This window comes from Arabidopsis lyrata (assembly GCF_000004255.2).
Source record: "Arabidopsis lyrata subsp. lyrata unplaced genomic scaffold ARALYscaffold_4, whole genome shotgun sequence".
NCBI lineage: Eukaryota > Viridiplantae > Streptophyta > Magnoliopsida > Brassicales > Brassicaceae > Arabidopsis > Arabidopsis lyrata.
Genome location: NW_003302552.1, coordinates 2,834,659 through 2,973,682, shown reverse-complemented (window position 1 = coordinate 2,973,682; position 139,024 = coordinate 2,834,659). Strand labels below are relative to the sequence as shown.

Below are 139,024 nucleotides of genomic sequence, written 5' to 3'. Positions count from 1 at the left end.
ATTTGATGGTAAGCGTGTTTCCCTTTTGTCTGATTGTCGGAGAGTAAAATAATTGATATCACTCACGGGTCTGTCTAGTTCTCGTATTTTTGGCATCACTCTCTGAACCCCATATGAGTCTTCTTCTTCAACTTCTCCATTAATAAATTATCGTTGCCGACACCAAATGTCGGCCTGAGTATAAGTGGGAGAAGGTTGGGCTTGGGCCTCCAGATGTATTTCTAAATACATGCAAAATGTTGTCCATTAGATTAATTGGTTGGGTTTAACTATTTTTAGGGGTGTTAAATGAACGGGTTGGGTTCGAGATTTCTTATGGGAGAATATAACCTATCTATTTATTTGATGGGTTGAAACTTTTATAGACCTAGACTCAAAAATTTTAAACTTATTGGCTAAATAGGTTATATGAGTGTTGGAAGTAATTTTGTGTCTACCAATCTGATTATATAAATGCAGACAAACGATTTTGGTGGAATCTCCAATTTTTTTTGAGAAAATAACTCTCTAGTCGTACTTTGTAAACTTGTTATTCTGCCTAACAGCAAACTCCACAACACTCAATTGTTTTGTAGATAAAGGTATCTCAAAATACAATCGATAGCACACCACTACTTACTTCGCTGTCACCGACCAGAAACTTAATGAATAGTTTCATTTTATCCTGAGATAACATTGATGGAAGACTCAAGACGGATTGTTCAGACGGATTAATTCAACCAAGAAAACAAAAAAGAATCCAAACACAATCTATTTCCTTCTAAATTTTCATTTACATTCCTCGAAAAGTATTAAAAAAGAGAAGAAGTTAAGAACACAATTATGCACAATCCACATTATTACATTTTTGTGCAATTCCAATGTTTTAAGAACGAAACTTTTGATTTTTTTTTTGATTTTTTTAAATGTTAAAGGACTTTTGAATTTTTTTGGTTATATACAGAAGGAAAAATGGGTAGAAAAACCTTCGCTTCTTCTTAAACATATAAAAAACCCGCAATTTTTTTTGTGGGTTTTTAAACTCTTACCTTTTCATAAATGGTAAAATAAACTATATTACTAATAAACTCAGCTTTAATTTAAACAAATTGTTATATTAAAACGGCAACAAACAAAAATTATTTATTTTATGATTTATTTTTTTAAAATTCGACTTTGCGATTCTTTTTCTTCTAAAATTACGGTTTTTGCAATATAAAAATTTATTCACCATTTAGTTGAGATTAAGCAAATTACCTTTTGTTACTATTAGAAGTTATGTCATATATATAGACTTTGAATGGTAACCCATTATCAAAGCGGTACATGGTCTACAGTTTTGACAGTTACCAATCACAAAAGCTTCATCAAAAGCGTTACTAACAGTTTTATTCTCAGCTTTTTTGTACAACTATTTCTTACAGTTTTGCACTATTCAGGTAAAGCTTACAGCTCCAGCTAACATCTAAAAAACTTGTACAGCTTTTGGTTACCAATCAGACCCATAAACTATAAAATCTTACTTTTGAAGCTAACATTTAATTTTGAAAGTTTGAAAACCCACAAAAAAAAGTTGAAGATTTTTTATATGTTTTTAGAAAATGTAAAAAATTTTAACCTACTTTTCCTATACAGAACTAACATATTCAATTAAAAAAAAGTCCGGTAATCATTCATCAAGTCACTAGCAAACAACAAAACAGCTAGTTCACATATTCGATATATACAAGTCAAACTACCAATTCTTTTTCAATATCGTCTAGATCTAAAGTCTAACAACGTAATTATAAACAAGAGGAAATACATTATTAACATTAAGAGCTAAACAGATTTTGGTAATTAATTTAATGAATGGAAGACAAAAATAATATATTAAAAAATGTTTCATAGTCCACCATTGAATTTTTTAAATAAATTGCCAGAGGTAAAGCAAGACAGAAAGATACCCTTTAGGCACAATTAACAGACTTAACTTAGCCACATTTCATTTGCCCAAAAAAAAAAAAAAAAAAAAAAAAAAAAAAAAAAAACTTAGCCACATTTCATAAACAAGATTATCACTTAAAGAGATAAGGTTAGATTTATCTAATTGGTCTAATGATATCCTTCATATATCATATGATCTATATTAACTCATGAATGAAACAAAACCTAATTGCTTTGAATTGTATAAAAATCAACATTTAAAATCTTACGATTGGATCATACAATAATTTGATCTCATCTGCTCATAAGATGTTGTAAAAATAGATTTTTTTGGGTTGCTAATTAATTTTTTATGACTCAGCAAAGTAATGCTACTCCCTCCGTATTTGAATAAATGTCGTTCTAGCATTTTTTCTGTGTTTTTAATTAGTTGTCATTTTAACAACTTTTGCATAAAATTTCCTAAATTACCCCCAATTAATTGATCATAATTAATCAGTCTAAATTACCAAAACTACATATACCAAAAATATAATTGTAAATAATCGTTTCTCATAAGGTTAGTTTTGTAATTCTGTGCCCTTTCTTAATTCACCCAAAAACAGTTGAAACGACATTTTTTCAAATACAGAGGGAGTAATTAATAATATAAAATAAACCAATATCCGCATTTTGAACCAGTCAAAGTTCTTGCTTCCGCACTAATCCAGCATTAGCGAATTTTCAATAATATAGATTTTTGTATCATTAACGATATTGGTTTTAATTGTACTAAAAGTAAACGAGATAAGGTTTAATTTGTCCACTTGTACTAAACTAATCATTCAGATAGTACTAAATATACTTTTTAAATATAGTAGTTTTCCATATAATACATAAAGTAATCAATACACGAATATTTTTGTATATCTTTTGACTTATTAACATAAAATCAGCATCTTAATTTTCCAAACCGAATAATATCCATCCAATTACATTGATATAACTATTCAAGATATTTTTTCCTTTTATCACAAATCTGAAAACATTTAAAGAAACAAAATCAAGAAACATATAAATGTTTTACCAAAAAAAAAAAAAAGAAACATATAAATGGATAAGGTCGAGATATGGAATGATAGTGACCACCGAACTTTCGGTACAACGACATGCATCGGATTAAACGGAGACAGTAACCCGAAACGTCCAAAATCAAACCAATTAAAATTCGCCACGTCAGCAAGACCGTGTCAATGCCGTCAAAGTCGCCGTTAGCGTGCCTAGGACTATTCTATATTTAGAAACATGTGTGTTGGCGATTCATAAATACGTATAAATATTCGTATTAAATACGTAATCGTATAATTATACGATATTGTCGTTATAAATATAAATGAGAATTTATTCCATTTTTCTCGTTCAGTGTTGATTTGCATTTTTCCTTTATTTCTCTCTTCGTATACTCCTTAACGTGCGCCGGTTAAAGCTCTTAACCTACGCACATCGCCGGCGAATTTATGATTATCTAAGTCCGTCGGTGATATTCAAAGACTGAGAAGGGATCGTAGTCGGAAAGACTTTATGGAGGTTATGGTTGGATCGTCTTATGGAATCGGTATGGCGGCGTACGTTAGAGATCGCGGCGGCGTTTCGGCGCAGGATAAGGCTGTTCAAACGGCTTTGTTCTTGGCGGATGAATCGGGACGCGGTGGATCGCAGATCGGGATCGGATTACGGATGAGTAATAATAGTAAGTCGCCGGAGGAATCGTCGGATAGTTCGTCGTCGATCGGAGAGAGCAGTGAAAACGAGGAGGAGGAAGAAGACGACGCCGTTTCGTGCCAAAGAGGAACACTTGATTCGTTTAGTTCTTCTCTTGAAGACTCTCTCCCGATTAAGTAAGTTTGGTTTCATATGACTCACCAAAGTTTCTATAATTGTCTTTTCACTATGTTCTTCATCTGTAGAAGAAATTGATCTTTAATCTTTTCTTGGCAAGATTCATCTGTTGTTATAGTTGATTTAAGACTTTGAATCTTAGTGATTTGGTTAAATCTTGAAACCCTCAAGTTAGTTCTTGGTTATGTTTGGTCTGAATGCTGATGATGCTGATATGTTTGTTTGTTTTGTTTGGTTATTTTTCAGGAGAGGATTATCGAACCATTATGTCGGGAAATCGAAATCGTTTGGGAATTTAATGGAAGCTGCGAGTACCGCAAAGGATTTGGAGAAAGTTGAGAATCCATTTAACAAGAGAAGGAGATTGGTTATTGCTAATAAGCTAAGGAGAAGAGGAAGATCTATGTCAGCTTCGAGTTTCTACTCGTGGCAAAACCCTAATTCAATGCCTTTACTTGCACTCCAAGAACCTAATGAAGAGGATCATCATAATGATGACTATGAGGATGATGATGGTGGTGATGACCATAGGAAGATTATGATGATGATGAAGAATAAAAGAGATTTGATGGCTCAGACTCGAAGCTGTTTCTGTCTAAGTAGTTTGCAAGAGGAAGATGATGGTGATGGTGATGATGAAGATGAATGATCAATCAAGTAACATTGTTTCTTTTAATACTTGTTTTAAATTTGTTCTTCTCTTGTGAATTTGTTTTTTTTAAGGGAGAGTTAGAGGAAGTTTCAGTGATAACAACAAGTGGTGGAAGATTTGATTTGTTAGGAATAATTATTATTAATCTATTCATTAGTAGTAGCAGTCTTAAGACTTTTCCTAATCCCAAAAGACAATTCTTCTTCTTTTTTGGTGTGGATAATATTTAGTCTTAACTTTTAAATATTAATATACAATTATGAACTGTCTAAGAGGATATGTTAGGTTGTCAAGAAAAAGATTAGGTCCTCTCAAATTAAATTTTGTTATACGCAAGGAGTGATGTTGTGCCAACTATTTAAACCTATATTTTACCCTTTTTTATTATTATTATTATCGAAACTACAGTCCAATTACATCTGGTTGGTTGCCGACAAAAAGGAAAGGTAATTGGTTGGTTAGATTTAGGCATTTAGCCAGTGAAAAGATTTTACAAATTCAAAACAAAAAAGATTGCTGTTTTGGAAGAAAATAAAGCGAAACCAAAGATATATTTGTAGGATAAGGTTCATGAATAACGATCACTCTAATAGATTAATTTTACAAACGTAGAAATGAAAAACGTATTAGAAAAGTCCCAATAGCAATTTCAAATACCCTTTCAGAGGGTTTATTACACAAATGCAGATGTGTATAGTACGCAAATGATATATGAGATGTAATCTAGGCTAACCGAATGTTGTTAAAAATAAAAATAAAGAATTTCAAAAAATATAGTATGCATGCTATATTGGTCTTTTAAGATTACAAAATTATCTCATATTATTACATTTACTAGTTTTAATTATGTATGAAATATTTATAGTATTTAAATTCTGGTAAAAAAATATATTTTAAAATATATATATATATATATATATATATATTTAATTGTTGAATTTTGAAGAGAACATTACTATTAATAATCAATTTAATATATAAAATAAGTATATTAATAATTTAATATAGAAATATTTTTCATAATGAAAAATATTCAATTATATATAATAAAATTAATGGATTATGTTAAAGTTGCAATTATATTAACATGTATTGACTAATTTTTAATAAATTGTTGATCATGTAATTATTTATATAAACACTATTTGACCTTTTTATTGTATCACTTTCAAAGCAAACACCCATAAGGTAAAGTAAAAACCCATATATTTTCCTCAAAGTCAGGTTAATATGTAGGGGCAGTTTTCAATTGCCTTATGTTCTTGTCATCTTGATGTCGATCACAGTTGTAGCTTGGCTCTCTTTACCACAGATTCACAGAGTGTCAAAAACATTCTATAGCCATGATCAAAGAGTACTATATAATAAAAATAATAATAACAACAACAAAAAACGACGTTATTAACAAGGTTGAACAACAATAAGAGTGAGTAAGAGAAATTAAGATATTGTTGGACAAAGAGCAGCGAGTAAAAGAAGTTGTGATATTGGTTGACAAGTATTTTCAAAACTTGTTTAAAAGCACTATATGGCTCTAAGATAAGATTTGGAAAAATAATTGTGTAAAGCTGAAGAATTGGTTAGTCAGCTAAATTGTTTGCACACAACAATTTTTGATAGGGATCAGAAATAATGTTCTGAACCATTAAAGATGAAATAAAAGAAATGTCGAAGAGAATGCTCGATTAACCACACAAAATCATACTCCAAGTAGATAAATTAATAAAGTAAACATTAAATACACTTGTACAAAAAATTCCCCATCAATTTTATAAAGTATTTATCACATTTTCCCTACCAAAAAAAAAGTATTTATCACATTTTTAGTCCAATTGTCATTATAAGCGTCCACCGATATTGGTTTTAAATTTCTAATAATTTTACTTCCATCAAAACCATTTTTTTTGTTTCTTTCCACCTGTTAAGTAATCATTTTTTACCAACCAACGTTTGTTAATATGTTTTCACTAATTTTGAAGTCATAGTTGATAATGCTAGTTTGTGATCCAATCCACCATTTGAAAGTAATCCCATATAAAGACATCTTATAATTAATAAATTGATGAGATTAATGAACACAAAAGTGTTTAGAAAGAATTATAATAGACTCTCATAAGATTAATGTTCTAAAAAACATCGATATATACAAAAATCAATATTAAATTTAATTTCCTAAATTAAAATAAAGATAAATGTAAATTATATTTTAGAAATAAATGTAAATATTCATAAACTAAGATACGATAATCTTCTACATTTTTCTTGTTCTTCATGATTTCCCTTATTCTTGAGCTTCTCAGACCGTCAATCTCGGTCGATCTCCGGTTCTACCAATAATAATTTCTTGATTTTGATGCCCCAATTACTGATTTTCTTCTTCTTATAATTTCCTTTTTTTTTGCGTCACAATTACTGATCATAAAATTAAATAGAGTAAAAGCTGAATTCAAGCATAATATTTCCTCTTTTTCATTATTTTTGATAAATTCATTAGTATCATCCATCACAAAGTAGATCTGATAAAAAAAACTTTATGCATAATTTTTTCTATACGTTTTCGCGCAATCGTACTACCAGATATACAAATATTAGAAAACCCTATTAACTTTGGTCAATTTTTCGACCAATGATTTTGTTACCAATAAAATAGATTAAATTTCATATAGTATTACTAAATTAATGTTCTGTAAATAAAAGGTTTCAACAATAAGATTAAGAACTAACAACAATCTATTTTTGAAACAAAAAATATTAACACACTATTTTGTGGAAAAAAAGAAAGAAAAATACATATTAGACGTATAAGACGTGGCAACTAGCAGGTGAAAATTGAGTAGAACTTTTAGGAGACGAAACCATCCTCCACTGAACACTAAATTCCCCATTTTGTCCCTCACTCACTCTCCCTGCCGCTACATTAAGCCCACCGGCCACCACAAACACACGATCATCCTCCCCGGTCACGGCGAAAGGACGCCGCATCTTATCCGCAGGAAGCTTCTCACCACTCACATACCTCCACGTGTCATCATCTGAACAATACACCTTCATCGGAAAATCACCATGCTCCGATATCACAAACAACCTGTCGCGGATCACGACGCTCACACCCGTCCACCCTTCTTTCATCCCACTGCTCATCTCTCGCCACGTGTCTTCATCTGAGTCATACACTTGTCCCATAGGTGGAAACATGAACGGCCACGCCCATCCTTCCGTTACACACATCTTTTTCCCGATCACGGCTGAGTCATACTTCGCCAACACCATCGGCACTTTCTTCACAGCCGTCCACGTGTCATTATCTGGATCGTACGATTCAACTTCCGTCGTCGCTTCTCCGTTTCCGCCCACACTCCCACCAACGGCCATGATTTTGCCGTTAACATTCCCGGCGTTGAAGTACGTTCTCGGACTCATCATCGGAGAAATACACGACCAACGATTCGTTAAAGCGGTGTAAACAACGGCGGAGCGGTTTAAGTCTCCGCCGCCGAGGACAAAAAGCTTTCCCTGACGTGGACTCGACGCGCATGAGAGTGCGTGAGGAGACGAGATTTGGTTGAAAGACTTTGGCATGGGAGGTAAGACAAACCAACGGCCAGATGTGAGGTCGAGGGATTGCCATTGCATCTTAGCCGTTGATTTGTTGAAAGCGAAGACAAATAGGTAAGGAGAAGAGATAGAAAGAGATTGCTTGGAGAAGAGGAATCTAGGGTTTGTGATGGTTTTGTTCCATGAAGATGAAACAGAGCGAAAGAGAGCATGGTAAGGGTAAGGAAGACGAAGAAGACAAAGCTCAGCGATATCATTTGGTAAACCTGGGATCAATGGCTGAGTTTTTGTTCTTGTTTCGTCAACTTCTTGTTCTGCCATTGTTGTTGATAGACAGATTCAAGAAAGATGAAATGGTTTAGATTATGGTGATTGCGGAATTATAGGTTGAAGAAACATATATCAAGATTTTTTTCTTTTGGTATGAATGTTTAAGTATATATCAAGAATTGGAAAAAAGAAAGTAAATCCATGAATGTAGTTGGAATGATTGATAAAAGGTCACATTCGCATAATTACGACATGGGACGGTGGATGGTTGAGAGTCTCGAGAAACTAATGGTTACACATGAGTCCACGTTTGTGGTTATATGGATGCAAGAGACAATTTTCAAGATAGTTATAAATAATTGCAGTTACTGTTTACAGAGACAATTTTGTTAGGAACACGACATTGTTTAAACATGTCATGTTCTGGTCTCCTCCTTGTGAACCTCTTTGGTTTCGTTCTTTTTTTTTTTTTCAATTTGGTTGGGAATTTGAGTGTCATGGAGGGTTTTTCGTCTTACCGGAGTTTGCTTGTATATGCAATTTAATATTAGTAGTTGAAGATGTTTGTGGTTACGATGTTGTGACTTAATACTAGTCTAAAAAGACAAGCAAGCTACTAGATTGAAACATCAACCAATCTCTCAATATTCTTCTCTCTTTGGAGTTGTTCCCTGATTCAACACAATTTCGGATCTTGGATTCCTTAAGACGTTACAATTTGGGGTCTCGATATCGTATTTGATCATTTGAATGCTACTGCAGGTTTTGCCAGAGCTCTCAATAGGATCAAACAAGATATCGAGCTGAAATGTAAGATATATGTTATGGGTTTAGGATTATTATGAATGCTTTGATATTTTTATTAAACCAATCCAATATTTTCTTCCCCATTACCAAAAACAGCTAATTATGGATATATGTCACACAAGTTCCACTTCTTCTGGGTTGCCTAAGCTTCTACGACACTAATTAACAACACTCCAAATGAGGTTCATCTTACTACTATATATGTCAGGTCTTGAGAAAAAAACATCATCAGTAATTTACCTGACGTCTTCTCGTTTCATGATGTAGCTCACATCAAAGTACCTGAAAATGAAGATTCATTCATTCATTTTGGCCCGTCTTCTCGTCTTCTCGTTTCATGATGTAGCTCACATCAATATCTCGTTTCTTGACACCCTCATGTTATGATACGACTCTGATCGCCAAAATTCCTTGCGTTGCCAAATGCAGCATTTTTCTGCCCTTTCTCCTATCATTCTAATATCCCACAACAATAGAAGTCAAATCAAGTCTATCAATGAAGCAGACTAAATGGAACAAAGAGCTGGTACAATAAAGAAGACGGGCCAAGGTTTCGAAGGTCTTGACCAGGTATGGTAAACAGATTTTGCAAAAGACTAACTCCACCATACCTCCAAAGTTCTTTCCAGCTTGTATACGTCTCGCAAACGAAACCTAAACCTTATTATAATTAAACGTTCCACAAAGATATAAAAGGAATAAGTATTAAATCCATTTATTTTTTCCTGCTTTGATCTATGTGATTCTTTTTTCTCAATCATAGTTAAAGAAAGTCGAGAAGCTGTTTCATGAGTACAGAAATACAACAGATGTAATGATGTTCAAGAAAACTCACCAGAATAATTGCCTGCTTCATCAGTCAAACATGCATTGTAGCAAGTTTTCGTCCAACAAGTGAGACTTGCCAAAAGATGACTCCTGTGAAGCTCATTCTCTGTAAGTTTTTCCGATTTGATATCCTTTAACGTTGACTTACAGGACAAACATGTCCTAACTAACATCATAGCCATTAAGCTCATCATGGCATATGTAACACAACACAAGCATGTGAGCACCATCCAACAGGAAAAGCAAAAGATCTCAACCGATTCTCGACAAGAGATTACAGCATTTCATGCTTGGATCGGACTAGAGGCTGAAAGCAGACTCAGTAAGGGCGCTACAGCTTACAACATCATAGATTTTCCCTTTATAGCCACAAATAGAGTTTAATCATTTCGCCAATACTTTCCATATACGAAGGATCAAATCTCCAGGTAAAGTATATTAATATAAATAAAACTTGCAAAGAGTCTACTTCCAAGGCACAAGTAATAGATAGGACACAGCCACCAGTCGAAAGTAAGGAACAAGGCAATGTATTGTGGACTTTGAGAAAAAGAAAATTTCCATTAAAATGAGAAAACAAAAACGGATGTCAAATTTGTTATTAAGATATGAATTCTAAACAATGCTAAAGACTAGGTTACATACAGAGCAAACTGCAGCTATTACATGATTGACATTGTACCTTGCACCGACTTAAAAGCACAGTATCTCTGCCAAAACTCTCTACCCAATTCCCTTATTTGCCTCGGGTTTACACACAAAGCTCGAAACTCTTTGAGATTGCCAATTACTTCTAATCTTACAACATGGCAACCAACAACACATATCTTTATACGGTTCTTTGAGATTAGTTCCATTTAATCTACTAACCTGCTCTGAGTCTGCTGCTGCAGTCATAATGTGCTTTTCAGCTCAGAACTCATAACTTCATCTCTTTCCGGTTCATCATGGAACTACACAGTAAATCTTTTTGCATTCAAAATTAGTTGCCCCCTATTGGACCAGAGCATGCCGAAGATGTCTTTCACACCTCGAAGTCTTGTTCCTCGAAAGACCGCATGGAAATTCTCTCTCGGAGAGTTGGCCAGTCTTCGCCAAGCTGCTGTGGATTTAACTCCATGGCTGTTCTAAAATCAAGCAGAGACACAGAATGATGATCTTGTGTTATATCAGAAGGCCCATTGGGAGTTTGTATTTTCAAACTGTTACTTGGCCACACCCCATTTACAATCTTGTTTTGACTTTGCTGCTTGCCTATAGTTTGTTTCCCAGGATCTCCATTAGTGGACCGGGCTCCAACCAAATCAAAGCACGATTTGATCAGCTTCTTCAGATAAACATCCAACATGTCATTCAACGTCTTAGCACACTCCACCGAAACCCCTTCAAGACCCTGTGCTACTGCAATATTCTCCATCCTTTTCCTTAGCATCTCTATATCGGGTAATCCACCACTGTCATAGCAACTAATTAGCTCAGCGCTGGTTGAAACAGGAACCGTTCTACGGGACCCACCGACACTAGCTGAACAAAATGGAATCCCTAGAGGTGCAATAAGGGGACTCATTGATAGATTTAGCCTAGCCTGCTCTTCTTGATTCTCATCATCTCTCATCGACGCAGTTGCAACCTTTTCCTTATTTGGTATTCTCGGTTTTTCCACGGGACGAAGAAATTCACCATCTCTTTCATCAGCAACATATCTGCCTGATCTTTGATAATCCCCATTTTCCATACCAACACTACCTCTATTGTCTTCTCTACAAACTGGCTGATGCAACATATGTTCAACCTTCCCGTTTGACCCTAGTGGACTAGGCCTATCTCTGCTCTTCCTGTCACGCATTCCAGACCTAACTTTCCGCGGAGAGATGGGCAAAACCCCGTTGGACCAAACAGGCTCATGCTGATTATGATTAGGGATTAAAGATCCACTTTGCTCAAGACCATCTTCTCTACTTTGAAAAGCATTCACCAAAGGTTTAGTCGAATGACCAACTTCATGATCCGGTGGTGGTGACTTAGCGACAGTTGCATTCCTCAAGATCGAACGGATCAACTGGTTGTGTAAAGAGAGATTCTCCCTCCCTAACAACCTCAAGCATGTCTTATCAAATTCACTCTTAGTAAGCTTCTGACTCAGAAACCTGCCTAGGTAATAAAAATACCTTGTCGATCTTTCGACACCAATCTTCTTCACAATATGCTCTTTCAATTCACACAAATCAATCCTCTGATATTGAGAACGTTGCATGATTACTCTTACTTCAAATACTTCTACAATGGGAGAGTGCAGAGACCGCACTCTCTCTCTCTCTCGCAACGTTTATTCTCCTTCACTACAAACAAATCTAAACTCCTTCAAATGCAAATTGATTTATGTATCTGAAGAACTTCCCCTCTTTAGCAATTCCCAAATCACATACAATGCAAAGCCAAATCTCATCTTCCTCAGAACCAAAACCCTAAAAGATCATAATCCACAGACCAACTCAAACCAAAGCCCTCAAATTTCAAACCTTCTGATTCAGTATTAAAAACCCTAACTTTGAGGTCACCAAAATCATACCCTCTGAAAGAAGAAACGAGCCTCTCGCCAACTTCACGAAACTGCACCAGCAAAGAAAGACCCAACATTGTCAATCCCAATTCAAAAGCAAAAAGCTTTGAAATTTTCGAAATTTAATACAAGTAAATCGAGATCAGTGAAGTTTGAAAAGATCCAAGCTTTGGGAACAGAGCAAAGAAAAAACAAGGAATTGGGTATCAAAACAATGAAATTCGAATTGGAGAAACAGAGCATAAGGCAATGAGAAGCCAGACATAAGCTTATAAGCAGACAAAACAAGTGTTAAAAGATTGATTCGAGACCAAAGATTTGACCAGAATTTTTCAGACAACAACACGGGAGAGAGATAGAAGAAGTAAAAACTTCCGACCAACCTAAATGATGAATCTCTTGTTCGGTTCCTTAGTTCGTATTCGATTATAAGAAACCAAAAATCTTGGATTTGGCTTTCTCGTATTGCCGTCGGATTTGAATGTCTGAGCTTTTCGCTCTTCTGAGTTAAAGCTTCGATCGCTGCTTATTGGGTTTCCTAGTTTTTTTCTGTCTTTTTTTTTTTTTTTTTTTTCTTCTTCTCTTTCTCTCTCTGCAAACGTGTTCTTTTTAATTGTTTGTTTAGTCTTAATTGAATCTACATTATTCAGTATTATGTTTCCATTTTCTTAGTTTTTAATTTTTTATCCTAATTAGGAACTTTTTTTTTCATTGGATAATTAATTTTTAAATTTATTTACTTAATAAGAGTTTCGCTTGATAGTTAAAAAAAGAGTTTCATTATTGATATAACAAGATTGAATTACAGATTATTATGTTGGTGTAACGAAAATTATTATTACTACAACATTTGTATAATGATTTTAAACATCAGAAAATTATAAATTTTTTTGCAAACTAGCAGATTTTTTAAGGAAAACTTGAAAATTAGCAGCATAAGATTTTTGAAGAAATTTTTTAAAACAATAAATCCTTGAAGAAAAATTTGAAACCAAACATTGCTATCGACCAGCATGATTAAGAAAAAAACAGTAAGATTAAGAAAAAAACGGAAACTAAAAATCCACAGGACTTATATAAGAGGTCGCCCTTAAAAATCACTGGGTTTTAGAAATTTTTTTGAAAACCGTGTAATGTAAAAAGCGGAATCTGCGAAGACATGCTCAACAAAAAACTAGAGATATATGTACTATGGAACACTTTTTTAAAAGTGTTTGTGTGTTTAGGCACTTTTCAAGGTGTAGACACTTTGCTAAGGTTAATTGTCCATAACGCCCTCAAACCGATTCTCATCTATTTTCAAACCGATACCGGTTAGCAGCGACAATTTCACCATTCCATTACCCCATCTTTTTACTATTTTCCGCATCCTGTAAAAACCCTGAATTCTTTATTCTTTGCTTCCACTTCGACGGAGATTTGAGATCCGGCGATGTTCCTGGTTACATTCCTCGTTTCCGGTTTAATCACTCGCTATGTGGTTCCACTTCGACAGTCTCGTTAGTAATCTTCTCTAATTATCATCATCTTTCTATACTCTGACTACATTCGGACCTTAGGTTACGGCGATTTGTGTCAGCCATCCTTCGTCTCCGACCAATTTCTCATTTATAATCGCCGTCGATTTAGATGGAGAGTATCAAGCTAATCCCTCCTTCTTTACTTCCATAAATCTAGTCTCATCAATCTATTTCCAATTAGCACTAACCCCACTCTTGCATATATGTTTTCACCGAAACCATCTTTCTGTGGGATACAGTTTTTTCTACTCGTCTTTTTTGCCATAGACTGATATCCCTAGACGAGGCTAAATGTTTACTCGAAACTTGACATTCTCTCGTTTATCCGGTCGGTTTTCCATGGGACAGAGGAATTCGACAAAATTATTCAATCTTGCTTTGGCCCTCTCTTCCATCTGCTGATTAGTAGGTGTCCTAGTTCTTGCAAGTTGATGCATGTTTTGCTATATAGGCAGTTATTGACCAAGCAAAAGTATGAATTATGGACAGTTTTTGCTAGACACCCTCTAAGATTTTCTCTTCTAGAATTCGGTGTTGTAACAGGGTTGCCATGCGGCGAATTTCTTGAGGAGTATGACCCAGAATGTTAAGTTTCATGGGCTTCCAACTCAAAACCAATTGAAAATGAGTGGATTGCCCTAAGTCTCTTATATACTACTCAAGTCCTTTCCTATCTTTCCAATGTGGAATCTTTCTCCACATGCCCCCTCGAGATAATGACTCTTCTAGCCGTTAATCTCGACAGAATCCATCACGCCCCATCGAGATAATGCTCTTATAGCTATCTCGACAGAATTGAGTCTTCCTTTGGGCCATCAATTAGTGGCGGTGATCGGGCCACTTTCCGGGCCGGATTAATGGGTCAACGTATGGATCGGGCTCTGATACCATGTTAAGTTTCATGTGCTTCCAACTCAAAACCAATTGGCAATGAGTGGATTGGCCCAAGTCTCTTATATACTACTCAAGTCCCTTCCCATCTTTGCAATGTGGGATCTTTCTCCACACAGAATATGAGCCAAGTTATGTTGAAGGCAAGGAGTGTTTTTGAAAAGAGCTAATAGGTGAAGACATGCATGCTACATTAGGTGATGTATTTGAGATGCTAATCAATCCACTTAAGCCAATATCTTCAGACCAAAAATGTCGCCTTTCTTATCTCCTCATTGTAGACGGGATACTCATAGCCTCAAATCAAATTGGTAGGCCTACATTTAAATATGGTGAGATATTGGCAGATCTTGAAAAGTTTCTTGCATTTTCTTGGAGTATAAAGTCTTTCTTGAAGACCAAGTATCAATGAGATTCAGAAAATACATTTTATCTGATTGCACTGGGAAAAGGTTGGTGTCAACTGATCCCATCAAGAATTTCACAAAGCAACTTCAGCAAAAAAACTTTCTGTTTGAAAGGTTTCTGATATGTTGTGTTTTTATCGTTTTTGAGTCTTTGTTTTCTTTCCTAGATCATATATTTTATAGAGTCAAAGTATGTTTTCAGAGTCTTTTAATCCTTTATCGAGTCTTTACAGGTTTTAGGCTGTTTCGGAGGAAAATGAGCTGTTTTGGGATCTAAACACACATTTGGAGATGCAGTTTCGTTTAGAAGTGTCAGATGTTTGGCCTCAGATGGAAGACTTCCCACCATTAGAACTTTCCAAATTTTTGACACAAGCTTGATGAAGATGTTAGCTTGATTTTCCAGGTGATTTGAAATCTAACGGTGCATTCAAGAGTTATACCCGAATTAGTGAAGACAGGTCATTCTGGCGAGCATTTGAAGCAGTTGCGGAGTTGGAGACCAGAAAATCCAGATGGATCGATCGTTCCCATTACTCTGACGGACGATAATCAGTTTCCAGTGAAGCGAGATCGATCGATCCACCCACCGGATCGATCGATCTAACCCCAGACGCCCAGTTTGGTTTTTCTTAACCAGTTTTATTTCTTATTTTCTGTAATTGGGTATAAAAACCCCAGAGACCTAATTGTCTCATTCAAGTTCTTTTCTCTGCAATTTTTTTGAGACTTCTATTTTGGAAGCTTTTTGGGAATTCTAGAAATTCATCCTCTTTGACACTTTAGAGAAGATTTCTAAACCCTATTCATTTTCTATTTAATTGAATCATGTTTTCTTTCATATCTATTGGTGTTATTTTTTTGCCATATGTGTAAGTAGTCTCCTTATTGGGTTTTAGGGTTCTAAATAGGAGATTCAATAGATTGATGGATTGATTGTTGTTTGGAGTTCTTTATCCTCAGGTTCTTTGATTCACATTATCCTGTCAAGCTAAAATAGGATTGATTATCCTGTTTTAGATTCTAGGTTTCTCCATGCATCAAAAGTGTTCGATAGAATGCCTGAACTAATGTGAATTGAGCAATGTATTCCTAGCCACTGAGAGTTGAACGTTAGGATACATTGTGAACTTAATGAACTTGTTTGGTAATGCAAATTTGACTAGAAAATTACAAGCGAGAGTTTAGTAGTTGAGTAGTCAAATTTAGTAATTAATGTCTTGAGAGAGAATTAGTCTAAATGTGTTCATGTTCAAGAACATTTCTTTATTTTTGAATTCCTTGTCTCATGTTTCCGTTATTTATTGATCTCTAAAATACCTTATGGCCCAATGTCTTTAATTCATACGTTTAATCGTCTATTTTATTTGTATTTTTATTTACAATTCAGAAAACCAAACAAATAACTTTTTTAGTTTTAGCTAAGAACGAGTCTCGGAAATCTTTAGAGTATTTTTGGTCCTTATGGATCGACCCCGTATATACTGCCTTGCGGTTAGATATATCGTGTAATTACTCGAGCAATCAGTTTCCCTCTTGCATTGCAGCTCCTAGCACTTCGTAACATCCCTCACATGGTTGATTTGGTATCTGATGACTCCACCTCCATGACTATCCTCCATTGGAAAAAGTTAATTTTGCCTAAAAAGTCAATACCTCTTTCTTATATACTCGCCCTAGAACACAACCTTAAGATATTTGTACTGGAAAAAACTATTTTAACATATTCATGATTAGGGGGAGTGGGATGATGAGGTAAAAGACAGTAAAGTTGCATACATGTATGAATTGATTATAGAGGCTCATCGATTCAACAAATCTGAATGGCCTGGTGGTGACAAGTCATTACCATTCATTTCAATCCCTTCTTTTTTTTTTTTTGAATAAAATGTTAAATTAAATACAAGAAAAAATAACGTTTGCTAGTACATTGTTATACTTCTAAAGCTGAGAGATTTGAAGACTGAGAATACAAGAGATTGGCCTTAGAGTCTAGATGCAAACCAAGCTTGTAAGCCTGAGCTGTATCTGTGATCGCCCATAGCCCGTATCGCGGATAGTTTGTTTCGAATCCGCTTGTCAATCCATATGGCTAGCTGACTTGCTGGAGTTTGTTTCTCGCCATGTCTCCTCCCATTTAAATCCCTTCAAAGAAGCTATTAGTTGTTCACAAAAAGCACATTATGGATCGTAAGAAGAAACTAGTGCAATAGATGTAAAAATCAGACAACTATGGGTGAAGTCTCCTGCCACCATATCAAAACATAAGTATTCCCGGTCATATCCCAAACTCTCTGATGATGAAAAGTCCACTCTTTATGTTGAATTTGAAAACAAGGTTGCAGAGCTAACAAAACGTGTATTGAGGCTTGAAAACAGAAATAAAGCTTATAAATTCACGCGCTCCAGAAAAATCTCAACCAGATTTGCTGCATATTCTTCTAGATCAAGGGGGTAGGAAGCCTATTAAGGAGCGTTCAGAATCCCCAACTACTCCTGTAGAGATGCCCATTATGGTATTAATATTTGTCTATACTCCACTCTAAAATTATGGTACCCCTCCCTTTTGGTAAACATGTTATCTATTTATACAGAATGAAAGTCCCACCAATAGATTCTCAACAGACCCTCAACATTCAATTAATTGAAGATAATGGAATCCATATTACTGTATCAACATGAACACTATCACAAACAGACGTACCTGGTAAAGTTGAACAAGATATATTAACAAGAGACTTATCAAGATTCAAAGCATACAAATTTGCAACTTGACTACCGTTCTCAATCACTAAATCATAAGTAAGGGGCTTAATGAAACATGCATCAGAAGTAAAATTGACTTTAGAATTCAGAGTTTTAGTCACAACACTCACACTTAACAAATTAAATTTGAACCCAAGAATGTGTAACACATTATATAGAGACAACCCATCTATTTTCACTGTTTGACCATTAGGCAATCGCACATAGGTTTAATCTGAGGCTTTGTATTCTACATAAATTTCTTTTTCATGTGTGACATGATGACTAGCCCCTGAATCTATTATCCAAACTCTAAGAGACAACTCAGTTTCATGAGGTATATATGAAGTTAAAATGTCATAGTAAGTCAAATCATAAAGAAAAAGGAATGTAACAGTTATCAGTGACATAGATGGTACATGATTAGAAGTCTAAGCTATAACCTTATCAGGGGATGGGGAAACGCTACTAGACTGAAGTTTGGAGCTTAGATAACATATCATCTGTTGGAGTTGATCCTTAGACATACCGTCATTCTTCTCTTCAGGACAATTCTCTTTCTGAGACAACATCGAATCTGAACTGTTCTTCTTAGCCCTTGGATGACCAAGTGGATAGCCATGAACTTTATAGCACTTATCCACCGTATGATCAACACGAAAGCAATGAGAATATGATTGTGTTCAGTGAGAATAACCTGAGCTTGAAAAGCTAAAGAAGTAAGCAATGGTCGTGAATATCCAACAATCTTCTGGCTCTCATCTTGATCTAGCATGTTGTAAATCTCATTCAATCCAGGTCTTGGTTTCATATTGAGAATCTAGCCACGAATGTTGTTGAAGTTATCATTTAGTCCCATCAAAAACTGAATCACACGACTTGTCTTTGTTTCCTCAAGAGTTCCTTAACTTGATCAAAATCACATTTCTTCACCGTACAAGATCTTGTGTTGGATAGTTGTTCCTACAATGTCTTCTTCTTAGTAAAGTATTCTGATAGATCCAGATCTTCCTACTTGAGTGTCATAACAACCTGTTCAGTTTGATACTTCCGTGCGCAGTAGATTATTAACCTTGAACCTAGTGAATAGATCATCCCACTTCTCCATAGCATCTTGATAATACAATATACTATCATATATCTCCTTGTTAACGACATTAAGAATCCATGACTTCATCATTCTATTACATCTACTCCAGATGCGGAAACTAGAATCATCCTCAGAAGGTCTCAATAACGATCCATCAACCAAACCTACCTTATTCTTCGCATCTAGGCTAATCTTCATCGCACTTGACCAACTGTTTAGTTCCATCTAGAATATGAGAGACAATCGATAAACCTGGATGATCAGAATAATGAAGGATCAATGGATTGTCGAACGAATCAGAGTTCTTCGATATCGATCCATGACCCTCAGAAGCTTCAAATCGTTGAGCGAGTTGTTGTTTCGTCTTCACAACCTTAGGCTTCAAGGATCACCAAATTACGAGTAGATCGAGCAACATAACCTCCATCTTGAGGTGTAACACTTTGATTTCTCAGTTTTCCTCCTTTCTTCACCATTTTCGCCAAAATTGAGAGTGCAGAAGAACAATCGACGATGATAGAGACGAGGAATCGAAGAAATTATAGAAGAATATGAAGAAATTAGGGTGAAATCAACAGAAAAAATGCAAAAAATGCTCTGATACCATGATAGAGAACATGAGCAAAGAGATTTGTGAAATGATTTTCTGTATTTCTCAATCGTAAAAGTTGTTACAAATGTGTGTATATACATTCTACACTAGACCGGAAATTAATCTCTATTTAACTTAACTAAGACTACTAAACCGGATCTCTATACATAATCTAATAGTGTACTCATCCACAAACTCTCCAAGTTTCAATCCCATCACTTCCATTGGAACCCCAACTCTTCTTGCGAATTTTCCGATAACTTTCATTAAATTTCTACTCAAATCCACAATATTAATCTTGGAAACATATCGAATAATCTTAGAAACAGATCGAATAATCTAAGAAACCCTAGAATTCCAGAGCAACAGGGACAAGAGCAAAATCCAGAGAGCGAAACAAATCGTAAACCCTAAGCAAGAGGAAAGTAAAAATTGGAGCTTAGGGATTACCGTGCTTAACCATCTTAAGGAGAGAGAGAAGAACTGTCTATCAAAAAAGTATTTTTATTTATTTATTTATTTATTTTTTATAAACAGTTAAAATAATAAAATATTATATAATTTTACTTGAAAAAATAATATACCAAAATTAAATATTACACAAAATAATATAACAAAATATACCTAAAAAACTTATATAAAAAAAATTGGTATAATATTCTAGGGAAATTGTTAAAAATGCCCCTTTTAGTGTGCCCCTTTTCAAAAATGCCCCTTTTAGATGTCCATTTTCAAAAATGCCCCTTTTTAAATCTGAAATTTTTATAAAGTTTTATTAGGTTTATAAGGTATTTATGGATTGTAACTACTACTTGAAGACTCGATCCAAGTATTTATAAGGTTTTATAAGGTGTTTTTAAAGGTTTTACAAGTTATTTTAAAGGATTTTTAAGGTTTTTCAAAGGTTTTACAAGATATTTTAAAGGTTTTTAAAGGTATTTAAAATGCATTTATAAGGTATTTATAAAGTATTTATAAGATTTTAGATACATAAAAATGTAGTTTGTATATGTTTTAATAATGTTACATACATATTTGGGTAAATCTTATATTTTTAAGAGCATTTTTTATAAAGTTATAAAGAAGGGGTATTTTTGAAAGGGGGCATTGAAAAAGGGGCATTTTTGCAAAAGCCCCAATATACTATGGTGTTATATATATAAATGATCTTTTATGGTATATTTTATTATATTGTTTTCTTGGTAAAACTAAGTTTATAATTTATTATTTTTAATTGTTTATCAAAAATAAATAAATAAATAAATAATATTTTTGTTTATATATAACACCATAGTATATACTATACTAGATATGGACCCATGCGTTGCACGGGTTACCATTCGTAATTGTCATTTTTAATTTTTATTTTTGTAAGTTTAACTAATATTATATAAAAAAATGTTTTAATTTTAGAAAAGGTAGTATTTTAATTATTTTTTTATATAGATTACTTATGAAGAATATGCAATATAAAATACTATTTGTAATTTTGTTTATTATATGTTACAGTATGATATTTAATAATGCTCCAATGAGTATTATTGAAATTTAATAAATTATCTATATCCATTGGAAACTTTCTAATTTCAATGTGGGCAAGATGGAAACAAAATTGTGACAATATGAGACAGTGTATATCCACATCATGTAACTTTACTTGATAATATGAGAAAACCTCAAACGAAAAGACAAATTCAGAAGAAATTAGCTAAGACAAATTATAAGCTAACGTTGCGGGTTCGATTCCTATATACTCGATTGCAATGGCTTTATGATCAATCAATAAAAATTGATAAATTCAAAAAATTATAAGCACAATGATATATGAATCTTTTATAATTCAATTATGAACCTAGAAATTTAAATAAACAATTTAAAATAGTATAACTAAATTCAAAATATTAAAAACAAAGAAGAAGCATATATTATTCAAGACTTTCAAATAAACAATATAAAACTTTATTTAAAATAATCACATATTTTTAATTAGAAAATAAAATTTATATAAATAACGTAAATTTATAATTTAAATCATGACACATGTCCCTATCTAAAATCATTAGAACTATGATATATGATAAATATTATATAATTGAAATTGAAAGTAGAAACCTAAAAGATAATTTAAAGATATAACAATTAAACTAAAAAATAAAATAAAAAATATAAATAAGATGATATATGAATCTTCGATAATTTAAATATGAAAAGAGAAATTGAAATAAACAATCTAACAATTGAAAAACTAAACTCAAATAAATAATATGATGATTAGTTTAATTAAATCATCACATATTTCTAATTAGAAAAGAAATTGAGATAAATAATATAAATTTTTAAATTAACTCATGACACATGATAAAATCTTTGACTGATAACAGTTAATAATAATATTAATTACTAATTGAGAAATGAAAATATATCATATTAGTTATATAATAAGATATGTTTCCTTTTTAATAAATTGCGTGATTTCTTGTTTTAATTGAAATATATATTTTACTTATAAAAACGTATAATTTCCTTATTATTATCTTTTGATATTTTAAAATTTTTTATACGAAATATTAATTACTTACAATTATCCTTATAATTATCTTTTACATTTTAAAATTTTTTTAAATTTATAATTACATAAAATTTTCTTTTTATATCTTAAAAAGGAAAATTTTATTTTACACATGTCAAAATCTAAGATCGATAGAATTGCCACGTGTCACGATCCTATGAGTTACTAACTTTAAAACCATACTTTATATAATAAGATACTTTGATTTATGGTGATATAGCAAAATATACATTTTCCTTTTGCCAGTTTTCTTTTATAAATTTAAAGGACATTTTTTTTCTTTTACATTTTTTTGGGTTAATATTGGGTTAACATATAGTCAAAATTGATTAAATTTGGATAAATTTTGAGTAAGTCAAACCGAGTTAAATATTACCGGATTACTAATCGGTTCAATTGGAGGCGTAATTTTAAAAACAAATCCGAAAGTACATATAGTTTTATGAGATAATTGGCTGGAAGACAATAAATCTTAGTCTAACTAGTTTTTCTACATTTCGTTTTAGAGTCCATAACAAAGAAGATTTTAGCCCACATTTGTTTCCAAACTAACCCCACACGTCTGACGTTTCGTTTTTGCTTTTAATTTTTGACTCTTACGTGTTTATTTCTCTTTCATGTTCATCTATCTCTTCTCTCTCAACTATTTTCTAATTAATTCATTCAAACCGAGTAGAAAAACACTGTCGTTAACTATTCACACTGTCGTATCAGAGAATTTTATAGTAGATCTATTCTTTGGAAGAGACAGCTTTCACGAACAAATATGGATCTACAACAACATTTTTGGATCTCCACAAATAGATGTACAAAGCATTGATGCAGATCTAAGAAAATTTGTGGAGATGAGTCAAAGAATTTAGATAGATAAACTAATAATAACAGTTCATGCATAGATAAACTAATAAGAAATTTTATGGTGAAAAGTAAGAAGACGATGAAGCATAGTCCATAGTCTATGCATGAAATAAATTTAGGGAAAAAAGTTCGAATTTCATCAAAATTTCACAAATAAATAGTAAGACATGCTGCCCTGCAAGTTTCATGTATCCCTTGGTTAAATTTCTTAAATTTCGTAGCAACGGTTCTATGGAGATGGACGATAGAAACCCTATGAATTGCTTTTTGGGTAAACATGTCCCAATTAGTTAAAAAAATAATAGTTAATTATAAATTTAGCTACATGTCCATACACTTTTCTAGAGTCATATATCGAACTATATAGTGCTAAATTTATCAATAGGTATTTACGTAGTTAGGTTAGTGGTTTAAAATTATTAATTTCCACCCATACGTGTTGGTTATAGATTCAAATTTCAGAATTACGAAGACAATTGGACGGCTTGCATTTAATAATCGTTCCTCGTTTTTTGTGTCGCCGTGTAAAGGTAATTTCACATGCAGAACATTTAAAAACAGTTATTTCATTCGTTCTCGTCACCAATAGTCAATGGTGTTTATCACACGCGCATGGCCAAGACACCAACTGGTTTTATTGTAATTTCTTTCGAATCAGAGCCCATATGTAACTATTATTTTCTTTTGTTTGGGACCAAATCTACTATTGTCTTTTACCTAATTACTTATCCCAATTTTGTCTCTGCACAAAATCACCCTAGTTTTATTGAGATTAATTTTTTTTTTTTTGTGGTATTTTCAAAGACAAAAAGTTTAGGGTGGAAAGAGCTGAAAAATCAGCCAACCCGTGAATATATATATATATGTGTGTGTTTACTTCATTGTTGTATCATGTCTCTTCAAGACTTATCATTCTTTGTAACATAGTCCCTGTGGCCAATTATTAACTGTACTCATAGAGGTCAATAAAATAGAAGGTAGTGGACTGCAGAGCAGTCATATTTGTAGTGAGATCAAATGTAACTTAAGTGGGGCTTTTATTATATAAACAAAGATTGATTATTCTCATGAATAAATTGTGTCACAAGTCCTCTAATTGATTTGCAGCTGAGAAAAGCTAGAGAGCCAAAAAAATATTATATACCAAGTCTCATTTGTTGAACAAAAATACTCTCTTCTTTCCCTTCTTTCTCTACAGAGCCTGCAACGAAATATCAAACCAAAATAATCAGTCATTGCTAATGAAAGCTTGAAGTCTTCTAGAGATTGTAACGAGAGTGATAAAATGAATTTAATGCTTTGAAGAACATTACTCTCTTGATAAATAATCTCAGGGTGACTACTATTTCATCTCTTGAGCTGCCAAAGACAATAGAAGATTAAATGCTAACAGTGGAGTATTCAACAGATATATAACAAACAATATGAATACACAAGACCCTATCATTTATTGAATCAAATGTGTGATATATCTCCTACACTTGTGTGTCTAATCATACTGGGATTCATAGATAGGAGGATCATTGGACCAAGCATATGCTGATTGATCCGGATCGGCTTTTGAACTCACTAAGTACTTTCAACCTAATTAATTTTTGTCAGACTCATCAAACTCAAAGCATTCTTATGGACTACTTCCCTCTTTGAAAGAAAGTTAAGTTCTACTCACCAGATAAGGTCTGTCGATCCATTATCTGCTTGTAAAGGAATGCTCACTACCATCAGAACCAATGATAACAAGTTCTGCTGGTTGCCCAAACGGAATTGTTATCTACACAAGTACGACAAGAAGGATTTAAATATTAGTTTAAAGCTCGTTGCCTTTCCTACATCAAACATTTACTTACAACGATATGAAAAATCAGCTGAAAACAAAAATTATGGTTTCGCTACGTGCTCTTGTAGAGAAGACGTTTAAATCAGTAAACTACAGTCTGCTCAATGAACATGCATGTAAGACGCAGATCTTGTTTAGGAAGTAACAAAGCGTTGAAAACTCTTTATTCAGCGACTCTAAAATTCAACTTATAAAATGGGACAAGCCTTATAGCTTACAGAGGCATTCCTATTGCTTACAGAAGCATTCCTATTGCTTAGTATTGATATACAATATGTATGCATCATAAGTTCAACACGCAAAGCTCCCTCCATACCCACACCGCCACACGTTTCACAGACGAGCGCAATTTATTTAATGACAATAAAGGACAGAAACAAATAAGGCATAAGTCTTACAGCAGTAGAAGCTGAGAACTTTTCTGCAATTGTGAGATTATTATTACACTTGATGCTGTAACCTTCTCTCTTAATAGATAACGTAGCTGCTTCCCATATATCCAGGAAACCAGTCTGTTCATGCATGTGAAAGATTAATCCAAGAAAAGCCAGATAATACATAGCCAAAATATACGAGTTGAAATGGCAAATGTTATACCGCATGAGAAACTTTGTATGAAGCATGACCAGTATGAAGAGTCTTCTCTATATTGCTCTGCATCTCTGGAACTGCGAAAATAAAAAGAGGATTACTGTTACATATAGGTCTGACAATAAATATTATTAAGTTTTCGAAGAATCCTTCAGATTTAAAGGAACCACACTCTTACACAACCAACCAGAAACAGCTCAGCGAGCATAAAAGACGTAACATCTTAATATCAAGACGTAAACCGACAAGTGGCCTAGTTAAATAGGAACTCAAGAGGCTGATTCTCTAAGTAAATAGATTAACTTACGGCAAGCGATCTTGCGAATTGCGATTATTATTGGCAAAAACCTTCACAAGCTCCCCCTGAAATCAGAAAGTAGCAAATGAATATTGCAAACCACATGAAAAAACTGAAAAACAATCAGCAGAAAACAACAGTAAGGACATCTAACAAAACTGTTAAATCGTATCTGTACTTTCCCACGGCGAATCTTTTCCCCTACAAGATTTTAGCATGAAATCTAGCCCACGACACAAAAATGCTGAGGTAAATAATGGAAACTAAAATCCATATCAAGATTCCAGTATATCACAAAATCCTAATCCTCACTTTCCACAGAAAAGAACTAGTCAACATATAATCTCGTTCATACAAAAAGATATTAACCTTTCGGTTCCTGTCATCCAAAGGCTGAACCTCAATAGCAAGATATAAATGAACATCATCAGCAGTGACAAGGTAATTTGGCTGCTTTGCTCCTGCATTAGAAGTTCGTTAGCGACTAGATTCTTATTTCAATATAAAGAAATAAGAAACAAAATTCAGCAGGAGGGGAATGTACCATCAATGTAATTCACAGATCCATCTTCTAGATGACATACCCACTGAAAATTGAAGAACAGAAGTAGATAAGATTAGATGCAGTTAAACACATAAGTAAAGGAAGCGATTCTGTTTTTCTATGTAGTACGAACCTCAAAATTACAACCCATTAATGGAGTAACCACAAGCCTGAAGTTCATGTCCAGGATAAGGTTCTCCTGAAATTTGGAGGTCATCAAATACATACCCATATGATGGATTTTGGGCATCCTCGACCACAGTCTTGCTGATAGGCTCAAGAAACTGAACATGTTTAGGTGGAGTTTCGTCTACTTTCCTCAGAGCAGGAGATTCGTCGAAACTCGTACGAGTCGTACCTGGTTGCACATGCATCTCAAAGGCTGCCGACTGACTAGTACACACTGAAACGAATTTAATCTTCAAACTATGTTCAACATTGCAGACAACTATCCACCAATAACTACAGTGCATACAACCAGGAGACCACTACGAAATTGATCATAATCGTAACAGGACAAAATTAGATGGTATGGCACCTCATGACAGATCAAGACATAAGACTCTTGGCCTATGACTAATCTGATACTTTTGAGAATTGACATCATCATATGAGCATAGGAAAAAGTCGATGAACATTCAGGGTGCAGAAGAGGGATACTAACTATTGGCTTAGAACAAGGAATTTTCAGAGTCAACAGGAAAGACTCAAGCGTCAAGATTCATTGCCAAATTAAATCAAATACTTTCCAGCATGATTTACAAGTCAAGAGAAAGCAGTCAGAGTCAAGAGTCATTGCCAAATTAAATCAAATAACTTGTCAGTGTGTTCTACGAGTCAAGAGCCAACAGTCAGAGTCAAGAGCCAACAGTCAGAGTCAAGAGTCATAGCCAAATTGAAAAGTTCACAAGATCAATGAAATAAACGACTCCGTTTCAGCCAGGATCAAAGGTTCTTTCAACAAAGCCTCACAGCTCTTGACCCAAATCAAACTATAATGGATTGGAAAATGAAGAATCTATTTAGGAGCAGCAACATTTTTGGAACGAAACTGTAAAGAGGCTTCAGCTCAAAGATCAGGCATGCCCTTTCCTGTTTTAGCATCATATGTCTGCTCCCAGACATACTCCATTGGTGTGTCCTTGGGGCCAGCTGCGTAAGAAAACAAGTATTAATCCTTGTGCAAGAAAACCGCTACTGTGTTTATTCTATCGTATGATTATGTTGTTCTCAAATAGCTAACAGATATTCCACTACATATTTCCAAAATCCAATGTGTAAATCCCATGTTTAGAGAGATGTTGAGCTTCTATGTACCAGTTGCGGGTCTTGGTGTAGCCCTTATCTTTAGAATCTCAGGGCGAGGAATGATGGAACCAGATGTGCCTGTGCCTCTGGCTACTCTTACTTTTGTTCCATCCTCTAGGTACTTGACACCAACCTTACAAGGCCTCCTGAGGTAGAAAAGATGACAGACAAATAAGAATACCATAGTTTGAGCAAAAGAGTAGTGCAGAGTGAGATCATACCCAGTGACTGGATCAACAACTTGGACATTAGAGGCGTGAAGAGGAGCCTCTACCGTGAAAATTCCACCTTCATGATCAGGGCCTCCCTTTATATGCTTCTTGATCTGCGAATACAGAAAAAAATATACACAAGCTGTAACAAACAGAGTTTCAGTAAGTAGCCAAATACTATCCCAAAACGAAAAGAGTTGAACAATTCAAAACATTTATGTTTATGTAGCTAGCCCATGGAATGAGACCGAGCAAAAAGATATCCACAAGAAGACAATCTCACCAGATTCTTTCCTTCAACAATGACACGATTTTGGGATCGGATGACGCGCTTTATGGTTCCAGTCTCACCCTTATCTTTGCCACGAATTATCATTACCTACATCAAAAATGAAACCAAACTAATGAACAACACAAGAAGAAGAGGAATAGTGAACAAAGTTAGTTGTCCTCTCTCACATTATCCCCTCGAAGTATCTTCCAGTGTCTGATGAGTTTCTCAGCAGCTTTCCAACCCATGGCTCCTCCTACTCACAACAAAGACAAAAATCAGCAGTGAAATGGAAATGAAGAAACCAAATCAAAGAAATTGCAAAACCCAGACTAATCTTCGTAAAGTTTCTACTAGCCGTGCATTGCACTAGAACAGAGAGCAATTACGTTTATCGATCTCTATAATAATAAATAGCGATCTACTTTTTACAAACCTTGGAAAATGGAGAAAACTGATGATTAAAAACGAAATCGTCACAAATCGAAGGGGACCAAACAATCTCCGACGATCGATGAGAGAGAGAGAGAGATTGAGCAAGGAAGGAAGGAGCCTAAAGAGCGGAGAGGTTTCGGGTTTTAGGTTTTCGATGGATAAAGGCCCAGGCAGGTGTATCACTCATTCACTCAAATTTAGTAGATTTTTATTTCGTTAAAAGGCTAAAAGCTTTACACTTTACAAAATCAGTTTTAATTTACCATTTCAATTAACTAATCTAAAATTACAACTATTTACAACATAATTTCCATAAAGATTTTATTGTAAATTGCTAGTTATACTCGATAAAGTTTTTTTTTTTACATATTTGTGAATTTTAGCTTAGACTGTGTAATGTTGCTGAATCGTGTCAATGTCAAGTCCTTTAAGCTTCACAACTGACTCTACGTGCCCTTTTAATGTATTTATCTCTCTCAGCCTGCACAGATCATCAAACCTCATCAGTTGACAAAAACTTGTGGAATAACCGAAAACGAAAATCGATTTTCGACTAAGATCAAGTTTTGGTTAATGTTATGAAGTCGGAGAAGTTAAGACAGGCGAGAATCGGGTTGAGCTCATGTACATATGGAGTTACTAGAGCTTTGAATTGATGGTGTGAAGAGTATAGATTAGTTTCTTTACCTGACAACCTCAGCTCGCCGTTTAGCCTGTTCAGCGATCTGAGAAAGCTCACTGTAACTATTCTTTTCGTTAAAGATGTTGTTTGTATCTGCTGGTTGAAGTCCATGGAGAGTTCTTTGAGCTGCAGCCCATTGAGCTTCTCTTTCCTCTTTCCCATAGTCTTTCTTCGTCGTGAAGGCAGTCTGATTTGTTTTGTACATAGAAAAACAACAAATAAATATTGCAAGATTTTTTGTAGGTTACTCTGGGATTTTCGGTATTGGTATCGCTACCTTGTTCTCAAGAAGGTTTAACCAAGCTTTTCCACTCAAAACGTAGCGGATCCCAAACTTGAGTAAGTCAAGAGGGATATACGTTATGAGACTGTATAGCCAGATCACTCCAGCCCATCCCCAACCGGCTCCTTCTATCCGTGCAAAACTCCAGTTTGCATAAACTGCTATTAATGTCGCCACCTGAGATTGCATAGGCCGCTATATCAACTTCTTGTTCTGTTTTCATGAATGTTTTCAAAAGAGTTTAAGGAGAAGGAGAAGCATGTGTTATATTATATAAATTTGTGCATACCAGTTGAGCTATGATAAATGCACCAAGTAAGAGAAGACCAGGGCATTCGACGTAGGACCAGCTACGGGATCTGGTGACGAAGATGAGAGCCTGACTTATGATGCTAACTTGTAGATACAGAGCAGCCATCATTTGTTCAGGACGTTGGCCCAGTGGTCTCACACCAAAATAGTTCTACATAACCCCAAAAGAGTTTAGCTTTTTGAACTGGCCTAGAGCAGCAATTGAGAATAAGAGTATATACCGAGAAAAAATCACTGTCTTTCATCACCCAGAAGAAAACGACTGTCATCAAGGCCTGGTAGCCTCCAAGCACGACGCCGGTCGAGAAGATTTCTCTGAGTTTCCAGCTATCTGGCTGTGGAGATGGCTTCAGCCTGTCCTTTGATATTGTCATGATTGTTCCTATAAGTAGCAATGCTTCTGTTGGTTTTATCAACTGTTAACTATTATATGCAGTTAGTACTCTATAATGTGACCTCACCGTCATTTAAGATTGCTATGATCAGAACCATGAAAGGCGAAATATCGAACTGCCATATGAGAGCAATGAACATGAAGCCAAACTGCACACGTTGCGATAACTTTACATTAGGATTGAAACCATTTAAAGTTTTAAACCAAATGAAATCTCGTGACACCTACTAAGTACACTTACCACAATACGTATCGTTACTGAAACCGCATAAATCTACACAGAGAGACGACGTCAAGATTGGCGTTAGTGAGTCTGCGAAAGGCCGAAATATTGAATGAGAAGAAGTTTTAACTCACAGTGTAGTTTTTCATTCTTTGGAATATGGCTCTACTGGTGAGCACTGCACTAAAGATAACGCTCAATCCAGGTTCTGTGAGAACGATATCAGAAGCGCCTCTCGCAGCATCAGTAGCATCAGCAACAGCTATACCAATATCCGCCTTCTTGAGAGCCGGGGCATCATTCACACCATCTCCAGTCATACCACATATGTGCTTCCTTTGTTGAAGCCTACTAACAATCTCATACTTGTGTTCTGTTTCCGTGCACCAGAGAATCTATCAATAAGAATCTGGACACGTACTAGAACGCATGGTTAAGAATATAGCCTTCTATTAAAGTGTATATACCTGGAAAGACTCCAGCAAACCCATCGGCCTTCTCTATCAGTTCATCCACAGGAAGTGCACCTAAGGAAGAATCTTTGTCTTGTCCAAGCAGCGCAGAAGAAGGATACATGTTCGTACCCATTCCAAGCCTTCGACCGGTTTCTTTCCCGATTGCAAGCTGGTCCCCTGGTTTCAATCAGAAGAGAAAACTAGTTTCAAGCAAAATGAAGTGCAGAGAGACAAGGACTAACTCAGAAGATTTGTATGATTCTTACCGGTTATCATCTTAACATTCACACCGAGGTTTAAAGCCCTCCTGATTGTCTCGGCACTGTCATGCCTCGGAGGATCAAAAAGAGGTAAAAGACCTACAAGTTGCCATGGGCCACCAGGAGCATCTTTCTTCTTCTCAGGAACTTCCTGCACCATTAAAATCGATATGAATCACGACAAAGAAACAAGGACACAGAAACTTCACGATATATATTAACTGAAAACTAAACCTGTCTTGCAACAGCCAAAGATCGAAGTCCACGCTCAGCAAACTTATCAATCACTCCATGACTTTCCTCCTAACATCTTCCTTGCAATTGCAGAGGTTCAGTATCTGTTAACAACGGTGCATAATGATCATCAGCAAAACCAATGACTTGAGCTGAGCAACATATAAAACATAGAAAAAGCCAGTTCATCAATACCTGCTCTGGAGCTCCTTTACTAGCTCTATGCCAGCTTCCATCAGAGTCAATATACGTCAAAGCAGTTCTCTTATCAACTGGATTAAAAGGAAAATAATGAACCTCTCTAACACCAGCTCTAGCTTCTTTAGGATCAGCAAGCATTCCAACAATAGCTGCAACAATCGCATCTTGATTCTCAATCCTCGAAGCTCTCGCAGCCAAAAGGAAAACATGTTCTTTACCAACTCCTTTCGCAAAAACCTCGACTAAATTTCTATCAACCGTGAGCTTATTAAGCGTAAGAGTTCCAGTCTTATCACTACACAAAACATCCATACCAGCCATTTCCTCAATTGCAGTCATTCTCTTAGTAATAGCTCCTTGTTGAGACAATCTATGAGAACCAATCGCCATTGTAACAGATAACACACTTGGCATAGCTATAGGAATCCCTCCGATCAACAAAACAAGTAAATTATCGATTCCGTCTCGATATCTCCGGCGTTGAATCGGATACATCACTAAAAGCTCAACGATGATTCCTAAAGCAATCGAACAGATACAGAAGTTACCAATCGAAGTGAGAACTTTCTGGAAATGGCCGATTTGGTTTGTGTTGTCGACGAGATGAGCTGCTTTGCCGAAGAATGTGTGGACTCCGGTGGCGATGACGATTGCTTCGATCTCGCCTTGTTTGCAAATTGAGCCGGAGAAGACTTCATCGCCGGGGTTTTTTGTGACGGGGATTGATTCGCCGGTGAGAGATGATTGATCGATTTTGAGAGGATCGCCGTCGAGTAAACGTGCGTCGGCGGGAATGATATCGCCGAGCTTGATGCTGATTACATCTCCGGGAACGAGAATAGATGCTTCTTGCTCGCTCCATTGATTATCTCTGAGCACCTTCACTCATAATAACCAAAACAGAAATCAAATTTTTATGATAATTATACCAATTTTTTCATGTTTTCAAATTATTTATATCAAATTTTGTACGTTTTATGTTTTTTCAAAATGATTTCATTATCAAACGTGATATAAATAGAAAAAAACGTAATGGGATTAGTCAAAAATCAAAATTTTAACATAAACAACTATTTTTCATAATTCAATTTTAGGTTAAGGACAATGATCCTCTTTAAATTCTTAAATCTAAAAAAATTAACCACATGTGTTTACTTTATTTTTTTTTAACTTATTATTTTGCTCGCCGTTTTTTCTAGTTTTTTTCTAAACAAAAAAAATTCTACAAATTTAACACTAAAAATTAACAAAAAAATGAGGACGTAGCGCATTGGCATCCCTGGCACTCCCCTAGAGCCGTCTTTTAGGTAAAACTTTCGGGTTCGAGGTGTGATATTCGCCTTTTTACCAATTAGTTTGGTTTTGAATAACTGCATATCAACTAAGGTGGGGGTATTGAACGAGTGAATTTGGAAGAATTTAATAGAATGTTAAATTCTAGTGTTATTCAACAAGGTATTTTATGAATTCTTTTAAATTCTTCTGTTATTCAATTTCTTAATTTCTTAATTCTATCAAATGCAAGTGTTATTCAATATTATGTAGTTTTGGATGAAAAAGTTATTTGACAAGAATTTAATAGAAATTCTAGTGTAAAATGTAAAGAACAAACTCTCAGCTTTTAGGTTGTGATTTTGAAAGAATTAAAAACTATATTGGGACGCTTAGGTTTTGACGTTGTCGGTGACGGTCTCCGGAGAATTGTGCAGTTAGCGGTTTGACGGTAGAGGTGGGAGCATCTCCGAGACCGGGACTGACATCGATATCGTCGCCGGAAACTTGTGCGATTAGCGTCTGGAAGGAGACAAGATTATCTCTAAGAGCGACATCAGAATTATCTGTAGTAAGCTTAAAGTGAGTTTGAAGAGAGATTGGTTATGGATCAAACAGCACAACAATGGTGGAACCAAAGGAAGGAGTGTGAAGGATTATGTGACAGAATAGATTGGGAGTGAGATTAATGAGAGATGATGATGCCTCCTCTCTTCATGACCAGAATATTAACCCTACCTATACAGGAAGAAGATGGATCGTATAGATTGGATAGATGTTAAGTGGAGAGCTACAATCGTGGGATAATTTTCTACCAAATTCTATTAAAATATTAAAAAGTATAATCGTTAGAATTAAACAATTCCTTAAAAATCTGTAGCTTACTTCTTTAATTCTATCCAATTGAATTCTATTCAATTCTTTCATCCAATAACCCCCCCTAAATGTTAAAAGATCTGTTATTGATATATATATTTGCTCTTAAAATATACAACATACTGTTTTGAATCGGAGTAGTGACACATCGACAACACTAACACTCAATATCCATGTTTCTTGTTGATATATTCTTAAAAGAAGTACAATTTATAAACCTAAAAATTGTACCATATGGCTTATAGAAAAAACCTACAGTTTAGTTATAATTTTAATTCGATTAATAATTGAGTTGATATATATAGAGTATGTTTATAGGCAATTAAAAGAAGTTAATTGGTTAACCTTTGTCTTGGGGGCTAGACCGGCCATGAGAGCAGCTGCAGCGTTACCGGCGTTGTTTTCCTCAATGAAACTAATGGTTGAGTTGATGAATAGCAAACACACTATTCCCACAAAGTCTTGCCAATCCGGTGGCCGTCCTCCTCCGTTCGCCAAAGCGATCGCCATTAGTGCTGCAGCCTCCATCACCCACGACAATGGGTTCCACATGAACCCTAAAAACTTTAGGAACTTGCTTTCCTGCGTGTTACACCAATCACAACATTAACGTAGTTTCATTAATGGTCATTTACAAAGCAAAAAAAAAAAGATTAAGAAGAAACCTTCTTCTCTTCAAGCTTGTTGGGACCAAAAAGGTCGAGACGGTGAGAAGCTTCATCTGCCGTAAGACCTTGTTTTGTACATTTCAGCTCCTCGAACACTTCCTCCATGGGTATTCGTACCTGTATGTACCCATCATTTGTATTATTATTATTATTATTATTTTTTGAACAAACATTTGTGTTATTATTTATTATTCATTTTTGACTCATTAATGGAACACAAACACTAGTATATCGTATGGGAAAAATATAGCCAAAAATTACAGTCGTTACCAATCGCCCCTACACCGAATTAGTTGCAAGTTACTATACATATAACTTTTACGTAACGTACAATTTAGAATCAGTAGGGCTAGATACTATAAAACTAAGAAGACATATATATATACCAGATCAACGGATTCATTCTTGATGTGGTCGAGTTCCATGCCTTTCCCAGAGGCAGCCGCCATATTGACGCCGGGAAGAAAGAGAGTGAAGAAGAAGAAAGGAAATAAAAGAAAAGGATTTAGGATAGTTATGAGGAGAAGATGAAAGTGGAGAAATATGACAACCTTAGGTCTTTATAGCGTACATGAACATTAATTAGTATTAAAAACTTCAAAAGACGTCACGAAAATGTGAAAGTGTGAAATTGGGCTTTTATGAGGAAGGCTTGTATATGTGTGCGCACTTTTGGTAAATATATCGACCGGTTCACGAGTTCACTTCTTTTTCCATTTCCATTTTCTACGAGGTGTTTCTACTATTATTTTGTTGTCTTTGGATTTTCTTCTTTCAACATTTTTGGTCTGGTACTAATTTATATGCAATTTTCTTTTGCGAGTGATTTGTTATTTTGGATTTAAATGTTTTGCGTTAGATGTATATTCAGTTGAAAATGAGTCCAACGTATAAGTTATTAAATTAATGACTAACATGATAATGTCCCATGTATCACCATATGAATTAAATGATGATAGAATCAATTATGGATTTGCCATTTTTTGGGATGGCATTTGTGGATTTTGCCCTTTTTTGAATAGTTTATGGATTTTGCTTTTTTTCAGACTACGGAAACATGCGTTTTATTCGTTATGTTTGGGTTTAGTCGGTTGTGGTTGTTCTTAGGGTTTAGTATTTTGTATAAACTACGTATTTTTACCAAAAAAAACTCGAAATACGTACATTTTTAAGTGTTAGAAAATGGCAAATCCATAAGATTTTTGCAAAAATGGCATTTTCAAAAGATTTTGGTAAAAAAGGGCAAAATCAACAATAATCCCATGATGATATGATGAAATATAGGTTCGACCATACTAGAAATTAGAGAGATAATAAATTCACGAGAAAAAAGGGAGATCGAACTTTGTCTTTGCCATGTGAACCCAAAAAGGTGCTGGATGCTCGTGGGTCGTGGCAATGCAATGATACGATCATCTTACCCTCGGGTTCTTCTCTTTTATTTACTTTTTTGGCCATTCTTCTTCTCTATACGTAGACGGCCATGTGGAGATATATCAAATGTCTTAAGTTTTGGATCGTTCCCATTTTTTATTTTTAGCAAAGAAGTTCCAAATCAAAGCTTATAATATCCTCGAGCGGACAACAAAAAAATGTTAAATTAGTTTCATTTCCGTCGCTCATGTTCGAATTCGTGACTTTGACAATTATTTTTTCTTGAATTTAAATTAGTTTCATCGAATCTGATTATTTTTCTCTATGTTAGGAATGGTATGGTCAAAATCTATTCATGATGGTGATGCCTAAGGCTAACTAAAGCCCTCCTCCCAATTCCCAAATGAACATGCACTTCTCTTAGGTGGTGTTATTCAATGATGGATTTTAATAGAATTGAAATCCAACATCAATCCAGTGTTATTCAACTAATGATTATAAATCTAACGTTAAAATCTGGTGTTATTAGATCTTATACTTCATTAGATCTTATACTTCATTAGATTTTAAAAGTTTGGTGTTATTCAATGGTGGAGTTATAGTCAATTCTTTAAGGTTTGTAAAATCCAGTGTTATTCAAAACTAAAAGACTTGAAAAATCTTTGTATATTAAGTCATTTCAAATGAAACCTCTTTGGAGTTTCATGAGTAAATTATTAGAATCAAAATCCAAGATATACTGCAGAGATTTTGAAATCCACACAAACAGATTCTTAAAACCAATATCAGAAAACAAATCTGAACCTTAAAGAATTGACTTTAACTCCACCATTGAATAACAAGAATCCCGTAATGTAAATTTAAAGCCACGTATCTTTCTCTTTTTCATTAATACTAGATTTAATGTCCGCGTGTTGCGCGGGATTTTAATTTAAAATCTCTTTTATTAATAAAATTTTTTGATATAAAATATAATCATTTAAATTTAAAAGATAAATATTTGAGCATAAATATAATAATTCAAATTTTAACATCATTTCATATAAAATATAAATATACCTAGGGGGTGTATTCAATAAAAAATTTGAAATGATTTGTATTAAAAAGATAAATCTTATGTTATTCAAACATGAATTTTAAAAATCTTTTTAAAATCAAGTGTTATTGGATTAGTGATTTTAAAATCTACAATCAAATCCATTGTTATTGGAAACATTTTAAGTTGTGGATTTGAAATGACTTGAGTGATTTTTGGTGGGATTTCAGAGAATATCTTATTTAAAAATTCAAATATCCAAATCCCATGGTTTTAGGTGGGATTTGGGAGAGTTTTGATATCAAATTCCCTAATTCACCAAAATTCACCAAAATCATCTCAAAACTCATTAAAACTCAAATCACTCCAAATTCTTTCTTCAATACACCCCCCTAGTTTCATGAACATTATTTAGTGTAAATGTACATCTATAATATCATATTGCTATAACAGCTTTAGCGAGCATGTTTTACCCATTGAAGCAAGTACATTGTGCCATAAGAGAATTTTCGACGAAGTCATCAATGTGCCTATTTTATCTAACTTTTCATCAATACACCACCAAATGGTTAAACTCAACTTTGAATCTAATAATCTGTTTAATAACGTATGTCATGTATTTTTCCAAAAACTCATTCGTTTCACACAATGAATGAGTTCTCAAAGAATTTAACCTTAGTCATGTGCATTATCTTTCTAAGTTTTAGATGTTTATTTTTAAACACTTTTAACTACCAATTCTTTCGTCATCTTCTATGATGCACTCGTTGATTCTCGACATCTACTTTCTTCACTAGTAGAAAATTTTTGTATAGCCACGGTTTAGCCATGGACATTCGTGGCTAATTTCATTCCAGCCACGAATTAGTCACTTAACAATAACGTGACAATTTTCGTGGCATTTTGGTGGTTTTTCGTGGCTAATATTTGCCACGGATTTTATCTGTAACAAATTCGTGGCTAAATATAGCTACGAAATTATTCCATAGCTAAATCGTGGCTATTTGCTACGAAAAAGCCATAAAATTTTCGTGATTATTTTATTTTCGAATTTATTTTATTATATAGCCACGAATTTGTCACTAATTTATCCGTGGCTAGACGAAAACCTTAATCTTAAAGACAAACTCTAAATTTATAAACTCTAAACAAAAATCTAATTACTAATGTATACCCTAATTAAAATGAAGATCCAACACTTTTATAAAATTCTTAGTTTTTAAATCAAACATTTCAAATCTATACCCCAAACCCTCAATTTAACTCCAAATCCTAAAATCTAAACTTTAATTAAAATTTTCATTATAGAAATTAAACCATAAACTCTAAAAAAGAAATCTAATTAATATACCCAACAACTAAGACATTTTGTCTACCATTTATATTTAATATACCAAATACAACTGCAAATTGCAAAATTAATAAACCAAATAATAATGACTTCTTATTGGTTAGTTCATAGAGACATGGATTGCTCTTTTGCTATTCTCCACCGTTGATAAACTATATCCAACGGACACAAATTTTCTCAATTGTTTTTCTTCTCCTTTTCTCATCTTCGTCACCTTCCACCTTCCACCTCTCATTTCAGCTTTCACAGGGGGAGACTTGGAGAGTGAGAAAGAAAGAGATTGCAGGTGAGTGTGTGAATCAATGAGTAGAGCTGGTGAAGTGGGCCTCTCTCTGATTCTTTTCCTCTCCTTTTCTCATCTTCGTCACCTTCCACCTTCCACCTCTTCTCCTCATCCAAGAGAGCACACCTCCTCCGCCAACCCCCAAAACTACAACATAGAAGACTAAGCCACAACTACGACGTCGTTCACCACCACCACCACCATTGACAAAGTTCAACGGATCGGCGCCGTGACATCAGCCATGGATTTCAACGCAACGACGCCGTCACATCAGCCATGGAGTCTGATCCAAGTTCCGATTGCTGTAATGTTTTCAACGGGCAACAATGAGAGCTCCTAGATCTGATGTCCAGCCACCAGATCCTACGCCACGAGACGACCGAAGATGCTTGACGGAAGAAGACATCTCGTGAAATATTTTTAAAATTTTTTTTTTGTTAAAATCATTGTGTTTTATAAATAAATTAATTTTCCATTTTAATTAATAAATAATAATCTTTTTTGTTTCCGTATTTTTTTTTATTAAAATTATATGAAAAAGTCACGAATTAGTCAGGATTATTTTCGTGGCTGTAGACTTGTAGAGCCACGAATATATAAGTGGCTATCCGTGAGAAATCAGCTACGAAATACGCGTAACTAGATCGTGGCTACATAGCTACGAAAAGCCACGAAATAAAAAAGCCACGATGCTATAGCCACGTTTTTTGTTTCCTGGCTATTGACTCACATATTATATATATTGGAATATGAATTCATTTTCAAGATATATCATTAATTATTTTCTCCTTAATTATAGTCTTTCAATACTCAAATTTTTGGGTCAAAAGCATTTGATATTTTGATGAAATATCAATCTTGTTTTGCTTTTTGATCATGTTATAAAGTTGTAGTTCTATTTGAGAATATGCTATACAAATTACATATCACTTTTCTAATGGCTTACATTTTTATTTTATATTTTGTGTAGAACTCATGAATAATATGAACATTGATTATTTTTTTTTAAAGATGGATGGTAATGTTTCAAAATTTTCAAGAATTTTTTTTATAATTTTACAAGATAAAGTGTTTGTCTTAAATTATAAATTTAAGATGAGTTTAGTAATTTTTTTTCTTTAAGTGAAAATTTAATAATAAATAAAAATATGTAGTATATTGTTCTTAGAAACTAATGTTTTACTTTAACTTTTAATTTTTGTTTAAGATTTTATATACAAAATTACATAAATTTATTTTTATTCTACCATGTATTTAAAATATCCTCAAAATATTTAAAGATTTGAAGTATGATCAGTTTTAATTTTTATCTATTAAAAGTGGAAGTATATTATTACTACTAATAATATTTTTATAGTTTTTTTTATTATTTTAATATTTCATTTATTTTACATAATTCGTTTTTTCATTATTTAAAATTTCTATTAATTATAAGTAACATAAATATGCCCAAAATAAATGTTTAAAGTGTATTTTAATGTAAAATAAATAATGTTGCTTAGGTGGATGCTTAGGTGGATATGCTAGATGGAGAGAAGACTCTCCCATTATATATATAGATTTATTTATGTAAAGTACTGTGAAATTGTGTCTTTGGTTTAATATCTAGTACTATTCATATTAAAGTATTTTACTAAAAAAACCATAATATGCTACCTCCTTCTTGAAGAGAGAGATGAATTGTGAATGTTGTGTCGGATTTTAGAACTCTGATTTTATAATGAATCTCTAGATGTCACAACTACATTCTTTAGATGTGCTAAAATGTTTTAAATTAAAAATAATGCTATAGAAATATCATGCAATATCACAATCTTTGAATTTTTAAATAAGCTTTCAAATTAAATTTCAAATATTTTAATAATTTATATTATACAAATAAAGTTGCATTTACGTTATTCATAAATTTAGGTTTATGATATGTTGCGTTTTTGGTGTCTTCAATCTTTGACTAGTCCTTGTTTTGAGTCGTTTGTCGCATCGTTGTCCGTCTTGTGCGTCTTTTTAGTCTTGTCTTGAGTCTTTTACAGGTCATAGGTGCTTGAGCGGAATTTAGAGGTTTTCGAGCGTTGTTGGGCTTGTTTCGGGCCAAAAACGACCAGTGATTGGGGATACCAGTGAGTCAGTGACTGGGGATCGATCGATCCTAGGTGGGAATCGATCGATATGGGAAGTGACGACGAAACGAGAACGACCAGTGATTGGGGATCGATCGACCTGAGAAGTGACGACGAAACGATAATATACCAGTAGCTAGGGATCGATCGATCACAGGTGGGGATTGATTGATCCAACCCTCAGACGTCCGAGCCGGTTTTCCTTAACCGGATTTTACTTGCTGTTTTCTGTACTCGGGTATAAAATCCTAAAAACCTAATTTCACATTCACGTTTTCTTTCTGCAACAATTCTGAGATTTTTCTTCTGTAAGCAATACTTTGGATTAGAGATTCATCCTTATGACAATTTGGAGAAGATTTCTAAACCCCATATTTTATTTTATCAATTGAATCATGTTTTTTTTTTACATCAATTTTTGTTGTTTCTTTCTCTATGTGTGAGTAGTTCCTCAATTGGGTGTTAGGGTTCTAAGTAGAAATTCAATGGATTGGTGAATAGATTGTTATAGAGAATTCTCCATCAATAGGTTCTTTGATTTACATGTTCATAATGCTAGAATATGATTGATCACCCTATTTTAGAACATAAGTTTTTCTATGCATCAAAAGTGTTCGATAAAATGCCTGAATGAATATAAATTGAGCAATGTATTTCTAACCAATGAAAATTGACGTTAGAACGCATTGTGAACGAAATGAACAAACTCGTTAATGCAAATTTGATTAGGAAACTACAAATGAAGGTTTAGTAGTTGAATAGTCGAATTTAGTGACTAATGTCTTGTGAATAGTCGAATTTAGTGACTAATGTCTTGCGAGAGAGTTAGTCTTGAATTATGTACTCATAGTTGAAAATGATTCTTCGTTTCTGAATTCCTTGTTTCGATTATCCCGCTAGTCATTGTCTTTTGAAATAGCCTAATGCCCTATGTCTTAAATTCATAAGTTTAATCGTTTTAAATTATTTGCAATTTTATTTACAATTCTGAAAACCCAAACAAACAACTTTTCGCTTTAACTAAGAATGAGTATCGGAAATCTTTAGTATGCCATTGGTTCTTGTGGATCAACCTCGAATATACTACCTAGCGGTTAAGTGTATCGAGTAATTACTCGAGCAATCAGTTTATAATTTGCGGTTTAATTTCAAAATTTAAAATATATGAAAGAATTTGTTTGTGTTAAAATACATATACTTGTATATGTTTATATTGTTTAATCTCAATTAAAAAAACACAATGCATTTGATATAAATAAAATCGTTATATATAAATTTTCGTATTTAAAAATTTGAGATATATAATTATGGTAAGTTTAGGTAATAAGAATAAGTAATATATAGAACTCAAATTGTTTGGTAGATGGATAATATAATTAAATAACTAAAAAATAAATAACTGCGGATAATTGTGAGCTTGACACATAAGCACCAAAGTTTATTGGTTATTTTAATATATAGAGTATATAACATGCATCTTCAAAATTTATTGGCTATAAAATACTCCCTATGTTTCATATTAGATAGGGATGTTAGAGTTTTTTTAATTTTGTTTTATTATATAAGATAGTTTACAAGTTTCAATGCAAACTTTAAATGTATTTGATATTTTGTGACGATTTTATTATGCAGTCTTTTTCTAATCTATTAGTTTTCTAAAAATTAAATATTAAATAAGAGTTTAAAAAAAAAAAAAACTATATGCTTTTAACTAAAACATAATATATTTTGAAACAGAGAGGGTAATAAATATGCATGTCTTATGCTTTATTGTAATCGAAAACGTGTAATTGAAATGCCATAATCCTTTTAATGCACTCACATGTAGCTAGCTATTTGTTTAAAAATATTCTTTATCTTCAGAGATTGAAAGATTCTTTTAGCTGTTAAGTGATATTTTTAACACATTTATAAGTTTCTTTTGTTTGTTTTATCAAGTTTTAGTCGAAAACAAGTCATTTTAGATATCTTTTAGTGTTTTCAGGATTTTGGACCTACGGAACAGAAGTGGACTTTTGAAGGAACAAATGGACCAAAAAGCGTCAAAAGAAGAGATGATCTATTAAGAGGCCTGATCGGTGAAGAGATCAAACCTATCGGTTATCAAGACGCCGCCGCTCGGTTGGGCCTTTGTAAACCTTCCTTTTTCTTCTTTTTAGGGCTGTGTCTCAATCTTTATATAAACTTTTTGTTTTTGTACCGCATGGCATACTTTACTTTACGATTTTTTATTGTTCATCTTCTTTATTTATTGTTGCTTTTAAGATTGTTAAAACCTTTGGTAGATCTCTTCTAAACTCTTGATCCTTCTTCTACAATGATAACATTCACTTAGATCATGTGTGAGTAGTCCGATAATGGAATTTGACCAATTGGTATTGCACTTCACCGATCGGTACTGATCTACGAGCACTTCTATCGATAAATTAGGATCCCCAAAGAAATGGATCATATGTCTAACCTAAGTGTCTTTCTCTGTTATGATCTCTGATAGTTTGCTGCCCTAGTTGTTTTTAAAGCCTTAAATGAATTAGGCCAATTCACTTGTTGCCCATGATCTAATTTCTCAAGCCTAGCCATGGTGTTGAATTGATGGATCTATTAAAGGGAGGCAAATTTGTTGAGTTAAGCTTGAAGAGTTAGTTAACTTGAGTTATAAGTTAGCAAAATAAAAGGATATAGTTTAAGAGATTTGGAAGTTATCCAAAAGTGTTTAGGAGTTATCTAAACACTAAACCTAGTTAGACTTGGATTAGGTCTTTAGGTTTTCTATATAAAAAGAGATACCAAGGTGTGGTAATTCTTATGAGTTTTATGAGAGAGTTTGAGAAAGAGAGAAAGCATTGTATAGTTTTGAGTTAGTTTCTAAACATCAATAAAGAGAGTTATTCTTGTTGAATCATTGTGTTCTTTCTTTTCTCAAGTTCTATATTTGGTATCAGAGCATTAGGTTAGAATCGATCAAGTTAGGACTCGATCTCGGAACCCTATTCACAAGACGCAAGAACCGCAAGGTGGCGGAGATTTTGCAAACACGTCCAAAGGAGTTGGACAAAGCAATACCGATCCATTGCCCCATGCTCACGCCAACGAACTATACGGTATGTGCCATGAGGATGCGTGTATTGCTACGGATTTACAAGGTGTGGGAATCCATAGAACCCGGAACGGATGACGCCAACAAGAACGATGTTGCAATAGCGATGCTATTTCAATCCATCCTGGAGTCCCTTATCTTACAAGTAGGAGATCAAAGTTCACCAAGAGATATTTGGGGAGCGATCAAGACTCGTAACCAAGGGGCTGATCGTGTCAAGGAGGCGCGATTTCAAACCCTGATGTCCGAATTTGAGAGGATAAAGATGACGGATTCAGACACAATTGATGAATTCAGGGGCAAAATATCGGAGATGACATATGAAGAACGGATTCTCGATGAGGAGAATCACGGAGAAACACAAGGCAAGTTGTTGTACGCATATTCGAACCAATATAGCTTTGTAACTTCACGAGGGAGAGGTCGTGGAAGAAGAAGCAGAGGATACAAAGGTCATGTCAACCTTAAAACAGTCAAGACGATGTTCCAGCAAGGAATTGTTCATGGACTGCCAGAAGTGAATGAAGAGAAGAAGTTGTGTGAATCATGTTTAGTAGGGAAACAGACTCGTCAAGTTTTTCCGAAGGCGACTATGTTCCGAGCAACTAAACCATTAGAGTTACTCCATGCTGATCTATGTGGACCCATAACACCATCTAAGCTTGATGAGTCAATCACAGGAAAGGTGAGGTTTGGTGATGATTCTCAAATTGACATCAAAGGAAAAGGCTCGATTGTGTTTATAGCAAAAAATGGAGAGAGAAGAGCTTTACACGATGTATATTACATACCGGACTTGAGAAGCAATATTCTGAGTCTCGGCCAAGCTACCGAGTCGGGCTGCGATGTGAGAATGCGAGAAGATTACTTGACTCTGTATGACCGAGACGGAAAGCTATTAGTTAAAGCAAAAAGGTCCAAAAATAGGCTCTACAAAGTTATCATGAGAATTCCGATTCAACCCTACGATGAAGATAAAGCCTTTACTTCCTCGCCGGAATCTTCACCACCTCGTATGATAAAAGCAAAATCATCGGCCTCGGAAGTAGACGATACGGCGCTAGTTCTCATGGTGGCTAGCGTGAATCAATCAAAATCGAAGGTATTTAACCCGAGTCAACACGTCGTCTTGTTTAACCCTACCCATGAACAGATGTGGCCTCCAATTTATGGCCTCGTGCATCTGTATGCTAAAGACGGGATATCTCAAGGGATGCAAAATCACAAGCCCAAGGGTGTGGAGAAGAGTGTTTTGTTTAAAGAAGAGAGTGATTTCTCTGCTGATATGAAAGAATCTGAGAAAAAGGCTCTGAGCAATCTTAAGTCTAAGCTTGAGGAAGCTATTGTTGAAAACACTCTCTTAAAGACGAAGAAGAAGGAGAGCTCTCCTGTGAAGGAGAAGAAGGAAGAGGTGGTGAAACATGAAGCTGAGATTGAGAAGAAGAAGGAAGAAGCATGGGAAAAGGTTGAAGAAGAGAAGAAATATGAGGCTGTTGTTACCAAAGAAGCAGCGAAAGATGAGACTGTTGTTGAGAGGGTAGAAGAAGAAGACAATAAGGAATACGAAGAGAAGAACAAAGAGAAGTTCTTGAGATGGAGGTTTCAGCTGATGGAGGCAGGAATCCAGAAGTTTAATCCTAAACCAGGAGGTGTTACTTCCGATGAGGATTTGAAGTACGTCAAAGAGAACACTGAATATGCCCGATTTGTCTCTCGACTTGACACCGTCGCTATCAATAAGCAATGCGGTGGTAGAGTAAAGACAGTGGAGGATAAGTATGAAGAAGAAAGATCAAAGAAGAAGACACTTCTGGAAGATACAAGAAATGGCGAATTTCTTGTAGATCATGTTGATGTGCTTCCTGTCAAGACATTGGATGGAAAAATCCACTATCGAACAGAGTCAAAGAAGTCAAAACTAGCTGAAGCCGACACAAATGAAGCAGAGAAGGATGTTCTTTATTATGGAAACAGTTTAAACATATCTCAAAGGAGAGAAAAAGCTAAAAGGAGTAAAAGGGAGAAAAAGAAACATGAGAAGGATTTGCGTAATGAGAATTTACAAGAGGAAGAAACTCCCCAAGCCGCAATTCTGGCTGAAGTGAAAGAAGAACTATCTGCTGCAGATACATTTAAAACCATGAAAAATAAACTAGCAGAATTGAAGAATGTGAAGACAGAGCACGACAAATTTGAAATGAAGGAGGCTGAAGTTCAATTTGTGGCTGGAGTTTTTCATCTGAAGCTTAGTAGAAGTAAGAGTGAGCTGGAAGAATGTGTTGCAGAGGAATCTAAAGCAAAGGCTACTTTGCAGAGAAGCGTTGGGACTACGTTGCAGAGAAGCGTTGTGACTATGTTGCAGAGAAGCGTTGTGACTGCGTCGAGGATGGGAGCAATTTATAGTTTGATTGTGAGAGAAGTGGAAATTTTGGAGTTTGGGTACCTTGATGAGTTCGAATTTAAAACTATTGGCGAAAATCATAATCAAGAACGGTTAGCAGTGGAAGTCTTAGCTGCTGGTGCTGTGTTACCTCACGAGATAATCAGAGTTTTAGATGGTGGAGAAGGTGGACAAGTAGCTGAGCTGCAGTGGAAACAAATGGTGGATGATCTGAAAGAGAAAGGTTCTTTGAGGAATTATATCGCTATCTGTGACGTTTCAGGGTCTATGAATGGTGATTCAATGGAGGTTTCAGTCGCTTTGAATCTGCTAGTCTCTGAGTTATCTGAAGAGCCATGGAGAGGAAAGCTTATAACTTTCAGTCAAAACCCGGAGATGCGCTTGGTGACAGGAGATGACTTGAGATCGAAATCAGAGTTTGTGAGGAATATGCAATGGGGAATGAACACTGTTTTTCAGAAAGTGTTTGACTTGATTCTGAGAGTTGTTGTAAAAGGGAAGCTGAATCTGGATGATGACAAACATAACATTTTGTTGGCCGGTATGAGTGAAATATTAAGCATCAAAGGCGAGAAAGTTTTGTTGAGGATTGACAAGAAGTCGGCTATAGCTTTGACTAAGAATCCGGTGTTCCATGGGAGAAGCAAACACATTCATAGAAGGTACCATTTCATTAGAGAGTGTGTGGAAAATGAGCAAGTGGAGGTAGAACATGTTCCCGGTAATGAGCAAAAGGCGGATATTCTAACCAAGCCACTTGGTAGGATCAAATTTAAAGAGATGAGAAACCTCATTGGAGTTCAAGATGTGAAGAAGGATAACTTCAAGCTTAAGGGGGAGAATGTTGAGTTAAGCTTGAAGAGTTAGTTAACTTGAGTTATAAGTTAGCAAAATAAAAGGATATAGTTTAAGAGATTTGGAAGTTATCCAAAAGTGTTTAGGAGTTATCTAAACACTAAACCTAGTTAGACTTGGATTAGGTCTTTAGGTTTTCTATATAAAAAGAGATACCAAGGTGTGGTAATTCTTATGAGTTTTATGAGAGAGTTTGAGAAAGAGAGAAAACATTGTATAGTTTTGAGTTAGTTTCTAAACATCAATAAAGAGAGTTATTCTTGTTGAATCATTGTGTTCTTTCTTTTCTCAAGTTCTATAAAATTTTCTTAACGGACTTCGTTATAAGTAGTTTTGTAAATTTATTGGACTATGTTCTTATTTCTTGATTGGATTACTTAGAACAAGCTTAGCCAAAGTTTATGAATCTATGTAGTCCCTTCATGGAATTATCAATACAACGCCGTTAGGGTAATTTACAATAGAAATCTGATTTCAAAAACTTTTAGAATCATAATCGAACCTACATGATTTTCATATATTTTTTGATGAATTTCTGATTCTCTATTTCTTATATTTATTTTTATATTATATATATTTTATTTTTTTATATTATATGTATTTATTTCTGCAAACTCACCTGAGTTCCTATAACTCTCTATTGTTCTAGCTTTGTCTAAATCTTTGCAAATATTTTGTGTTTCTTTGATCTCTTTTGATTCGATCCCTAAGTACTATTGCGCTTGCTGTGCACTTGCGGTTATTATTAAGGATATAATTTTTATTGGTAAATTTTAGTCGTAACACTAATTTTTTTTATTAACACATTCTTGTTTTTTTATATGGAGAAAATTATCCAACTTTAATATATATGATTCAAAAAAGTAAGAATGATACTAAAACGACGATAATTATGGTGCTCTGTTCAAAAGAAGAAAAATATTGACCAGCATGGTGACTAGTCAGGAACTTGATTGGTGAGTAGAAAAAAAGGATGAAAAGAACTAAAAGATTTACCATTTCTAAGTTTCGTGAGATTTAGTTAGAGGAACAAGCAACTTCTATGATGTTTCAAAAGCCAACCTAATGATTAACTATCTAATTTGGTTAATTTATACCAAATAATCAAAACTCAACCAAAGAATTGTAACCAAAAAACTTTTACTTTCTCTTACACACATCTATGATTTGCACACACCTATTGTTCTTCGATGCCACCGTGACTCTAATGGCATAAAACAATAACATTACCCCCTCTAAAAAAACAACCACACTCCATCTTCTACATCTCTTTGACTCCAAAAATCCAGACGCTTTTTATGGTGGTTTATTCACAATTTCCATTTTACGTTTCTCAGAGATTGGAAACACTTTTAAATTCTACCATATTATATTTATTGATTTAGAGTGCCCAATCATCTTAAATGTTGACCCCTCATCACCATCAATCTAATGAGTTATCCATTTACACAACTAATACGGATAATTACAATAGCTTTTTTTTTTTTTTTTGTGAAACATATCTTATCATTAAACTTAAACTTCAGAAACAGAGGGTACTAAACTAGAATCCAAAGCCGACTTGGCCAAAGCGTCAGCCTCCTCATTAAGAGAGCGAGGGACATGGTGAAAGGTACAAGAAACAAAAACAGAGGAAAGGTCTCTAACATCGGAGAGGAGACCGTCAATTGCATTTGCTTGACCATTCGAATTGAGAAGAGTAGTGAGCTCTTTGCAGTCCGAGAAGCAGGCCAACCTAGAAACACCCAAAGCTAAAGCCGCCGTAATGGCCACTTTCAAAGCAAGTGCCTCTGCTACAAGAACAGAGGAAACAGAGGGTCGAGAAGAAGATCCCTTTTGGATCACCGAAAGTTTTAGATTCTTGATAATCCATCCCACACCACAATCTTGAGAAGGAGATCGCCAAGAGGCGTCCGAGTAGCATAAAAAAGCCTCACAGTGTGCTGCTTCAGTGGTCTTGTCTCGCCGGGAATGAGTCTTTTTTGTTTGAAACAATTTCGCCGATTGCCAACTCCGAGCCTCTTTGATAGCCTTTTGCATTGTATCTTCTGCGGAGCAGCACTTATCTTCGAAGATTAATAGGTTCCTTGCCTTCCACATGAACCAGAGCAGCCAAGGGAAAAGTGGGGCTATGCCAAGACCAATCGGAGGAAGCGTAACCAACTTCTTAGCCTTAACTAAACCGTCATGAAACGAGGTCGCAGAGAGCACCTCTAAGCAATCTAGAGCTGGGGCTAGCTCCCACACTTTCTTCGCAAAAGGACAGTGAAAGAAGACATGCATCGAGTCCTCCACCGCGCCACATCTTTTACACATTGCATCCGCTACCACTCCTCTAGTTGAAAGGGCCTTGCCAAAAGGTAACACATTCCTAGCAGCTTTCCACAAGAACATCCTCAACTTTGGTGAAGTACAAATCTTCCATACATGAGTGGTCCATTTGAAACTATCCACACTAGTCAGAGAGATGACAGACTTCCCCAAAGAGTAACCCGACTTAGATGAGTAAGCACCTCCTTTTAAGGGCAGCCATCTCAATCTATCTGGCTTGGGTTTAGAACTCAAAATAATCTTGAGTATTTCTTCCTCATGATGAGGCACATGAAGCCTTATGGCTTCTAGATTCCAATTCATGGAGTTTGGTAGAAGGAGATCTTTAACTTTTAGCTCTAAATTCGCTAAAGGAGGAGGACCTAAGGGACGTGATGGCTCCGAAGTGGAAAGCCATGGATCTTTCCAAAGATTAATTGATTCCCCATTACCAATTATCCAACCTACTCCTTTGTCCAATATTTTTCTTCCTTCCATGATACTTCTCCAACCATGGGAAGCATTAGACGGGATACTTGACTCCATACAGGAGGACGAATGGCAATATTTGCCCAAAAGAACTTGAGATAAGAGAGCGTCCGGTTGTTGTAACAACTTCCAACCAATCTTTGCAAGTAGAGAGTCATTAAAGGCGGCGATATCCCTAAAGCCCAAACCTCCCTCTTCTTTAGACAAGGTGAGCTTCTCCCACGCAATCCAACACATCTTTTTCTTTTCCGGATTATCGTCCCACCAAAACCTAGTGAGAGCCGTTTGAATTCTCTTGCAAAGAGACATAGGTAGCTTGAAACAAGACATGACGTAGGAAGGCATTGCCGCTAACACCGCTTTAAGAAGCACTTGTTTCCCGGCTCCCGACAAAAACCGATTTGTCCAAGACAAAGCTCTTTGTCTAATCTTATCCACAATGGAAGTAAAGATATCCTTTTTCCTTCTCCCAAAGAACTCGGGAAGGCCAAGATATTTACCAATTCCTCCTTCTTTTGAAATCCCTAAGGCCTTCTTTACTCTATCCTTAATCTCCGGAGGTGTTTTTGAGGAGAAAGTGATGCCGGATTTGTCCGCATTTATGCATTGTCCCGAAGCTTCCTCATATCTCATAAGAATAGACAAGAGAGCCTCACAAATTTTGACACTAGTTTTACTAAAAAACATAGTGTCATCCGCAAAGAGAAGATGGTTAATCAAAGGGCTCCTTTTTGCAACTCTTACTCCGGGGAGCGTACCTTTTCTTTGAGCATTTAAGCAAAGGCCCGAGAGGACTTCCGTACATAGGATGAAAAGATACGGTGAGAGCGGGTCGCCTTGTCGAAGGCCACGCGAAGGGAGCACTTTTCCATGGGGGGATCCATTGATAAGGAAAGCGTAGTTCACGGAGGAGACACACTCTAAAACCCAACGAATCCACAAATCATGGAACCCAAATCTCTTAAGAACCGGATGAAGAAAAGGCCATTCGATGCGGTCGTACGCCTTGCTCATATCGGTTTTTACCGCCATTGCACAATGAACTTTAGCACCCAAGACTTTGAGAAAATGCAACACTTCATGAGTGATGAGTACATTATCCGAAATGGCTCTTCCCGGCACAAAGGCGGATTGGTGCTTTGAGATTAGCAGATTTAAAAGTGGTTGCAGTCTCTTAGAGAGGATTTTTGCGATGATCTTATAATGAACACTACACAATGCAATTGGCCTAAAATCCGAGACCTTCTTAGGCCCTATAATCTTAGGAATAAGTCTTACATGTGTTTCATTATGCCGGAGATGAAGAACACCACTTACAAAGAAGCTTCTGACCTCATTAGCCACATCCTTCCCTATAATCTCCCAGAAAGAATGATAAAAATCAGCAGAGAAGCCATCCGGGCCTGGGGCTTTATCGGCGTGAATATCCAAAACTGCTTCATGGATCTCCTTATCGTCAGGGGTTTTGGTCAGCTTAGCATTCATCGCTTCAGTGATTTTTGGTTGGATAGCTTCTTCCACTATGCGCAAGCTGCTAGTAGAGGTCGACTTGAAGAGATTCTCATAGAATCTAGCCACTGTTTCCGCAATTTGTTTATTCTCAAAGTGTTTTGTACCTTCTTCATCTTCAATCACAGAGAAGTGATTCAAAGCTTTACGACCTCTGGTAACCGCGTGGAAAAAACTTGTGTTTTGATCTCCTTCTTGAAGCCATTGAATTCTACTTCTTTGACGCCATACTGCTTCCTCCTCTTGATATGCAGTCTTTAAATTGCTTGTGATTCGAGAGATCTCCTCATTGTTTGGTGTGGGAGAAGAGAGCTCAGTTTCCAGAGCCTCTTGAAGCTCTTTAATACATTGTAGTTTAGTCTCCAGCTGATCCTTAGCCCACTGAATTAAACTTCTCTGGCATCTACCAAACTTAACAAACAGAGACTCCTCCTCCCTGGACTCCCACTTATTAGCAATAAGAGAGTAAATCTCTTCCTTATCTCTTAGGCTTCTATCAAACCGGAATACACCTTTGGCTTTCACTTTAGTAGGGTCAAAAAAGGTGATAAGCGGTCTATGATCCGAGCCCTCAAATCTGAGGTACTTACAACGTCCCGAGGGAAATAATTCTGACCAAGAGGTATTGGCCATCACTCTGTCCAACCTTGACAAAATAAAATGTGAGTGCCTCTGTCCCCTCCAGGAGAGGCTATTTCCGGAGTGATTCACATCTCAAAGGCCGTTCTGCGACACAAAGCTTCTGAAAGGTATGAAAGAACCTTCAGCTCTAGCTGGCCCGCCTACTTTTTCTGAGTTGTCCATAATTTCATTGAAATCTCCCATAAGCAGCCAAGCCGACTCTCTTGCAGCACCTAAAACAGAGATTTCATTCCAAAGTTGTTGTCTATCTTCAACTTGCGGAGCACCATACACAAAAGTAATGAAAGAGGTGATGTTTTGGAAGTTGATTTTTGTATCAATGAAGTTTGGTGAGGAGGCCAGAATTTCCACCACAACCTCATCTTTCCAGAACAGAACAAGACCCCCACTTAGACCTTGTGGTGGGACAATACAATGACTAACAAAGCCTAAAGAGATCAGTTCCTTGAGAACCACGTCATCTTGATTCTTTGTTTCCATAAGAAATAAGATATTTGGGGAGAAGTCATTGCGGATCTCCCTTAATCTTGGAACTGTAAGGTCGCCTCCAATACCCTGACAGTTCCAGCTTCCTACCACTAAGGAAGAGGATTTGGTGGGTTTTGAAAATCCACCTTATTCTTGGCCTTTTTTGTTGCAGGGATCAGCTTAACTGAGGGCTGCGAGGGTTGAGGCTCTGTAACAGGGTCCACTTCTGTAGGGACTTGATCATGACATAGTCGTTTTCTTGCTGCTACCACTCTCGGTTTAGTAGCATTTCTTTTCTTTGAACTAGCTCCCTGCAGTGGGCTTCGAATGCCTCTAGAACTAGCTGGCACAGAGGCTTTCTTTTTTGCATTGGCTCTAGTTTTAGGGATCTTAGCCGGAATGGAAATGGTGACTGCAGGTTGTTCAAGAGTTAGTCTTTGATTAGCCGGTACTCTCTGAGAGCCCTGAGAGTCTTCATGCCCAAGTGACAGCCTCTGTCCCAGTGTAGGATGGAGCTGAGCAGAGCTTGACCCAATCAAGATGTCATTATTGATTGGCAACCCAGTCTGTCCCTCCTCTCCAAGATACTGAATATTGACATCCTGAAGTCTCCCTGACATGGAAGAAGAGACCCCATGTCCTTGACTCTGTTCTATGAAAGCTTCCCCTCAAGATAATCTTTCAAGTATCGGGCGACGATCCTTAGCAGAACTCTGAATCCCTAATCTACCTGAGAGACCCGGTGGATTCGAAGCTGGTAGAACTCTTGGGGGTGGAGTATTCAATATCTCCTGCCTAGAAGGAGTAGGCTCCTTCTGCGAGTTGTGGAATTCTCTTCCAGCCCCACTAGTAGTATCTTGCACACTTCTAGTTTTTGGAGGAGACCTTCTACTTCTCCAGTCAAAGCGTTGGTGTCGGCTTTCAGAGATTCTTTCAAGATGATGTGACCTTGGGTATCTGTGAGACACCTCCTCGGATTGATATCTGTGTGATCTCTTGAATTCTGATCTTCTCTGCACCTCCTCTCTTCTTCTTGGCGAGTAGCCATAATTTCTCTCTTTGTAACGCTGTGCTCTGGGAGGAGATCTTCTTTTGACAGGAGTAGCGGAAACACGCCCCATAGGAGAGCCGTATCTCCTTCTATTCCCTGAGATCTCTCTCCTATCTCTCTGATTTCTGTTGACTTGGAGGTCCTTCCTCTCATCTTTCTGAGAGCCATAATTGTGGTAGGATCCACTTAAGTTATCTTCCTTGTAAGCGATTTCCGCTCTGTTAGGGCAGTCTTTTTTCTCATGAGATAAGGAGAAACAGTCAAAGCAGTGTTTCTCCAACCTCTCATATTCAAGAGAGACCACCGTGACTTCCCCAGAGGGAAGCATAATGGGAACTTGTTTCTCCAGGGGCTGTAAAGCGTTGATATGGACTCTAAGGCGGACTCCTTCCGTATCCGTCACCTCCACTTTACCCAGGCTTTTCCCTATCGTGCTGAGAGCTTTTACTGTCCAGTAGTGCTGAGGTACTCCTTGTAGCTGAATCCAAAAGAGGATATTAGAGGGAAAGTCGTCAGAGATTATGGGTTCCCACCTCTGCAAAATAAACATCCAGTGTTTAAAGTGGAAGGGGGACCAGCTCAACACCAACTGAAGATCTTCTTCCCTCTAAAAAGAGAACTGGAATCTCCCCGGACCCAACTCTTTTTCGGTAACCCTGTCTTCAAGGTTCCAAAACTGAAGCATATAGTTTACCAATGCTTTTGCATTCTGAACCCTAGGGTTGGAAACTCTTCCAACCAGAGTAAGATTGTTCTTAATGATGAGCTCCTGGTTGTCGCACTCCGGGAGACGGATTGGTGACCGTAAGCTAGCTTTAGGTGGAGAGGCCACCCATTTAGCTTTTTCTTGTCTTGAGAAACGTTGAGACATCGCTAGACGCTGGAGCAGCTTCGGTTGAACAAGGGATGAGACGTTCGCTTACAGAAACAGAACTGTAGAAGCAGAGCAGACCACCAACCAGATAGAACAACTCGTACACTTAAACCGATTGACTCCAAAATTGACGACTACGGAAAAGACTGCACCTGAACAGTAACACCTCCAAGGGGGAGTACACTCTCCACTGGGGAGAAAAAACTCTTCAAACTGAAGAAAATTCGGGGACGTTTCCCTAAACAAGCTCAATTCCGGGTCCAAAACCTGAAACCGGAGGTCTGGGGCTTAACGGGAAGAGAAAGCCCACCATTCTCGCGGTAAAATTCCAAAAAGAAACGAATTTAATCAAAAAAAAATTTGAATAAATGTCGCCGGAAAAAACAGTTGCGGAGGACTCTGGCTTTCCACGGTGGTGAAATTGGTAGATGCGGCGGAAATTAGCAAATCGGGAAGTAGGTGAGAGTTCCTCGAAACCTGTGCCTGGGAGAATTTGAACCTTGTACGAATTCGATTAGTTATTTATTTGTTCGTTTCAGTATAACAATCAAAAACAGTCATTTTTGAAACTCCAAAATTAATTACAATAGCTTAATTCCACATTTTACCAATCCAAGCCCAATTATTAAAGCCCATCTCACATGCCCAATAATCAAAACCTAACCAAAGAAACCTAGCTAAGGAAACTTATTATCTCTTTCTCACAAATCTCAGACTATTTTTCACCGCCACCACCATCACCATCACTCTGGCGACATACATCAACAATGCTCTCTTCTCACAAAAAATCACAACACTCCTGCAAAATCTCCTCGATTCCGAAAATCCAGACGCTTGTCATGATGGTTTAGTCATATCTTCCCACTTTACGCTTCTCAAAGATTGGCAGTGCTTCTACCACATTAATGAGAGGTAATTCTACAGTTGCATCCACAATCATATTTATAGGGGGTGTTATAAGGAATTGGATTTAGATAGAGTTGATTGATTTTAAAAGTCGATAGATTTGTTAAATTTTCAAAGTCTTGTTAAATTTTCAAAGTCTTGTTAAATTTGCAGGGAGTTTTGGGAATTCATAAATCTATGAAAATATTAATTATGTTGTAAAGACTTGAAGAGTTCTATATCCATAATATTTCAAAGTTTGTGTGTTTATAAGTTAAATTGTTAGGAATTCATATCCTAGTAATACTAGATTTTAATAGAATTGTAGAATCAATGAAAACCAAAGTCTTTGAATAATGCACAATACATTTTGAATAGAATTTATGAATCACCATACCAATAATGATGGATTTATAAAGAATACGAGAATCCATCCAATCAGAGTAGAATCTAATAGATCTCACATTTTTTAAACTTCCATATCTCAATAACCCACCCACCCTTTTCTCTGATGAGTTATCCTTTCATATAAATTTTAGGGATACTTATAATCTTATGTATTCAATTCCACACTTTCACCAATCTAAGCCAATTATTAAAAGTAATCTCACTTGTCCAATTATCAAAATCCAACCAAAGAACCACAACCAAATAAATTTTCACTTTCACTTATACACATTTCTGACTATTTTTCACTGCCACCATGACTATGATGTCAACAACATCCTCCCCTTGCAAAAGACACTACACTCGATTTTCAAAATCTCATGATTCCAAAAATCTAGACGCTTCTTGTGATGGTTTAATCAGCTTCCCAGAGATTGGCAACACTTCTACATCATTCCTTGAATGTCTAAAATGAAGAAACATCATCATCACCAATTTAATGAGTTATCCTTACCCAATTATTAAATCTAGTCTTGCATGCCCAATGATCAAAATCAAACAAAAAAACCTATAGCTAAAGAAATTTTTACCTTCTCTATCACCCATCTCTGGCTATTTTTTGCCGCCACCATAACTCAGGCGACATATATCAACAACGCTCTACTCTCACAACAATGCCCCTTTCATGGTGGTTTAGTCAACTTCCCACTCCACAATTCTTAGAGATTGGAAACATTCCTAGTATGTTAATTACATGTAAATGTTCACTCTTCGACAATTACAACCACAATCAAATTAAAGGAAGGGGGTGTTAAGTGGGAGTTACGTTTAGTTAGAGTTGCTTGATTTTTAAGAGTAAAGATATTTATAAAGAATAGAGAGGGAATAGGGCATTTTATATGATTTTCTCCCAAGTACCACTCGAACCGACAAGTAGATGATTGAACGTTTATACTCTCTCGTTTTTTTGAGGTTGTTGCCTTCTTTACCCTTCGATTTCTACACACAATTGTTCAGTTAAGGCCGTAACCATAGAGGAAATGAAAACATATGTTCTATAGTTTCCGAGCATGGATTTTTTTAAAAAGAAAAGGTGGCTAGTAAAAACTTCATCCAAAAATGTTATTTTGTCTGTACATAACAATAGATTTACATCCTATCTAGGATTAAGCTTCCGACATAACAGAGAAAAATAAATGTATTTCACGATGTTGTTTTGACAATTTAATTATTATTATATGAGTAAGGTCAAAACCAAAGATCATGCAACTACCAGCATAACAACCATGTTTAATAGAAATTTCTAACATTATTTTAGTTTGCATAACAAAGAACTTGCTAAGAAATACCATCACGAAGCTGCACCCGTTGCTCCAGCAATTAAACTCAAATCTTCATTTTTTGTTCTCGTTCATCATCATCATTCTTTGATTCTTTGCAAAAACAATATAAACTTAATAAATTCCTTATAGGAACCGCTTAGACATGACAAGTAGATAGTTATTTCCTTTTTTTTTGGAATAACTAAGAGGTTCTAAACACGTACATCCCTTCAGGCCAAGGACCATTGTATTTTATAAGGTTCCTTCCAAAGTGCCATTCAAGCCTACAAGTAGATGGTTATTACTTGCTAATGTGATATGCCTCACCTCCAAATGCATGGTCATTTAGAACAGTGAAGTATTAGCCATCTCAAGAATCTCTACTCTGCATTCCAAATAAACAACGTACCGCGACTTTATCTGTTTTGAACTTGCAGCAGAGTCTCAGTTTGCCAAGATTCTGAATGAGCATCCATATGAATAAATGTCATAAAACCATACATCACATAGTAATAATAAAAATTAAAGGAGAAAAATTGTAGTCACGTATTGCTTACCTTTTGACTCAATTAGGATCGGTAGAATACTCGCCTTTCCTAACAGAATTGCTAGAGGAAACTTGACTCGGAAGATTCCAACGCTTTATCCAGCCAATGAAACTGGTATCCACTAAAGCACTCTTATAGAGTCTGCATAAAAGGTTTAATATCTTTGCCTACTTTTCTTTTTACACCTGAAGTAGTCGATCCAATCTTAAACCCGCTCTCATTCGCATTGCTTGCATCTTCCGAATTGGTAAATGTTACCATCAAATTAGCAACATTCTCATCATCGTATGAACATTATTGTTATCCCGATTCATAAACTTAGAGTAGAACTCTTTCATGGCTTCGTCATCATATATCAACTCTACAAGACCTTCCTAGCCAAAGCTTGAGTCCCCAACCATCAGACCTAATAGCTCAAGGTAGATCGATCTCGGAGAACTCCGAGGTGTCATCGAATTTATCCTAACTATATCAGTGTCAGTCAGTTTATGAGACTTTCTCGCAGCAGAGTGTTACTGATGGAGTTAGACCTAGTGATCAGAACCCGATGAGGCAATGGAGAACAGTTTTTGGTGAAACCCAAAGGAAGAGTCTATGTTCTCCACATGTGTTGATGGAGAAGTGTACATCGACAAGATAGAATTATGACGGATTGGTGCCGAAGATGAGCTCACCGGCGGAATCGAGGAGAAGACATGTGACGGCTGAGTCATCGACCGTGGTTCGTGGTTAGAGTGCAAAAATGAATCACAACGGACGAGTAGAGCTCATCGGCGCCAATGAATTATGGAACGAAGACGATGAAGGACTCGTCTGTGAAAGTAGGAGAAGGTAGACGACGATTGGGTAGCCCACAACAGTCCGAGGCTAAAATGCGGCGACCCACTAGAAAATGGGTCAATGATGGGACTTGCGATAGGGTTGACAAAGAAGTCTAGGGAGATGGCAACACGCCGGTTCTCTGGCCACCGTCAGTGCTAACAAGATTCTAGTATTGGGTGCCTAAAGGAGTCATATCACCACTACCATTCATCGTTCTGAGAGTCTCTGCATCAAGTCATAGTTGTTATTGTTATTTTTTATTATTGGTATCAATATTTGACTACACATGTTATAACATTTGATACCAAAAAAATAAAAAATAAATAACAACTCCGATTTGATGCAGAGACTCCGATAACGATGAATAATAGTGGCGATATGACTCCTTTAACTTTAAGCAGCCAATACTAGAATCTTGTGGGCACTAACGGTGGCCTGATAATCGGTGGTCACCGTCTCCCTAGACTTATTTGTCAACCTTTTCACAAATCCCACCATTGACCCCTTTTCTAGTCGGGTCGCCCCATTTCAGCCTCGAACCGTGGTGGACTACTCAATCGTCGTCTACCTTCTCCTACTTTCACAGACGAGTCTTTCATCGTCTTCGTTCCATCATTCATTGGCACCGCTGAGCTTTACTCAGCCGTTGTCATTCATTTCTGCACTCCAACCATGGACTAGGGTCGATGACTATGTCGTCGCATGTCTATTCCTCTATTTCGCTGTTGAGTTCATCTCCGGCGTCAATTTGTCATAATTCTATCCCGCCGATGTACACTTCTCCATCAGCACATGTGTAGAACATAGACTCTTCCTTTGGGTTTAACCAAAACCGTTCTCAATTGCATCATTGGATTCTGTTCACTATGTCTAACTCCATCAGCAACACTCTGCCGCCGAGAACGTCTCATAAACGGACCGACACTGATATCATTAGAATAAATTCGATGACCCCTTGGAGTTCTCCGATATCGAGCTACCTTGAGCTATTAGGTCTGTATGTTGGGGATTGAAGCTGTGGCTAGGAAAGTCTTGGAGAGTTGAAATATGATGACGAAGCCATGACGGGGTTTCTACTCTGAGTTTACGAATCTGGATAACCATAATGTTTCTAACGATGATGAGAATGTTGATAATTTAATGATAACATTTACCAATTCGAAAGGTGCAAGCAATGCAAATGAGAGCGAGTTTAAGACTGGATCGACTATTTGAGGTGTAAAAAGAAAAGCACGCAAAGACAAAACAAATTTTTTGATGGATTTGATCGATAAAAGTTAAAACTTGAACCCAAATTTAAAAAATTCAGAAAAATGAGGCCTTTTAGTAATAACAAGTAGACAGAATTCAAAATTTGAAACAAAATCTAAACATTTCGAGAGACATATTTTTGCAATAACAAATTATTTTGAGGCCTAATTTTGTTACTAAAAATCTTAAAAAATTTGGAGGCCCAGTCCCATGTGTCTTGGGTATGAGGGGCCGGCCGGGCCTGGATAAGATTCAATGATTTGTGTTGGCTTACAAAATATGAAGCCACGTTGAGGTTTTGAATCTTATGTATATGATCCATCAATCTTGTGGAATCCTATCTTTTTGGAAGACGAAGCTACAATCATGTTTCACTTCCTCACTCTTTCGTTGATTAATTCATGATTAAAAACATGACTGACAAATTTTGAACAACACAATTATATATATATATAACTACACATTTGCTTAAGGTGTATTTGATAAGAAACAGTAAAAAACGTAAAGATTGAAGACTCATTTCAGTCAACATTTTGGATCTCTCACCTTGCGTATAGGCGAGAGTGACGTATCTTCCTTGGTATATCTCAAGGGCCTATTACTTTACACCAGCACGTTATGAAGATCTTGTCATGGTTCCAACGTTAAAACATGGTAGACACATTTATACCCTTAATATAAAGTAAGGGTTTCCAAAAGACACCAGAAGATCCTCATGACCATTATATATATAGCCACCAATGTCTAGAAATCTAAGGCTTGGGATGTAACCGTTCGGTGGTTACGCCTGTGCTCGTGTCGGCCCAGTCATATGCTCCCGGTATATCAAATTGTCATATATGTCATCATCATCATCATCATCATCTCCATAACTTCAACAACAAATTTATAGGATCACACTATATAGATGTTACCATTTTAGATAAGATATTTGCTAAACTCCTAAGACCAAGCAACTATTAAAGAACTTTTAATAAATAGAGAACTTAGTAATGAATAGAAACTAATTTGTAGATAATTCAAGGCAAAGATTTACCCGGGATTGCATTCCATTGAGACTTTGCTTGATGATCCACATCATCTGATCCTTCTCCTTAGTCCTCCCATATGGTGACTTCTAGTATATGATACAAATCTAAAATCCCCAGAGCCCCTTGAATATTTTGGCATGCTTGCTTTTGACGTAAAAAATGAAGACATATCCGTAAATCTAGTATTTTATCATTGTATTGAGCATTCTGAAAAAAACCATGAAAGAAAAAACATACTTTAGCCACACACACACAAAAAACATATAACTAGTCACACTATACAATTGAATTAGGAGAAAAAACATATAACTAGTCACACACACAAAAAAAAAAGCACCTATGTGTCTCTCTATGGATTTATACTTTAGCCCTCATCATAGATTCATAGAGAACAAAAAAAATAGTGAACTTAATAAATAAGATACAAATTATAAGTTGAATCTTTCTTTTTGAGCAGTTGTAGAGGTTTCGGTTTAGAGAATTTGAAGAGTACCTCTTCTTTTTTTCTTCTGGACTCATGGCTTCTTCGTTACTAATCATTATTTATTCCTATGTTACTTGTAGTTGCACGTATATCTCCTTGTCCTTATTTATCAAAACCACATTATATCTCCCTCCAATCATTCAATTTCAAGTTTTCAAAGGTTGTGTTATATAAAATACAGTGTAGATAGTTCTTGTCCCATTTTGAAATGTGATTATGCGTGTGGAATATGAATCCCAGAAATATAAAATCAATTTAGATATTAGACATTCATATATGTAACTATTCTCCAAATTATAAACTTTTCATGGAGTTAATAGACAGATGGTTATGAAAGTTTTAACATGGTTGTGAAGTTTATTGTGTCTTGGATGATCATTGATGTTGCAAAGAGGATTAGAGCGTGTGCTCTGTTCTTGGGTGATAAGAAGATTTTGCAAATAGACTTTAACTTTGCCAAAGAAGATTCCGTTGTTTCTGTCTTTAAAATAAGATTCATTATGTAGTAACTTCAGTTTTTCTGTTATATATTAGCATCATATCTAAACTATGCCCAAATAATTCTGTGTATAGATTTAAAGAAGGCTGCTTTTATTTAGATGTTACACAAATCCTCCATATCTCATTGGTCACTAATCTTTTCCATTTCGTCTTCTATGTATCGTTGTTCTGTATTACTCATGAAACAACATGAGCATATAATATAGTTATTGAGATGTTTTGTTCGGAGAGACAATGTGAAACCTTTAGGAACAGGGCAAGAGAGAAATGTGAAAGTGGCTATAAGCAGAACAATGGCATTTGAGTAAAAATCATTACATCACCAATAAAAAGAAACAACTTATTGAATAATTGACTAACCAGAAGAAAGAAAGAAAAACTTAAGAAAAAATTCACTTAACTAACCTCCCTTGATTTCCTTTTCTTTTGCCTTTTGAGTGTATTTTTCTTAATGTGCACCAAACTTGGAACATAATTGATGAGAAGTGGCCAATTGATATAAGATGCCTTTGTAGTGTCTTTATAGACTTGTTTATATATATCCTCTCCAACAACGTAGACTCTGGTCTTATATTCATCATCCATGTCGATATCAGAACACAGTGCCACTTTATTCTCCTCGTCCAACAAGAAACTTGTCACATTCACCACGCTGGGTAAATTAAATTTATCATAATCCACTGTTAAGACGAAGTTGCTCCACGACAATTCTATGGTTTCATCGATCTTATTGGTCAACCATATCTTCATCTCATTTGAAAAATCAAGAATCTTCTGATGTAACACCGAGAGTTTTTCTTCCCTAACAACTGATAGAGCCGCGGTATCTTCAGGATTAAAACTTTCAAACGGAAGAGGAAAACGCCCAAATCTCTCCGTTGTGAAATCAAAATACAACATGAAAAGGCCATTTTCTTTATCTCCAGCAACCCAATAAGTATTTCCTTTCAAAGACCTGCCACTGCAAAATACACCATAGTCACGAGTGAAGTAATCAAGAACCCTCCAAGAGTCAGAGCTTAACTCATAGATCTCAAACTCAGCAACCCTTTGTTTCTGGTCGTTTTCATAATAGCAAGACCTCAAGATTTTGAAGCTATGGCCAGAAGACTTGCTGTTTACGTATCCTAAAGCATAGTAATCATCATACCGATAACGAGTTCTCGGTCTGATCCGCCGGGTTTCACCGGTACTGGAGTCCCAAACCACAAGGCTAGTGTTTCCCTTAGTAGAGCATAATATTAAACCCTCACAGTGGAAGATTTTAGATATTTTTAAATCTTCTGAGTCCTTTAGACTGCTAAGTTTTCCAGAAAACTCGATAGATGGATCAACGTTGTTGTGAATTCCATGGTGATCGACACTAACTGAATAAACTCCAAAATTACTGAGTAACATCAACTTACTTGGTGCGTTACCAAAGTTCTTCTTGATGAAGTTTGGATCTCTGAATAAAGCGTACCATCGTTTGCAAGTAGTTCGAAATTTTGCTAGAGACTTGGTCGGAACCCTAGAGAGTATTTCGGATTCCAAATCATACGGAAGATGGGAGATCTTCATTGTTTTTTTTTTATTGTTTCGGATCTGATCGCTCGAGGACGATAGCGTATAGGAGTTTATATATATATACTACTAGGGTTATTTATTTTTAAAACAAATCTATACTATATACAAGTCGAGGATCTTCTCAGGCTGTCCACGTGGGATTTTAAACGATCAATCGAGATAAGACACCTCATTAATTAGCATTTTTAGATTTTATTAATTTTCTATATTAAGATTTTTTAGAAAAGGAAAAAGTAGCATATGAAAATATGGAAAACTTTTTAGATATAATATTTATATAGAAACATATAAAATAAATTAATTAATCAAAATGTAAAGTTTTTTTTTCAAAGTTTATTACATTTATAAAAACGAAAATACTGAAAATGTGTACAAAATTCTAAATATAAAATTGGGGCTTTTGCAAAAGTGCCACTTGTTCAATGCCACTTTTCAAAAATACATCATTTTTAAAACCTTATAAAAAATGCTCTTAAAAATATAAGATTTACCCAAATATGTATGTAATATTATTAAAACATACACAAACTACATTTCTATGTATCTAAAATCTTATAAATACTTTATAAATATCTTATAAATGCATTTTAAATACCTTTAAAATATCTTGTAAAACCTTTGAAAAACCTTTAAAATCCTTTAAAATAACTTGTAAAACCTTTAAAAACACCTTATAAAACCTTATAAATACTTGGATCGAGTCTTCAAGTAGTAGTTACAATCCATAAGTACCTTATAAACCTAATAAAACTTTATAAAAATTTCAAATTTAAAAAGGGGCATTTTTTAAAATGAACATCTAAAAGGGGCATTTTTGAAAATGAGCACACCAAAAGGGGTATTTTTAACAATTTCCCTATAAAATTTTAGTTAATCATAATAGTCTTATTAATTCATTTTTAAATTCTACCATTTTGAAAGAAAATAGTACCCAAAGCTTTGTTAGAAAAAATAGACAATATTTTTAGTTAGTAAATAGGGTTATATATATTTTTTGTCTGTTTTATTATATAAAACTTTGTTTTCAAAGTTAGTAAGTCGCATGATCGTGACATATGTCAACTCTATCGATCAAATATTAACATATGTCAGAAAATATTTAACCTTTTTTTTAAGAAAGAAAAAAAAAAAAAAAATATATATATATATATATATATATACATATACAAATTTATATGTCTATATCTAAAAAGTTTCTTAACCAAAAAGTAAAACTAATAATTTTTTAAACTATGTTTGTTTTCCAATTTTTTTTTGTGGATTTCTATTTTTAATTAATTTTGTTTTGTTATTTGTTAATTATTTTTAATATTAAGTAGAATATAGATTTGATATAATATACATATTATTTTAATATAAATTATTAACAATAAAATTACAAGAATGAAAAAAATTATGAGATGGATTCGTCGAGTAAAAGAGAAAAGGAAAAGAATTTAGAATTTAGTCTTCTCATGTGAGAGATATTAAAGAGGTAGATTACAGATCAACCAGACGATGGCCCGTAATTTGATGATGGATTCTTTGGATCTGATGAAGAAAACGATTCAAACTGAAGCTTCTTCTATTAACGATTTTGTGAATTGAGACAGCTAGTTTCGCGAAGAAGCTGAGAGAAATGTTTTCTTAGGTTCGAATAAACTAGGTCGGTGCCGAATTTAATTATATATTTAATTATATAATTAACAATCTATATATAATTAACAATCTATATATCAACAATCTATTTAATTATATATTCACTTCCCTTCGAGACAAAAATACAATTGGGAAATATATGTCTATAAGTATGTTTTTTTTTAGTGCAAAATAATATTTTTGTCCAATTCTAACAATTTTAATAATCAAGTTTATATAAAATTAACTTATTAACTATAATTAATATCAAAATCATAATTGTCACCACTTTTATTTTTATTGCAAAACACAACAACATTGTATACTAAAGTGCTGATAATTTATTTTAGAAACAAACAAAATGATAAAGCCAAATAATCTTTTACTTAAATTACAAAATAATTAACAAAATATTATTTCTAAATTCAAGAAAAGAAAAGAAAAGAAAAAAGCACACATTATTTATCTCCAACAGTATGTTATATTTCTTATATTTTAAAACAATAAATCTAAAACAGAGTAATTGTACACTATATAATCTATATATATAGATATTGATTATACATTTAAAATATACAAAAAAATAGGTTATAAAATCTAATACTCAAATTACCAAATAACAATTATTTATTTATTTTTTAAAAATATTACCGTGGGTTAAAATCTAGTAAATTATTATAACTTATCCATTAAGATGAAGTGTGTAAAATTAAAATCCAATTTATTATGATGAAAAATATAGTTAAATTGTATTTTAAAATAGAATGTGTAAGAATGCAGATGGGCTTCAGTATTTTGGTTCGCGCAGGAATGTAGGACTGTAAGCCGTGCTCAACACCGGTCGATCTCAAGTCTAAGCTTGAAGAAGAAGCTGGTCCAGAGGTGAGCGATCCGACGCTTTACAGAAGTTTGGCAGGGGCATTACAGTACTTAACATTTACAAGACCAGATATATGTTATGCGGTTCAACAAGTCTGTTTGTTTATGCACGATCCAAGAGAAAGTCACTTTCATGCCCTGCGACGCATCCTAAGGTACATTGAAGGAACAAAGAAGCAGGGACTACATATTACTAAGTCACCGTCAACCAAGTTGGTCGCCTACTCAGACGCCGATTGGGCAGGGTGTCCAAACACTAGACGTTCCACTTCATGGTACTGCGTGTTTCTTGGTGATACTCTAATATCATGGTCTTCAAAACGTCAGTTGCCAATGCTGTTGCAGAAACTTGCTGGCTACGGAATCTACTACTTGAACTACACTGTCCACTATCTGAAGCCACTTTGGTTTTCTGCGACAACGTAAGTGTTGTGTATCTTTCCATGAATCCAGTCAAGCATCAACCCACGAAACACGTAGAAATTGACATACACTTTGTCCGTGAAAAAGTTGCAAAAGGAGAGGTTAGAGTATTTCTTTTTTTTTTTTTGAATGCAATGTTAAATTATATTCAAAAGAAAAAATGTACGGTTTTACAACTTGTGCATCGGTTGGTTGAAACAAAAATTGAAGCAAAATTTGAAACTATTTTGACTATCTAGACCTCCCGTTGAAGCTTAGCTGCGAGCTTGAAGCCAGAGTTGGTACGCGTCGTCATACCTTCTGTCTCCCATAAGTCGGACTGCTGAGATTTGATTCCTTACATGTTTGTCAATCCACCCCGTGATGCGTTCAGCTGTTTGTGGGTTCTCTCCATGTCGCCGCCCATTCCTTTCTCTCCATATGGTATAGGTAACTGCTTGAAATACATATCGAAAGAGGAAGCCCTCTACTCGGTTGAGCTGTTTGGAAGATATAATGTCAAGAAGAAGAAGCCAATCTGTTGTGTATCGAGTTTTGAGAAGCCCCTTTGCAAGGGCTGCCCAAATGGTAGAGCTGAAATCACAACCAAAAAAGAGATGATTCCGGGTTTCTAAACATCTATGAAAAAGAACACATGTTCCTGCTCCGCCTTGCCATTTGATCATACGATCGCCAGTAGAGAGCCTGTTTTGAGCTGCTAACCACACACAAAAGGAGAATTTTGGTATTGCGTGTGCAAACCAAACTCCCCGGTGCCATGAGACCGTGCTAGAGGTTATTCGGATATGATTCCAAGTATCTTTAGCTGAGAACTTCGGTTTAAAGATATCATTTTTCCCTCTCCATAGAACAGTGTCCCCTTGTTCCTTCCTTTTTTCCCGCTGCTCTTGTAACGCATCTTCCATTGCGTTGAGTGTGGCTGCCCGATGTCTTCTTCTCCTTCGATTTGACCAGGCAGCCGCTAGCGAGCTTGTTCTACTGATACCCATATCAGTGACTCCTCGGGCACCCACAATATCTACCAATCTCCCCATTGAAGACCAATCATCATACCAGAAAGATGTAAGTTCTTCGTTTCCCACTTCCACCTTGCAGAACTGCTTTGCTACCTCTCTATACTTTAGGAGTTTTTTCCAAATCCAGGAACCCATATTAGTGCTGCTGTTGATGGACCAGAATGAAGTTTTCTTAAGAAGGTACATTTGGATCCACTTCACCCATAAAGAGTTGCCCTGAGATACTATGCGCCAGATAAGCTTTAGACAGCAAACATTGTTAGCTTCTTTGAGTGAACGCAGCCCTAGACCACCCTCCTGCTTCGGTTTACAAACATTCTCCCAAGATATCTTTGCTCTATGTGCATTCATATCCTTACCCGACCATAAAAAGGCTGAACACATTTTTTCTATGTCTTGAATGCACTCGTTTGGTAGTCTATACGCAGCCAACCAAAAATTACATACACTCCACAACACTGATGCAATATGCCGATATTTCGGTTAGAGTATTTCACATCTCGGCGTCTCACCAATATGCCGATATCTTCACCAAGGGACTTACATCTTCATTATTCAATCAGTTCAAACCCAGTCTTGGCGTCATCTCAAGACCGACGATAAGACTGCGGGAGGGTATTAGGAGATAAAATATTCTCAAAAGTTAGGTTGAGATAATTTGAATATTCCCCCTGTATCTAGGAAAATCTCAACTCATATTGTAACAACTTTGGCTATATATTGTGAGCAGGACGCTCTCCTCATCGGAGACTTTCAACATCTTTCAATAAGCAATTGGATTTGTTGGATTTTTATATTTTCTTTGTAGGTTTCGTTTTCTGGATTGATTTTGGTAGCAATGCTAGAAAATAAAATATTGGATCAAATCAAGAGATAATAAATAGTGGTTATAATAATTGTGTAGGTCACATAGCTTATGTTTGTTTGTATATAGTGTAGATATGTAACCATATGTGATAGGTTATACTTCGTGTATAACTGATAATCATTTTTCTTTCACTAAAACTCAAACATGCATGATAAACACGACGGTTTGATGATGTATATATAGTTTAAAATTATTAGGTGTTACATTGGTAATTACGTTATTTTTGAAAAAAATATATTTGTTTTGTTATTGATTTTGATATTTATATACATGATGAAAAGATGTGTTTGAAGATATATATATGTTTAATATTCCATTACAAATCCGAATGGCACCGTTACAGTCTATGTTCGTTTGTTTGTTTTTTTTTTAGGAAAATCAAATCATAACTTAGATTGCAGTTTCGTTAGAGTTGATATGCTTATAGAAATCTTGATTGCGATGATGTTCGTGTTTGAGAGATTTGGGTTTGGAGGTTCCTCCCTCATCACTCCTCAACAAGTTAAATGCAAATGATCTTAGCTTTTTCCTTTTAGAGTTCTCATCCAACATTTCTTCATTTTCCACAAAGAGAAAGTTTTCTTCAAAAGTATTGAATAGTTTAGTACGTCATTTCCTTTATAATTTTTTCTTCTTTTTTCCTTAAGCCTTCTTCACTTAGTAGTTAGTAGTACCAACCCTTTTTGGCAGTGCCGGTCTGACGAATCATTTTTCATATACTATAAAAAAACCATTAACGAATCATTATCGGATTTGCAGCTTTTTTTAAAACAAATTTGCAAAGAAAAAACAATAAATTCAAAAGCAAAATTAACAATTAACCTCAAAAACTATGATTTTTCACTTGTAAAATAAGCAAATTGACTCACATATACGCATAAGAGGTATCATGTAGCGTCATTTTTTTTTATTAGATCAAAAATTTAGTGTTGAAGATATTGTGTAATTAGTTTGTCTTTAAAAGCCCATATTACTTTTTTTAAAAGGTCCTACAGAATAAATTTATATTTTTTGCATCATATCCAAAACTTAACAAACTTTTAGTTTAAAAGGCCATAAAATTTTGAGACCCCAATCGCTGGCTTCAGTTACTTGGCCTTTGGGCCGGGCCTGCTTTTTGGATTTGCTAGCTTCGGATTTTCCCAGAACTGACCCATCGGGCTTTTAAAGGTAGATCCCTTGTTCAAAAACGCGGCCAAGGCGGCCGATTACGCGATGGCTAGTCATTCGGCGGCAAGGGACCGCCGGGATTAGGGTAAAATCGGATCAAAAATCGAAAATCTTGAAAAAACTTGATTTTTTGTTCTTTTGAAAGTTGAAAATCATAGATATTTGATGGATCTAGCATATATAGCAACAAACAATAGAAGAAAACAAAAAAAATGATGAAAAGTGAGAAAAAAATCAAGTGACAGCGGATTTAGGGTTACAGATCTGATTTTCAAGAGGTAGAAGACAAGGGTATTTTGGTAATTTAATATTAATTAAACCTAAAATGAATAAAATGGACATAAATGAAATTGGGGTTGCTCAAACTTGTCACCCAGATGTGACAAAACTCGCTAATAACCACCAGACCAACTTGCATTATTGACTTAGTTACACAACAATAATATATATACAATATATAAAATAAAAATATAAAAAAACTAATCCCGATTAATCCCGTTTAATCTCCGAATTTTTGGCTAGGCGCTAGACCCAGCTCGAGCGTCTGACTAGCGCCTAGCGATTTTTTAAACATGGGGTAGAACTAGAAGTGTTGTGATTTAGCCGTATTTGAATTTTATTTTAGCCGTATATTACATACAATATTTTTTTTATTTTTGTGAAAAAGCTTACATATATACAATAATTTACAAAGGGGATGTGCCTTTAGTCAAATGGTTAAGTCCACTTGACTCCGTCTTCCCCACCGGAGTTCTACTCACTACAAGAAATATCTACATTGTTAGCAAGAGAGAAGAGCTATTATATGTCATCAATAGCGTTTTCATAAACGCTATGTTATGCCCCTGTTATGGTAGACCCCCACATACGATAGCGTTATTTCCTATGTTATGATATGTCTTTCTATTATAGCATTAATCACATGCTTTAATATACTTTCTTAAAGCACATGTTTAGTGCTACTTTATATTTTTTATAACACTTTTACTTCGCTATTTTTCTATATTATATCGTACCACTTTTATTTTGCTATTTAGCTATAGAGTCTTAAAGAGATTGTCATAGAGTCTTAAAGAGATTGTCACACTAAGAAAGACAAATCATGTGGAAGTCGAAACTAACACAATCGAGATTTGTCTAGGGTTTTATTTTAGGGATACGATAAACGTGAATTCTCAAAGAACAGCAGAAACGATTGTAATCAAAGATGGTGTTCTTGATATTATTAAGAAAAAGATGACTTTGATCGTACAAGAGTTTGATCGTAAAGGAAAAAGATGTTTTTTGCTGTGAGAGCTTTGCGTAGTGTAATTTCTAAAGCGATATTGCTTGTCCTTTGCTTGAGCCTTGAGTCTCTTTATATATAGGTGATAAACCGCCTCTCCAGCGATATTCTCGGAAGATTTCCATTTATCTTGAAGTCGGCTCAGAATATCGCGGATTAGGATAGTTTCCTTATTTTTCGGGGGTTTCCTGATTTGAGTTGATCTTTCGAGATTCTCCCCTATCATTTCCGGGTCTATCGGAAATGACACCTTACTTGGAAATGATACTTTGAAGGTGAATATTTACCAAGTCTTTGCCTCGGGTGATGATGAAGACTTCGCCTCGGAGAACTTGTGCAACCGGCTCGGGTACACAGGAAGGACTGGCTCGGGCACTCTAGGATGGCTTGTTTGAGTACCCCGAGGCGACGGGCTTGGGCGCTCCGAGGCGATTGGGCTCGGGCGTTCCGAGACGACTGGGCTCAAGTACTTCCGAGACGACTGGGCTCGGGTACCCCCGAAGCAACTGGCTCGGGTACCCCCGAGGCAATTGGGCTCGGGTGCTTGAGACGTCTTGTTCAGGTATCCCCGAGGCGATGGGCTAGGGTCTCCTAAATCGATTAGGTGGATAACCCGAGGTGGATGATGTGATATCCCGAGGTGATCTCTGTAAAACTCCCGAGGTGTTCTAAGTCTGGCTCGGCGCCAAAGGATGGAATCCGACCCCAACAGTTAGCCCCCCAGCTTGTTAGTTTGGGGAACCAAGCGTGACGAGCTCTATGACAATTAGGCCGAGCCGTTTACTTTGGACAGTTCGGTCGCTCTAAAGTTTTTGGCGATTCGAATTCCTGTCGTTTCATCTTCTCTTGGCGTGTGACGGTTGGGATTCCTTCTCGAGAAGTGGAAAGGTCTTTTCGCTGATTCCCGAGATTCATGCGGATGCGAAGTATCCTACTCAATTCGTGCGTACCCGACGCGCCTTAAACGCGGATACGATGTGTTTTATTTGGCTCGTTCGTACCCGACGCGCCCTAAATCTCTATAAATGTTAAGCCTCCGACTTATTTTTTTCATTTCGCAATTGCAAAGGAAAATTTTCAAGGTTCGTTCTCTTCTCTCTGATCTTGAGTTCTTGCATTTTCTACTTTTTCCGTTATACTTCCGTCGTAGCGCCACCGTCATTAGACCTAGGTTGATTTCTCCGATCTGTCAAGCTTTGTTCCTCCGATCAACTTCTTCAATCTCCCGAGCCAGAAAATGTCTCTCTCTGATTCCAGTGATTCGCCCCGAGGTGACACTCATCTCCCTGTCTACAAGAGAAAGATGGTCTGGAGTTCTTCGAGCGACCCCTAGGCGGATACCACGGACCATCAGATCGTGTTGTACCGTGGTAGTGATGCAGAGTCGGCTTCACGGGAAGAAGACCCGAGCCGTTTCATCGCTCGAGAAGACGCGATTGCAAATGTGGCTCGGGATCAGGATTTGCCTGACGATCCCGAGGCGATTTTGAATAGGAGGGGGATACATCCACCGGCAGTTGGTGAAGCTGGAGTCTCACGCTGGCAAAATGCCCCCGAGGCGTCTCTTCTTCCTATTAAGGCCGAGGAGGTTCATTATGACTCTGACGAGGCGGCCAGGTTGCTTCAAGCTAAAGTCCGAGCAGCCAAGGGTCAACAGAAGAGAAAATGAGCCAAGAAAGCTAGGAAACCTGATCCCCGGGTTCCACCTTATGCACGGAGGACTCCCTTCGGGATCTCAAGGCCCGGTTCGGTTTTAGCGAGGGGATTGAACTAAGACTTCCAACTCCGAATGAGCGAGCAGACGATCCGCCCGAGGGGTTTTTCACCCTTTATGAGGGGTTCTTCTACCATTGCTATCTTTGCCTTCCAATCCCGAGGCCGATTTTGGCGTTTCTGTGGTCGTACAAGATTGCTCTATCCCAGATAACGACCCGAGGCCTGCGGCATCTAGTGGGGATTCTAGTCCGAAGTATTGAGACTATCAATATTGTCGGCCTTAGCCACTTGAGGAATCTCCTGGAGATCCGGCGCATACCAGGCCCCGTCGAGAGATTCTACATATCTCCGAGGCCAAATAGGAGGGTTATCGGTGGTTTCCCGAGCAAGGATGAGAAGTACACCGATAACTTCTTCTACGTAGCCTTGAATGAGTATAGTGTCCACGAGGACTACTTAGGGAAAATTGTTGGAAAGTGGAGACAAATCGGTACTACGCCCGAAGCCGTATTTGCTGTTTCGTTTTGCTTTAACCTTTTTTTTCTGACCGTTTTTCTTGTTCATGCAGATCGGAACCCGTTGTTTCTCGAAGACGTTCCCGAAGGTTTTCTAGATCTCCACGACGAACTAATTGCTCGGAAGTGCGATTGGACAAAACACTTCTCCCAGGAAAGAATTGAGAGAGCCTTGCGTTTGCTGCACGGAGCTCCCTGCCAGTCTTCTTCCGAATCGTCCGATCATCGCCTAGATCATCTTATCGAGATGCAGGGCGCTGCGCAGTCTCTGAGAGCCAGGAAAGCTGCTGAAAAGAAGGCGGCTAAGGAAAAAGCTGTTTTGGAGGCAAACTTCAGACCTCCTACTCCTCCCGAGGCCAACCCTGAGGTCGTTGTTGGTGCCGAGGCAACTGATGAAGCTCGGGATATGGTTTTGATCGTTCCCGAGGTGGCCGGGCATATCTCCCCTACGACCGATGTCCCCGAGGTGGTAGGGGCTCTGGTCATTGCTGCTCTAGCCGCCGAGGCGAAATCCAAAACTAGGGGAAAAAGACCCCGAGGTGATGGCTCGGGAGTTTCTAGGAAGGAGAAAAGGAGTCGTAGCGAAACTCCAGTGTACAAGGACAAGATCGCTTTGGCGAATTTTGTCGCTTCTTGCTCGGGTCCGCCACTGTCTGCTCCCGATGCCTTGTTGGAGGCTCAAAACTACCGTGAAACCGCTGCTGGATTCCTGAAGGTATCATCGATCTGTTCCTGACGTATTTTACTATCGTTTCCATATTTGCTTGCTAATGATTCTCGTTCTATTTCAGGCCTTCCATTCGATGAATTCCATGGTTCGGGCCTATGATTTTGGAGCTCGGAAGTCCGAGATGGCCCGTGAGAGATCGGAGACATCCCGAGCTGAGGTCGAAGCTAGGTTGTCCGAGGCGATCGCGGCTAAACAAGAAGCTGAGGCGTTGGCCAAGGCCGAGAAGGTGGAGCGATTGAAAACTTCTGAGGATAGCCTGCGGACTCAGAGAAAGCTTGAGGCCGAGGTTGCAGGACTCCATCGGTTATTTACTGAAGAGAAGGCTCTCCGGGAAAAGGAGATTGTTAGAGAACGGAGAGCAGCCAAAAGGGAGTTTGCCGAGAAGGTCAAGGCTATCGAGGCGAAGATGGACCAGTTCGGGAAGGTATCCACGCGCTACATGTACTTGGTGCAAGCGCGGGCCAATGCCGAGCTGATAGCTGAGCTGGAGGAAGGGAAAAAGGTAGAAGATGAGAAGGCCGAGGTCCTTCAATGGACGACTGAGTATGGGGACGCCGAGGATGAGTACGTCCGTCTCGGAACCGAGCTGCGAGAGGACTTGAAGCTTCCTCCAGTTTCCCCGGACTTTGTCGACGATAGCTTCGGGAACCGTTCGATCGAGGGTGCCGCGCCTGCGATAGGTGTTGCCGACCAGTTGGGTTCGAACCGAGGTACCGAGGTAGCTCAAGTTTCACCGGTTAACCAAGACTCGATCTGATCCCGAGATGTCTTTTTATTCTCTCTTTTGCCCTTTTTGTAAGACATGCCTGGACGGCTTTATCCACTGAATGCTATGTTAAGTAATTTTTATCTTAAAACTTTTCCGAACTGAATCCAATACTAACGTCAAATAGCTAGATTTATCTTCCGAGCCAAAAGCGAAAAGAATCGTGCACCAGTGTTAAGTTAACCGGGTTTATGATTTGCTCGTTGAGAAGTTAAATCCAAACGATTTTTAACTTTCCAGCCGAAAGTGTAGTGAATCGTGCACCAGTGTTAGGATAACTGGGTTTTGGCTACGTGGGACTAATCTTTATCGGTCGCGACCCGAACTGATATAGTCGAAGCCAGTGCTTAGAAGCGAACTGGGGTACCAGTGTCGAAGTCAACTGGGTTTTCTGAAGACAATTTCTTTATGGCAAGATATCTCAAACCGAATCGTCTCGAATGCTTATATAGCGCGCTGTAACCGAGGCGGTGTAATTAGCTCTCTGTTCGTGGACGTGGCCATCGTCCGAACGAACTGTTGGCTTTGTGGGTCGATAAGGAGACCATAAAGGTTCCTGAGATGAGTTTTGGGATAGATGTCGAGGTGGATAAATTTGAAAATCCGTAGGGTAAAAACTTAGAGAATTTAAAAAATTTAGCGGGAGTATATGTATACGGACCCACTCCCCCCTTTTTTAATTAGGGGGGGTAGCTGAACTCGTCCGAAGACGAGCTGCCTACGTACCCTTTTCAGGGATCAAGCCACCCCGTAGTTCGAGTACATGCGTACCTTAGGTTTTTAGCGGTAATATTTCCTTAGATGCATTGCGTTCCAGGATCTAGGTACCGCTTTGCCGTTCATATTGATGAGTTCGTAGACGCCGGGACGGATTACCTTTGCGATCGTATAAGGTCCCTCCCAATTCGTGCCGAGCTTACCTGCGTTCTGCTCGGCGGTATTCTGGAAAACTTTGCGCAGTACGAGCTCTCCTTCGTGGAAGCGGCGATGCTTCACGTGAGAATTGTAGTACCGAGCCGTTGCATTCTGATAGTTCTGCATACGGATCAAAGCCGAATCTCTTCTTTCGTCAATTAAGTCCAGCTCGTCCAACATCATCTGAGTGTTGGAATTTTCCTGCTCGGGGAGAAAACGTCTTCTCAGTCCTAGGATCTCGGCTTCGGTGGGAATCACACACTCCGTGCCATAGACAAGGGCGAAAGGTGTTTCTCCCGTGGCCCGCCGCGGCGTGGTTCTGTGCGACCATAGTACTCCTTCTAATTCATCGGCCCAGCGGCCTTTCTTCGCGTCGAGGCGCTTTTTTATTCCGTCGAGAATTGTCTTGTTTGCCGCTTCGGCTTATCCGTTCCCTTGAGGATACTGAGGCGTAGACTTGCTGAGGCGAATTCCCCATTTCTCGCAGAATCCTTCGAACCGAGCCGAAATAAACTGCGATCCGTTGTCTGTAACGATCTCGTAAGGTATCCCGTGGTGGCATATGATGTTCTTCCAGACGAAGTTCTCGACCTGCGCGTCTTTGATGCTGGCGTAGGAGTCCGCCTCGATCCATTTGGAGAAGTAGTCTGTCAGTACGAGGACGAGTTTCTTCTGCTTGGAGTCGTGTAGAGGTCCGATGATGTCCATGGACCATCGCATGAATGGATAAGGCGAAGTGATGGAAGAGAGGAGCTCGGCGGGTTGATGAATGGTTGGCGCGTGTCTCTGGCATTTATCACACCGTTGAGAAAACTTCTCGCAGTCTTTGACCATTGTGGGCCAAAAATATCCGTGGCGTTTGATCTTTATAGCCAGGGCTCTCCTGCCAGAATGGTTCCCACAAGATCCGCCGTGTACTTCTTCCATGACTCTCCGAGCCTCATTTCCTTCGACACAGATAAGGAGGGGACCGGAAAATCGCCATTTTAAGAGTTCTCCATCGATCAGAGTATACCGAGCCGCTTTGGCTTTAAGCTTCCGAGCTGCCCATTTTTCAGTAGGAACTTCTCAATCGGCTATGTAGCTTCGGATGGCTCCGATCCATTTGGCGTCGCTTCCGTATTCGGGCTCAGTTACGTCCATAGTTTGCTGGTTTAGTAGTTCGATGTCCATTTCTTCCGGTTCTTCTGTCTCCCGAGCTGTTAGAACTTGATCCTTGCTATTTTCTTCAATGCTCGGCTTTTCGATGAACTCGACCGGTATGATTCTCTTTAGATTCGGGTCGGAGGTTGAAGCTAGAGCTGCTAAGGCATCTCGATGATAAAATCGGCCAGGACTTGAGATTTCGCACATATTTTGTTCCTGTATTCGATGTCGTACTCGCTGAGTTCTACTGCCCATTTGGCCAGGCGTCCCGATTGGCTCGGACTATACAGGATGGTTCGGAGTGATACGGGCGCCATGACGACAATTGAGTGAGACTGGAAATATGGCCGTAGCTTCCGAGCTGACATTACTACAGCGAGGGCGAGCTTTTCAGTTTGCGGGTAGCGTGTCTCTGCGTCGGTGAAGGTTTGCGAGACATAAAATATCGGCTTCTGCTCTCCTCTGTCTTCCTTGACTATGACTCCACTTATCGCCGTATCAGAGACTGCGATGTACAGAAATAATGGCTCGCCTGGGACTGGTTTCGCCAACACCGGTGGATTAGCCAAATACTTCTTCAGTTCCTGGAAAGCTTCTTTGCAGCGATCGGTCCATTCGAATTTCTTGTTTCCGCGCAGAGTATCGTAGAAAGCCAGGCATTTGTCAGTGGACCGCGAGATGAATCGGTTCAAGGCCGCGACTCTCCCGGTGAGACGTTGGACTTCGCGCTTGTTCTGTGGTGAGGGCATGTTCAGTAGAGATTCGATTTGCTTCAGGTTTGCCTCGATGCCTCGGTGAGTTACGAGATATCCCAAGAATTCTCCCGACTTTACCGCGAAACGACATTTTGCCGGGTTGAGCTTCATGTTGTGCTTGTTGAGCTGACGAAAACAGTCGCGTAGATGGGCTATGTGATCGCTCTCTTCAAGGGACTTGACTAACATGTCGTCGATATAAACTTCCATCGTCTTCCCGAGCTGCTCGGAGAACATCCTGTTGACGAGCCGTTGATACGTTGCGCCGGCGTTTTTGAGTCCGAAGGGCATGACTTTGTAACAGTAGATACCTCGGTCTGTGATGAAAGCTGTCTTCTCGCGATCGTCGGGATGCATGAGAATCTGATTGTATCCTGCGAAAGCATCCATGAACGATAGCAACTTATTTCCCGCGGTTGCTTCCACTAAGCGATCGATATGTGGGAGTGGAAAACTGTCTTTAGGGCAAGCTTTGTTCAAATCGGTGAAATCGACGCAGACTCTCCACTTGCCGTTCTTCTTTTTAACCACGACAGGATTTGCTAACCAGTCCGGGTATCTTGCTTCGGAGATCGAGCCGATCTTTAAGAGCTTTTCTACTTCGGCGATCGATCCCGACCTAATTTTCTTCGGAGATCGATCCCGACCCAATTTTCTTCGCTTCTGCTTGATGGGTTTGAAAGATGGGTCAACATTCAGCTCATGGCAGATTACGTCGATGCTTACCCCAGGTAGATCTTCAGCCGACCAGGCGAAGGTGTTGATGTTCTCTTTGAGGAATGAGATGAGCTCGGTCTTGATTTCCTCGGTTAAATCGCTGCCAATTTCCACGCATCGTTCAGGCCGTTCGTCGTCGAGGCTAATGGAGATTACAGGATCCGAGGTAGGCTTCTTCTCCTCGCGCGCCTCCTCGATCTGTAATTACTATAACTGTTTAGATATAGCCTTCTCTTCACTCCGGCCAAGTTTTGATTTCTTGCGATCTGTTTTTGCCTTCGCTTCAGTGACAGGGTTTCGGAGTTTGTGTGCTGCCATGAAACACATCCGAGAATTTTTCTGACTGCCCCAGATCGTTTTCACGCCATTGGGGGTCGGGAATTTGACACACAGATGATATGTTGATGCGACAGCTCGCATTAGATTTAACCACGGAGTTCCCATTATGGTGTTGTAGATGGTAGGTCGATCGGTGACTGAGAAGTTGACTATCTTTGTTACCCCGCCGGCTCGGACTGGTAGTTGGATGGTTCCAAGCGTCATCAAAGTTTCCCCTGAAAATCCGAGGACAGGCCTCGGGGTCGGAATCACCTGTGACATGTCGATGTTCATTTGTCGGAGCGTTTCGCGAAAGATTACGTCGATAGTGCTGCCGGTGTCAATTAATACTCGGTAGATATCATGGTCTCCTATGGCTAATGTGACGACGATTGGATCGTTATGAGGCATGTCGAGCCCGTTCGTCTCGCTTTCTTCAAATGTGATGACGTCGTTAGGTCGATCGAAGCGTCTTGTCCAGTTGCTAGGCGTCTCGGCTCGGCGTTGATAAGCTTTGATTGCCGCTACGGTGTCAGGACAGTATGGCGATCCACCCATTATGGTGAGAACCCTCTGCCGCGTACCATCTCGGTCTTCGTCTTCCGACCCCCGGGTTCTTTTCTGAGACTCCTGGTTTCTTGGTTCGGGGTCTCTTCCCGGGTTGGTCTGCTCGGGCTCTAGCTCCGGCTCGAGATCCTTAAGAGTGACATTCGTCCCGAGCTCTCCAGCTAGGAATTTGGTTGCTAACTTGGCTCCGAGGCTTCGGCATCTCGAGGTATGGTGGCCAAAAATTTTGTGGTGTTCGCAATATTCTTGATCATTGCTCGGTGGCTGATCCCTTGTCCAAGTGAAGGACTCTCTTCCTCGCCCACGGCCTCGGGGCGTGTCAATCTGGTAGCTATGGTATCCCGAGAAATTGTGCCCTTCGTGATGCGTATACGTACCGCTCTCACGTGTCTTCTTCTGGACCGGAGGTGTTGCTTGGGCTTTCTCGGTTTTCTCGGCTCGGGGCGCCTGTTTCGTTGGCTCATGCCTCTTTGCTAGCAGCGCCATCTCTTCTTCGTGGGCGACGAAATCCGAGGCTCGATGCAGCGCGTCGCGAATTGTTGTCGGTTTAGACAGATTCAACTCTTTCCTGAATTCTGACTTGTACCAGAGAGCTTTCTTTAAAGCCGAGAGAGCTGCTACATCTGTAATTCCTTCGACCTTGGCTAGCGTCGATTTGAAGGTCTTGAGGAAATCTCTTAATAGCTCGGTGGGCTGTTGAGACAAGGACCACAGATCCGCGTCGGAAGTTCCGGGGTCGATGAGCACGGAGTATTGTTTGGGGAACAATGTCGACAGCTCGTCGAAACTATCAATCGAGTTTCGTTCCAATCTTGAAAACCACTCTAATGTGGGTCCTTTGAGGTGTTCCACGAACAGTAAGCACAGACCTGCGTCTTTTTCCCCGGGCTTGAACCTGGCTCGGGCCACAGATATCACGAACGATTTAATGTGGCACTTCGGGTCGGTTGATCCGTTGTAAGAGTCGATTTTAAACTTTCCCAGATTGGACATCGTCGTTTCGGAAATTCTTTTGGTGAAAGGCGTATTCCGAGATTCTTCCAAAATTCGGTCGATGTTCGGTGCGGAGGATGAAACGCTGTGTATCTAGGTTTTGACGAGCTTCATATCAGCTTCCGCCTTGGCTAGGGAGGCTCGGATCTTGCTTAGCTCGTCTTCTCTTTCGGATTCTTCGGCCCACCTTATGTTTTCCTCAGTTTCTTCGTCATCAGTAAGGTCCGTTCGCTCGGCGGAGTTAGCTCCGGCTCGGGTACGCTCATCTTGCAGATCATCTGGCTCGTCCGTCAAGTCCACTGTGTCTGGCTCGGTGGGATCATCTTGGTTCTCGCGTCTGGCAGGGTCGGCTCGGGTTGCGACTCTGGTGTTGCCGGTTGGTGTCGCGAACGTGAGTCTTGTTGGGTTGATGCCAGGTAAGTCCCTCCGAGCTCGTGGCGGCCGAGTCTGGAAACGCGTGGTTTTTTGTTGCCCACGTGTTGCGATTTCGTCGACTCGCTGCGCCAAGGTTTTGTTAGCTTTCTCTTGATCGTCAGCTTTCTTCTGGAATTTAACCATCAGGTCTTTCAGTTCGGCTAGAGTCGCTACGATCGTCGGATCGGCTTGAGGATTCTGAGGGTTTGGAGGGTTCGGGATCCCTCCTCCGGCTGGTGGTGTCTGACGACCGTCTTCGTTCGTCGTCATTTTCGGTAATCGAGTTCTGCGTCTTAGGGTAAGAGAATTCTAATGTATCCCCACAGACGGCGCCAAACTGTGGAAGTCGAAACTAACACAATCGAGATTTGTCTAGGGTTTTATTTTAGGGATACGATAAACGTTAATTCTCAAAGAACAGCAGAAACGATTGTAACCAAAGATGGTGTTCTTGATATTATTAAGAAAAAGATGACTTTGATCGTACAAGAGTTTGATCGTAAAGGAAAAAGATGTTTTTTGCTGTGAGAGCTTTGCGTAATGTAATTTCTAGAGCGATATTGCTTGTACTTTGCTTGAGCCTTGAGTCTCTTTATATATAGGTGATAAACCGCCTCTCCAGCGATATTCTCGGAAGATTTCCATTTATCTTGAAGTCGGCTCAGAATATCGCGGATTAGGATAGTTTCCTTATTTTTCGGGGGTTTCCTGATTTGAGTTGATCTTTCGAGATTCTCCCCTATCATTTCCGGGTCTATCGGAAATGATCCTTCGGAAATGACACCTTACTTGGAAATGATACTTTGAAGGTGAATATTTACCAAGTCTTTGCCTCGGGTGATGATGAAGACTTCGCCTCGGAGAACTTGTGCAACCGGCTCGGGTACACAGGAAGGACTGGCTCGGGCACTCTAGGATGGCTTGTTTGAGTACCCTGAGGCGACGGGCTCGGGCGCTCCGAGGCGATTGGGCTCGGGCGTTCCGAGACGACTGGGCTCAAGTACTTCCGAGACGACTGGGCTCGGGTACCCCCGAAGTAACTGGCTCGGGTACCCCCGAGGTAATTGGGCTCGGGTGCTTGAGACGTCTTTTTCAGGTATCCCCGAGGCGATGGGCTCGGGTCTCCTAAATCGATTAGGTGGATAACCCGAGGTGGATGATGTGATATCCCGAGGTGATCTCTGTAAAACTCCCGAGGTGTTCTAAGTCTGGCTCGGCGCCAAAGGATGGAATCCGACCCCAACAAATCACGAAACAATCAAAATGACTAAATGCACGAACCTGGCTTTTCCTCTAATGAATCGCCATCTCTCAGCCACCAACATTCTTCCTTAGCGAATATTGAACCAAATCCAAGTTAGTTACTTTAACATTCTCGTTGACATTGTCAGTTACTTTAATATTCTTGGTTTCCGTCTCACAGTCAAATCGTCGAACACCTTGTGTGCACAAAGAACTCTAAAAACAGAACCCCTAAGATTTATTACAATACCTTCTCCATGAGGTAGAACACAGATCTCCAAAAAGGTTTGAATTTCCTCTTAACAAAATTAGGCTAAAATCAAACCTTTGCAACTTGCTCGGCTCATCATCGTTCCACACCGCAAGATTAATGTGACGTGGCACCAACCTAGTCTTCTCGTTATCCCTCGCTGCGTTTCCAACCAATTCCAAAACCTAGACAAATCCAATATCCCAAAAACAAACAGGTTAAAAATTAGGGTTTTATGAAATTGAAGATTGAAAGAACTGAGAACGAAGGGGATAATTAGAGTTTTTGACCAACTTTTCAATTTCAATTGATACGCCTTGCAAAATTAGGGTAATGATAAGTAAAAGTGACGGAGGAAGCTAGAGAGAGAGAGAGAGAGAGAGATAGAAAGACACAAAGGAAGCGAGAAAAGGAAAAGACGAAGTAGAAGATTGAGAGGAAGGAAAGTGAGATGAGAGATATAAAGAAGAAGAAGATGTGAAGGTGAAATGAAGAGCTGGAGTTGCAAGTGTCAACGAAGGAGGAGAGATGCACGACTGAGAAGACGATGAGGAGAATCCATATGTGAGAGTGAATAAAGGATTAATCGATTTGAGCTCACTGGCGGCGGCGCTGAAGAATGTGTCTGCGGAGGAGCACGATTTTATGGCCAACGACAAGGTCAGTGGTTTTGGCTAGGTTTGGAATCGATTTTGTTTTTGACAGAACTCACTGGGATTCGATAGAACTCTTAGATCTGAGAGGTAAACTCAGTAGACTTAACTGGTTAAGTTTCGCGACAAAAGAGGGAAAGTAAAAGACAATAGGCGCTTAAGTGAATAATTTTTGCTAAGTGTTGGCGGAATAGGTCATTTTTGTTTTCCGCTTAAGGATTTTCGGTCTTAGCATTTATCAGGTGCTATTAAAAAGTAACCAAAATCACGAACTCATCTATTATAGCAGTTCATGAAAATGCGCTATCGTCTAGTGCTATCAATGTGGATTTTTTTTGTAGTGACTCTACTAAATCACGTTACCCCGCGTAGTAGGGATTGGCTATGGATCGGGCCTTGTCGATCCAAAGATGTCAAAAAAAAAAATACAATAATTTACAAAGCTAATACATTATTATCACAAAAACAAGTTTAATATAGTCTACTAAAATTATATGTGCTTATCAAAAGTATAGAAAAAAACACTACATATTTTACGAACTTTATAACTTTCTCCCAATTGGTTGGACCATAGGTGCGATGATTTACTTCACGGACGAGGTGTCTAAATATGATATGAAACACTGAAAGCTCAACAACTTCCTCCACCTCCACCTCCACTTCCACCTCCAAGACCACCGCAAGCGCTGCCGCCAAAACCTCCACCACCAGTAAACCAGCAGCTGCCACTTCGGCCACCATAACTCCAAAACCCTCTATGACTCCCAAAACCACGGATTCCCAGATCTCTGCCATTCCAAAACCCTCCATGATCCCCAAAACCACGAATTCCCACATCTCTGCCACCAACATCATTTTCTCCGACACCCTGATCACCTCCTTCTCCACCGTTATCACCACTCACATTGTTGACTCTGCTTCCCGTCAAGGCCACAAGAAACATCAAAACACCAACACAAGAAGCAATAGCTATGACTATTATTATCCAAGTCTCCATATCTTAACCAAAATCGCTACATTTACTTATCCTCCATATATCTATATAGTTTGTTGCCTGAGGTTTGCCTGTAGACAAATAACGTGTCAAGTTTGTATTGATGTAGAATTATATTCAAAGATTTTCACTACGGTCTACGGCTGAAATTATATTTATTAATACGTTTACATATTCAAAGTTTTCATTACGGATGAAACTTGAGAAGAAGTCCATACCGTACCATGGTTGCTTTCTTAAGTTTCTTTGATGCCAGCTATGATAATATACTTTCTCCAAAATATATATTAATAATACATAACTAGATTTTAACCCGCGGTACACCGCGGGATGATTTCATTTGAAAGTTAGTATAAAAATATTTTGTAAATTGTATCTCCTTATAACATATTTATTTATATTATAGTTTATAATTGTTATTAAGTAACGTATACCACGAGTCCACAAGACAATTATTAATAAACTGAGGATTTAACCCGTATTAAAGCGGTATATAAATATTGATTCAAATTCGTCTGCCATATAAATCTCTTCCGAAATATAACCCGTTCCATAATTTCTTAACCCGTCCCGTGATTTGTTTTTATTTTAAAATTTAATGATTACTTATTATATATAAAAGTTTACAAATCATATCATTCTCTAAGACATTTATATTTTAATAAACTAAAGATTTAATATGTATTAAAGCGGCATGTTAATGATATTTTAAAATTTTATAAATATTGTTATTAAGTAACATTATCCCACGGGACAATTTTTGGTTTTATACAATCTTTTCTAAATGAGACTGATTTAATGTGTCTAATATTTGTGGTATTAAAAAAAGGATTTAATCCGTATTGAAACGGCGGATTAATGATATTTTAATTTTTTTTATTATTGTTGATTCAAAAACCCATCCCGCCAAACCCGTCCCGTCAAAAAACTCATTTATTTTATTAATATTCTTATTTATGATATGATTCTGAATCATTGTCTAAATATTTTAATCGATGTAGAACGTTGAACACACATTTTCGTCAATTGGATAATATATGTCCGTTTTTTAAATTTCGAATCACAGTATATGCAGAAAAAAAAATTGATTTTTTTTTTTTTACTTTATGTATTATATTATGATTCAAAACAGTTAAAAATAAATAAAAAAAAAAATGATAGGAGAATCATAATTATAAATCTTAATCAAATCTTCTAAATATCTAAATTATTAAATATGGAATATCCGGTGTATGAGTTGGGTTAAATATAACTCGACCCAACAAATTTTTTGTGAAGGAATTTTAAAAACGGGTCGGGTATCCGATATACCCGGAAGCATTTTTACCCACCCTTCACCAAAGTGTTGCAAAAATACTAGTGTAGATACATTTTCTTAACATGTATGTAGTGGTAGTTAGATAGATGTATATTTTTGACTAAGGATTTAGATACATAATCAAAGCTAAGAAAATGTGTAAATACACAACACAAACACAAGTTTCTTTTAGCAAATAAAGTCTGCTTTTCTTTTGGAATCAATGGAATCCTCATGATTACCACCACGGAAATGGGAAAAGCGGCATTCATGTTCCTCAAAAGTAGAAAGACATGATCTTCACTAAGTCTCTATTAGTTAGGGAACCATTGAGTGGGTTTACGTTGCTGTGTTTCCTTTTGTCCCACGTCATGGATCTTTTCCAAATCAGCAATGCCTAGAGTCTCATCACACCATTACGGATGACCTTGAGAAGAAGTCCGTAACTGTATCATGGTTGCTTTCTTAAGTTTCGTTGATGCCAACTATCATAATAAAAAAATCATACTAATAAACATATATATATTGATAATATATATTACTTTTTAGTGATGATTATAGATAGCTATATCTTTGTCTAAAGATTTATATGGATTGACTTGGTCAATTGGACTTGACTTGAGTTCCAATTTTCTTACCTACTTCACACGGTCAAGAGAAGAAAAGTGCATGCACATACGCACTTTGGCAATCATAATGTCTAAAACACTCGACTTATATATTTTATAGATCTCAAACTCAGAGACCCATTGGTTCTGGTCATTGGTAAGAGCAAGACCTCAATATTTTGAAGCGATGGCCAGAAGACTTTATAATTTGATGAGATACAATGAGGAAGAAGATGACGTGGCCAAGAGATCAGTTTTAGTTGTTTTAATTAATTAGTGGGAATGTGTTAACTTGCCCACGTTTCACGTTTCTTAGTAGTTAGTTATTTCTTTGTGTATTTAAGCATCGTTTATTGCAGAATCTAATAAGAAGAGAAAAATTGTAGTAACTTGTTCTAAAGTCTTTGAGAACCAAAGTGTTCTTGTCTTTGTTCTCGATAGCATTGATTGTCCTATAACTGGGACCTATCATAATTACGTTGGCTAGAGCATAGTAATAATAATTTTAGTAACGAGTTCTCGGTTTGATCTCCCAAACCAAAAATCGAGTGTTCCCCTTAATAGAGCATAATATTAAACCGTCACAGTGAAAGATTTTAGATATTTTTTCAAACTCACCATGACTCACCATGGAATTCATTATATGTCTTTGAGTAAATATCATTATATAAAACCAGAAGAAACTTTTTTTGATTAAAAGGAACATCAATAATTAAAACCAGAAGAAAAATCAAGAAGCTTCTAATGTTGACACCAAAAAATAAAAAAGCTTCTGAATAAAACCGAGAGTTTTTCTTTCCCAACAAAAGATAGTGTCACGGTATCTTCAATATTAAAACTTTTAAACAAAAGAAGATACCGCAGTTCTATCAGTTGTTGGAAATGAGAAACTCGCAGTGTTACATTAGAAGATGTTAAAGCTATAACCAGAAGAACCCTAGAGTTCCAATTCAAAATCGTCCGGAATATCGGAGATCATCATTCTTTCTCATCTAATCGCTCAAGGAAGAAAGCGTATATATAATAAGTGTACATATCTATAGAATAAATTAGGGTTTCAGTTACAATAAGCCCATATAGTTTATCTAAAAGCCCATTATGTTATATTAAAAAGCCCATTAGCTTCACAAACCAGAACGGCCTCTTAACATGACCCATATTAACATCACTGCTTACGCAAGCACCAAAGATTTGGAGATTTGTCGTTAACAAATTTTGCCGACCTACGAGCCGTCGCCTCCTATAAGCCATCCCTAAACCTCGAACTCTTTCTCTCTGAGTTCTTCTTCGTTTTCTCGGGAAAATCCTGTGAAAGAGATAGAGATAGAGAGAGATGTCAGCTTTAGCTTGTAATTCGTGTAACAAAGAGTTCGAAGACGACGCTGAGCAAAAGTTTCACTACAAATCCGAGTGGCACCGTTACAATCTCAAGCGCAAGGTGAATTCAATCTCTCGTGCTTTTGTTTACAAGATTAAGTTCGTCTAGGTTTTATGGAATTGATTTGGTTCTTCTAGGTCATGCTTTTGATGAATAGTGTGATTTAAAATAGTTTTGAAATTGTTTGAAATGTTGTTATAGATAGCTGGTGTTCCTGGAGTAACAGAGGCATTATTTGAAGCTAGACAAGCTGCTATAGCTCAAGAGAAGGTTAAAGCTGTTGAAGCACCAATGCTTTATACTTGTGGAATCTGTAATAAAGGTTACAGGAGTTCCAAGGCTCATGAGCAGCATTTGAAGTCTAAGAGTCATGTTTTGAAGGCTTCAACGAGTAGCGGAGAGCAGGATAAAGCGATTATTAAGCAGCTTGCTCCTCGTCGTGTTGAGAAGAATAACCCTGCTCAATTGAAGGGTTCGATTGAGGAAGAGAGTGAAGAGAGTGAAGATGAATGGACTGAGGTTGATTCGGATGAGGATTTGGATGCGGAAATGAATGAGGATGCTGAAGAAGAAGAAGATATGGATGAGGATGGTATTGAGTTTGAGTTGGATCCGTGTTGTTGTTTGATGTGTGATAAGAAGCATAAGACGATTGAAAAATGTATGGTTCATATGCATAAGTTCCATGGATTTTTCATTCCCGATATCGAGTACTTGAAGGATCCTAAAGGGTTTTTAACTTACCTCGGTCTAAAGGTTTGTGCTTTCTGCTTAGTCTGTCTCATCGCTTTATCCCTCGGTGTTCATGGGTCTTAGATCTTTGTTGTTGTTGTTTCAGGTCAAGAGAGACTTTGTGTGTCTGTACTGCAATGAATTGTGCCATCCATTCAGCAGTTTGGAAGCTGTTCGAAAGCATATGGACGCCAAAGGTCATTGCAAAGTGCATTATGGTGATGGTGGTGATGAAGAAGATGCAGAACTTGATGAGTTCTACGACTACAGCAGCAGGTCTCATATCTTCTGCTTTCACCTCTGTTGTTGGTATCTTATTAGCTAATCTTGTGTAAATTTTGCTTGAACTTTTTGTTTCTTTTGGAGTGTGTGTTTGTACAGCTATGCCATTGGAGACGATAATCAGATGGTTGTGTCTGGTGAGTCAGTGAACACTGTAGAGCTTTTTGGTGGGTCTGAGCTTGTGATCACCAAGAGAACCGATAACAAAGTAACGTCTAGGACTCTTGGGTCTCGTGAATTCATGCGCTACTACAAACAGAAGCCACCACCATCTTCTCAGAAGCATATTGTCAACTCTCTAACCTCCAGGTTTGTCTTTAAACCATCAGATATCGTTTATTACTGTCTCTGTATAGAATTAGCATTGCAGAATCTGACGTGAATGGGTCTTAAAACACAGGTACAAGATGATGGGTCTAGCAACAGTGCATTCGAAGGAGGAGATAGTGAGAATGAAGGTGATGAGAGAGATGAACAAAAGAGGAGCGAAAAGCAGTGTCAGGCTCGGAATGAAGAGCAACGTCATCAGAAATCTGCCCAACAACGTCACGTATTAGTCTTGTTCCTCGATTTTCAGGTCTCTCCTCTTTGTTTGATTTTGTGTCAAAAACCAGAGTTTTGTGGAGCTTGTGTTGGTGAGTGAATCCAAAACCTATCTAAGTTTTTTCACTAGTACCAAAGTGTCTCTTGCCCAGTGCTTTGTGTACACTCTACATTAATCTATTATGAGTTTGTTGTATCTCTTAGATAAAGAATAAGGGTAATTTTGGCTTTGATGGGGTAATTTCTACTATTGTGATGATGGGTGTGCTGTTTCGTTCATTACCGCTTACCAAATCGTGCTCTCGACTTCACTCTCTCGAGTCTCGCTAATGTAGATTGCCTCAATGTAAATGCACAAGTCGATTTTCGAGTTCCTCACAAACCGCGACTATATCTCTCGACAAGAATTTCTTACGGAATCCAATGCGTCTCTTTAGATTCTAATTTTTTCATAACTCAAATTAATTAGTTTCTAATACAGAAAAAAAGAAAAACTGAATTGCATATTAATTAAAAAGTAATTATATTAAGATTTACCTCGCCGAATCAATAATAAAGCGAGCGAACTATTGAGCCCTAATTGGCGGGAAGCTTAATCCAAAATTGGAGGGAAAATTCCCCAAAAAATTCTTTCATCGCTCTTAAAATTCCCCAAATCTTCTCTTCCCTTTACTTGGATCACTTCTCAACTTCCGAATCTCTTCACAGATACTTTCGATTTTCCAATTTCCAAGCTTCGAAAATGTTCTCCAGCAGCCAATTCGAGCCTAATTCAGCCTTCTCCGGCGGCGGATTCATGTCTTCTCAACCTTCTCAGGCCTACGAATCCTCTTCCTCCACCGCTAAGGTAATAATCCATCGATTAGACTACAGATCCAAAGTTGCCCTAGATTGTTCGATATTGGGATTTCTAAATCCGATTTGTATGTGTTTTTGGGGAATTTCAGAATCGTGAGTTTCAAGGTCTTGTTCCAGTGACGGTGAAGCAAATCACTGAATGTTTTCAGACCAGTGGTGAAAAATCTGGTCTCGTTATCAATGGAATCTCACTAACAAACGTAAACCATTTCTAGATCTCTTTTTGTTTATCGTTATTCTTCAATATGAATACAACAAGTTTTACTCAATTGTTTGATGTTTTTGGTATATTCAGGTCTCACTTGTTGGTCTAGTGTGTGATAAAGATGTTTCTAAAGTCACAGAAGTTAGATTCACTCTTGATGATGGAACAGGACGAATTGACTGTAAAAGATGGTAAACACTCTTAAACTATGCAAGAATTGTTTTAGGTACAATGGTTAGTTTATCAAGTTTGTAATTGGTGTTGTTGTTCCTTTGTTATAGGGTGAATGAAACTTTCGACGCTAGAGAAATGGAGTCGGTGCGGTTAGTAGCTTTGGTTTTTGTTTGATTTATGTGGTGAGATCATATTTGTTTTGGAGGTGTTTTCTAATGGTGAGATTGTGAAACAGAGATGGAACTTATGTGCGTGTCAATGGTCATTTGAAGACTTTTCAGGGTAAAACGCAGCTTCTAGTTTTCTCTGTGAGGTATGTTTTGTATTTTTGGTTTTGAAATGCTTTTGAATCCTATAGCATTGGCAATAGATTTTGGTATGTTCTATATAAGCTTTGTTAGATATATATGAAATCGTCTGTTTTGTGTTGCAGGCCTATTATGGACTTCAATGAGGTTACTTTTCACTACATTGAGTGTATACACTTCTACTCCCAGAACTCTGAATCACAGGTAAAGAAAATGGAATATGGCACAATTTGCAATCAATCCTCCTTCTCTGATGTGTGTTTTCTCAACAGGGACAACAAGTTGGTGATGTCACTCAATCGGTTAACACTACGTTTCAAGGTGGATCAAACACAAACCAGGCAACACCATTGAACCCTGTATGTTGATTCACCAAGTTTTTTTTTTTGGTTTTCTTCATGACATTTGTTCCTGTTCTTAAATTCTCGTTGTTGTTGCTCTTTTATAGGTGGTTTCTTCTCAAAACAATGACGGAAATGGGCGCAAGAACTTGGATGATATGATTCTAGACTATCTAAAGCAACCTGCTTGCACGTGAGTTTCCTTTTTCTTGCACCACTTCGACTCAAAAGTTCAAAACTCAATTTGCTTGCATGAGACTTTTGAGTCTGCTAAAGCCGGTCTGATAATTGTTATTTGTTCATTGCAGTGCAAGACAACAGGGGATACACATTGATGAAATTGCTCAGCAATTGAAGGTCCCAAAGAACAAGCTAGAGTATGCTCTTTTGTCCTTTCTCCTTATAATCTCTTCTCTCTTTACTCTCAAAGTTGTTGATATCATGAGTTTTGCTTTGTTTTTTTACTGGTGTGTTTTTAGGGGCGTTGTTCAATCACTGGAAGGAGATGGTCTAATATACTCGACTATCGATGAGTATCACTTCAAGCATGTCGAGCTTTGATCTATCTAATAGTCTTCTAGAGTTTGGTTAATCCGTAGATAGAGTCATTAGTATCGTCTGGTGATTTGAAAGATTTTTCAACATCCAGAACCTAGGATCACGTCAAGTTCACTTCTGAAACTGTGGTAGTGTCTGGTATTGGATTGTTTCCTTGTTTCTTTTAATTTGGTAATCCAACTTCAAAAGTTCAAAGTTGCTTCTTTTATCTCAAACAAAATTTGGTTTTAAGTCAGTGTTGTGTGTTGCATGAGATATGTGTTTGCATACTAGAATCAAACTTGTGAATGTGAACTTTCAAGTCTATAGAATCTGAATTACATTAAATCAAACTGCATTACATGTTGCCAACAAAAACAGATATATAAACTATGAAAAAGCCCTAATTTACCTCTAACACAAAACATAAAAGTGAAAACCCTAAATAGACATTCGAAACAAGTTAACAAAATCACTAAGACCACAAAATAAAAACATATCTTGAAACCCTAATTAGACTCTGTTTCACTCTTGTTATTTGTCAACAGGTTTGCGACAGAGAGGGCACGAGTTATTATGTCCAACCACCCACTTAGTGACACATCGTTCATGAAAACAATGAGAGCAATAAGGCATCTGGCAATAATCCTCGGATCTCGACAGATTCTCCAAACAGATGGCACAAGTCTTCGATTCTTCTTCTTCTTGGCTCTCTTGGTCCAAATCTGTTGCCAACGAAGCAGAACTACAAGGCACAACGTTGTATACCTTCTGTGTCAATTTGACAGAGACTATCATGAATAAAGGTTGTTGTTGTGGCAAGTAAAAACTTTGACTTCTTTGCCGTTGGGCTTCGACAACCTTATAAGATATTTGTTCGGACAAGACATGATCGTGGAGTTGGGTTTGGAGAAGTTGATAGACGTAGTTTGGTTTGAAACTTGGGAGTTTCAGAGAGATTAGTGGGTCGTGAAGAGAAGAATCAGGGTAAGATCCGAGACTCATGACACTATCATCGTTCTCGTTAATGAGAAATTCCTCGAATTCTCTGTTTAGACTGATTACTACCGTGCTTAAGAACCCTGACGATGGAGCTTGAGACCAAGCCTTAACATGAACGTCGAGTTTGAAAGATTCAGTATCCATTGTCGGAGTGAAAATTAGACAAAAATCAGAGACAGAGTGAAAGATGATTCGTAAGAAAGAGATAAGAATAAGAGAGAGAGATTGTTGAGAAAATTGAAATTGTGGAGAAGTGAATGGGTAATGTTGTGTTTATATAAGAAAAAAAACTCTGATTATAATTTGTTCTAACGCGTTAATGTAATTTCCTTTTTTCTTCCATATTTCCATTTTTCTTTTCTTATTTCCATTTTTCCTTTGTTATTTCCTTTTTTCTTTAAAGCATTTTTAACGTTCATTTATTGTTGATTTCCATTTTTTTTTTCTTGTTGTTAAAATATCTCATTATACCAGAGAGCTTAAACCAAATATTTTTTTTCAATTGTTTGCTGGTTTATTATGTGGTTTGCAACATAATTATTCCACCGAACAAAAGAAAAAAAGAGAATCTTTCTTAAAACTGTAATTAATATTTGCTATAACTAATAGATCAAAATGGAAAATATGATTCGCAATGTTCTTAGTTCAGTACGTCTAATCAAAATTTAAGTTGCTTGCCAATCAAGATTTTTGTCTCATACCCGAAACAAACTTGTGATGAAATTCAATTCGAGAACCTGAGTTTCATTAGATCAAACTGCACTAATACAAGATTGTTAGGCAAATTGAGAAGCTCATTCGCAACAGAATTAACTCGCTCGGCTACATGACCAGACCGAATCTCCGAGATCTTCTCCAACAATGGTTTCTCGTCTCGCCTCAAGCCTTGAGAAGCATCTAATCAGATGGCTCTATATTTTTGCTCTGTTTCCAAATATTTGTGTCTTGTAATTGTAGACCTACAAAGTCAAGCTCTGTTTGCTTTCATCTCTTAAGAAAGTGTTAGAATATTAGGAAATATTCTCTTGTATATACTATAGTTATTATATAGAATATTTGCTTTCCTAATATTCTAACAGAGAGGAGCACGCTCATGAAAATGAAAGTAGAATTGTTTGGAATTGCAGTCTTAGCTAAGAGAGTAGAGATATATCTGCATGCAGTTTGGTTTAATCTTCTAAGACATTATCAAATCAGCTCTTCAAGTCTCTGGCTTCACGGATCCAGTTGAAAACATTGAAGTTTCGGCATTTACCAAGTAGTAAATCCACAACTCCCTTGTTGTCTCCTTTAAAAACGATTCTCCGATATCCTTTACACCAACAGTGTTGCATAGCTATGAACAATAGCTACTTAGCCATTCTCGCGCATCATTCTTAGCCAGTGAGAGACTGATTTCTACTTTTCCACAATCTCCAAAGGATCCATAGCTATGATCAATAGCTACTTAGCCAGTCTAGCACTATAGATGATTGTAGCCATCTTCGCCTGCGTTATAGCATTCGATAATCCTGCCGCTCTCCATCCATGTAGCTTGAGCATAAAGAGAATAAAAAAAAATAGAGATGTTTCGTAGTTTCGTAGTTTCTGCCGTATTAATTGTAATGCCATCCTAGGAGATCTTGAGAAGCTTGTGGAGACAGTCTCAGATATAAAATCCGGTTTGACGTCTTCTTCTTCAACCATAGAGCTAATCATTGTCTCATTCCAGCCTTGTCATGTGTCCAACCATAGCCACGGATCTATCCAAGCTCTTAAAGCGGTTCTTTCGACATATACACGGCTTTCTACGAAATTTGAGGTTTGTTTAAACCAGACACGGCTTTCTTAACTTTGAGGTTTGTTCTGATTCAACTTTGAGGTTTGTTTAATCACAAGATTAAGAAAGGACCGCTTTAAGGTTTAACTTTATTAGAACCACTTAACCTTGTGATTAAACAAACCTCAAAGTTGAATCAGAACCACTTAACCACAACATTTCATAGTTGCTTCTTTAATCTAACTTTATCTGAAACGAAATTTGGTTTTTGTAAGTTTGTGTTGCAAGCCAAACTCAGATACTAGTAATAAACTTGCACCTCAGAACTATTAAAACCCAAGAAATAAGGTTGCACTAACCAGAAACAAAAATGTAGGACCAGAAACGATAAAATTGTAATGAAATATAATAATGCGAACTTCAAGTCTAGAGAATCTGACTGAATTCTATAAAATCAAACTGATTACATGTTGTCAACAAAAACAGAGTATCAAGATCGATACATAAACTATGAAAAACCCTAATTAGTATCTTAAAGTCTACGACAAAGATTAAACAAAAACATAATTGAAACCCTAATTAGACTTCCAACACACGGATTAACTAAATCATTACAACCACACACAGAACAAAAGTAAAATTTGAAACCCTATTTTAGACTCCGTTTCACTCTGATTGTTCATAAAAGGGTCGGCGACAGACAGGGCAATAGTAATTTTGTCGAATCACCCACTCATCGACACATTCTTCGTGAAAACAATGTGAACAATCAGGCAATTGGTAGCATTCATAGGATCTCATAGACAGATCCTCGAAACAGATGAGGCAAGTCTCCAAATCTGTTGCCAACGGAGCAGAACTACAAGGCACAACGTTGTATACCTTGTGTGTCAACTTGACCGAGACTTCCATGAATAAAGGTTGTTGTGGCGGCAAGTGATCAACACTTTGGATTCGTAGTTGGGCTTTGACAATCTCATCAAGTATATGTTTGGTCAAGACATAATCTCGGAGTTCGCTATAGAGATCGCTAGACTACGATTGGTGAGTCGATACTAGAAGAATCAGGGTAAGATCCTAGACTCTTGATGCTATCATCCTTCAAGTACTCTCTGTCTAGAGTGATTATTACCGTGCTTAAGAACCCTAACGACGGATCTTGAGACGTAGCCGCTACATCTACTTGAACATCGAGTTTGGTTGAGTCAGTTTCCATACTCGGAGTGAAATTAGACAAAAATCAGAGACAGAGAGAGAGATGATTTGTAAGAAATTGGAATAACAGAGAGGGGATTGTGGAGAAGCGAAAGTGTAATATTGTGTTCATATAAGCAAAACCCTAATTAATGTAATTTCCTTTTTTTTCTTGGTTTTCCATATATTCATTTTAACTTTTTTTTTTTTAATCGGCAAATCGATCATATTATATAATCAGAGTTTTACATGATACATAAGAAACATTCAAATACAAGGGAAATTAAACATAATTTCGATGAAAAAGTGGAAGTGACCCTACTTTCCAACCGGAAGCCTTACAGGCAACATATAATATTTGTTAAGTCTCTTCTTCATATACTCGTAAAAGGATAACATCTTATAGATGAAACTCCAAAATGCATTCCGCATCACTCTGAATAATAGAACATATTGATATGTTGCTTGGAATGGATATTGATCATGTTTTTTGTAAAACCCTACACATCGTTGCCAGTTAATGATACATGATATCTTACCTTTCACCGTTAGATTGCTTCTCCGTAGACTTGATTTTCGGTGATTTTATGCTTTATTCCTTCACCACAAAAGTATTGGGAATGTTTGTCACCATGGAGAGTTGATAAACTCTTCATAGAGAGCACATGCTTCATTGATTTCCATGGTGGTTTCCATGGCGGTTGTTTCGACAATAATGAAGTCAAAATTTCATCATGAAACTGGACCGATAAATCAAAGCCGTTCGAAAATATATCAAACAAAGAGTAGCCGCCGGAGACCGTCAGGAAGAAAACCATCGATAATTGTGATCATCCACACATAATCGATCAGAAGAACATTCAAATCTCCTGTAGGGAAATTGAGAGAAATCATCGCCTGATCCGTTGAAAGAGAGTCATCGCCAAAGACATCGCGGGCAAAGGAAAACGAACCATTACCAGCGGTTGAAAAACTTTAAATTGAAAGAGAGAGCAACTGAGAAGCCAATTATTGTTCTGCTCACCAATCCCCAAGCTGAATCACCATCGGCAACCAGCCAACCACAAGTAAAAATTCGCTAGATTTTGATGAGCCATTGAGTATTAGAAAATAAGTAAAAACCGTAACCGCCGCGACGAGAAGACAAAGTTGAGATAAAGAACAGTTACGGTGAATTGAGACGAGAAACAAAGAGAGGAGAATACTAGAAACTACATAAATTATCATCATCACTTAATTCACGGGCAAAATATTTGAAGCAATTGAATCTCCCTCGGATTCATCGAAAGCAAGGCAAATCGCTTTCGAAATCGCCAGTGATTGAGTTACAAAGAAAGGAGATTTATGGACACTTACGCCTCAGTCCTTTCTTTCTTTTCTTGACCTTACCATTCAAATTTACTATTTTTCTTAAAAGTTATATTATATATATCGACCTCAAAACCATTTATCTACTATACATTTTTGCAGCAGTTTTTGGGGTCCCCAATCGGGTCAAAATTTTGACCCGGAAATCATTTATTTCGACCCGGAAATAAGTCTCTTGGATCCTTCCAATTTTGATATTTTACCCGACTTTGTTTCAATAGCAGATTTCCTTAATTGATATTCCCTACATTCAAGGCAAACAACATTTACTCTTTGATTATTGAAAGATATGGAGAATATAATTAAATAATCTTAAATATTCCTATAAAATCTAAACTTAAACCAACGAAATATTTAACTACAGAATTAGTTACTAAGCTTAAACGACATATTGAATTCAATCTTCCTAAAATATCTCAAACTTAACTACCAAAATATTACTAGCTCTTAATTCTATCATCAATTTAGATATTATTGTGCTTCGAGAATTAATGCCGAGATTGCCGAGATTTACTTCTCCAATTATATCAATCCCGAGATTGAATATAGATATGTGCCGAGATATCTCTTTCTATTTAAACACTCCACCTTGAACTTCAAGTAATTTTTTCCTAAAATATCTATCAAAATAACGAAATATATAAAGAATATTAATTACCAAATAAAAGATTGATCCTAGCATATTCCATAAACACAATAATATCAAAGATTGTATCCCACAAATCTTGCGTCGTTTTTAATTTTAGAGAGCAGCCTCTCAATAAACGAACCCTAATTTACTTCCCTATAAATACTTTACACCTAAACCATGGAGTTCCATCACCAAACACAAGAGCGTACAATCATTTAACAATATTTAGCATACCTTTCTTCTCTTCCAATGGCTACGTTAGCTTGGGAATTCAATCAGAAGAAAGAGACTGACAGAGCAATTTCAGAGAAAGGACAATCAGAATCATAATAAGTTTCTATCTTACTCAAACTGTCATCTATACTTACAAAATTATCCTTCTGAATCAGGTTTCAATATTTATCTACAACATTCTATTACAATTTATTGCCTATGTTACTTCAATATGCACGACGTCTATCAAAAAACGTTTTACTGGTAGAGTAAATACGCACCTGGAACTTCTAATCCTTGCTAATTGCGTTCCATTTGTTGCTTCCATGACTTTTGGTCTGCATAAAAATATTGGCAATTAGCTACATATAACATTACTTACTACCGTTCATGTATAACAATAAGCTATATGGCAATGACAACCAATTCTTATTGTAAACAACATCTGCACAAATTGATACAATATGGTAAAATTGAGGAGTACTTAACTTTATATTTTGTGATAGAATCGTTTCTAGAACTTAGCAATATCTCTCTGTGATACACATTTTTGATCCAAGAAATATTATACTGCTTTCAGATCTTGATTTGTTACTATCTCTATCTTCTAAACTTCCAATGCATCATCCATGCTAAAGATCATCGATTATGCCTACTAAGTAAATATGATCTTCTTAGCTAAAGATTGGAACTTCAGTGACGTGGAGAGTGTATTTGAAAGCTTAGGAATCCATTTGATCTACCAAAAATATATTCACTTACTTTCAATTGGATAACAAGGATATTAGGCATTTGGAGTATAGACGACATCTGCTTCCTCGCCGTCACCAGTTTATCACAGCTAAATCAAAGTAAAAATTTCAGTACAAAAAAAAACAGAAGCACAAACTGAAAGAGTCAGAAAGAAGAGAAATCACTTACGTCTCGCATATATACTTATTGTTGCCATCTAAAATCTCTGATTGAAATTTTTTTTGCATAGACTCCTTGATAGAGATACTATGCAAAATTTCAAGACTGATATCCATAATCTCATCGGCTGTATTTGACTCGGCACCACATGACAAACACTTGATCTGGCTCTGCAAAGCACCACCAAAAATCTCCTTGACGACAAAACCAATCTTCCTAATTATAATCGTCTCAATCAATGATTCAGATCATAACCCATCACTTGATAGGTAAAAGAAAGATTTAATATCATAAAGAAGTACCTCACAAACTACTCAGGAAATAGATCAACCCAAAGTCGCTCAAAGAAGAAACCAATTCCTTAAATTTACTCCAAAATTGTCCACCCCAAAGCGATAATGCTGTTAATTTCTACAAATCCAACTCCCTGGAACTTGCACAAACCATTGCCATGACCTAAAGTATATTCAAGTATCGTCATTTGGTATTTGGAAACATCCAAAACAAATCATCAAAGAAAAACTAAGCTTCAAACTAGAAAAGGCTTTACCTTTCTTGAAGTCTGATGCTTGAGAGAATGCAAAGAATAAACAAGGGATTATGGTGGCCATCGAAGACTTTACCTCATATCCATAAGAAGAATCGTTTGGATTTGAGGTTATAGACGATTGGTGATGAAATCTTCTATTCACAGCTATGGATCGAGCATAAAATTACAAGAATCAGGAATAAAACGAGATATATTCGAAGAGTAAAAGAGAAAAGGAAACGAATTTTAACGATTTACTTCTCATGTGAGAGATGTTGAAACAGTGGAATTCGTAGCAAACGGTGTAACGTTTGATCTTTCCGAGTAGCAGATGAAGAAATCAATTGGAATATCAGCTCCTAATGACAACGATTTTGTATCAAGATTAAGAAGAGTGAAATCCTCTGCTGCTTAAATTAAGAAGAGTGAAATTGGTTCTGAACAAAGAAGATGAAGACTGGTGCCGACAACAATGTAGAATTAATTATCTGATTTTTTTAATTTGTGCAAAATACTTAATTATCTATTCACTTCCTTTTTTATACAAAAATCCAATTACCAACTCTGTCTATATGATAGTTATTATATTTAAAGACCAACATACAGTTTTGTTTCAATTCGGAAAATTATATTAGAATTGGTTCAGTTTAATAATCAAAGTTTATAAAACAATTGACTTAAAACTATATTTGATATGAAATTCATAATTGATATCACTCATATTTTCATTGCACAACAACACTATATATTCTAAATTGATCTATTATTTATTTTGCGAACAAACAAAATGATAAAACATAAAAATATTTAACTTATATTACCAAATTTTATAATATAGATTAGAAACTATAATTTCTAAAAAAAAATATTATTCTGTTTTTTTTTTTGATAACTCGGGTGTCCGGCCCCACCGAAGTGGAACCGACTAGCATGGGACCCACATGCGTCATCTGCCCTAGGGTACCCCACATCCCGGGGAGCTGGCGATTCCCTCATATGATTCCCTCATATAATTTCTAAAAAAAAATATTATTCTCTCACAACTAATCGTTACTTACGGAATTATATGTTACCGTTCCTATATTTATTAACCGTAAACCTAAAACAAAATATAGATATATATATGGATGGTACATTTAAAATATACAAATAAATATATTTTTTATCTATTAACAAACAAAACAACTTACATTTAAATTTTTTTAAAAAAAAATAGTCCCGCGGTGTACCAAATGAACCAATTGTACCGCGGTGTAAATTGACTCGAATTATATGTTTTTAAAACAAAATATTTTTAAAAAGAAAAATAACAAAATAATGTTTAATTTCACGGGACGGGGTTATATGGTGGGACGAGTTTGGGTTGATATTAATATGGGATGATGTTCCACGGGTGAAATCCTAGAATTAACAAATAAAATAAAAGTATACAATCATAAACACTAAACAAAACAAACAATATTAACAAAACAACTACAACTTAAAATTTAAAATTTTTAGTTACAAAAATATCAATCCGCAGTACACCGCGGAGTAAAATCTAGCTTTTATTACAAACCAAATACAACCAATCATAAGATTATAAACAAAAAATTTCTTAATCAAATATATATAACACAAATAATTAAGTTATAAAAACACAAACAAAAATTTATTTAACCCGCGGTGTACCACGGGTCATATCCTAGTATTTTACATAAAAACTAGATTTTAACCCGCGGTATACCGCGGGATGATTTAATTTTAAAGTTAGTATAAAAATATTTTGTAAATTGTATCTCCTTATAACATATTTATTTATATTATAGTTTATAATTGTTATTAAGTAACGGTATACCACGAGTCCACGAGATAATTATTAATAAACTGAGGATTTAACCCGTATTAAAGCGGTATATAAATATTGATTCAAATTCGTCCGCCATATAAATCATTTCCGAAATATAACCCGTTCCGTAATTGCTTAACCCGTCCTGTGATTTGTATTAAAAAAATAAGGATTAAATCCGTATTGAAGCGGCAGATTAATGATATTTTAATCTTTTTATTATTGTTGATTCAAAAACCCGTCCCGCCAAACCCATCCCGCCAAAAAACTCATTTATTTTATTAATGTTCTTATTTATGATATGATTCTCAATCATTGTCTAAATATTTTAATCGATGGAGAACGTTGAACACACATTTTCGTCAATTGGATAATATATGTCCGTTTTTAAAATTTCGAATCACAGTATATGCAGAAAAAAAATTGATTTTTTTTTTTACTTTATGTATTATATGATGATTCAAAACAGTTAAAAACAAATCAAACAAAGATGATAGGAGAATCATAATTATAAATCTTAATCAAATCTTCTAAAAATCTAAATTATTAAATATGGAATATCCGGTGTATGAGTTGGGTTAAATATAACCCGACCCAACAAATTTTTTGTGAAGGAATTTTAAAAATGGGTCGGATATCCGATATATCCGAAAGCTTTTTTACCCACCCGTCACAAAAAGTGCTGCGATTATACTAGTATAGATTGCCTTATAGTGACGATGCATGAACAAGACTCCTTATCAAAAAAAAGAAGACTACTTATTGAAAAGAATTATCTAGTGTTCCGTAATAGGTTTACATTGAGAGACCCGAAACTTAATTTAGTTTCACTTTATAATGGTGATGACTTGGAGATCAAGATTGTATCTTAGGAATCATGATTTGTGGTTTCGTCAAACTAAGACGTACAAGGAAATATTTTCTCTAGATCTCCGATATTATACTTGTACAAGCATTTTTTCGATATGTCTTTATATCCTTTTATGTGTTTATAGTTGTAGTGGATAAATTTACTTCATGATAATTCTATAAGACTTATAATATTAGAGCTCTTAAATTATAAGTTTAGTGGATCGGAGTTACATAAATTATAAGTTTAGCTCTTAAATTATAAGTTCACTGGTATGATCATAAGACATAAATTATCATTAAAATACTTCTCAAGACAAGGCAACACTAACAAATACTGTAGACAAAACCATGGGATGTGGCAAAATTCCCTACACTCAGGCCAAATTTACCATTATATGGCTAAGAAGAACTCAACAAAATGCTGTTTAATTATTAATAATGGTACTGATTTAGTCTAATGTCTTTTAACTTGTTTGGTTAAATTGAACTTTCTCACTTGATTATCTACTCATAATCTCTAATTTGCTTATTGTGCAGATACCATCCTTGTTTGCCACTTTTCCCTTTACTCTCGCATTGCAGATTCCATGATTAAGTCTTCGATTCTCAAATTTTTTTCAAAAATTCTAGGGACCACTGCATTTTCGTTTTTGTTTAATATTTATCATTAGAAAATTCTTCATGTAAACCAGAAAAAGAGACAAGGGAACCACATTTATATCTCCCATATCTCGTGATAGAGTAAAGAATATTGGTGACCGGTTTTTATTCCTTTAAATCGAGATCAAACCGAATAAATTAATACTTCATTTGGTTCGGTATAAATTAATGCCCTAGGTCCCCCCCCCGAACTCTATATTAGAGCCTCTCCCTCTCAGTCCTATCAGCAAACACGATCATGACTTCCATCCCGGTCGATCTCATTTTTGATATACTCTCGAGATTACCCGAAAAGTCAATCGCGAGGTTTCTCTGCGTATCGAAGCTATGGGGGTCCATTGTTTGCGGTCCATATTTCACCGAAATGTTCTTGACTAGGTCCTTGGCTCGTCCACGTCTGTTATTCGTAGTCGTACGATGCGACGAGTGGAGCTTCTTCTCATCGCCTCATCCTCAGAATCCATATGGGAAATCGTCTCTTGTAGTAGCTGCCGATTTTCAAATGAAGTTATCTAAAGGCGTCAGCCGACACTCTTGTAGCTATGCTAATGGTTTGATCTATTTCCCTAGTATGTGGATCTCAAAGGAGGAGTACGATGAAGAAGTGCGTATGATATGTAACCCTAGCACGGGACAATATGTGATCTTGCCTAAATTACTGAGAAGGTACGGACTGTTAGAATTTGTGTCCATGATTAAATCTTGTAATATCATATATGTTATAGTTTGTATGTAAAGTCAACGGATGTTATGTGCTACATGTTACTTACTACGAAAGGGTGTGAGTAAGATACGTAACTTGTCGGAAAAGTTACAACTCTTACCAAGGGTTACGTAGAGTAGTTAGTTATGTACACATCTATATAAGTGTGTATGTTGTCTTATGTAGAAACTGTCGAGAATAATAAAGAAGTTTTTCCACTTTTCAATTCTTTGTTTTCTCTACCATGCTCTGTATTTGAAGCAATGGCTTCTACAATTATACAAGAGCAAAAACACCAACACGGACAGGCGGGAAATTTTTTAGGGTTTGATCCGGTTGACAAGCAATTCAAGGTATTTTCCATGTCTTATGCATATGATGATCATCATATTTTGACACTAGGAACTGGAAAAATGAGTTGGAGGAAGATCCAATGTGCCTTAACCCATAATCGTTGTGGTGAAGGAGTATGCTTCAATGGGGTTGTTTTTTACTTAGCTAAAAAAGCTGATGACGGGTCTTATGTGATAGTTTGCTTTGATATTAGGTCTGAGAAATTCATGTTTATAGAAGCAAAACACTTTTGTGATACATCAAATGCACATTTGATAAACTACAAGGGTAAATTAGGTGGGATTAGTTTAAAGTATGCTTGTGATGGTGGATTTCCCCTTGAGTTATCTATGTGGGTTCTAGAGGATGTTGAGAAACATGAATGGTCTAAATACGTCTACACTTTGCGGGCTGAGAATAAAGTCGTTAAGGTTAAGAATAATCTTTCTGTTGTTGGGACGACTGCTAGAGGTGAAATTGTTTTGTCGAAGAATAAAAGTAATATCATCATAGACACTATTAAACCGTTTTATGTTTTCTACTTCAATCCCGAAAAGAACACTCTACTAAGTGTTGAAATCCAAGATTTTGGAGAACGCCATGAATGGTTTATGGGTCATAAAGTTTACGCTTTTGTAGACCATGTAGAGGATCTTAAGTTTAACATAATGAAGACAACATTTGCTGCAACATCTATAAGCCCACCAGAACAGAAGCGTAAAGCCACAAGCACATCAACGTCATCTATAGAAAATCATCAAATGAGGACCGTTGCTCACCTGCAAAAAGATCGTCGTACGTTTGAGAGCGTTAACATATTTGATGTTCTGTGTATTTCAGATGATGATGGTTCTACCGGTGTCAAAACCTGATTGCTCCCCAAGTCAGCTAAAAGTTATCAAATTCGAGCCATAGCCATGGCTTCCTAATATTCTCCCTTTGTCGCCTCTGAGTGTGACACTTCTTATTTACTTGTTTCGTGTGAGCTTTGCTTATTGTGTTAAATTTTACTTGGAGCAAACTAATGTTTTATCAAAAGTTTTTTAAAGACCTCTGGAGTATTCTTGTTTTCTCTAACTTACGCTGGCAAAAACATGTTTCAAGTGATATTTTGTAGATAAGCTTTCTTTACGTGTAGAAAATTGGATTATCCAAAATGCTAAGCTTCGGCTGAAATAATCGAAATGATTGGTTTTGTAATCCTTAATTTCTATTGATTATATTATCTTGTATGATTGCAAAGTAAATAAAAACTGAAATTTAATGATTCTATATATCAATTTAAGAGGAGTCTACAACCAATATAGTTCACCTAAATCCAAATATAAAAATCGAAACAGAAACTAATCTATACCAAAAAATGAAGCTAAAACTACCAAAAAGACTACCAAATCCAAGTCTAGTATGAAACTGAAGTTAAATCCCTATGCTTGCTAAACCAAAAACACCAAATCAAAGTCGAATCAAAAGTTGTTCAGGGAATTTCCGATGAAAGCGCTCATCGGGATGACCAATTTTTGGGCAGGATGCAATCGTTTCCGTGAACACTACATGGTGGTGTATTGTATTGTCAAAAATCGAGTTCTTTTGAATAAGAAATGGAAGTATGAAGTGGCTAGCTCGGATAGCTTGTAATTTGACTAAATGATCAAATGTCGCATTTCGAAAATTAAAGGAAAAATCCTAACTAGACATATGTGCTGAACCGTGTGTATCATGCCGAGCCAAACCGGGTTTAAGACTTGAGATTTAGAGAATGAGCTTACAATCCACATAATCAATTATTATTTACCCTAATGTGTTTTAAGTTGAATACGTCAACAACTATCTCATTTTAAATGTGCGGTGTGGCAAAAATCCCTATAAAAACTCGATATAACTTAGACCAAAATTTTCATTATATTATATATATGGCTATAAGAACTCGATAAAATGCTGTTTTAATTATTAATGGTACTGATTTAGTCCAATATCTTTTAACTTGTTTGGTTAAACTCAAATTTCTGACTTGATTTTCTACTTACAATCTCTAATTTGCTTGTTGTGCCGATACCAATTTGAAAAGTTGGGACCATATATTACTCTCGCATTGCAGGCTGCTCCCATGATTTAGTCTTCGATTCTCAATCTTCTTCAAAACTTCTAAGGAGGACTGAATTTTTTCGTTTTTGTTTAATATATATCATACAAAATTCTTCATGTGAAACCCAAAAAATAGACAAGGGAACACTAACAAGTAACAAATAGACAACCATATCTCTTGATAGAGTCATTGTAATCTTTATAAGAACAAAATAAAGGATGCTGATCGGTTTTTATTCCTTTAAACCAAAATCAAATCGAATTTAAACCGAAATCAACAAAGCTTAATGCCCTAGGCCCCCGAAGACGCCCAATGATATGTATTCCTCCTATATCACTCTCCCTCTGAGTCCGATCAGCAAATACGATCATGACTTCCATCCCGATGGATCTCATTCTGGATATACTCTCGAGATTGCCCGAAAAGTCAATCGCGAGGTTTCTCTGCGTGTCGAAGCTATGGGGGTCCATGCTTCGCGGTCCATATTTCACCGAACTGTTCTTGACCAGGTCCTTGGCTCGTCCACGTCTGTTATTCGCAGTCGTAGAATACGGTGAGTGGAGCTTCTTCTCATCGCCTCAGCCTCAGAATCCATATGGGAAATCGTCTCTTGTAGTTGCTGCGGATTTTCATATGAAGTTTTCTAAAGGAAGAAACCCATACACTAGTAGCTATGCTAATGGTTTAATCTATTTCTCTAGTATGCGGATCTCAAAGGAGGAGAAGTACGATGATGTGCATATGATATGTAACCCTAGCACAGGACAATATGTGATTTTACCTGAATTAAGAAGTTACCGACAGGCGGGAAGTTTTTTAGGGTTTGATCCCATTGACAAGCAATTCAAGGTACTGGTCATGGCTTGTGTATATGATGATCATCATATTTTGACACTAGGAACTGGAAAAATGAGTTGGAGGAAGATCCAATGTCCCTTAAGCCATGAGCGTTTAGGTGAAGCAAAATGCTTCAATGGGGCTGTTTTTTATTTAGCTAGAAAAACTGATGACTGGTCTTGTGGGATAGTTTGCTTTGATGTCAGGTCTGAGAAGTTCATGTTTATAGATGCAAAACACTTTGGTGTTTCATTACATACACAATTGATAAACTATAAGGGTAAATTAGGTGGGATTAGTTTAAAGTATGCTTGTGATGGTGGATTTCCCCTTGAGTTATGTATGTGGGTTCTAGAGGATGTCGAGAAACGTAAATGGTTGAAATATGTCTACACTTTGCAGGCTGATAATAATCTAGTTAAGGTTAAAAACAATCTTTTTGTTGTTGGGACGACTGCTACAGGTGAAATTGTTTTGTCGAAGGATAAAGGTAGTATCATCATAAACACTATTAAACCGTTTTATGTTTTCTACTTCAATCCTGAAAAGAACACTCTCCTTAGTGTTGAAATCCAAGATTTGGGGAACGCCATGGACAGTGCCGGCTCAACATTTTTATGGGCCCTAGGGCAAAAAAAAAATTTTGGATTCTTAGAAAATTTTTTTAATGTTTTTTTGCTGTAAAAAAATTTTATATGCTATTTTTGTTAAAAATATTAATTACTAATACTAAAAACAATAAATAAAAAATTTTATAGACCTTTCAAAATTTTATTTTTATGTTATAATCTAATTTTTTAATATTTTTAAAAAAATATTTTAGAAAATGGGCCCCTTAATTATTGGACTACGGAATTGGACCCCTGGCCGTCGCACCGCCCGCCCACCCATCTGAGCCGGCACTGGCCATGGATGGTTTAACGGGTATAGAGTTTACGCTTTTGCAGACGATGTAGAGGATCTTAAGTTTAACATTATGAATACAACATGTGCTCCAGCATCTATCAGCCCACCAGAACAGAAGCGTAAAGTCACGAGCACATCAACATCATCTACAAAAGATCATTAAGTCAGCTAAAAGTTATCAAAGAAGTTTTTATTCGAGCCATAGCCATGGCTGCAGAAGTTTTCTTTATAATATTCTCTCTATGTTGCATTTGAGTGTGTCACTTCTCATTTACTAGTTTTGTATGAGCTTTATCACAAAATGTTGGCTTACCATTTTTTTTCTCTTTCTGGTTATCATGTTTATGTGCTAATTGTGTTACATGTTACTTGGGAGCAAACTAATAGTTTATCAAAATCTTTTTAAAGACCTCTATAGTAGTCTTGTTTTCTCTGACTTAAGCATGTTTAAAGTGATATTTTGTAGATAACATCTGCTAATTTTTCTTTACCTGTAGGAAACTGGATTGTCCAAAAACGCTAATGTGTTCAAATATTTTACAAAAAGAAAAAGCATAATGCTGTTCACATACTAGAAAAGATTGATTATGTGCTAAGGTTCGTCTGAAATCATCGAAAGTTTTAGGGGCTTCTATAAAATATTTAATCCTAAATATCAATTTAAGATCAGGAGTCTCCAACCAATAAAGTTCACCTAAATCCAACTGTAATAATCGAAAATGAAACTGAAACTACCAAAAATATTTGGCCATGGAAGAGAAAGTCTTCGGACAAAGCCACGACTGAGAAACCAGTTGTTGGAAATGAGTCAACTCCTGTTTGTTCTTTGTCCTATTTAGCTTCTCCGGAGAATCAGGTGCTTTAATTTACACCAGAGTTCTGTTTTTATATAAGATTAGTAGTGCTATTGTGTCAGTTTTGATAAGTTATAAATTTCAGTTGAAGTCTTTTGTGTTTTGATTGTGTGTCTGAGTAGAAATATAAGACCATCTCCAATGGTAAGAGCCCCTCATGATTGTGTGTCTCAGTTTTGACAATGCAGCACTCACTGAGATGATGGTAAAGATTAGGAGAGGTCTAAAGTTGAAGCTGATGTGGAAAAGTTGAAGACTAATCGCAACTAAGCAGCATTTGGAAGGTGTGAAAAAGATTGCAAAACTTGAAGCAGAGTGTCAAAGCCTAAGGGGGCTTCTACGGAAGAAGCTTCCTGGTCCTGCTGCTATGGCTCAGATGAAGCTAGCTAGAATTTGAAAGCTTAGGGCATGAATTCACAGACCCTCAAGCACAGAGGAACATGTCTCAAAATCACAATGCACACATCATTGAATCAAAACTGCATTACAAGTTGTCAACAAAAAGGTATCGAGATCAAGACATAAACAATGAGAAAACCCTAATTAGCATCTTAAAATTCTACGACAAAGATTACACTAAAACATAAGTGAAACCCTAATTAGACTCTGTTTCACTCTTGTTAACTACATCATTACAACCACACAAAAATAAAACATGTATTGAAACCCTAAACTCTGTTTCAGTCTTGTGGTTCGTAATTATGTCAGATTCAAACCACTAACGACACATTCTTCATGAAACAGATTCGAACAATTAGGCATTTGACAGATGGGTTCATGTCTCCGATTCGTCTTCTTCGCTCTCGTGGTCTAAATCTGTTGTCGAAGTAGCAGAGTTACAAGTCCCGAAAGTGTATCCTTTCTGTGTCAATTTGACGGAGACCATCATGAATAAAGGTTGTTGTGGCAATTCAGAACTTTGACTTCTTAGTCGTTGGGCTTCGACTAAAATCTGACCAGCTATTTGTTCGGACAAGACATGATCGTGTAGTTGGCTTTGGAGAAGTTGATAGACGTAGTTTGGTTCGAAGTTTTGGAAGTTTAGAAAGATTAGTGGGTCGGGACCTCGAGAAGGATCCCGGTAAGATCCGAGACTTGTGACGCTATCATCGTGCCCGTCTATGATAAATTCCTCGAACTCTCTGTCTCGGCTGATTATTACACTGCTTAAGAACCCTGACAATGGAGTACGAAACCAAGCGGTTACATGAACATCGAGTTTGATAGTTTCAGTATCCATTGTCGGAGTGAAATTAAACAAAACCAGAGAGAAAAGATGATTCGTAAGAGATTGGATACGAAATTGTGGAGAATTAAAGTGTAATGTTATGTTTTTATAAGCATAGGTCTGATTATAATTTGTTCTAACTTCTAACGCGTTTATGCAATTTCCTTTTTATCTCCACTTTTTCCATTTTTCGGTTCTTGTTTCCTTTTCTCCTTTTTGTTTTTTATTTTTTTTTTTATTTTTGCCGGTTTATTATGTGGTTTTTATAGCTTAATTATTCCACGAACAAAAAAAAAGAAAACAGAATCTTTCTGAAAACTGTAATTAATATTTGCTATAACAATAAGAAGTAAACTTTGGTAGTGATCATGCTGAAGTCTGGTGTTGGATAAATTACTAAGCCACCTTCAAAAGTTCAAATATGCTTCTTTTATTTCAAACAAAATTTGGTTTTAAGTCAGTGTTGTGTTGTGTGTTGCATGAGATATGTGTCGCATAATAAAATCAAACTTGTAAATGAAATCATGTTAATGTGAAATTCGAGTATAGAGAATCTGAAGTTCATTAAATCAAATTAATCTTCATTACATGTTGCCAACAAAAACAGATACCTAAACTATGAAAAACCCTAATTAGGCTCTTAGTTCGTCGCTTAGACAAAACATAAGTGATGATAACTTTTGGATCAGGGGTTCATGGAACCACTCAAAACAGATTAAAGAGGATATTGGGAATCAATAAACATGGTGGCGGAGGAAAGTATTTAGGATTGCCAAAACAGTTTGGAAGAAAAAAAAAAAGAGAAATGTTTGATTACATAATTGAAACGAGTCAAGAAAAGAACAGCTAGTTGGAGTGCAAAGTTTTTATCGCCGGCGGGGAATGAAATAATGCTCAAATCTGTTGCTATGGCAATGCCGGTCTATGCTATGTCATGTTTCAAATTACCGGCGGGAGTCATCTCAGAAATAGAAAGTGTCCTTATGAACTATTGGTGGGAGAATAATGCTAAGAAAAGAGGAATACCATGGATTGCTTGGAAAAGACTTCAATACTCAAAAAAGGAGGGCAGTCTATGGTTCAGAGATCTTGCTAAATTCAATGATGCCTTATTAGCCAAGCAATCCATGGTATTCCTCTTTTCTTAGCATAATGAAGGCCAAATACTAGATAACTCCATATTAGATGCAAAAGCTTGTTCTTATCAATCCTATGGTTGGTCATCACTATACTTGAAGGAATTTCAGTCCTCAAAAAAGGAACTCGATACTTAGTAGGAGACGGGAGAAATATCAGAATTGACAAGGATAACCTTGTTGAAGCACATCCACCACGTCCTTTGCAAACTATACTTCCTGAGATTAATGATACAATTCATACATTAATATCTAATGAAGGCTCATACCGATTCTGGAATAAAGAGAAAATTTCTGTAACAATTGATCCATTGGATCAAAACTATATTGAAAAAATATATCTATCAAGATATGAGCTGCCAGATATGTTGATTTGGAACTACAACACTGATGGAAACTACACAGTTCGATCCGGGTATTGGTTGCTTACACATGATCCAGGTGATACACAAAATAAACCGGCTATTCCTCATGGCTCTGTTTCTCTCAAAAACAGAATTTGGAAACTCAAACACCAAAAATGAAACATATGCTTTGGAGAATTGTTTCAAAGGCTCTACCGACCTGTTCTAGGCTTGTGAAAAGAGGTATGAACATAGATCCTTATTGCCCACGTTGTCATAAAGAAGAGGAATCCATATGCCATGTACTTTTTAAATGTCCCTATGCAAACATCATCTGGAGACTATCGAACACACCACTATTATCAATGCATCAGTTCACGAATGACGCTGAAGAAAATATCTCTCTCCTTGTCAATTGTTACCATAACACAGGTTTTACAGAACAACAAAAGCTTGCTCCCTTTTGGCTTCTATGGAGAATATGGAAGGCGAGGAACAATCTAGTTTTCAACAAATTCAGAGAAAGTCCCTCAAGAGTTGTTTTACAAGCCCAGGCTGACGTTATGGCGTGGATCAACAATTTTGCAAATAAGAGTACACAGACATTGAGTTCAAGTCATGCTACACCTATCACTTCAACTTGGACAAAACCACCTCCTTCTTTTGTCAAATGCAATTTTGATGCGGGTTTTGATATTGGGACTTCTAAGGGTATTGGTGGTTGGATCATCCGTGACCATCATGGAATAGCTAAAGCATGGGGATCGTCGATCCTACCTTCTGTATCCACTCCTTTAATAGGTCGGCGACAGAGAGGGCAAGAGTTATTTTGAGGAACCAACCACTTAGTGACACATTGTTCATGAAAACAATGTGAACAATTAGGCATTTGTCGGTAATCCTTTGATCCCCTCAACAGATTCTCCAAACAGATGGCACATGTCTCCGATTCTTCTTCTTTGCCCAAATCTGTTGTAGACGGAGCAGAACTACAAGACACAACGTCGTATACCTTCTGTGTCAATTTGACGGTGACTCTCATGGATATAGGTTGTTGTGGCAATTCAGAACTTTGACTTCTTAGCCGTTGATAAGCTATTTGTTCGGACAAGACATGATCGTGGAGTTGGCTTTTGAGAAGTTGATAGACGTAGTTTGGTTCAAAGTTTTGGAAGTTTAGAAAGATTAGTCGAGAAGGATCCCGGTAAGATCCGAGACTCGTGAAGCTATCATCGTTCCCGTCTATGATAAATTCGTCCAACCCTGACGGTGGAGTATGAGACCAAGCAGTAGCGGACCCAGCCAAAACTTTTACTCAGTGCAAAAAAACATATTTGTGGGGAATTGAACCTACTACCTCATGCTTTAAGGGTGTATCTATTAACCACTGGGCCAATTGCTTCAATATACCTAATGTAAAATCAAAACTATTTATATATTACCCGGTGCAGTTGCACCCCTTTCCACCAACGTGGGTCCGCCCCTGAGACCAAGCGGTTACATGAACATCGAGTTTGATAGATTCAGTATCCATTCTCTGGGTAAAATTAGACAAAATCAGAGAGAAAGATTTATGGTCGTAAGAGACTGGAACTATCGAGAGAGAGATTGCTAAGAAATATGAAATTGTGGAGAAGTAAAGTGTATTGCTATCTTATTATACTAGAAATTAACCCGCGGTACACCGCGGGCCTATATTTTTGTTTAATAAATATTTGAATTTTTATTTTAAGGTTTTTCTTTTACATATATGCTATTTTTATGATTTAAATGTATATATATATATATATATATATTTTGTAGGATTAGTATATTTTAAATTTATTCTTGAAAATATAGAGATAGAGATATATAGTTCATTACGCACTCATGTATAGAGTATTGAAATATGCATTTATTTTCTTCTTTACATAATATATGAGTTTAGATTTAGTTTGTAAATTTTTATTCAGCAAATAAATATTAAAAATTCCAATATCTATATACATGTCTTTTGTGCAAATAAAATTAAAGTGTTGAATGTGTGTAATTGTGTATCCTTTATAAATAAAAATCGATATGAATGTTGTTATGTAACAAAAAAAAACAAAAAAGCGTATTTGGAATTAATGTGTATCCATCATCACAATTACTTTGAACCCAATTGCTTTGCTACAAACAACAAAACAACTCCATTCTGTATTCACCTAGAATATGACAGAAGTCAAGCTTCTCTTCCTCTGTGTTGCACCAACTCGGTAGTCGAGTCTGGTTAGACTCAAATAACTTCGGAGTGTACGCATCTCGGATCTGAGAATAGGAAATAAATAAATGCTCAAGAGTGATGTTAAATGGAAAGACTTGATATCGAAAGAAGAAAAGAAACGCACAGTGAATTCAATGACTTGAATGTGATTAGCGAGAGGGCCGAATACACCAGCGGCTTTGTACATTGCAAGGATGAAAGCAACACATGATGTTGATTTCCCGTCACTATAAACCCATTCATCCTGTTCAGGGATGGTGAGTAATTCATCGAATGAAATTCCACGCCTCGCTGTTTCTTCAAGTATCCCACACAAATTCAGATCATGTACAATAGAATTCTTTGTAGTGTATATCCTAATCCAGTAGAAGCCGGTTTTTGTTAAGAAGAATGTATAGATATTATACCTCAGTACCGAGTCGTTTATTCTACTCGTAGATGATGTTGTAGATAAAGTGGACATTGTAACTTATTAGTTTTCACTACTATTAGTAAAACGTAGGGAAAAGAGGATAGTGAGATTAACGAAAAACGTTCAAAACATTCAAATCATTCAAATCATTAGATTTATAGTTAGGAGTAGATACCTCCTTATTTTAGGTCTTGAATCTGTAGTTAAAAACAAAGAATAGTTAGTAAGATATAGTATATCATTTGTGAATCTCATTATTTCTCACTTAATTATAAGAAACACTACAATTAAATCATTATAAGAAGAAGACTTTGTATACTTGGACATTGCTCATCAAATGAACGATCTAGGAGTGTTAATGCACATTGAGAGAGTCTCTTCATATCTTTCACCGATTTTTTTTCCCACATATGATAGCATGCTTGTGAGAAAACACAACCTTAGTTCCACAATAATTGCCATTTCAAAAAAATAAAAATAATTAGAAACAACTTGATACCACACGTTTCCACATGACTGTGCCAACTTATATTGAAAGGCTCATTGTCGTCAAGGTACGTGAATCCAACACGTTTGGGTTATTGAGAATTGTAGAAATGGGATGATGTATTTATAGTCAAGAAGATCGCCTTATGCAGTGTTACTTTTAGGTTAAATATGAATAAATCTATACATTATCTTTCAAGTATACAATATTTAGTTTCTGGTTTAGGAATATTCTCCCATAAATTTTGAATATCTCAAATCTTTCATTCAGTGAACATATAAAAGATTTCAAATCATCATTCCTTAATTTTTGATTTGATAGAATTACGCTCCTGATTTCGTGCGGTTATAGTTAATGATTTCGATATTTTAGGAAAAAACGAAGCTTATTGTTATTCATTAGGATTTTGTTGATTATTTGTTGATTTGGTAGTTGCTTAATATATGAGATATGAATTTAAATTTCGAATATTTATTTTATTAGATATCGAGTAATTATGGTAATTACGTAAAATCAGGGCGTATATTAACTTCCGATTTCAATATATATTATTGATTTCGTCATATACTCAACCATTTATGTTCTTCTTTGTTTTTATTTTGCAGATTTTTAATTGAAGATCCAATTGCCATAAAATATGGGTAATTTAAGAGTTAATGTCGTTTTTGATTTAAGATTTCCTTAACGAATTTTCTTAGCTTAGATTGTGTAAAGATTCGAAATCAATTAGAGATAAAAAGGAATAGAGCCGATTAATATGGCAATTAGTTTAGGTAATAACATTAAACCGAATTATAAGAGCAATTATACTCAAAATATTTGTTTGTTTTTATTACAACATTCCTAAAATTCTTTATTCAAGATCCGGATAGAGTTAAACCCGGGTAAAACACGGATCCAAATGAATTAATGCAAAAAAACCCTGTAAAAATGTATATGTAGATAAAGTATGGTTTTAAAAGTTAATAACTCATATGATCGTGACACGTGGCAAATTTATCGATCTCAAATTTTGACACGTGTAAAACAAAAATTTCTTTTAAAGAAAAAAAAATAAAATAATTGAAAGTAATTACCAATTTAAATAAATTTTAAAAATGTAAAAGATAATTATAAGAATAATTGTAAATAATTCATATTTCTATAAAAAAATTTAAAAAGTATCAAAAGAAAATAATAAGAAATTATACGTTTTTTATAGGGAGACTCACAAAAATGCCCCTTTTTCAATACCCCTTTTCAAAAATGCCCCCTTTGGCTGTCCATTTTTAAAAATACCCCTTTTTATGTACAAAATGACTAGATTACCCTTTTTTTAATAAAAGATATCACAAATATATAAGGAAAACATGAGAATGTGCACACATCAAAATTACAAATTTGATTTTGTAAAAACTTGTAAAACCTTAATACCTTGTAAAATTTTCCCGTAAAAATTTTTTCCCGCCAAAAAATTTTTTTGCGGGAAAAGTTTTACAAGGTATTTTAAAGGTTTTACAAGTTTTTACAAGTGTTTTGACGGGAAAATTGCGGGATCACTTTTCCAGCCAAAAAATATTTTGTATTTTGTGCACCTAATTTTGTTTCAAATAAGGGTAAAATGGTCATTAAAAATTAAAAGAGGGCAAACTTAAAAATGGACCCTCAAAGGGGGCATTTTTGAAAAGAGATATTGAAAAAGGGCATTTTTAACAATTTCTCTTTTTTATATTTCAATTAAACAATAAAAAAATCAGGCAAATTTATTAAAAATGAAACATATGTTATTATATATTCATTTAAAATTTGATATTATTTATCTCAATTTCTTTTCCAATTAGAAATATGTGATGAATTAATTAAACTAATCCTCATATTATTTATTTGAGTTTATTTTTTCAATTAGAAATATGTGAGATCAATTTTTTTTCCTTTTTGTAATTTGTTTTACTTAACTGTTTTTTTTTTGTCCTCAATTATGATTGTAGTATAGTTATATTATTTATTTCAATTTCTCTTTTCATATTTAAATTATCAAAGATTCATATATCATCGTGTTTATAATTTTTTAATTTTTAGTTTAACTGTTGTATATTTAAATTATTTATTTTGGTTTCTACATTCAGTTTAAACTATATAAGATTTATAATATATCATAGTTCTAATTATTTAAGATAGCGACATGTGTCATGATTTAAATTACAAATTTACATTATTTATATCAATATTATTTTCTAATTAGAAATATATGATAATTTTAAGTAAGTTTTATATTGTTTTATTTGAAATTCTTGAATATGTAAGAAACATATATGCTTCTATTTTGTTTTTGATATTTTGAATTTAATTATACTATTTCAAAATTGTTTATTTTAATTTCTATGTTCATATTTGAATTATATAAAATTCATATATCATTGTACTTATAATTTTTTGAATTTATCAATTTTTATTGATTGATCATAACGTTATTGCAATCGAGTATATAGGAATCGAACCCGCAACGTTAGCTTGAAATGCTAAAGAATTTAGTCAATTTATCATCTTTATATTTTTAATGTGTCTAATTAAACACCACTTTGGTTTTATTCACCAGCTTTATGATGAATATTTTTTATTTTTGTTCTTCATATAAGTATACCATAAATTATTGTTATGTGATATATCTTTCATTCGAAATAATTTTGAATTAATAATTTTAGTGGTTAAAGAAACAATGCAACAGGGAAAAAGTAAATATTGTTTTTACTTTTGAAAGAAAATTTCTACTTACAACGTTTTTAATTAATTTTTTGTTAAATTTGATTTTAATTTATAGAAAAATAAACCCGTCAAGTAAGGTATTCATCAAGATTATGAAGAAGGAAGTGTAGTCTGTCGTGGATCTAGTAAGGGTCGGAAGGAATTGTCAGTTGTAGAATCGTCTATGTAACAGTTCTCATAATTTGCAATTAATAATAAATCTAGACGACAAAAAAAAAAAAAAAAGAAAAATAAACCCGTCAATTAGAGATGTTCAGACGGAGAGATAACGGAGACGAGTGGGATAAACGATTCCCTCCCCTGAGAGTGAGAGCCCAGAGTCAACGAATCAAAAAGGGAGGAGAAGGAGATATCGGAGACGAGATACCAATTAACCGAGCTGACCGTCCATCGGACGGGTCCTTATCTAGTATTTATATAAGCTTACGTCTGATTATAATTTGTTTCTAAACACGCTTAAGCAATTTCCTTTTCTTTTTCTTTTTTTTTTCACCTTTTCTATATGTTTTTTTTTTTTTTTTTTTTCTTAACACGAACTGCACTTTTATTAATCAGAGCCAATGTAATCCAAGAACAGAACATGTGAGATGCAAATAGGAATATATGTATGAACTATGTACGAAGACAATGCGTGCTTCTGATTCTTTGCTAACGTATCAGCAGGTTGATTTGTTGCTCTGTGAGACCACGAGTACGCAATTGCTTCAAACTTATTTCCCCAAACTTGAATCTCATGAATCCAATTGATGGCATCAAACTTTGTAGTGCTTCCATTCAGGACGTTGACTAGAAGTTTGCAATCTCCTTCAAAGATAACTTTTTTGTAGCCTTTTACCCATAATTGCTGCATAGCTAGAATAAGACTTTGACATTCTGCTTCAAAAGCAGAGTTAACATTCCCACCTGTTGCATGAGTAGCCCTTTTAAAGACTCCGTTGTTATCCCTTAGAATCCAAGCTGTTGTAGCACCTCTGTTTTGGTTCACAAAACTTCCGTCATAGTTGCATTTGATCCAGCCCGTTTTTGGCTTTTTCCAACGTCTACGAGAGGGGTTGTGTGGTGCAGAAGTCATTGTCGTGGTGGAGATTTGTTTGCTTAGACCGTATGTAATCCATTCTTCCGCATCATGTGTAGCATCTCTGATATCTCTCCACCAACCATTTTGTTGTCTTTGAAACACCAGTTTATTGCGACTTCTCCAAATTCTCCAAAGGATTGAAAGAGGCATTTGCCCTTGTAGTGTGTTTTGCCCTGCATTTTTATGAAATTCAAAAATCTCTTTAATTTTTGTCTCATAAGGCACTTGTGGGTTTGAAAGACACGGTAGAGGGATATTCGAAGCTCTCCAAATCTGGCAGGCATGAGAACAAGTAAAGAAGAGATGATCCGTAGTTTCATGCGCGGTGACACATCTGCGACAATAGCTATCCGTTACAACCCGTCTTCTTTCAAGTGCAGTACTCATCGCCAAAGCTCTCGACAGCATCCTCCACAAAAAGTGTTTCGTCTTTGGTGGCGTGTTTAAATTCCAGATTTGACTCTTAATTTGCGGATCTCTAGGAGGCGGTATGGCTTGATCTAGGTTTGGGAGGTGAGTGCCTAGCCAATAACCTGATTTTACATTATACTTCCCGTCCTCTGTATAATGCCACCCTAAATAATCCTTGTTTTGACTCTGGCTAAGTTTCTGAGTAAGAATAAGATACACATCATCTTCATGAACTTGTTCTCTGATCAAACCTTCATTCCAACCTGATTTATTTGGTAGGAAAAAATCATGAACATAAGGATGATTGGTAGAAGGCTGTACTCTAGCCCGTGGAGCTCGAGGAGGGTGAACCGGAAGCCAAGGGTCTAGCCATGTTTGGATCATACTTCCATCCCCAACAATGTAACGTAAGCCCGTACGAAGCAGATTTCTTCCATGAAGGATCGATTGCCAACCAAAAGAAGCTATGTATCCCCGAGAAGCATTAAGAACGTTAGACTGTGAAAAATACCTTCCTCGAAGGGTTTTGGCCATAAGACAATCTGGGTATTGTAAAATTCTCCAGGCTTGTTTGGCAAGAAGTGCATCGTTGAATTTTTCGATGTCTCGAAAACCTAAACCACCTTCTTTCTTCGAATATTTCATACGATTCCACGACAGCCAGTGTATTGAGTTTCTATCAGGATCAGGGCCGTAACTGAGCACAGCCGGGTGAAACATTCGTGTTGGGCCCCCAAATTTTTAACGAGTAATATGTATAGATTTTGGGGCCCCCAAACAGTTAAAAAAAAATTTATATATAGATTATGAGACCCCCAAACCGTAATTGTTTGTGGCCCCATAACTCGTAGGGCCGGCCCTGATCAGGATGTGTATTCCACCAATAGTTAGCAATGACTCGTTCTATGTCTTCGCATATTCCTTTGGGCAGCTTGAAGCAGTTCATCGTGTAAACCGGCATGGCAATAGCAATTGATTTCAAAAGGATCTCCTTTCCTCGTGAAAGGAATTTATGGCTCCATCCTTTTGTTCTTGCACTTACTTTCTCCACTATATATTGGAACAATTCCACCTTTTTTCTTCCAAATTGCTCAGGCAACCCAAGGTATTTACCACAACCACACTACAGGAAAAACGAATATTAGTAGCACCATAAAAACGCTATCTAATGAAACGATAGCGTTATTAAAAACGCTATCTCATCGCCCGCGATAATAGGTCACCCACTTTAGATAGCGGTTTTTGTATATGCTATCTAAATTCAAATATTAATAGCAAATTTATCTCTACTATCGTATACTTTACAATAGCACTGTCTCTTTGTTATTAATGATTTCATTTCATAGCATTAATATAATTTGTCATTGTTCTATTTTCTTGTAATGCATATATAATTCGTTTCTAGTAATTTGTATTTCCTGTGCTTTCTGGGTTCTGGTAGACAGTCAATATAGCAAATAAACGAAACATAAAATATTATTGTAAAACATACAACATCCCAAATAATACAACATCCGAAGTTCAAAGCAATCAAATTAATAAATAAAAAACCCACAATGAAGTACACAAACCATACCACAAGAACAAGGCAAATAGATAGTAGTGGAGAAAATCTGAGACTTGTGCAAAGCTCCTGCAAACGGGAAGCTACCACCATCGCCGACGTGTCTTGTCAACAATGCTCATTACAGAAATGTGGTGAAGACCTACAGAGAAGAATCTGTAGGTCTAAATTCAATATTTAGAGAAGAATATTTAGAGAAGAATCTGTAGGTCTACATTCAATAGTTGTACAGAAGCATAAAGAGAGGAAGAAGGAGACAGAGAGTTGGAAGAAGATGAAGAAGCTTACGGAAGAAGAAGAAACAAAGAGAGAAAGAAATAGTATAAAACTTCTTTTCTTTTTTTAAGGGAAAAAACCCGAAAAATATCTCATCTATTTTTTATTTGGACGTTTAATACCTAACTTTTTTTTGTTGGAAGAAAAATACCTTCTTTAATTATAATTGGTCGAAAAATACCTTATTTTTAAATTGTTGGTAGATTCAAACATCTGATTTAACGGTCGTTAACGGACATAACGATATCAGTAAACGACGTTAAATTATAACAGAAAAATAGCCGAAAAATACTCAATCTAATTATTTTTGGAATTTTAATACCCAAACTTTTTGTTTAGAAGAAAAATACCTCATGTAAAATATCTTTGTCTAAAAATACTTCATTTTAAATTATTAGTGGATTCAAGTATGCGACTTAACAATCGTTAATAATATTACAGAAACATTTAACGATGTTAAATATTAACCCTGTCTATATAAATAGATATATACAATTTATTTTCAAAATTTTACAAATATATTGGTGTGATCAAAACTCAATATTACTTCGTTAATACGATCAAAACTCAATCTTTCTCGAACCATTTCTTTCATCTCTCCACTTTTACCTAAATTCTTCTCCACTTCCGCAACTATGCTACTCCACGACCACAAAAATGACAAATCTATCGTCGTCGTCATCTTTGTCACAATCTCTCATTTGTTAGTTGCAGAATCGTTACATTCCATCATCAAAATGATGTATTTAAATTTGCAGAATCTCTCATTTGTTAGTTGCAAAAACCCTTCTAACTCCAACGATGCCTTTAGGAATGAAAAATGATGTATTTAAATTTATAGGAGTGAAGCAAATGATGTATTTAAATTTGTATGTCATTCATTAAAGAAAATAGGAGATCAAAAGAAGTTCTATGAGGGTTAAAAATCATATGTGTTACCATTAGATCAAGTAATATATTTGTAAATGTTTGTATAAATATTGTATATACTAACAATTCAAAAATGAGGTATTTTTAGACAAAAATATATTTAAATGAGGTATTTTTCTTCCAACCAAAAAGTTTGGGTATTAAAAATCAAAAAATAAATAGATGAAGCATTTTTCGGCTATTTGTTTTGTTATAATATAACGTCGTTTACTGATACCGTAACGTCCGTTAACGACCGTTAAATCAGAGGTTTGAATTTACCAATAATATAAAGATAAAGTATTTTTCGACCAATTATAATTAAAGAAGGTATTTTTCTTCCAACAAAAAAAAATTAGGTATTAAACGTCCAAATTAAAAATAGATGGGGTATTTTTCGGGTTTTTTCCCCTTTTTTTAATAACTGAACTAAATATTTTTAGGTTAAATGTTTTTGGAGCCCAAATTTTGTTTTGGCGGGCTATGAATAATTTTTCGCGGCTACTCCTTTGATAGCGTTTTGAATGTATATGTGCTATTGCTGATAAAAAAAAAAAAGACGCTTAAAATTTGATTTTTACGGGGTAACATATCATAGCGTTTCTAAAATTAGAAACGCTATAAATAAATCATAGGTAAGTCAATTATAGCAAAAATATATAAAACGCTATCTTGTAATGCTATTAAAAACCAATATTCTTGTAGTGCCACTATCATTGTGAATTTGCATCAGCCTTCTAATAAAGGTCTTGGTAGTTTCATAAACCCATTTACCAAAATTCAAAGCCGATTTGCTTGTATTAACCTTCTGCCCTGATGCTTGTTCATATTGATGGAGGATATTCTTGATTGTAGTGCAAGACTCTGCATTTGCCCTGATGTTTTTTTATTTTATTTTAAAGCTTTATTGTTGCCTATTTTTATTTTTTCTTCGTTTATTTTCTCAGAATTTCCTTTTTCCTCTTAAAGCAAGCTTTGTCAGCTTATTTTCCTTTTGCTTAAAAAAACTTTATATTGTTTGCCTTATTTTTTTTAAACAACTACATATTAATTAAAAGCTAACCCCATGATTTTTTTTTTTGTCGTCGTATTATTGTATGGTTTATAGCTTAACCATTCCACCAAAATATTTCTGAAATCTGTAATTAATACTTTTTATAATACTATATTTTAAGAAATAATAAATAAATAAAAACTGTAAAAGCGGACCGTTTCGTTTCCTCCAAAGACTATGAATTGTAGCTTGGAAGGTGTAGCGAATGACGAAGCTGCTGAGTTTTGACCGAGGTCCGTCAATATGTGGATAAGCTGATCCCATTGAATCGTGTACTCATCTTGTATAAGAGAAATGGATTCTAAATTGTACTAGAGCAAATCTCAACACAAATAACCAACAGTTCCATGATCTTGCTTGAGGTACTGTTGATTCCAGCGGAAGACCAAGTAGCCCGTGTTCATATCTGCTCCTAGGAATGTGCGCAACTATCCGAAAGGAGTCCAATTATCATGCCAAAAGGAGCAGGATTTCCCATCACCTAATTTAAGGCCTATGTTGTGATTGCTATTTGTGTAAAAGTGTAATTGTGTTTAAGATAATGGATAATACAGTACTTTAAGTTTCCCTATTTATTACTATAATTCGAGATCTTGAAATCATCACAATCTTTCCATAAGCAAAACTATATAAAATTTCAAAATCTATGGATCAGTGTGGCCTGATTATGTATCAGTTTACTATTGTATATGTAATTTCTGTTTTGACAATTTGCATTCGCCCTTCGACTTTTCCATCTGATCTAGAAAGAACAACAAATTCGTTATCACTTCATCTAACTTCATTAGCTTTGGTGCTTCTTGAGCGGATGGACTGAAGATCGTTTCTGAATATGCTTCTATGTTTTTAGCTTTTTTTGCCATGAGACTATTTATTTAGGTCTATAATCTTTGACCTAAATAAATAATGCGCAGAACACATTCAATTACCGCGAAATATACATGATGTGCTTGAGCTTCAAACCCCAAAAAGTGCATCCTGTGACCCTGTTACTACTTCTGGATTAGAGCTTAGGACCTCAAGTTGTTGAAGAATTGACTAAATAAAGATTAGGATGGACTTGTCTACGTTGACTCTATATTAATTCCACCTATTTTATGTTGTAACATCTCATCATTCATTGTGAAAAACAACAAATCTCAGTATCTCAAACCTCAAAACCAAAGGTAAAACATAAAACAGTCTAACGCCAAATATAGAGGTAACAATAAAGTCAAGTTCAAATTTAGCAAAAACAAATATAAGTAAATGTCTCTCCACCATTAATCTTGAGCTGCTCTTAAGGTCTGTATATATACCCAACCTGATCCTCTTATTGCAAACTCAGGCTTTGAGGTTTGAGCTTTTATTATAGAAAAAATAAGGGTAATAAACAAAAACACCCAAAGATGGGTCTCAAGGTCTCCTCTTCTCTCGTCTGTCTCACCATCTTACTTGGTGTTTCCTCCATTGTATCAGCGGTTAACATAACCCGAGTGCTCGAGAAATACCCTGAATTCAGCACCATGACCGAGCTTCTTGCCAAGACCGAGCTCACACCAATTATCAACAAACGTCAGACCATCACCGTGCTGGCTCTTAGCAATGATGCCATCGGTTCCATCTCTGGTAGACCCGAGGAAGAGCTCAAGAACATTCTTATGAACCATGTGATTCTTGACTACTTTGATGAGCTTAAGCTCAAGGCTCTCAAGGAAAGGAGCACATTGCTCACTACCCTTTACCAGTCCACCGGTTTGGGCCAACAGCAAAACGGTTTCCTCAACTGCACCAAATCTAACGGAAAGATTTACTTTGGTTCTGGTGTGAAAGGCGCTCCTCAAACCGCTGAATACATCACAACTGTTTTCCGTAACCCGTACAATCTCTCTGTGGTCCAGATCAGCATGCCCATTGTGGCTCCTGGACTCGGGTCTCCGGTTAAGGTTCCTCCACCACCACCCATGTCTTCACCACCAGCCCCATCTCCCAAGAAGGGTGCAGCCACTCCAGCTCCTGGACCAGCTGAGGAAGAGGATTATGCAGATGCTCCTCCTGGTGCAGCCCCAGAAACTGCACCTGCATCTGCTCCATCAGATGATTCTCCAGCTCCGGCTCCAGAGCAATCTGGCAAGAAGAAGATGGCTGCAGCTGATGAGGCTGAACCACCTTCTTCTGCTTCTAACGCCGGTTTGAGCTTCGGTGCTGTCCTCGTTCTCGGGTTTGTGGCTAGCTTTGTTGGGTTCTAAGATGGTTTAAATCAGAGCGAGTTGAGGATAAGATAAACTGATAATGAGACTCGACCATAGTCAGAGGCATGGTGATATGAAGTGGATCAAAAAGACTAACAATTTCTACTCACATTATTGTACCTCAATCATTTATCATTAGGCAATGAAAGTGTGATGTTCTGTCCTGTGAAACTTGTATTACCAAATTGTAACTAAATGTTTTATCTTCATTCATCCAATCCATAACATAATTAACGCCAAACGCAATCCAACAACAAGTGAAACGAATTGCTTCAAACTAGCATTACGAAGACAGACTTAATCCCAAATATATCAGTAAGTTTTAGCATAAAGAAACTGCACAAAGCCGATCAAGCACTGCCAAATGACGAAACCGTGCTTAAATGGTTTTCACCAATATATCAAAATTAAGACTAAAAAATCCTGCAGTTGCTCTAGATAGTCAGATATTGAAGCCTATTTGCCGAGGGTCAAGGAAGAAACAAAAGACTCGGCATTGGTAGAGCCTACTAGCAATGTTATTTAATCTTCTCTACGATGTCCGTAATGACCTCTTCCATGTTAAGTTCCTTCATTGGTGTAAATGGACGCTTCATACCCTACATAAGAAAGTCACATCATCTTCTAAATACCTCTGAAAAATAAATAACATGAAAGCAAACATATTCTTATTGTACACCTAGTCACTAACAATGTAATCTGCTAGTTTGTTCTTATTTCAAACAACTTAGCTCTCAACTTGATTAACCAAAAAGAAAACAACCAAAAGCCATTTTATGAATGCTCTCACAAAACCTTATTGGTGATCAGTTGACTCATCAAAAATAGCATCAATTTTGTGGGTGCTTAAGATAATAAAGTTGATTTTCACTTTTTAAAGTATATCATCAAAGAAACTGTGTTATGAGAACAGATACGGACAAGACGAGAAACCTCAATTCAACTGGAACAACTCACTCACATTAGTGCGACTAATTGACATACTACATTCATGTAAGAGAGTGAAAGTCTTACCAAAAGACTGATGAATGTTTCGCCACCTTCCTCTCGAATCTCAAAGCAACCACGCCTTGGCTATTAAAGCAGATCAAAAAGGAAAGAATTAGCTTAATAATGCACACATTGGGACAAATATATACATCTGCAGTCAAAGATTCACTACCTTATCAGGATTCACAGTCACAATGATACCAGGAACAGCTTCCTCTAGACCTTCCTTCACCTCATTAGCCCTCTCCCTAAATGATTTGCATTGTTTGCTTCAAGAAAACAACAACAAACATCAGACATAACATCAAGTTTTCTTTACTTTAACATCACCAATCACAATCAAGACACACTAAGAACCATAATCAAAGACGATAATCGATCGCATTTTAACTTAAGCAAAGAAGAGAAACCACAAAACCAATTCCTCTTCAGAACAAGAATTGAATCAATCATAAAGGCGAATGACACATTGTGTAATAAACCAAAGATTAACAAAAGAATGTGTGCAGATTCACGAACGAAACCCTAACAAGAAAGAAAAACCTAGAAACACGAAATTTCCAACGAAACAGAGACAAAAACCAAAAGATTAGCTTCAATATCGGAGAACAAAATCCCTAAATACTCGCTACTACATTTACCCCCCAAATTTCTCCAAATAAACCAAAAATAAGGAAGACATTTCGTTTACCAATGCTCGATCACAATCTTCTTCTTCTCGGAGTCGTCATCATCTTCTTCTTCTTCTTCTTTCTCTGCAGCATCATCATCTTCCTCCTCCGCAGATTCTTCATCCTCTTTCTCGATTTTCACAGCTACCTCTTCTTTCTTGACCTTCTTCTTCGCTGCTCCACCACTCTTTGCTTTCGTCGTCTTCCGTTTCTTCTTCTCTGGAGATTCGAGCTTCACGAGCTTAGAAGAAGAACCTTCTCGCTGAGTATCGCTTCGAGTCTTCCGAACCATACTTCGAAGCACTCTTGTCGACGTATTCGCTATAGCTTTCCCTTTTCCTTTTCCTTCTCCGTCAACATTCTTCGGCGGCGCCATTTGTACGGAAGAGAGAGAAAAGCTCTGTCGCCAAAACACCTCCGCACCAAATGGCTCTCTCTCTCTCTCTCTGTAGATAATTCACTATTTTTTATCCGCTCTTTTTTTATTTTTTTTACTTTAGTTAAAAGACGTTAGAAGGGGTTAAAGTTACCTTGAAAGGACACGTCATCCAAATTTTGAATGAACGGTCAGGATTAACTGAGGAATAATAAAGACTGACACTGTTCGCTTATGATCGTTGTGATAATAGAAGGCGTGTGTTCGAAGTGATCATCACTATAACACTCCGTGACGTTTCACTTCTAAAGGTTAGGAAAACATGCTGTTTTGGTTAATGGAAAGTAAACGGTTGCAGAAGTCGAACGCTGTGCCGTTTTCCCATCCCCACTGGACCACTGGTTTTGTGCTTGCCGGAACAATTGGTCCTCCAAACGAGTATTATATATATTGTTGGAACATTATTCTGAAATATGTGTTATAATAGTTCAAGAGTAACCATATAGGAACAATCTAAATGATAAAGGCAATTATTTTACTACAGTTACTTCAAAAGGGTTATTACGTTTTTTTTTTTTTTTGATATACCCTATCGGCTATCCGGTCAGCCTCGGTAGGAACGCACCGAGGTGCTACATAGTGGACTTGTCCACCGTGTTAACGGCTAGGTCCTTCGGGCTACCACTCTTTCTATCCCGAGTTTGGTGTGCCTTCCGACTAAGTGTCAGGGGGTAGTCAGGCCGCCTGCATTTCTGACTACCAAGTAAACCAATTGGGCCAAATCCCAACTGACAGATTTCCCACATAATCTTGATAACAGCGGGGGAAGGAGTCGAATCCGGAGGAGAGGGAGTTTCACCCAAACACCCCTGGGCCCGCCAACCACCCGCCCACCACCATGTGGACGGGTTATTACGTTATGCCCCTAATGATGTTGCTAATCTAGTAAGATTGCTATATATCTTTCAAAAATTTAATTCTTTTTCTATATGTTACTGTTGTACACAATTACGTATATAGTCTAATGCATTTTCGGCGTAAAGTTCTATAGATATTTTTTCTTTTGAAAAATGTTTTTGAATTAAATTGCAAGAGAAAAAGAGAAATACATTTCAAGTCTAGGCCATAATGTTCGATGGGTCAAGCCTATAATTGAAAAAAAAAAAAAAAACTATAGTCATCTATGAACAAATCTGAACCAATTAATTACAAAAGTTTCTTCAATCTCCAAGTAACAATGGAGGTGAATGAGTTGGCCTGTCAATTCTGTGAAGTAGTCGAAATTAAAACCAGCTTTGAAATTGGAAGCCAGGTTAGGGTTTTATTCTCTATAGGTAGAGATTTTGTTTATAATCAAAATATATATTTTTTTTTTTGAAAAAGGTTATAATCAAAATATTGAGAGAAGAGATAGTTGAATCAATCCACTACCGGAATATATTTATCACTATTAAAGGTGTTAATATATATTGATCATGTATATGATGGTGTACACCGACTAGCAATCGAAACCACCATTTTTACCAAAGCAAAGAAACATGCATGTAACACTAAAAATGCATTCGAAAAAAAAAAAAAAAAAATTCCATCTATATATAAAGTTTGGACAGTTGGTCGTTTGTTTTATAGTGAAGATAATTTTTGAGGTTGCTGACATGCATGATATTATTCTACATGCATTTTTACTGGTTGTTTATATATTCTACAAGTTTACGTTCTAAATTAACTAGAAATCATAAACTAGTAATTTAATATCTTGATATCTAGTTAATTTAGAACAGTAAACTTGTAGTTATCCTGATTTGAACATCTTCTTTTATTATATACTACTTATGTTTCTAATTAATCCAAGTGGTGAACATCTTGTTTTGTTATATACCACTTGGATTAATTAGAAAATAAGAAGTAGTATATAATAAAAGAAGATGTTCAAATCAGGATAATTAATGTTTCTGGAAAGACCTAAAACAAGACAAAACTACTTGGAAATTGGAACATAGGAGTTCAAAGAGTCAAAACATAAAATAGCCAAATAGGTTAAAAACAAAATTTAGCTAAGAAATTGGAATATATGTCACTAATTAACCACCTAAGTCGATACTACTATTGGGATTGGACTACCAGGTACGTGTCCACCTCGAAAGATTGTTGCTTGCAAATTTGTGCAAAGAATTATTAAATTTAGATAAAGACAATTTAGAAATCAAAATCAAAGATTAATTATATTGATAATTTGTACGGTAAAAATACCAGAATTATACTTGAAGTGTGCTACAAGTAGCATACCAAGCATGAATTCCGCATCAAATCAATCCTTTCTTCCATGAATGTGTCACTTTCTCGATTAAGTACATATATTTATATCAACTTGTAATTTACTAATCCATCTGTTCCTTAATGAATGATGTTTTGGGTTTTTCATACAATTTAAAAAAAAGTAAAATTTATATTTTTTATTAATTTTTTTGTTAGTTTAATAATATTAATTATACTTCTCTCCTCCTTCTATTGGTCTCAAATGGAAGTAATAATGATGTTCCTACAAAACATCAATCTTTGTGGAACAAGATATAAAACCAAAACATCAAACTATGAAGAACACAGGGAGTAGTGATTTATGAGTTACCGATATTTCTTCTTTTTTTTTCTTTTTTTTTTTGACATTTTTTGGATCGACAAAGCTCGATCCATAACCAATCCCTACTACGTGGGATAACGCGATTTAGTGGAGTCGAACTCCGGTGGAGCAGGCGGAGTCAGATGGATTTAACCACTTGACTAAAGGCACATCCTCATCGATATTTCATATACATGTTGTTATAAAAGATATAAATGTCGACATGTATACGAAATATGGTAAGTCGGGTAGTATATAATCACAGCTAGGTTGTGGTGAGTGGGTTAATGACTCCATGATAACTTTTCTTTATCTTATTTATTATTTTAAATAAAAATATTAAAAAAAAATTATTGGGGTCAAATGACCCACTCACCACAAATTTATATGAGATTTTTTTTTCAGATTATAAAAATATCGTATTACTTCATATAATCGAAAATTTCAAAACTACAATTTAAATAACGTTCTATAGTGGGATGATACTTTTCTAAACTTATATCGGGAACATTTTTGTTTTAAAACTCTTAAGAAAATAACAATGTTTTTGGATAAAATGACTGATTCATGTTATTTTTGTTCTGAAAATCAAAATGAAGGAGAAAGAAATTATTATAGTGCAAATTTTCCAAATTTTATATTATAAAATAAAATAAAAGTGCATTAAATAGATATATATCGATAAAAAAAGTATACGTACACGATAAAAAAATTTAACTTTGGGATATTGATGAATGTCTATGCATATAGGTGATACATTCACACACATCGATTAACGTTCACACACATCGGTGGCGATTAACGTTCACACATATCGGTGGACCTATTACGTACCAAAACAAATATGTATCAAAATTAATCAAACTACGTCACGTTGTAAGAAGTTTTGCAGTTGTCGTCTGTCCTGCAACCTTCATAATGATCAAATTAAGAGTCATTATTTAACACTAAAAAAGTTACACATCACTAGATAAAATATAAATTTTTTATTGGAAATAAAAGAAGTAAAATCTAAGATGCAAAAATGATCCCAATCAATAATCATAGAACAAAAAAAAGAAGCTCATTAAAGTTTTTTTTTTATATAGAATGGGATCTTCAAAATTTGAAGTAATTTGAGAGGCTCTCTTGCGAGTATTTTCTATTAACATGCATGCATGGTTCTGATTTCTGAAAACTATATCATGCAAATTTGCTTAAGCTTGTTTTATAAACTACATTTTCTATAATTTTTGGCAGTAAAAACGTTTGCCCAATCATACACGCGGAAGATGATATATATGATGAGATAAATGTGTCGTAATTTCTTGTACGAGTGAGCATATCTTAACATTTGAAAAAGTGGAACTGTAAACAGATTATAACAATCTTTTACATATTTTGTTAATATAAAAATGGTTATACGTAATAATGGTAGCTTCGTAGGAAACATTAGAGGTAAAATGAACAAAGAACGGTAGGTTCTAATGATCGGGACATTCGTCGTTGATTAAAGACGCATTTCATTTTCTTACTTGAAGTGTTTGATAAGTTAAACCTACTACATTTTCTGGAAGACTAAGAAATAATAACATGAGGAAAATACTATAATATATCTTCTCAAAGTAACTGGCGTAGCTATTTTTAAAATTAGCATGTTTCATCTGATAAAAGTAAAATATCATAGTATTTCAAAGAAAATTTGAGCAACATATATAGTTAATAATTTCAATGATATTTCGTCCAAAATTTTGTTAATTTTATACATTTTTAAAGTGATAATTGCGATAACTATTAGTTCAAATTCTTTATTTTATTAAATATTAAATGTCTAGTAAGCTCTATTGTTCAATTATTTCATGTACTTTTGACGACGTAGTCCAAGCGAGTTGTTTCTAATTATGAGAATATGAATCAAAATCTTTCCAAGTTGTGTTGTTGTTTTGTTTCAAGTTATTTCTATCCTACCACTAGTCAGTCAAACCGGAATTTCAAAGTGAAATATTGGGTTTCCATTAATTAATTAGATCTATGCACCTTTTTTTTGTCGGACAAAATCAATATTTTAGGACAAGACGTCGGAAAAAGTTTGGAAGAAAACCAACAATGTGTCCGCAATATTTGGACCGGAAAGAATGATTATATATTAAGTTTATACCAAATGATCTCGAAGTGAGGGTACCTAAAATGCTAGGTTGATTTCCAAATATGTATAGTGCTAAGAATGATAAACTTTTTTCCATCTTTTTGAATACTATTGGAGCAAATTAATCCGGGGGTTGTTGAATGATCGCATGAAATCCTTAAGATATAATTGAAGGAGACTCAAATTATCATTGGTCATTTCATTTCGCGGTCTTGATCGGAAGAGATTTTTTGTTCATATTAGTTATAGTCACTCACCGCCAATATATAAGGGAGATCATCAACATTTTTTCTTTCTGATTTTTAATGCTTTAGTAACAAAGTAATGCTTTAATCACTCGTGGATCTATTCATATAGTATTCTAATCTCCTGCTAAAAAACGCTCATTGACACTAATATTGAGACAAAAGACCTAATCACTTCTTTCGGCGCCGGTGGAGCAGTGGCTACGTATAACCGTATAGGGGTGGGCATTTCGGTTTAACTTTGGGTTCATTTAGATTTAATTCGGTTCGGTTTATTCGGGTCTCGTAAAATTCTAACCAAACTTAACCGAAGTTAGTTTGGTTTGGTTTGTGTATGGATTAATTTATATTCGGTTCGGTTTGGTTCAGTTTGGTTTTAGTTCGATTCGGTTTTAGTTTGGTTTATAAAATCAATTAATGTATCAAAACAAAAAAAATTTAGTTCGTTGTCCTTTGAACTTTGAATTTGATAATATATTAAACTAAGCAACAAGTTCAAGTTTTAAGTTTAAATTGAATAATTCAAATATACCATAAAAAGAATTACATATTTAGTTATTTACAATATTATTAATATAATTAATTAATTAATTAAAGAAACATATTGGGTTATTGGTTTTTAACCGAACCGATCCATATGGGTTAAAAAAAATATAACCGAATGGTTTGAGTCTAAACTTGGGTTTGGTTTGGTTCGGTTTGAGTTTGGGTTGTTCGGTCGGTTTGTATTTCCTTAATTGGGTACGTAGTTAGATGTTGATTTGATCTTCAACAGAGACGCAATCAAGTTGTGAATGAAGAATTCAACATGATTTGTTTCACAACAAATGATCCAATTTTTTGTGAATAAATACCAACTCGATTAAAATAATAAATATAAATAGACAAAATAAAAAGTTAAAAAATAAAATCGTCATTAATATTTTTTTAATGTGTGTTTAATTATATATAAGAATAGCTAATATTTGGAACAAAAGTGTTCTTGTGGAAGAGACGGAGAGAAAAATTGGATCCCTCCATATGGGTGGTCCTCCTCCATCTTAAAATTGGATGCTACGATTTAGACCATTTGACTCTTTAACCACTGACCATTGACCCATTTACTAAACCAAACATATGAATTTTTTAGGACTCATGATTAGCACAAAATGGATCGGATCATGCGAGATCCGACACCAACATCAACACGTAGTTCATTCATATATATAAAGGATATACTCATGTGGTTGTGTGTATATGAGTATATATGTCTAAGGTAAGATGAATTAATAGGGGTCCTAAAAGGAGAATTTCTTGACCAACTACACAAAATAAACAAAGGATAAAATTTGGACGTGGGGGGTTCAGCCGCGTGTACCTTGTACTTGAAGACCCTTATTAGGTGAGAGCTTCATGCACACTCTCTTCCACATTTTCCTCTTTTTTCTACATAATAATTTCTACTCAATAAGATAGTAATTAATGTTATTTAATTACTTATACAAAATCACATAAACACTGAAATGCAAATTCTTACAAAAGCAGTCTTCATTTGAAATTTTTATGGCTTTCAAACTTGGATGATAATTGGGTTTCCTAATATGCCAACAAAACTTAGAAATGATAAATATGTTTCTGTATTATAAATTAATAAATATAAGGCAAAACCGAGTTAGAATAATTGTTTTTTAAATCCCATGCACGACTAAATAATTAAGAAGAAAAGAAGAAAAAACCTACTCTTTGTCTTCTTCCTTCATCTTTTCCTCCTAAGAATAGTTGCAAGTCATCCTTGTCTCATGATATATAAATACCATCAAAACCCTAATCTCATAAAAGTTTTGGTTGTCTGATTTTCTTCTTCCATACAAGTAAACCCAATATCTCAGCCTATACCTATCATTACAGATATATATCTTGTTATTTTCTTCTTTCGAATTCATCCTTTAGTACCTTTATCTTAGGGTTAAAACATTTGTAGAACGTTAGGATCTATGTCCTCTCTTACTCTCATGGATGGTGAAACTTAGACATGTTACTATGTGTTTCAAGCAGGTACAAAAAGGTTCTTGGATTTGGAGTTAACCAAAGATCATATAAAATGGAACAAGGAGATCATCAACAGCAGAAGAAAGAAGAAGAAGCTTTGCCGCCGGGTTTCAGATTTCATCCAACTGATGAGGAGCTAATCTCATACTACTTGGTTAATAAGATCGCCGATCAAAACTTCACCGGGAAAGCAATCGCCGACGTTGATCTCAACAAGTCCGAGCCATGGGAGCTTCCTGGTACGTTAATTTGTCTTAAGTCTTTTCTTCGTATTTTTTTTGATAAACTAAGTATTTTCTTCGTACACACAAAAAGATCACATGTATATGATATGTATAAAAATAATTTTTATTTTTGATGGGTGGATACATGTATGTATATATTGATATATATCTTCGATTTTATTCAAACTTGGTAAGACCTATATTCTTTGGATTTAAAGATATCCAAAGCAATATGTGTCTTTTTCTATATGCATATTGCTTTGGATATCTTCACACATGAGTACATGACATAAATGAATCATAAATATAGTGTTAAGAACATGTCATATATATATATATATATGCATGGATGTGTGTATGGATATACTCCATGTACACATAAATGTGTGTATGTATTTAAGCGGACAACATAGTGTTCATATGTTTAATGGTTCTTCTATTTTGGGAAGCATCTAAAAGTTCATAACACCTACTATCTATATTTTATGCCTAATGAAAATGCAATAATATCATGAGTACATTCTTGATTACTAATCATAAGTCGGTTATAGTGTTAGAAAAATATACATTCGGTTGTAATTCCTACGTATATGTTAGATATCACATCCACAATCTTTAAAATCTTTTCTTATAAGCTTATAGACATGTGGTTATTTATGGAGCGGAAGGTAGATGTATACTAAATGTAAATCTATGGAATAGATGTATCCAAAAAAAAGAAAAATCAATCTATATATGGCATAGTTTAAGTTTCTGTAAAAACAATTAGCTCGGTTATTAAAAAAGATTGTAAGCATATATCTTTAAAATAGAAAGTCACACAATGAAGTTTCCTAACAAACATTAGTTACATGAAACGGAAGTCATGCATTCACTACCGTACGTACGTTAATTTCTCATCTACTTATTTTGTCTTTAATTAGCTCTATCCATAATCTGATTAAGTAAATTCTAATATTGGTTCCAAACTAACCCAATTTTTAAAATAACGAAATTTCATAATCCAAAATCTTTCACCACTTATTTACATTTTCACTTAAAATAATGCATATATTAATTTAATTAGTAGTGACATGTTAATATTTTGGGAAAGGGCTTAATTATTTGATAGAAAAACGTCAGCTAACTCGCAAAGTTATTCACAAAGTTTCTGTTTGAGTATAATGTTGATAGAGAAGGCGAAAATGGGCGGAAAAGAATGGTACTTTTTTAGCCTCCGAGACCGGAAGTACCCGACGGGAGTGAGGACGAATAGAGCAACGAATACAGGATATTGGAAAACCACAGGAAAAGACAAAGAGATATTCAATAGCACAACCTCGGAGTTGGTCGGGATGAAGAAGACTTTGGTCTTTTACAGAGGACGAGCTCCTCGTGGGGAGAAGACTAGTTGGGTCATGCATGAGTATCGACTTCACTCTAAGTCTTCCTATAGAACCTCCAAGGTATACGCTTTTTATAGCAAATGACTTCGATTATCTGAGTTTTTGCTGATCTTCTTGTTATATATTCACTGTGACTAACTCGTATGTTTAAAGAATTCTCATTTCATTTTTCATGATGTAACATGTAAATGCAGCAAGACGAGTGGGTAGTGTGTAGAGTGTTCAAGAAAACAGAAGCAACCAAGAAATACATAAGCAGCAGTAGCAGTAGCACAAGTCATCATAACCATAACCACAATCACACAAGAGCCTCAATACTCTCATCAACCAACAACAACAACACTAATTACTCATCAGACCTCCTTCAACTCCCACCGCATCTACAACCACACCCGAGCCTCAATATCAACCAATCCCTCATGGCTAATGCGGTTCACCTAGCCGAGCTCTCTAGAGTCTTCCGTGCCTCCACAAGCACCAACATGGACTCTGCTCATCAGCAGCTAATGAACTACACCCACATGCCTGTCTCAGGGCTCAGTCTCAACCTTGGTGGTGCACTGGTCCAGCCGCCTCCTGTTGTGTCACTCGAGGATGTTGCCGCGGTTAGTGCTTCGTTCAATGGGGGAAACGGGTTTGGAAATGTGGAGATGAGCCAGTGCATGGACTTGGATGGATACTGGCCATCTTATTGATTGGTAATTGTCAGTTTATGTTATGGTTTTTATATTGTTTGCAGGAGGAAGAAAATTCCATTTACTTGTTGGTAAAACTTTTTTTTGGTTGTTTTTTTCTTTATTATTGCATTTGTTTACCTATTCTAGGAAAATGTTAAGAATCGAAGACTAGTCAAACCAATTATGGTCTGGCTCTATGATTTTTAGTTACAAATAAAATAAAAGCTGTAACAATTCCCAATTTGATTTCGATTTTTGAGAAATAGTTTTCAACAAGACAAAAGACAAAAGTGATAGTTTTTTTAAAGAGTAATGAAGCAAGTACCAAATCTATCCACATGAATCACAAAATACACAAAACAAGCCCTTACTAGATTTTCCTCTGGATGTCTAATCTTCTCTGTAAAAAGACTGAAAACTTTATATTCAAAAGGCATCTCAAAAACGGAGAGAGTGAAGAACACTTTTGCACAGCGAGATTAAAAAAAGACCCATAAGATACCTCTTAACATAAGCTATTTCTTTCATACGTAACGAAGGAAACATATAGACTGTTGCTAAGGCTCGCAGAGAACACATCAAAACCCGTCTTTACCTGCAAGAGTATAGATAAAGATCATGAAACACTAGACACAAATCACTCCAAGAGTTATAACGTCAGTCACTAGACTCTAATAGCTTCTACACTATTATATGAAAGCGTTTTGCATTAGACAAAATGACAATGCATATAGGATTCGGAAACCTGCACACTATCCACATATCAACATCAGACAGACTCAAGTCTATGGAAAGTAAGTTCTGGCTTGGCCTATCGATCTATTCAGTAACCACAGCTCTCTTTGTTCGTGATCCGTTCCACAACACGTGTATTTAAGCAGAAAGTGAGATATACCTCTAATATTTATAGCACGAGGAAGTGACAACAACACAATCATGTGACTTCACTTGTCAGAATGACCCCTTTTGGCCTTACGGCGAGTATGGTGATGTGGCTGTCGGGTAGGCTTCTTTGTCTTTGTGCTGCATAAACATACAACAAACAAACTAAAGGTCATTTGGCGGAATCAAGGATGGCGTATCTTTAAAACTAGAGAGCAATATACTGCAAACTAATTTAAACATATTATAAATAATGATTTAAGAAACTTGCCAGAAGAGCGAACAGAGGAATTTGTACACTATGAAGATGGGTAACGCCAACAAAGCAGAGGCCTGCAGTGAACGGTTTATCAATTTTAAGCTGATAGAGGAAACAACAAAAAAGCATGTTGTCTTAGAGTGCAAGACCAGATAACATACTGCAAACCAAGTGAACTCTTTGGTGGCAAAAGGTTCCATCAGCTCATGGCTCTTCAATTTCGTTTCGACATTGGCTTGAAGCTTCACAGATTCAAGACAACATTTATCAGCTTAAAAGACACCACTTTCCTCCAGAAATGGCCCTACTCATAACTAGAGTGTCCATAAATTATATACACAGTGCCTCCGATTCTGACCTGATGGTGATATGTTGAGGCAGATTCTAGGAACTCTTTGTAATAGTGAATTGTCTTCTTTGTGTAAGGCTTTATGGTAGCTCTCACCTTATCAACATGTGGTTTTGTGGCCGTGGCTACTTGATCAACGTACGGCTTGCTAAACTTTTTAGCCTCCTGGAGAGCAAAAACAAAACGCATTAAGCGGATATTGTCATCATAGATGTAGCTGAAAGATTAATATCCATGGAAAAATGTAGCTAGAAAAACTTCACCTGGTAATAGGGATCTACATGTTCTTGAAACTTGACAATATGTGGAGTAACAGCACTCTTGGAAGCATGGTAAGCCTCTTTCGCTTTGGTAGATAGTGTTTGAACGTGTGGCTCAACATGCGTTTTAACAGTCTCTTTCATGGCTGGAATATATTTCTGGAAATAGAACTTCGTAAGCATAACCATAAGAGCCTCCTTAGTAATAAACACATTGGCTGTAAGTTACTTACAGTTTTAACATTAGCCATGTGCGGTTTAGCCCATTTTTCAGCTTGATTTTTCGCTACCGTCACCTAAGAAATGATCAAACTTAGTTAGGCATCACTCTCAGAGACAGGTAATGGCCATACAATTGGATTTAACAATACCTTTTCAGTAACTTTCTCCATAACTGGTTTGCCGTGGGCGTCCCAGTGTGTTCCAGCAACAGTCTGAGTCCAGGAAGTGCCCAAGTTTATTGAGAAAATCTATTACGCAGGAAGTCGTAAAATAAAATCTAATAATCTTACCTGAAAATTACTCCAGTGTACAGCAAACCAAGGGGGAAGCCACGCCCCATGAACCTCCATCAGTTCCTTAGCCTTTGTGGTTGCTTCATGCTTTGTCCGCAACATTTCTTCCTATAATTTTATTTTAACAAGAGTCAAGAGTGATGGCTGAAACTAAAAGTCAATGGGAACTAAACTTAAATCCAAGAGCGTCATCATACCTCAGAAATTTTAAGAGCACGCTCGAGTTTTCGTATTTTGTTCTTCTGCTCTTGATTTGTCTTGTGAAGCTGCAGTAGTATCTTGTTAAAATATGCATACCAAAAAAGCACATATCCATACATAACTTGCATACAATTCCAATATCTACATCCGAACCAAACATCGAGTATGAAAAAGAAGTTGTCTTATACAGCTATTATATAGGTGGGAAACAAAAACTCCAACAAAAAGACCATAACACAGAACGAGACTCAGAGACAATAATATTTTGTAGTCTTAAACCTTAACAAATTCCAGCTAAAGGTGAAGCAAGGTAGATAAAACCAGATCACTTGTACAAGTAGCTAAGCTTTTTAAATGATTTGAAATGAATAAATAATATGTGCCAAGAGAAAAAAGAACCAAGGGATGTAAAGAACATATGTACTTTCTCAAGTTTCGAGTTCAATTTGTTTAGCTTCTTCTCGGCTTCACTAGTCCGAGCTTCTATCGATTCTTTCTCCTTGTTTTTTTGCTCCAGAAAGTTCTTGAGTACCTCAACCTGAATTCACAAGTATAATCACACAATATAAATTTAGCAACTTACTTACATGCATATAAAAGATGGGTTCTCAAATAAAGATCTCACCTGCTTCTCTAATTCAGCAGCTCGTGCTTGAGCTTTACTCAACAGTTCCACAGAATCTGATGAACCTTTTTTCTGAAAACAAAAAACAACAATCCATGATTGATATAAAGCAATCTATGACTGAACATGGAAGCCATTTCAGTGAGACACTATAACATGCAAATTACCCTTAGTGAAGAAACCTCAGTCTCCAAAGAAGCAACTTTGTCTTGTCTCTCTTGAAGAAGTTTCTCCTTCTCTGTTACTAACTCTTCTCTTCCTTTAAGTTCTTTGGTTTTATCATCAATTTGAGATTCTTCACCAACCAAAACGAAGAAAACAAAAATCAAATTGAGAAATTCGTACAAGACATAGCGAACTATCACGATTCACATAGAAATGAAATTGAAGTAACTGAGTGTAACCTAGGGCACGAATTTTAGCATTAAGCTGATCCAATTCGATTTCACCGCCGTCGGATCTAAGTTTCGGTTCTTCACCACCGTTGATTCCAGCGTCGGCAACGACACAAGTGGTGAAATTGAAAACCAAGGCGAAGAGTAGTAACAAAGCCACGAGTTTCGCGGCCGCCATGTCTGAAAGTTTCGTGTTAGAAAACAGCGAAGATGATTTCGCCGGAGATTTGCCAACAAGAAATTTTTTCGTATTTCTCTTCTTCGAGTTTATGAATTTGTTTGATCAAATTGGGACAGTTTTTTTTTTCTTTTTTTTTTTGATGATTGGAGAAACACGACAAGGATATTTGGATGTGGTTTCGTGATTGACACGTGGCGAACAATTTAGGATATCGAAAGAAAGAAAACTTACTCCTAAAGGTAAAGACTAAAGAATAAAGTGTCTGTTATAATACATCATATTGGACTTATAACCGGGCCCAATAAGCCCATCAGGATTATTCATTATGTACTCTAAAACCCTAGGTTTATATATCTATATATATGTATCATTATTCATGGAATGGAATTAGACAACAATAAGTTTCACAACACGTTATCAGCACGAGTTTGCTCTTAACAACCCTAACCCTAAAAATCGCAAAACACTGTTCACGCCGACACTGTTCATCGACACTGTTCGCCGATACTGTTCACGCCGACACTGTTCACCGATACTGTTCATCGACACTGTTCGCCGATACTGTTCACGCCGACACTGTTTGCCGATACTGTTCATCAACACTGTTCGCCGATACTGTTCACGCCGACACTGTTCATCGATACTGTTCATCGACACTGTTCATCGGTACTGTTCATCGACAGCGTGAGTTACCGAGGTCTTAAGCTCCCGGTTCAATTCGTTCAACCCCAATTGGTGAAAGGTAAAAACAAAACCTTAAAAGCTTAAAGATCAAAAACCTTGTATTACTTAAACCTAACACTCAAAATCGAAAACACTAAGCCATGGCCGAAATCTTAAAACCTAAATCAAATCAAATCCAAAACCGCAATTTTTGTGTATCCCCTAA

The 139,024-nt window shown here is 36.2% G+C and overlaps 22 protein-coding genes, 2 long non-coding RNA genes and 2 pseudogenes across 32 annotated transcripts in view; 9 read left to right on the top strand and 17 right to left on the bottom strand.

Annotated features, from left to right (window-relative positions):
• Positions 1-908, bottom strand: part of LOC9316661 (GDSL esterase/lipase At2g24560) — a 2,942-nt gene extending 2,034 nt beyond the window's left edge. The window contains exon 1 of the mRNA XM_002878722.2: positions 1-908. This exon is cut by the window's left edge and continues 1,172 nt beyond it. The gene's annotated coding sequence lies outside the window, so the exon portion shown is untranslated.
• Positions 909-3,051: 2,143 nt separating this feature from the next.
• LOC9314835 lies at positions 3,052-4,641 on the top strand. The gene is made up of 2 exons (XM_021029543.1): positions 3,052-3,782; positions 4,030-4,641. Exons 1-2 carry the CDS (start codon positions 3,466-3,468, stop codon positions 4,430-4,432), a joined length of 720 nt encoding a protein of 239 aa, XP_020885202.1. The 5' UTR covers positions 3,052-3,465; the 3' UTR covers positions 4,433-4,641.
• Positions 4,642-7,120: 2,479 nt separating this feature from the next.
• LOC9316660 (F-box protein AFR) lies at positions 7,121-8,348 on the bottom strand. The gene has a single exon (XM_021029541.1). The coding sequence runs from the start codon at positions 8,309-8,311 to the stop codon at positions 7,229-7,231; it is 1,083 nt and encodes a 360-aa protein (XP_020885200.1). The 5' UTR covers positions 8,312-8,348; the 3' UTR covers positions 7,121-7,228.
• Positions 8,349-10,436: 2,088 nt separating this feature from the next.
• On the bottom strand, positions 10,437-13,043 carry LOC9314833. The gene is made up of 2 exons (XM_002878720.2): positions 12,839-13,043; positions 10,437-12,505 (listed from the first exon to the last, which is right to left on the bottom strand). The coding sequence occupies exon 2, from the start codon at positions 12,147-12,149 to the stop codon at positions 10,920-10,922; it is 1,230 nt and encodes a 409-aa protein (XP_002878766.1). The 5' UTR covers positions 12,150-12,505; positions 12,839-13,043; the 3' UTR covers positions 10,437-10,919.
• Positions 13,044-24,145: 11,102 nt separating this feature from the next.
• LOC9314831 lies at positions 24,146-27,076 on the bottom strand (annotated as a pseudogene).
• A 192-nt stretch (positions 27,077-27,268) lies between these two features.
• On the bottom strand, positions 27,269-28,752 carry LOC9316659 (50S ribosomal protein L24). Of its 2 annotated transcripts, none has more exons than XM_021029546.1 (6): positions 28,625-28,752; positions 28,377-28,444; positions 28,201-28,296; positions 27,927-28,030; positions 27,715-27,851; positions 27,269-27,549 (listed from the first exon to the last, which is right to left on the bottom strand). In XM_021029546.1, exons 2-6 carry the CDS (start codon positions 28,434-28,436, stop codon positions 27,467-27,469), a joined length of 480 nt encoding a protein of 159 aa, XP_020885205.1. In that variant the 5' UTR covers positions 28,437-28,444; positions 28,625-28,752; the 3' UTR covers positions 27,269-27,466. The 2 variants fall into 2 exon arrangements, with proteins under 2 accessions (XP_020885205.1, XP_020885206.1); XM_021029547.1 differs by lacking the exon at positions 28,625-28,752 and adding an exon at positions 28,578-28,597.
• A 110-nt stretch (positions 28,753-28,862) lies between these two features.
• LOC110229418 (ATPase 5, plasma membrane-type) lies at positions 28,863-34,982 on the bottom strand. The gene is given in 16 exon segments (XM_021029536.1): positions 28,863-29,104; positions 29,311-29,492; positions 29,583-29,765; positions 29,878-30,051; positions 30,122-30,282; positions 30,362-30,443; positions 30,536-30,568; positions 30,652-30,890; positions 30,985-31,149; positions 31,239-31,383; positions 31,467-31,525; positions 31,528-31,570; positions 31,662-32,546; positions 34,161-34,397; positions 34,481-34,600; positions 34,870-34,982. Coding segments are annotated over 16 exon segments (2,868 nt in total). The 5' UTR covers positions 34,933-34,982; the 3' UTR covers positions 28,863-29,007.
• A 9,702-nt stretch (positions 34,983-44,684) lies between these two features.
• LOC110229053 (patellin-4-like) lies at positions 44,685-45,846 on the top strand. The gene is made up of 2 exons (XM_021027852.1): positions 44,685-45,695; positions 45,808-45,846. The coding sequence occupies exons 1-2, from the start codon at positions 44,685-44,687 to the stop codon at positions 45,844-45,846; spliced, it is 1,050 nt and encodes a 349-aa protein (XP_020883511.1).
• Positions 45,847-54,926: 9,080 nt separating this feature from the next.
• LOC110229197 (uncharacterized protein At3g60930, chloroplastic-like) lies at positions 54,927-74,153 on the top strand. Of its 5 annotated transcripts, XM_021028734.1 has the most exons (3): positions 54,927-55,252; positions 72,680-73,341; positions 73,418-74,153. In XM_021028734.1, the coding sequence occupies exons 1-3, from the start codon at positions 55,246-55,248 to the stop codon at positions 74,111-74,113; spliced, it is 1,365 nt and encodes a 454-aa protein (XP_020884393.1). In that variant the 5' UTR covers positions 54,927-55,245; the 3' UTR covers positions 74,114-74,153. The 5 variants fall into 5 exon arrangements, 1 of the variants encoding a protein (XP_020884393.1); XR_002332657.1 differs by lacking the exons at positions 72,680-73,341; positions 73,418-74,153 and adding an exon at positions 65,563-66,156; XR_002332659.1 differs by lacking the exons at positions 72,680-73,341; positions 73,418-74,153 and adding an exon at positions 65,535-66,156.
• Positions 55,856-58,195, bottom strand: LOC110229509. Its single transcript, XM_021029900.1, is given in 5 exon segments — positions 55,856-57,631; positions 57,633-57,769; positions 57,772-57,987; positions 57,990-58,050; positions 58,052-58,195. Coding segments are annotated over 5 exon segments (690 nt in total). The 3' UTR covers positions 55,856-57,499.
• On the bottom strand, positions 61,644-63,306 carry LOC9314829 (putative F-box/kelch-repeat protein At3g17540). Its single transcript, XM_021028735.1, is given in 2 exon segments — positions 61,644-62,012; positions 62,015-63,306. Coding segments are annotated over 2 exon segments (1,158 nt in total). The 5' UTR covers positions 63,132-63,306; the 3' UTR covers positions 61,644-61,971.
• A 7,099-nt stretch (positions 74,154-81,252) lies between the features above and the next one.
• On the bottom strand, positions 81,253-82,234 carry LOC110229394. Its single transcript, XR_002332809.1, has 3 exons — positions 81,734-82,234; positions 81,515-81,624; positions 81,253-81,405 (listed from the first exon to the last, which is right to left on the bottom strand). It is a non-coding gene; the product is annotated as an uncharacterized LOC110229394 (long non-coding RNA).
• Positions 82,235-82,723: 489 nt separating this feature from the next.
• LOC9316657 (glycine-rich cell wall structural protein 1) lies at positions 82,724-83,089 on the bottom strand. Its single transcript, XM_002878715.1, has one exon. It carries the CDS (start codon positions 83,087-83,089, stop codon positions 82,724-82,726), a length of 366 nt encoding a protein of 121 aa, XP_002878761.1.
• Positions 83,090-86,189: 3,100 nt separating this feature from the next.
• Positions 86,190-88,182, top strand: LOC9316656 (cytoplasmic 60S subunit biogenesis factor REI1 homolog 2). The gene is made up of 5 exons (XM_021028698.1): positions 86,190-86,429; positions 86,571-87,125; positions 87,208-87,377; positions 87,483-87,692; positions 87,784-88,182. The coding sequence occupies exons 1-5, from the start codon at positions 86,325-86,327 to the stop codon at positions 87,938-87,940; spliced, it is 1,197 nt and encodes a 398-aa protein (XP_020884357.1). The 5' UTR covers positions 86,190-86,324; the 3' UTR covers positions 87,941-88,182.
• Positions 88,183-88,517: 335 nt separating this feature from the next.
• LOC9314828 (replication protein A 32 kDa subunit A) lies at positions 88,518-90,573 on the top strand. The gene is made up of 10 exons (XM_002880542.2): positions 88,518-88,773; positions 88,874-88,984; positions 89,080-89,180; positions 89,271-89,312; positions 89,399-89,476; positions 89,597-89,675; positions 89,744-89,830; positions 89,920-90,005; positions 90,121-90,189; positions 90,292-90,573. Exons 1-10 carry the CDS (start codon positions 88,669-88,671, stop codon positions 90,371-90,373), a joined length of 840 nt encoding a protein of 279 aa, XP_002880588.1. The 5' UTR covers positions 88,518-88,668; the 3' UTR covers positions 90,374-90,573.
• Positions 90,574-90,727: 154 nt separating this feature from the next.
• LOC9314827 (RING-H2 finger protein ATL20) lies at positions 90,728-91,843 on the bottom strand. Its single transcript, XM_002878714.2, has one exon. The coding sequence runs from the start codon at positions 91,493-91,495 to the stop codon at positions 90,884-90,886; it is 612 nt and encodes a 203-aa protein (XP_002878760.1). The 5' UTR covers positions 91,496-91,843; the 3' UTR covers positions 90,728-90,883.
• A 1,702-nt stretch (positions 91,844-93,545) lies between these two features.
• LOC9314825 lies at positions 93,546-95,737 on the bottom strand (annotated as a pseudogene).
• A 13-nt stretch (positions 95,738-95,750) lies between these two features.
• LOC9316655 lies at positions 95,751-98,397 on the bottom strand. 3 transcript variants are annotated; one of them, XR_002332384.1, is made up of 8 exons: positions 98,216-98,397; positions 97,979-98,122; positions 97,731-97,884; positions 97,438-97,640; positions 97,279-97,357; positions 96,798-96,854; positions 96,538-96,592; positions 95,751-95,916 (listed from the first exon to the last, which is right to left on the bottom strand). It is a non-coding gene; the product is annotated as an uncharacterized LOC9316655 (long non-coding RNA). The 3 variants fall into 3 exon arrangements; XR_002332383.1 differs by having other exon boundaries at positions 97,438-97,622; XR_002332385.1 differs by having other exon boundaries at positions 97,438-97,619.
• Positions 98,398-101,528: 3,131 nt separating this feature from the next.
• Positions 101,529-104,467, top strand: LOC9316654 (F-box protein At1g31080). The gene is made up of 2 exons (XM_021027848.1): positions 101,529-102,025; positions 102,262-104,467. Exons 1-2 carry the CDS (start codon positions 101,536-101,538, stop codon positions 103,203-103,205), a joined length of 1,434 nt encoding a protein of 477 aa, XP_020883507.1. The 5' UTR covers positions 101,529-101,535; the 3' UTR covers positions 103,206-104,467.
• A 156-nt stretch (positions 104,468-104,623) lies between these two features.
• Positions 104,624-106,495, top strand: LOC110229052 (putative F-box protein At5g42430). Its single transcript, XM_021027847.1, has 2 exons — positions 104,624-105,851; positions 106,150-106,495. Exons 1-2 carry the CDS (start codon positions 104,786-104,788, stop codon positions 106,320-106,322), a joined length of 1,239 nt encoding a protein of 412 aa, XP_020883506.1. The 5' UTR covers positions 104,624-104,785; the 3' UTR covers positions 106,323-106,495.
• A 302-nt stretch (positions 106,496-106,797) lies between these two features.
• LOC9314823 lies at positions 106,798-109,680 on the bottom strand. The gene has a single exon (XM_021027438.1). The coding sequence runs from the start codon at positions 108,251-108,253 to the stop codon at positions 107,789-107,791; it is 465 nt and encodes a 154-aa protein (XP_020883097.1). The 5' UTR covers positions 108,254-109,680; the 3' UTR covers positions 106,798-107,788.
• Positions 109,681-110,460: 780 nt separating this feature from the next.
• LOC9316653 lies at positions 110,461-112,429 on the bottom strand. Its single transcript, XM_021027846.1, has 4 exons — positions 112,374-112,429; positions 112,091-112,322; positions 111,908-112,010; positions 110,461-111,029 (listed from the first exon to the last, which is right to left on the bottom strand). Exons 1-4 carry the CDS (start codon positions 112,427-112,429, stop codon positions 110,461-110,463), a joined length of 960 nt encoding a protein of 319 aa, XP_020883505.1.
• Positions 112,430-122,176: 9,747 nt separating this feature from the next.
• LOC9314822 (fasciclin-like arabinogalactan protein 3) lies at positions 122,177-123,343 on the top strand. The gene has a single exon (XM_002880538.2). The coding sequence runs from the start codon at positions 122,288-122,290 to the stop codon at positions 123,125-123,127; it is 840 nt and encodes a 279-aa protein (XP_002880584.1). The 5' UTR covers positions 122,177-122,287; the 3' UTR covers positions 123,128-123,343.
• Positions 123,308-125,244, bottom strand: LOC9316651 (high mobility group protein B1). Its single transcript, XM_002878708.2, has 4 exons — positions 124,812-125,244; positions 124,293-124,389; positions 124,145-124,204; positions 123,308-123,729 (listed from the first exon to the last, which is right to left on the bottom strand). Exons 1-4 carry the CDS (start codon positions 125,165-125,167, stop codon positions 123,649-123,651), a joined length of 594 nt encoding a protein of 197 aa, XP_002878754.1. The 5' UTR covers positions 125,168-125,244; the 3' UTR covers positions 123,308-123,648.
• A 6,644-nt stretch (positions 125,245-131,888) lies between these two features.
• On the top strand, positions 131,889-134,931 carry LOC9314821 (protein CUP-SHAPED COTYLEDON 3). Of its 2 annotated transcripts, XM_021028251.1 has the most exons (4): positions 131,889-132,004; positions 132,189-132,421; positions 133,580-133,851; positions 133,986-134,931. In XM_021028251.1, exons 2-4 carry the CDS (start codon positions 132,235-132,237, stop codon positions 134,484-134,486), a joined length of 960 nt encoding a protein of 319 aa, XP_020883910.1. In that variant the 5' UTR covers positions 131,889-132,004; positions 132,189-132,234; the 3' UTR covers positions 134,487-134,931. The 2 variants fall into 2 exon arrangements, with proteins under 2 accessions (XP_020883910.1, XP_002880583.2); XM_002880537.2 differs by lacking the exon at positions 131,889-132,004 and having other exon boundaries at positions 132,029-132,421.
• LOC9316650 (kinectin) lies at positions 134,695-138,280 on the bottom strand. Its single transcript, XM_021028249.1, has 14 exons — positions 137,964-138,280; positions 137,727-137,854; positions 137,560-137,631; positions 137,359-137,472; positions 136,931-136,999; positions 136,731-136,841; positions 136,590-136,652; positions 136,452-136,514; positions 136,222-136,377; positions 135,968-136,123; positions 135,771-135,851; positions 135,622-135,683; positions 135,364-135,491; positions 134,695-135,063 (listed from the first exon to the last, which is right to left on the bottom strand). The coding sequence occupies exons 1-13, from the start codon at positions 138,130-138,132 to the stop codon at positions 135,413-135,415; spliced, it is 1,323 nt and encodes a 440-aa protein (XP_020883908.1). The 5' UTR covers positions 138,133-138,280; the 3' UTR covers positions 134,695-135,063; positions 135,364-135,412.
• Between the last annotated feature and the right edge of the window lie 744 nt (positions 138,281-139,024).

Excerpts from the sequence above, each read along its gene's own strand:
- LOC9314835 (XM_021029543.1), top strand. The coding sequence starts at position 3,466 with ATGGAGGTTATGGTTGGATCGTCTTATGGAATCGGTATGGCGGCGTAC. Across the intron at positions 3,783-4,029 it reads GAAGACTCTCTCCCGATTAA|GAGAGGATTATCGAACCATT; the intron begins GTAAGTTTGGTT and ends GTTATTTTTCAG.
- LOC9316660 (XM_021029541.1), bottom strand. The coding sequence starts at position 8,311 with ATGGCAGAACAAGAAGTTGACGAAACAAGAACAAAAACTCAGCCATTG.
- LOC9314833 (XM_002878720.2), bottom strand. The coding sequence starts at position 12,149 with ATGCAACGTTCTCAATATCAGAGGATTGATTTGTGTGAATTGAAAGAG.
- LOC9316659 (XM_021029546.1), bottom strand. The coding sequence starts at position 28,436 with ATGGGTTGGAAAGCTGCTGAGAAACTCATCAGACACTGGAAGATACTT. Across the intron at positions 28,297-28,376 it reads AGATACTTCGAGGGGATAAT|GTAATGATAATTCGTGGCAA; the intron begins GTGAGAGAGGAC and ends TTTTTGATGTAG. Across the intron at positions 27,550-27,714 it reads TACACCAAGACCCGCAACTG|CTGGCCCCAAGGACACACCA; the intron begins GTACATAGAAGC and ends TTTCTTACGCAG.
- LOC110229053 (XM_021027852.1), top strand. The coding sequence starts at position 44,685 with ATGAGAATTCCGATTCAACCCTACGATGAAGATAAAGCCTTTACTTCC. Across the intron at positions 45,696-45,807 it reads CAAATGAAGCAGAGAAGGAT|AGGAAGAAACTCCCCAAGCC; the intron begins GTTCTTTATTAT and ends AGAATTTACAAG.
- LOC110229197 (XM_021028734.1), top strand. Across the intron at positions 73,342-73,417 it reads CCGCTGCTGGATTCCTGAAG|GCCTTCCATTCGATGAATTC; the intron begins GTATCATCGATC and ends GTTCTATTTCAG.
- LOC9316657 (XM_002878715.1), bottom strand. The coding sequence starts at position 83,089 with ATGGAGACTTGGATAATAATAGTCATAGCTATTGCTTCTTGTGTTGGT.
- LOC9316656 (XM_021028698.1), top strand. The coding sequence starts at position 86,325 with ATGTCAGCTTTAGCTTGTAATTCGTGTAACAAAGAGTTCGAAGACGAC. Across the intron at positions 87,126-87,207 it reads TAACTTACCTCGGTCTAAAG|GTCAAGAGAGACTTTGTGTG; the intron begins GTTTGTGCTTTC and ends TTGTTGTTTCAG. Across the intron at positions 87,378-87,482 it reads TTCTACGACTACAGCAGCAG|CTATGCCATTGGAGACGATA; the intron begins GTCTCATATCTT and ends GTGTTTGTACAG.
- LOC9314828 (XM_002880542.2), top strand. The coding sequence starts at position 88,669 with ATGTTCTCCAGCAGCCAATTCGAGCCTAATTCAGCCTTCTCCGGCGGC. Across the intron at positions 88,985-89,079 it reads ATGGAATCTCACTAACAAAC|GTCTCACTTGTTGGTCTAGT; the intron begins GTAAACCATTTC and ends TGGTATATTCAG. Across the intron at positions 89,181-89,270 it reads CGAATTGACTGTAAAAGATG|GGTGAATGAAACTTTCGACG; the intron begins GTAAACACTCTT and ends CCTTTGTTATAG.
- LOC9314827 (XM_002878714.2), bottom strand. The coding sequence starts at position 91,495 with ATGGATACTGAATCTTTCAAACTCGACGTTCATGTTAAGGCTTGGTCT.
- LOC9316654 (XM_021027848.1), top strand. The coding sequence starts at position 101,536 with ATGACTTCCATCCCGGTCGATCTCATTTTTGATATACTCTCGAGATTA. Across the intron at positions 102,026-102,261 it reads TATCATATATGTTATAGTTT|CAATGGCTTCTACAATTATA; the intron begins GTATGTAAAGTC and ends CTGTATTTGAAG.
- LOC110229052 (XM_021027847.1), top strand. The coding sequence starts at position 104,786 with ATGACTTCCATCCCGATGGATCTCATTCTGGATATACTCTCGAGATTG. Across the intron at positions 105,852-106,149 it reads TTTGGGGAACGCCATGGACA|CCGGCACTGGCCATGGATGG; the intron begins GTGCCGGCTCAA and ends CACCCATCTGAG.
- LOC9314823 (XM_021027438.1), bottom strand. The coding sequence starts at position 108,253 with ATGGATACTGAAACTATCAAACTCGATGTTCATGTAACCGCTTGGTTT.
- LOC9316653 (XM_021027846.1), bottom strand. The coding sequence starts at position 112,429 with ATGTCCACTTTATCTACAACATCATCTACGAGTAGAATAAACGACTCG. Across the intron at positions 112,323-112,373 it reads ATAAACGACTCGGTACTGAG|GATATACACTACAAAGAATT; the intron begins GTATAATATCTA and ends CTACTGGATTAG. Across the intron at positions 111,030-111,907 it reads TGACTTCTGTCATATTCTAG|TTTTGGCTGGGTCCGCTACT; the intron begins GTGAATACAGAA and ends ACTGAGTAAAAG.
- LOC9314822 (XM_002880538.2), top strand. The coding sequence starts at position 122,288 with ATGGGTCTCAAGGTCTCCTCTTCTCTCGTCTGTCTCACCATCTTACTT.
- LOC9316651 (XM_002878708.2), bottom strand. The coding sequence starts at position 125,167 with ATGGCGCCGCCGAAGAATGTTGACGGAGAAGGAAAAGGAAAAGGGAAA. Across the intron at positions 124,390-124,811 it reads AAGATTGTGATCGAGCATTG|CAAACAATGCAAATCATTTA; the intron begins GTAAACGAAATG and ends GTTTTCTTGAAG. Across the intron at positions 124,205-124,292 it reads TGACTGTGAATCCTGATAAG|CCAAGGCGTGGTTGCTTTGA; the intron begins GTAGTGAATCTT and ends CTGCTTTAATAG.
- LOC9314821 (XM_002880537.2), top strand. The coding sequence starts at position 132,166 with ATGTTACTATGTGTTTCAAGCAGGTACAAAAAGGTTCTTGGATTTGGA. Across the intron at positions 132,422-133,579 it reads CGAGCCATGGGAGCTTCCTG|AGAAGGCGAAAATGGGCGGA; the intron begins GTACGTTAATTT and ends TAATGTTGATAG. Across the intron at positions 133,852-133,985 it reads CTTCCTATAGAACCTCCAAG|CAAGACGAGTGGGTAGTGTG; the intron begins GTATACGCTTTT and ends ATGTAAATGCAG.
- LOC9316650 (XM_021028249.1), bottom strand. The coding sequence starts at position 138,132 with ATGGCGGCCGCGAAACTCGTGGCTTTGTTACTACTCTTCGCCTTGGTT. Across the intron at positions 136,124-136,221 it reads ATGTAGATCCCTATTACCAG|GAGGCTAAAAAGTTTAGCAA; the intron begins GTGAAGTTTTTC and ends TTTGCTCTCCAG. Across the intron at positions 135,492-135,621 it reads TTCCTCTGTTCGCTCTTCTG|CACAAAGACAAAGAAGCCTA; the intron begins GCAAGTTTCTTA and ends ATGTTTATGCAG.